Source organism: Hyperolius riggenbachi, chromosome 3 (genome assembly GCF_040937935.1).
Source record: "Hyperolius riggenbachi isolate aHypRig1 chromosome 3, aHypRig1.pri, whole genome shotgun sequence".
NCBI classification, from domain to species: domain Eukaryota; kingdom Metazoa; phylum Chordata; class Amphibia; order Anura; family Hyperoliidae; genus Hyperolius; species Hyperolius riggenbachi.
The window spans coordinates 517,397,536-517,541,714 of NC_090648.1; the positions used below are offsets into that span (position 1 = coordinate 517,397,536).

The 144,179-nt window shown below is 45.7% G+C and overlaps 1 protein-coding gene across 2 annotated transcripts; it reads right to left on the reverse strand.

Annotated features, from left to right (window-relative positions):
• Positions 1–233: 233 nt before the first annotated feature.
• CDX1 (caudal type homeobox 1) lies at positions 234–100,321 on the reverse strand. 2 transcript variants are annotated; one of them, XM_068273150.1, is made up of 4 exons: positions 99,763–100,321; positions 44,084–44,137; positions 16,595–16,740; positions 234–907 (listed from the first exon to the last, which is right to left on the reverse strand). In XM_068273150.1, exons 1-4 carry the CDS (start codon positions 100,190–100,192, stop codon positions 695–697), a joined length of 843 nt encoding a protein of 280 aa, XP_068129251.1. In that variant the 5' UTR covers positions 100,193–100,321; the 3' UTR covers positions 234–694. The 2 variants fall into 2 exon arrangements, with proteins under 2 accessions (XP_068129251.1, XP_068129252.1); XM_068273151.1 differs by lacking the exon at positions 44,084–44,137.
• Between the last annotated feature and the right edge of the window lie 43,858 nt (positions 100,322–144,179).

Sequence of the window (144,179 nt, forward strand, 5' to 3'; positions counted from 1 at the left end):
TAAATCTGTAAAACATCCATACTGTATACATTATGCACATGTTCCATAACCGCGACCCTTAAATTAGGGAAACAGACAGAAGCCTCTCTCTCAACAATCATGTCCACAATTCGGCTGTGTGATTTCTGCCACGGTTTCCACAAATACTCTAAATTTTTGTTTAAAAAAATTTGTCTCCCCCCCATCCCCCCCCCCCCCCCCCCCCCCAAAAAAAAACAAAACAAAATGAGAACAATTATTACAACTATAATGGAAAAAAATTCTGAAATTTACAACATGAAAATGTTCACAATGAAAATGTTAAATACAGTAACACAACAGTGTCCAGCTCTGCCCGGGCCACAAGTCTGCTTCTCAGCATTGAAGAAATGGTGCCCCCAGCAGTTCTTTTGGAAGTAGAGGCTATCTGCAGGAAGGTTGGACCTTCTTATGTTTCCCAGCAGCAGTCATCAAGGTTGTCCTCTTTATTCTGCCATTGCAATGGAGGAGAATTAATGGGAGGACCTGACCGGCTGTTTTGGGAAAAGAAGATCAGGTTTTGCATCAGATATTTTGATAAATAAGGCCGGCCATCCATTAGTCCCCATGTCACCACAATTGGCTTCTTATAACACAAAGTTCCTTCAGGAATAAGCATGGTTGGATCACAGCTTCATGTCCTCTGTAGTCCCAACTGCTTGAAGGTCTGAAGGCCTCATGGGAGATACTCTTCTTTGATAGTCAGTACGGTTGGGGACACCATGTTGCTGTTGCTACTGCTGCTGCTACAGATTGGGCCCATCCCAGAGGAGGAGCCTATTGTGGGCGGGGTTGGCGTTGTGGTGCTGGCCTGCTGACTCTGCTGCTGCATCTTCTTCTTATTCACTTTTCTTTCTTTCGCCCTCCGATTCTGGAACCAAATTTTTACCTGAAAAGCAAAATAAATGGTTGGATGTAGAAAAACTTTAAGGTGACTACATATGCACAAAGCTTGTCACCCGATTGGATGGGGAATTTATCCCTTGGCATGCGCATTGCAAGGGGGTTTGATCCGGGGTACCGCCCTTGAACCTGTTGCCGTGGTGCCCCGGATCCATTATAGTGAGTCTCCCTCCCCCAGGGCAGTTTCGGCCAGTTTGAGCAGCAGGAGGGGGCACGCTAGGCGGAGTGGCGGTGGGAGCGGGCACATATAGTTACAAACTCACCTTCCTCCGCGATCCCTGCACGCAGCCTCTTGCTTCTTTCTATTTCCTGCACCGGCGTCCATCTGTAGGGTACAGCGCCTCCTGTAATGAGACGTAACCACATGTCATCACAGGAGGCGCTGTTATTAATGGATGGACGCCAGGGGAGGTAGTGGCATGAAGCTGGAGGCTGCGCGCGGGTATTGCGGAGGAAGGTGAGTTTGTAATTACATGTGCCCGCTGCTGGAGGCACCTACCTATCTAACCTATACTGGGGGAACCTACCTATTTAATCTATACTGGAGAAACCTACCTATCTAACCTATACTGGGGAAACTTACCTATCTAACCTATACTGGGGAAACACACGTATCTAGTCAGTACTGGGGAAACCTACCTATCTAACCTATACTGGGGAAACACACATATCTAACCTATACAGGGGAAACCTACCTATCTAACCAATACTGGGGAAACCTACCTATCTAACCAATACTGGGGAAACCTACCTATCTAATCTATACTGGGGAAACCTACCTATATAACCTATACTGGGGAAACCTACCTATCTAACCTATACTGGGCAAACCTACCTATCTAACCTGTACTGGAGAGACTTACCTATCTAACCTATACTGAGGAAACCTACCTATCTAACGTATACTGAGGAGACCTACCTATCTAACCTACACTGGTGAAACCTACCTATCTAACCTATACTGGGTAAACACAGCTATCTGACCTATACTGGGGGCACCTACCTATCTAACCTGTACTGGGAAAACCTACCTATCTAGCCTATACTGGGGGTACCTACCTATCTAACCTATACTGGGGGCACCTACCCATCTAACCAATACTGTGGAAACCTACCTATCTAACCTATACTGGGGAAACCTACCTATCTAACCTATACTGGGGGCACCTACCTATCTAACCTATACTGGGGACAACTACCTATCTAACCTGCACGGGGGCACCTACCTATCTAACCTATACTGGGGGCAACTACCTATCTAACCTATACTTGTGGCAATTATGTGGGCTACCCTATACGGGAGGCAACCAGCTTTCCCCTGATCCTCATTGGTCTGTTAAGGAACCAACTTAGTATAGCTGAGAACTGCGGCGGGGCAGTGTGTGTGGCGGTGGCTGGCGGAGATCTTTAATCAACTTCAAGATCGCAAGTTAGAGGATATTGACGTGGGAACATTTTTTTAAAGGTACAGGTAAGTATTTCTGTTTAATTAAGATTATTGATGGACTTTTTTCGTCATTATTATTATTATTATTTAGTATTTATATAGCGCCGACATATTCCGCAGCGCTGTACAGAGTATATATATATAGTCATGTCACTAACTGTCCCTCAAAGGAGCTCACAGTCTAACCCCTACCATTGCCATATGTCTATATTGTGTAGTGTATGTATTGTAGTCTAGGGCCAATTTTTAGGGGGGAAGCCAATTAACTTATCTGTATGTTTTTGGGATGTGGGAGGAAACCGGAGAACCCGGAGGAAACCCACGCAGACACGGGGAGAACATACAAACTCTTTGCAGATGTTGAACCGGGGACCCAGCGATGCAAGGCGAGAGCGCTAACCACTACGCCACCGTGCTGTCTTATTTCATTTAACCCTTTATGGAAATGGGTAAGGAGTACCTTGTACCCCTATACTCATTTCTCCTAGGAGGGGGTGGGCATCTGGGGTCCCTTTCTTAACCTTTTCCGGACCGCCTGCATTAGATTCTACGCCACACTTGTGGCTGTTCTAGCCTGATGCGGCGTAGAATCTACGCAGGCCCGCCATTTCCTCTCCCGACACGATTGTGCGCACCCGGAGGGGGAGATTAAGCTGTCATATGACAGCTGACATTTCCCCTCAGTGATCAGCAGCCATCGCGTATGGCTGCTGATCACTAGAGTGGGGCCGAACCTCCGATTTTAGGTTTTAGTTCCGCGTAAGGTTCGGTTCGCGTAAAAGTTCGCGAACCGCAATAGACTTCAATGGGGATGCGAACTTTGAAAAATGGAAAAAATTATGCTGGCCACAAAAGTGATGGAAAAGATGTTTCAAGGGGTCTAACACCTGGAGGGGGGCATGGCGGAGTGGGATACACGCCAAAAGTCCCGGGGAAAAATCTGGATGTGACGCAAAGCAGCGTTTTAAGGGCAGAAATCACATTGAATGCTAAATTGCAGGACTAAATTGCTTTCAAACATCTTGCATGTGTATACATCAATCAGGTAGTGTAATTAAGGTACTGCTTCACACTGACACACCAAACTCACTGTGTAACGCACCGCAAACAGCTGTTTGTGTAGTAACGGCCGTGCTGGACTGGTGCGCACCATGGCGAGAAAAGGTATGCAGTGGCGGGTTCACTGAACAGAACAGGTATGCAGTGGCGGGTTTACTGAACAGGTATGCAGTGGTGAGTTCACAGTACAGGTATGCAGTGGTGGGTTCACAGAACAGGTATGCAGTGGCGGGTTCACTGAACAGAACAGGTATGCAGTGGCGGGTTCACTGAACAGAACAGGTATGCAGTGGCGGGTTCACTGAACAGAACAGGTATGCAGTGGCGGGTTCACTGAACAGAACAGGTATACAGTGGCGGGTTCACTGTACAGAACAGGTATGCAGTGGCGGGTTCACTGAACAGAACAGGTATGCAGTGGCGGGTTCACTGAACAGAACAGGTATGCAGTGGCGGGTTCACTGAACAGGAATACAGTGGCGGGTTCACTGAACAGAACAGGTATGCAGTGGCGGGTTCACTGAACAGTACAGGTATGCAGTGGCAGGTTCACTGAACAGGTATGCAGTGGTGGGTTCACTGAACAGGTATGCAGTGGTGGGTTCACTGAACAGGTATGCAGTGGCGGGTTCACTGAACAGGTATGCAGTGGTGAGTTCACTGAACAGGTATGCAGTGGTGGGTTCACTGAACAGGTATGCAGTGGCGGGTTCACTGAACAGGTATGCAGTGGCAGGTTCACTGAACAGGTATGCAGTGGTGGGTTCACAGTACAGGTATGCAGTGGTGGGTTCACAGAACAGGTATGCAGCCAGGAACAAGCTAAGCCTAACTAATCTTTCCCTATGAAAGACAGTCTGCAGCAGCTCGCCCTACTCTCACTAATGCAGGCACACGAGTGGCCGTAATGGCCGCCGCTGCCTGCCTTTTATTAGGGGGGAGTGGCTCCAGGGGCTAGTGTAGCCTAATTGGCTACACTGGGCCTGCTGACTGTGATGTAGAGGGTCAAAGTTGACCCTCCATGTGCATTATGGGGCGAACCGAACTTCCGCAAAAGTTCGCCTGCGGGACGCGAACGCGAACCACTGAAGTTCGCATGGAACCGTTCGCAGGCAAACCGTTCGGCCCAACTCTACTGATCACGTGATCACTACGATCGCCGGCGGATCGTAGTGATCACTTTGACAGCGGCGGGCAGCGGCGGCAGGGGGGAAGAGGATCCACTCACCTCCCTGCCATTCCAGCGACGATCGGCGCTCCCCTCTGCTCTGGCCGGCATCTCTGCTCCTAATGCTGCTCAGTTCCGGGTCCCGGCTTGATGACGTCATCAAGCTGCAAAACGGAACCGAGCGGCATTAGGAGCAGAGATGCCGGCCGGAGAAGAGGGAGCTACTGCGGCTCATCGCTGGAGCCCGGAAGGTGAGTGACGGCTGCTGGCGAAAGGGGGGACACTGCCCAGCCAGCCACAGAGGGGATCCAGCAGCCTGAACCCCCCCCCCCCCCCAACGTGCACACCCTCCCACCGCAAAATGCCTGGTCCTTAAGGGGGGCTAGGTGGCCGGTCCTGAAATGGTTTAGGGGACTCCCAGATGCCCCATGACCCCCCCCCCAGGGGGTCGCCAGCCCCCACCTCCTCCTGGGGCACCAGAGGTGGGGAAGAGCCCCTTGTCCATGGATGGCACAAGGGCTCCAGGGGGAGGGGGGGAATGGAAGGCTTGGCCGCCCCTCTCCCTCGGAGCCCCTCCATACCATGGTCTATGCGGGCTGGTATAGCTCAGGGTGCGAAGCCCCAGTCGGCGGGGGCTCCACATTCTGGCTATCCCAGCCTGCATGGGGGACAAGAAGTTACAGAGGCTCGGGAGGGGGGACCCCACGTCATTTTAAAAAATGTGTATGATGCCATCATTTGTCTTACATGCAAAATATTCAAATATTTCATTTATTTAAAGAGGAACTGCAGTAAAAATAATAATAATAATTGCAGTATTTGTATAGCGCCTTTCTCCTGTCGGACTCAAAGCGCTTGCGAGGCAGCCACTAGAGCGCACTCAGTAGGCAGTAGCAGTGTTAGGGAGTCTTGCCCAAGAAACTCCTTACTGAATAGGTGCTGGTTTACTGAACAGGCAGAGCCGAGATTCGAACTCTGGTCTCCTAACATAATGAATAAAATTGCTTTTTTTTTTTTTTTAATAGTCATGTATAGATTATTTAGTCCGTTTTTGCCCATTGTAAAATCTTTCTTCTCCCTGATTTACAGTCTGACATTTAGCACAGGTGGCGACATATTTAGCTCTGTCAGGTGCAGCTGTGCAGAATGTTTACTGAGAGTTCCAAAAGCAGTGAAAATAATGACTGTTCTTCCAGAAGGCTCAGGGAGCAGGAAAACTCCACATAGCTAAACAGCCTAAGCTAAGCATCACTGGAAGGCTACATACATACTCAGGGCCAGATTTTGGCCAAGGCCACCTAGGCCATGGCCTAGGGCACCACTGGAGCAAGGGCGGATGAGCAGCAGGCTAAAGTGGTGCATCATTTGGAAGCTTGCAAATGCTGCAGTGCAGGGAGATTGCGCAAGTGCCTGACCACGGTGGATGATGGAGATGGAGGGGAAGAGGAAGCTTCTGCACTGGAGATGAGCGGGGAAATGAGTGACACTGATGGCTGCTGCAGTGTGAAGGTGAGCTGCCTACCTATACTGAAGGGGGGTGGGAAAGGAGGGAATAAGGGAGTCATCTGGCTACTTATACTGGGGGGGGGGTGGGGCTTATCAGGCTACCTATACTGAAGGGGGGTGGGAAAGGAGGGAATAAGGGAGTCATCTGGCTACTTATACTGGGGGGGGTGGGGCTCATCAGGCTACCTATACTGAAGGGGGGAGAGGGAAAGGGAGGGAATAAGGGTGTCATCTGTGCTACCTATACTGAAGGGGGGTGGGAAAGGAGGGAATAAGGGAGTCATCTGGGCTACCTATACTGGAGTGAAGGGGGGAGGGGGTCATCTCACTACCTATATTAAAGGGGGCACCTGATGACAGTGGCCTTGGGCGGTTAAGAGTACAAATCCGGCCCTGTACATACTGTATATACATATATATATATATATATACAGCAATATATAGCTTTAGGAAGTGTTACTGAAACCAGTAAAAATTACCATAAAAGTGTGTATCCTGAATAACTGTCACTACAGGACCTCTTTACTGCATTCTACTATATGTCACTACAGGTCCTCTTTACTGCATTCTGCTATATGTCACTACAGGGCCTCTTTACTGCATTCTGCTATATGTCACTACAGGGCCTCTTTACTGCATTCTGCTATATGTCACTACAGGGCCTCTTTACTGCATTCTGCTATATGTTACTACAGGGCCTCTTTACTGCATTCTACTATATGTCACTACAGGGCCTCTTTACTGCATTCTACTATATGTCACTACAGGGCCTCTTTACTGCATTCTGCTACATGTCACTACAGGGCCTCTTTACTGCATTCTGCTATATGTCACTACAGGGCCTCTATACTGCATTCTGCTATATGTCACTACAGGGCCTCTTTACTGCATTCTGCTATATGTCACTACAGGGCCTCTTTACTGCATTCTGCTATATGTCACTACAGGGCCACTTTACTGCATTCTGCTATATGTCACTACAGGGCCTCTTTACTGCATTCTGCTATATGTCACTACAGGGCCTCTTTACTGCATTCTGCTATATGTTACTACAGGGCCTCTTTACTGCATTCTACTATATGTCACTACAGGACCTCTTTACTGCATTATACTATATGTCACTACAGGGCCTCTTTACTGCATTCTGCTATATGTCACTACAGGGCCTCTTTACTGCATTCTGCTATATGTCACTACAGGGCCTCTTTACTGCATTCTGCTATATGTCACTACAGGGCCTCTTTACTGCATTCTGCTATATGCCACTACAGGGCCTCTTTACTGCATTCTGGCTCTGCTATATGTCACTACAGGGCCTCTTTACTGTATTCTGCTATATGTCACTACAGGACCTCTTTACTGCATTCTGCTATATGTCACTACAGGGCCTCTTTACTGCATTCTGCTATATGTCACTACGGGGCCTCTTTACTGCATTCTGCTATATGTCACTACAGGGCCTCTTTACTGCATTCTGCTATATGTCACTACGGGACCTCTTTACAGCATTCTGCTATATGTCACTACAGGGCCTCTTTACTGCATTCTGCTATATGTCACTACGGGACCTCTTTACTGCATTCTGCTATATGTCACTACAGGGCCTCTTTACTGCATTCTGCTATATGTCACTACGGGACCTCTTTACTGCATTCTGCTATATGTCACTACAGGGCCTCTTTACTGCATTCTGCTATATGTCACTACGGGGCCTCTTTACTGCATTCTGCTATATGTCACTACAGGGCCTCTTTACTGCATTCTGCTATACGTCACTACAGGGCCTCTTTACTGCATTCTGCTGTATGTCACTACAGGACCGCTTTACTGCATTCTGCTATATAGGGCCTCTTTACTGCATTCTACTATACGTCACTTCAGGGCCTCTTTACTGCATTCTCATATATGTCACTACAGGGCCTTTTTACTGCATTCTGCTATATGTCACTACAGGGGCTCTTTACTGCATTCTGCTATATGTCACTACAGGGCCTCTTTACTGCATTCTGCTATATGTCACTACAGGGCCTCTTCCCTGCATTCTGCTATATGTCAATACAGGGCCTCTTTACTGCATTCTACTATATGTCACTACAGGGCCTCTTTACTGCATTCTGCTGTATGTCACTACAGGGCCTCTTTACTGCATTCTGGTATATGCTACTACAGGGCATCTTTACTGCATTCTGCTATATGTCACTACAGGGCCTCTTTACTGCATTCTGGTATATGTCACTACAGGGCCTCTTTACTGCATTCTGCTATATGTCACTACAGGGCCTCTTTACTGCATTATGCTATATGTCACTACAGGGCCTCTTTACTGCATTCTGCTATATGTCACTACAGGGCCCCTTTACTGCATTCTGCTATATGTCACTACAGGGCCTCTTTACTGCATTCTGCTACATGTCACTACAGGGCCTCTTTACTGCATTCTACTATATGTCACTACAGGACCTCTTTACTGCATTCTGCTATGTCACTACAGGGCCTCTTTACTGCATTCTGCTATATGTCACTACAGGACCTCTTTACTGCATTCTACTATATGTCACTACAGGGCCTCTTTACTGCATTCTACTATATGTCACTACAGGGCCTCTTTACTGCATTCTGCTATATGTCACTACAGGACCTCTTTACTGCATACTGCTATATGTCACTACAGGGCCTCTTTACTGCATTCTGCTATATGTCACTACAGGGCCTCTTTACTGCATACTGTTATATGTCACTACAGGGCCTCTTTACTGCATTCTGCTATATGTCACTACAGGGTTTCTATACTGCATTCTGCTGTATGTCACTACAGGGCCTCTTTACTGATTTCTGCTATATGTCACTACAGGGCCTCTTTACGGCATTCTGCTACATGTCACTACAGGACCTCTTTACTGCATTCTGCTATATGTCACTACAGGGCCTCTTTACTGCATTCTGCTATATGTCACTACAGGGCCTCTTTACTTCATTCTGCTATGTGTCACTACAGGGCCACTTTACTGCATTCTGCTATATGCCACTACAGGGCCACTTTACTGCATTCTGCTATATGCCACTACAGGACCTCTTTACTGCATTCTGCTATATGTCACTACAGGGCCTCTTTACTGCATTCTGCTATATGTCACTACAGGTCCTCTTTACTGCATTCTGCTATATGTCACTACAGGGCCTCTTTACTGCATTCTACTATATGTCACTACAGGGCCTCTTTACTGCATTCTGCTATATGTCACTACAGGGCCTCTTTACTGCATTCTGGTATATGTCACTACAGGGCCTCTTTACTGCATTCTACTATATGTCACTACAGGGCCTCTTTACGGCATTCTGCTACATGTCACTACAGGGCCTCTTTACTGCATTCTGCTATATGTCACTACAGCAGGGGCGTAGCAATAGGGGGTGCAGAGGTAGCGACCGCATCGGGGCCCTTGGGCCAGAGGGGCCCCGAAGGGCCCTCCCTCAACTACAGTATTAGCTCTCTATTGGTCCTGTGCTCATAATAATCACTTCTATAGATACTTTGAATAGTGGTAATCATTAACAAACTGTTCTCCATCCCCTTCTTACACCTCTGACACTGTAGTTGCCATTGGCAGGTTTTGGTGCGGCGTATCAGTTGTTATGTATAGAGTGTTTGGGGGGCCCCATTGTAAAACTTGCATCGGGGCCCACAGCTCCTTAGCTACGCCACTGCACTACAGGGCCTCTTTACTGCATTCTGCTATATGTCACTACAGGGCCTCTTTACTTCATTCTGCTATATGCCACTACAGGGCCTCTTTACTGCATTCTGCTATATGTCACTACAGGGCCTCTTTACTGCATTCTGCTATATGCCACTACAGGGCCTCTTTACTGCATTCTGCTATATGTCACTACAGGGCCTCTTTACTGCATTCTGGTATATGTCACTACAGGGCCTCTTTACTGCATTCTACTATATGTCACTACAGGGCCTCTTTACTGCATTCTGCTATGTGTCACTACAGGGCCACTTTACTGCATTCTGCTATATGTCACTACAGGGCCTCTTTACTGCATTCTGCTATATGTCACTACAGGGCCTCTTTACTGCATTCTGCTATATGTCACTACAGGGCCTCTTTACTGCATTCTGCTATATGTCACTACAGGGCCTCTTTACTGCATTCTGCTTTATGTCACTACAGGGCCTCTTTACTGCATTCTGCTATATGTCACTACAGGGCCTCTTTACTGCATTCTACTATATGTCACTACAGGGCCTCTTTACTGCATTCTGCTATATGTCACTACAGGGCCTCTTTACTGCATTCTGCTATATGTCACTACAGGGCCTCTTTACTGCATTCTGCTATATGTCACTACAGGGCCTCTTTACTGCATTCTGCTTTATGTCACTACAGGGCCTCTTTACTGCATTCTGCTATATGTCACTACAGGGCCTCTTTACTGCATTCTGCTTTATGTCACTACAGGGCCTCTTTACTGCATTCTGCTATATGTCACTACAGGGCCTCTTTACTGCATTCTGCTATATGCCACTACAGGGCCTCTTTACTGCATTCTGCTATATGTCACTACAGGGCCTCTTTACTGCATTCTGCTATATGCCACTACAGGGCCTCTTTACTGCATTCTGCTATATGTCACTACAGGTCCTCTTTACTGCATTCTGCTATATGTCACTACAGGGCCTCTTTACTGCATTCTGCTATAGGTCACTACAGGGCCTCTTTACTGCATTCTGCTATATGTCACTACAGGGCCTCTTTACTGCATTCTACTATGTGTCACTACAGGGCCACTTTACTGCATTCTGCTATATGCCACTACAGGGCCTCTTTACTGCATTCTGCTATATGTCACTACAGGGCCTCTTTACTGCATTCTGCTATATGTCACTACAGGGCCTCTTTACTGCATTCTGCTATATGTCACTACAGGGCCTCTTTACTGCATTCTGCTACATGTCACTACAGGGCCTCTTTACTGCATTCTACTATATGTCACTACAGGGCCTCTTTACTGCATTCTACTAATATGTCACTACAGGGCCTCTTTACTGCATTCTGCTATATGTCACTACAGGGCCTCTTTACTGTATTCTGCTATATGTCACTACAGGGCCTCTTTACTGTATTCTGCTATATGTCACTACAGGGCCTCTTTACTGCATTCTGCTATATGTCACTACAGGGCCTCTTTACTGCATTCTGCTATATGTCACTACAGGGCCTCTTTACTGCATTCTACTATATGTCACTACAGGGTCTCTTTACTGCATTCTGCTATACGTCACTACAGGTCCTCTTTACTGCATTCTCCTATATGTCACTACATGACCTCTTTACTGCATTCTCCTATATGTCACTACAGGGCCTCTTTACTGCATTCTACTATATGTCACTACAGGGCCTCTTTACTGCATTCTGCTATATGTCACTACAGGGCCTCTTTACTGCATTCTGCTATATGTCACTACAGGGCCTCTTTACTGCATTCTACTATATGTCACTACAGGGCCTCTTTACTGCATTCTGCTATATGCCACTACAGGGCCTCTTTACTGCATTCTGCTATATGTCACTACAGGGCCTCTTTACTGCATTCTGCTATATGCCACTACAGGGCCTCTTTACTGCATTCTGCTATATGTCACTACAGGGCCTCTTTACTGCATTCTGCTATATGTCACCACAGGGCCTCTTTACTGCATTCTGCTATATGCCACTACAGGGTCTCTTTACTGCATTCCGCTATATGTCACTACAGGGCCTCTTTACTGCATCCTGCTATATGTCACTACAGGGCCTCTTTACTGCATTCTGCTACATGTCACTACAGGGCCTCTTTACTGCATTCTACTATATGTCACTACAGGGCCTCTTTACTGCATTCTACTATATGTCACTACAGGGCCTCTTTACTGCATTCTACTATATGTCACTACAGGGTCTCTTTACTGCATTCTGCTATACGTCACTACAGGTCCTCTTTACTGCATTCTCCTATATGTCACTACAGGGCCTCTTTACTGCATTCTGCTATATGTCACTACAGAGCCTCTTTACTGCATTCTCCTATATGTCACTACAGGACCTCTTTACTGCATTCTCCTATATGTCACTACATGACCTCTTTACTACATTCTGCTATATGTCACTACAGGGCCTCTTTACTGCATTCTGCTATATGTCACTACAGGGCCTCTTTACTGCATTCTGCTATATGTCACTACAGGGCCTCTTTACTACATTCTGCTATATGTCACTACAGGGCCTCTTTACTGCATTCTGCTATATGTCACTACAGGGCCTCTTTACTGCATTCTGCTATATGTCACTACAGGGCCTCTTTACTGCATTCTGCTATATGTCACTACAGGGGCCTCTTTACTGCATTCTGCTATATGTCACTACAGGGCCTCTTTACTGCATTCTGCTATATGTCACTACAGGGCCTCTTTACTGCACTCTGCTATATGTCACTACAGGGCCTCTTTACTGCATTCTGCTATATGTCACTACAGGGCCTCTTTACTGCATTCTGCTATATGTCACTACAGGGGCCTCTTTACTGCATTCTGCTATATGTCACTACAGGGCCTCTTTACTGCATTCTGCTATATGTCACTACAGGGCCTCTTTACTGCACTCTGCTATATGTCACTACAGGGCCTCTTTACTGCATTCTGCTATATGTCACTACAGGGCCTCTTTACTGCATTCTGCTATATGTCACTAAAGGGCCTCTTTATTGCATTCTGCTATGTGTCACTACAGGGCCTCTTTACTGCATTCTGCTATATGTCACTACAGAGCCTCTTTACTGCATTCTGCTATATGCCACTACAGGGCCTCTTTACTGCATTCTGCTATATGTCACTACAGGTCCTCTTTACTGCATTCTGCTATATGTCACTACAGGGCCTCTTTACTGCATTCTGCTATAGGTCACTACAGGGCCTCTTTACTGCATTCTGCTATATGTCACTACAGGGCCTCTTTACTGCATTCTACTATGTGTCACTACAGGGCCACTTTACTGCATTCTGCTATATGCCACTACAGGGCCTCTTTACTGCATTCTGCTATATGTCACTACAGGGCCTCTTTACTGCATTCTGCTATATGTCACTACAGGGCCTCTTTACTGCATTCTGCTATATGTCACTACAGGGCCTCTTTACTGCATTCTGCTACATGTCACTACAGGGCCTCTTTACTGCATTCTACTATATGTCACTACAGGGCCTCTTTACTGCATTCTACTAATATGTCACTACAGGGCCTCTTTACTGCATTCTGCTATATGTCACTACAGGGCCTCTTTACTGTATTCTGCTATATGTCACTACAGGGCCTCTTTACTGTATTCTGCTATATGTCACTACAGGGCCTCTTTACTGCATTCTGCTATATGTCACTACAGGGCCTCTTTACTGCATTCTGCTATATGTCACTACAGGGCCTCTTTACTGCATTCTACTATATGTCACTACAGGGTCTCTTTACTGCATTCTGCTATACGTCACTACAGGTCCTCTTTACTGCATTCTCCTATATGTCACTACATGACCTCTTTACTGCATTCTCCTATATGTCACTACAGGGCCTCTTTACTGCATTCTACTATATGTCACTACAGGGCCTCTTTACTGCATTCTGCTATATGTCACTACAGGGCCTCTTTACTGCATTCTGCTATATGTCACTACAGGGCCTCTTTACTGCATTCTACTATATGTCACTACAGGGCCTCTTTACTGCATTCTGCTATATGCCACTACAGGGCCTCTTTACTGCATTCTGCTATATGTCACTACAGGGCCTCTTTACTGCATTCTGCTATATGCCACTACAGGGCCTCTTTACTGCATTCTGCTATATGTCACTACAGGGCCTCTTTACTGCATTCTGCTATATGTCACCACAGGGCCTCTTTACTGCATTCTGCTATATGCCACTACAGGGTCTCTTTACTGCATTCCGCTATATGTCACTACAGGGCCTCTTTACTGCATCCTGCTATATGTCACTACAGGGCCTCTTTACTGCATTCTGCTACATGTCACTACAGGGCCTCTTTACTGCATTCTACTATATGTCACTACAGGGCCTCTTTACTGCATTCTACTATATGTCACTACAGGGCCTCTTTACTGCATTCTACTATATGTCACTACAGGGTCTCTTTACTGCATTCTGCTATACGTCACTACAGGTCCTCTTTACTGCATTCTCCTATATGTCACTACAGGGCCTCTTTACTGCATTCTGCTATATGTCACTACAGAGCCTCTTTACTGCATTCTCCTATATGTCACTACAGGGCCTCTTTACTGCATTCTGCTATGTGTCACTACAGGGCCTCTTTACTGCATTCTGCTATATGTCACTACAGGGCCTCTTTACTGCATTCTACTATATGTCACTACAGAGCCTCTTTACTGCATTCTGCTATATGTCCCTACAGGGCCTCTTTACTGCATTCTGCTATATGTCACTACAGGGCCTCTTTACTGCATTCTACTATATGTCACTACAGAGCCTCTTTACTGCATTCTCCTATATGTCACTACAGGGCCTCTTTACTGCATTCTGCTATATGTCACTACAGGGCCTCTTTACTGCATTCTCCTATATGTCACTACAGGGCCTCTTTACTGCATTCTGCTATATGTCACTACAGAGCCTCTTTACTGCATTCTGCTATATGTCACTACAGGACCTCTTTACTGCATTCTCCTATATGTCACTACATGACCTCTTTACTACATTCTGCTATATGTCACTACAGGGCCTCTTTACTGCATTCTGCTATATGTCACTACAGGGCCTCTTTACTGCATTCTGCTATATGTCACTACAGGGCCTCTTTACTGCATTCTGCTATATGTCACTACAGGGCCTCTTTACTGCATTCTCCTATATGTCACTACATGACCTCTTTACTACATTCTGCTATATGTCACTACAGGGCCTCTTTACTGCATTCTGCTATATGTCACTACAGGGCCTCTTTACTGCATTCTGCTGTATGTCACTACAGGGCCTCTTTACTGCATTCTGCTATATGTCACTACGGGACCTCTTTACTGCATTCTGCTATATGTCACTACAGGGCCTCTTTACTGCATTCTGCTATATGTCACTACAGAGCCTCTTTACTGCATTCTGCTATATGTCACTACAGGACCTCTTTACTGCATTCTCCTATATGTCACTACATGACCTCTTTACTACATTCTGCTATATGTCACTACAGGGCCTCTTTACTGCATTCTGCTATATGTCACTACAGGGCCTCTTTACTGCATTCTGCTATATGTCACTACAGGGCCTCTTTACTGCATTCTGCTATATGTCACTACAGGGCCTCTTTACTACATTCTGCTATATGTCACTACAGGGCCTCTTTACTGCATTCTCCTATATGTCACTACAGGACCTCTTTACTGCATTCTCCTATATGTCACTACATGACCTCTTTACTACATTCTGCTATATGTCACTACAGGGCCTCTTTACTGCATTCTGCTATATGTCACTACAGGGCCTCTTTACTACATTCTGCTATATGTCACTACAGGGCCTCTTTAACTTGGTAAGTGCTGTTGTCAGGTTTCTAGTCCCCCTCTGATGGTCTATTAGGAGCAGCTGGATTTTATTTTATAAGGACGTGAGAGAAAAGGTGGCCATACACTGGTCGATGTGCCATTAGATCGACCAGCTGACAGATCCCTATCTGATCGAATCTGATCAGAGAGGGATCGTATGGCTGCCTTTACTGCAAACAGATTGTGAATCGATTTCAGCCTGAAACCGATTCACCATCTGCTGAGCTGCTCCTGCCGCCTGTCCCCCCCCCCCCCCCGTATACATTACCTGAGGCTGGCTCCCGGGCATCTTCTCAGCGCTGCACGGCTCAGTTCCGGATCCATTACGGCGCTTCCTGTGTTACTCCGTGACCAGGAAGTTCAAATAGAGCGCCCTCTATTGTAACTTCCTGGTCACTGCAGTGACACAGGAAGCGCCGGGATGGATGGAGCCGGAACAGAGCCGTGCAGCGCTGAGAAGACGCCCGGGAGCCAGCCTCAGGTAATGTATACTTGATCGGATCGGCCGCCGCTAGCGACGCGCACTTTACCCGCCGGCGATCGAGGGTAATTTCCCGCACGGCGCGATCGACGGACCGATCCGATTTCGGGAGGAAATCGGATCGGCAGCTGCGTTTACCGCGAACGATTGGCAGCAGATTCGTTCCCAGGATCGAATCTGCTGTCGAAACGGCCGGGAATCGAGCCAGTGTATGGCCACCTTAAGTCCTGAATAATAATATAATAATAATGAGGAGGATAAGGAGGAGGAGGAGGATGATGATGATGAGGAGAAGGAGGAGGAGGATGAGGAGGAGGAGGAGGATGATGATGATGATGATGAGGAGGAGGAGGATGATGAGGAGGATGAGGATGATGATGATAATGATGATAGACTGACCTGGCGTTCTGTGAGCGACAATGTGGCGGCGAGCTCGGCTTTCCTGCGTATCGTGATATAGCGGCTGTAGTGGAATTCCTTCTCCAGCTCCAGGCGTTGGTGGTCGGTGTACACTACTCGGTATTTGTCTTTTGTTCTGGTCTTACCTGAAAGGTAGAGAAGAAAGCCGTGCTATATTATTACTATTATACTAATATATATTATACTGTATGACACAATATTAGGGGCTGGCAATCTTTGGAAAGGTCTCTACCAAATGTGCATGAAATAGGGTTGCCAGGATAAATGGGGCCAGGTAAAGCCGATATAAGTCTTATCTATAAAAGCGCCTGTAGCACCGGGCACTGGCACGTGTTGTGACATCACCATGCACCGAGTGGTACAGGCAATCACCATGATGCCGGACACCAGAGGAAGCCAGGAGTGGTGGCAGCGGACAGGTGAGGCGTCAGCACTGGGGGGGCGTAGATCTGATCAGGGAAGCTCTGTCTAATGTTCGATCTGCCATACCTCATTGGACAGGAAATTGCATTGTGTGTACCCAGCATAAGGCTGTGTTCCCACTTGGGCTGAGATTGGACATGTTTTGTCTTTCTTGGTGAAGGATTATTATTAGCCAAAAGCTTACTGTTTGTTTACCTCTAAGTTAGCCAGAATCAGAATCAGCTTTATTCGCCAAGTATGCCAGAGGCATACCGGGAATTGTTTTTGGAGCACATGGCACGGCATTTGCACAAGCATACATAGACTTGCAGACATATGGCGTAGTGAGGGCTACATAAACAAGAACATTGTGAGGGGCATACAGTCAAGCGGGGGTTATATGCAGAAGGAACAGAAACACAAGTTGTCATGTGAGGTACGAGTTCAGTTGGAGTACCGCCTGGGGGAAGAAGGTACTCCGGCGTCTGGAGGTTCTGGTGGGGACAGCCCTGTATTGGCGGCCCAGTGGAAGGAGCTCCCAACTTTTTGAGATGAGAAAGAGGGACACTTAAGCCACGCCCTGCCACACCCCTGACCACGCCCCCGTCACAACCCTAGTCACACATACCATAAAGATTTCATAAGAAAACTATGTTGTTTTATAATTAAAACCACACTGGTTCTTTCTATCCTGGTTCATTTTCCTTCATAGTAACATTTTACAATTAGTAATCTATCAATTTAAAGGATGGGAATAAAGTTTAGAGTCAAACGAACACACTCTTTAGTAGAGAAATATATATATTTACATAGAAAGAGGGACAAATGAGGAGGAAAGAGGGACAGAGGGGCAGGGCTCCCAAAGAGGTACAGTTGGGAGCTATGGTATTGTCCTGATTCACTCCCTGCTTTTACTGATGGCCGACGCGGTACAACACCCTACTGCTACTTCTTTGCTCCTCACAAAATCTACAGAGAACGGAACCTATTTTATGAAAAGGAGCTATTCACACTTGTCACGCTGCAGTGGATCCGCAGGATGTGTTGTGGTAAGCAGGCCGCACTTCTGTGCAGTACCCCATAATTACAGCTAGGCGGCAGTGCTCCCCCCTATAGCCTACGGAGGCTACATCTGGACCACAGCGCACCATCAGAACAGACACTACACTGCCCCCCACTGGCTGCACGTGGTGTGACACCAGCCTAATAAATCTGGGTAAATGCCACGCGTACATCAAAAAAGGGCGTCGGGGAAAAAGGGTGCGGGGTGTAAACGATAAGTAGTAATAGCGTTTATAAAAATATGTGTTGTATTTCGTTTACAAATAACGTTTTACAAATTTATAAATCATTAAATAATGTGTATGAAATCGGCAATAGTGAAAACGTTAATCTTCCCTGTTTCAAAAGTGAAACTTATAATTACGTTTCTTAAAAAAACGATAATATATGTTTAATCGTTATAATTGTATATTATTGTGAATAACCTTCATGTATTGTTTATTCTTATAATAAAGTCTGAAAATATTCTTTATAACGATGATATAAATATAACTACGTTCGTAATAAGTGTTGTAAAACATTAGTAAGTATTACTAAAATGTTACTAAAACTATACCTAAGCCTACTCTCACACATAACCCTCCCTGTACCTATCCCTAACCTCTAGACCCTGGTGGTGCCTAACCCTAAGATCCTCCTGGTGGTGCCTAACCCTAAGACCCCCCTGGTGGTGCCTAACCTAAGACCCCCCTGGTGGTGCCTAACCCTAAGACCATCCTGGTGGTGGCTAAACCTAAGACCCCCCCTGGTGGTGCCTAAACCTAAGACCCCCCTGGTGGTGCCTAAACCTAAGACCCTCCTGGTGGTGCCTAAACCTAAGACCCCCCTGGTGGTGCCTAACCCTAAGACCCTCCTGGTAGTGCCTAACCCTAAGACCCTCCTGGTGGTGCCTAACCCTAAGACCCCCCTGTTGGTGCCTAAACCTAAGACCCTCCTGGTGGTGCCTAAACCTAAGACCCCACTGTTGGTGCCTAACCCTAAGACCCCCCTGGTGGTGCCTAAACCGAAGACCCCCCTGGTGGTGCCTAACCCTAAGACCCCCCTGGTGGTGCCTAACCTAAGACCCCCCTGGTGGTGCCTAACCCTAAGACCATCCTGGTGGTGGCTAAACCTAAGACCCTCCTGGTGGTGCCTAACCCTAAGACCCCCCTGGTGGTGCCTAAACCTAAGACCCTCCTGGTGGTGCCTAAACCTAAGACCCCCCTGGTGGTGCCTAACCCTAAGACCCTCCTGGTAGTGCCTAACCCTAAGACCCTCCTGGTGGTGCCTAACCCTAAGACCCTCCTGGTGGTGCCTAAACCTAAGACCCTCCTGGTGGTGCCTAAACCTAAGACCCCACTGTTGGTGCCTAACCCTAAGACCCCCCTGGTGGTGCCTAAACCGAAGACCCCCCTGGTGGTGCCTAACCCTAAGACCCTCCTGGTGGTGCCTAAACCTAAGACCCCCCTGGTGGTGCCTAAACCTAACCACCCCCCTTAGTGATCGCTTTATTATGTGGATAATAATGTTTTACAAATAGTGACTGTAAAAAATATATTGCAATTTACGTTACGTACTGATCGCTTTATTTTGTGAATAATACTGGTTTACAAACATTAAGGAATAAAAATTGTAAATAATTGTATTGTGTGGATAATAATGTTTTACAAATAGTGATTAGTATTGATAGTGATAGTATTAGGGGCATGTATTATTGGCCCGCCCCCCACATGGTTACTGTTATATAGTACTTGCGGCACATGCTATGGGCCGTCCCCACATGGCTACCATCATATAGTACTAGGCGGGGCACATGCTATACGACAGCAGCAACCGAAGCAAGAACGCCAAAGCAGAAGATGGATTGGCCGGGGGTTCTGTCCGATATTACAAACCATTACAGCCGCGCACCCTATTCACCACATCGGTGTAAGATTACCCAGCATGTCAAGGACAGAATTGGTTAAATTGTCGATTGGGCATGCTTGTGGCAGTACCAATTTGCATCAAGTATCGATTCTGATGGTCGATCAGCTTCCAAATCGCCAGATGTATGGACAGCTTAACGCTCACTGTAACGCCAAGCAAATGTGACTGAGCACGTCAGCTTGTGGGCGTTATTCACAAAGCCGTGATATCTCTTATCATGGTCGCGCTATCGTTTTGCACGCGCTATAATGCATGTAATGGTTTCCGTGCGCAATCGCAAATTTTTGTGCGAAAACGGGGGCAACTTTGCGCTGAAAATTCAAGTTTTCACGTGAAAATGTCCGATTGCACGCATTATTATATATACATTATCGTGCGTGCAGAACGCTAGCGTGACTGTGATAATAGTGATCACGGCTTTGTGAATCAGCCCTTACTGCGGGCAAGAGAAGAGAACGCTGCGAGTCGTCTCTGGTGACCTCACAATACTTCATCTGCTACTATCATGGGTTGTGCTACCTACAGTATATATGCAGATGTGTAGATATAGAACCATGGGCCCCAAGGCCGATTCTACACTGGGCCCTCTAACCCCCAAATGTTACATTTTATAATTGTACTAGCTGATGACCCGGCATGGCCCGGGAATGTATTTGGCTGGTGTTGGCGCTGCCCAGTGCTGGGCCGAAATTACGCATTAGCGTAATTACGCATCGTAATTCACTACAAATGCACCGTAAGCGTTACGTGTAAGGTTACGGTATTACACGTAATTAATTACGCGTAGACCGTAGGTTACGTTATTACGCGTAACAAATTACGCGTAAGACCGTAAACTCCTATTGAAATTACACAGTCTGCCGTAATCGCGTAATATTACGCTCCCGTATAATATAAAAAAAGCCGCCGACTTTAAGGGTTAATAGCAAAGCCCCCTTAAGTGCTAAGAGCCTCAAATTTGGAGAATATATTAAGGAGATCAGAAGGAATAAGAGGAAAAAAATGTTTTTCAAAAAGACCTTATAGCAAAGCCTGCTTAAAATTTAGGAACACCAAATTCCCAGGGTATATTAAGGGGATCAGTGGGAATAAGAGGAAAAAAAAAATTTCAGTGGGAATAAGAGGAAAAAATTTTTTTCAGTGGGAATAAGAGGAATTTTTTTTTTCAAAAAGACCTTATAGTTTTTGAGAAAATCGATTTTTAAGTTTCAAGGGCAAAAATGTCTTTTAAATGCGGAAAATGTCCGTTTTTTTTGCACAGGTAACAATAGTGTATTATTTTCATAGATTCCCCCAAGTGGGAAGAGTTTTACTTACTTCGTTCTGAGTGTGGAGTTTGGGAAATATAAAAAAAAACGACGTGGGGTCCCCCCTCCCAGACCTCTTTAACCCCTTGTCCCCCATGGAGGCTGGGATAGCCAGAATGCGGAGCACCGGCCGCGTGGGGCTCCGCACCCTGACTATACCAGCCCGCATGGTCCATGGATTGGGGGGTCTCGGAAGGGGAGGGGCAGCCAAGCTTTCCCCTCCCCCTCCGAGCCCTTGTCCAATCCAAGGACAAGGGGCTCTTCTCCACCTCCGATGGGCGGTGGAGGTGGAGGCCGCGATTTCCTGGAGGGGGGGGGTTCATGGTGGCATCTGGCAGTCCCCTTTAAAAAGAAGTCCCCCAGATGCCCACCCCCCCTCCCAGGAGAAATGAGTATAGGGGTACTTGTACCTCTTACCCATTTCCTTTAAGAGTTTAAAGTAAATAAACACACAAACAAAAATAAAAAGTATTTTAATTGAACAAAAAACATAACCACGAAAAAAGTCCTTTCATATTCTTAATTAACCATTAATACTTACCTGTCCCTTTAAATAAATGATCCCTCGCAATAGCCTCGGAAATGTTCTATCAGTTACAATGTAACAAAGTTTTTACAATGTAACAACTTTGTTACATTGTAACTACGGCGCACCCGACGTCACTCGCCGATCAGCCGCCGCATACACTTACGCGTCCGTGCAGGACGCTAAGTCCCCGCCAGCTCCCGCCGTCCATCCCGCCCACATCTGTCACCCACATGTCACCCACATGTGGGTGACATGTGGGTGACATGTGGGAGAGGCGGGGAGGGCAGCGGGAGCCGGCGGGGACTTAGCCTCCTGCACGGACCCGACAGAGCTCTGAGCTATATAGCTCAGAGCTCTCTAAGCATCTTTGAATTTGGGCTCCAAGGAGCCCCATTGGTCCTTAGCAGACCAATGGGGTTCCTTCTGATTTGAAGTAACCCCATTGGTCTGCTAAGGACCAATGGGGCTCCTTGGAGCCCAAATACAAAGATGCTTAGAGAGCTCTGAGCTATATAGCTCAGAGCTCTGTCGGGTCCATGCAGGACGCTAAGTACCCGCCGGCTCCCGCTGCCCTCCCCGCCTCTCCCACATGTCACCCACATGTCACCCACATGTGGGTGACAGATGTGGGCGGGGTGGACAGCGGGAGCCCGCGGGGACTTAGCGTCCTGCACGGACGCGATAGTGTATGCGGCGGCTGAGCGGCGAGTGACGTCGGGTGCGGCGTAGTTACAATGTAACAAAGTTGTTACATTGTAATAACTTTGTTACATTGTAACTGATAGAACATTTCTGAGGCTATTGCGAGGGATCATTTATTTAAAGGGACAGGTAAGTATTAATGGTTAATTAAGAATATTAAAGGACTTTTTTCGTGGTTATGTTTTTTGTTCAATTAAAATACTTTTTCTAAGTGTTTGTGTGTTTATTTACTTTTAACTCTTAAAGGAAATGGGTAAGGGGTACAAGTACCTCTATACTCATTTCTCCTGGGAGGGGGGGTGGGCATCTGGGGGACCCCTTTTTAAAGGGGACTCCCAGATGCCACCATGAACCCCCCCAGGAAATCGCGGCCTCCACCTCCACCGCCCATCGGAGGTGGAGAAGAGCCCCTTGTCCTTGGATTGGACAAGGGCTCGGAGGGGGAGGGGAAAGCTTGGCTGCCCCTCCCCTTCCGAGACCCCCCAATCCATGGACCATGCGGGCTGGTATAGTCAGGGTGCGGAGCCCCACGCGGCCGGTGCTCCGCATTCTGGCTATCCCAGCCTCCATGGGGGACAAGGGGTTAAAGAGGTCTGGGAGGGGGGACCCCACGTCGTTTTTTTTTTATATTTCCCACACTCCACACTCAGAACGAAGTAAGTAAAACTCTTCCCACTTGGGGGAATCTATAAAAATAATACACTATTGTTACCTGTGCAAAAAAAACGGACATTTTCCGCATTTAAAAGACATTTTTGCCCTTGAAACTTAAAAATCGATTTTCTCAAAAACTATAAGGTCTTTTTGAAAAAAAAAATTTTCCTCTTATTCCCACTGATCCCCTTAACATACCCTGGGAATTTGGTGTTCCTAAATTTTAAGCAGGCTTTGCTATTAACCGTTAAAGTCGGCGGGTTTTTAAATGTATATATTTTTCCTTTGAAACTTTAACATCGATTTTCTCAAAACCTATAAGGTCTTTTTGAAAAAAAAAAATTCCTCTTATTCCTTCTGATCTCCTTAATATATTCTCCAAATTTGAGGCTCTCAGCAATTAAGGGGGCTTTGCTATTAACCCTTAAAGTCGGCGGCTACCTAACATTGATCCATGCGTCAACTTTTCCGCTTGGGAGCATGACCGCATTAATTGCTAGTAGGAATTTACGCGTAAGCCAATAACGTAACAACCCGAATTACGGTATTCTTACGCGTAATTGCGTAAGGGCCATGCGTAATTACAGACATGAACCATAGATAGATGGCTACGCCGTAAGCGTAATTTCGTAATGCGTAATAGCGTAAAATTACGCGTAATGATCCGTAAGCGTAGTTTTTTCCATTACGCCCAGCACTAGCACCGCCCACCTTTTGTAACCCCAACACACAAACACTCAGTGACCAAGTCTGTGAGCTTTGGGGCCCTTGGCATCAATAATTTAACTTTTCCCACAGAAATGAGACAAATCTGATTGGCTGTATGTAGCAGGTTTGAGGCTTCTGCAATTAACAGTGTAAGAATGGCAGCAAAGTAAACATTCCCCTTGAAAATCAATAGTTGAATTTTGATTGGCTGTTGTAGGCTCCACCCAACCAGATGGGGCTCCCAGTGTCCCTCTTCCCTACAAATCCTGATAAATGCAGCCTTGCTCGCCATAAGCTGGCAGCCATCATAATAATGGTAAAACATCAGAGCGCGCTGACACGTGAATAAATCAATAGCATGCCGAAGTTGCTGCCTGTCTGTGGACATTAGTTGGTGGACCTGGGATTTCACACTGATAAGTCAAGGTAAAGGGGTTAATTGTCACGCTCTGACATCAAAAGAACTCTCTGTAAAGTTTGTCTAGCACTTAATTATCGATTTCTTCCCTTTCCTCCCCAACCTATACATGTGAGGCTGTCCTCCTTAGACCTGGAGTCTGTCTGTCTGCAGGGAGGTCTAAATACATTATTACATTTCCACAGATCAATAACTATGATGGCTGAGCTGTATTGCTGGAAGTGTCTGCAGAGGTTAGATGAAAGCATATGGTACAGCGGACTGCAGAGTCACAGAGTCACAGTATTACTGCACTTATGGCTGAGGAACGCTCTGTATCCACTAATATGAGTTTTTATAGTGTTGACATCTTCCACGGGGCTTTTCAGATACTCGCATCAGCAACTGTCCTCAGAGGAGCTCACAGTCTGATCCCTCCCATACGTCGAACTCACCTGCTGCACTTGAGTCCACCTTGGCTGAGAAAATCTAGCAAATCAGAGACTTGCATATCTATCACCTGACCACACTGATCACATGCTTCTCCATGACTTCTCCTAGACACGGCCATCACTAATCAGAGACTTACATATCTATCACCTGACCACACTGATCACATGCTTCTCCATGACTTCTCCTAGACACGCCCATCACTAATCAGAGACTTACATATCTATCACCTGACCACACTGATCACATGCTTCTCCATGGCTTCTCCTAGACACGCCCATCACTAATCAGAGACTTACATATCTATCACCTGACCAAACTGATCACATGCTTCTGCATGACTTCTCCTAGCCATGCCCATCACTAATCAGAGACTTGCATATCTATCACCTGACCACACTGATCACATGCTTCTCCATGACTTCTCCTAGACACGCCCATCACTAATCAGAGACTTACATATCTATCCTAAAAAGAAAAAGATGGAGCGCACAATGGTGCATTACCCAAGGTGGGCTTTTATTCGCAAAAGAATATTGGTACTTACAAGATAGGAATAAAAACAACGCTTTCTCAGCGGTACAGCCACCGCTTCAACCTATGGACGATTCAGCAGCGGCGCGCTGTGGCCAATAGCGCGATCTCCGGTGGAGTTGGGAGCGCCGTCTCGCTGTAGGTCTGGGCGTGGCTGGGAATCAGTGTGCGTATGGCGTCATTACGCGTTTCGGCGCTCTGCGCCTTCGTCAGATGACGACCATACGCACCGCACACTGTTTATGGGAGTCCTCTGAGCCGTTGTCATGGCTACAGGGCTCTCCCATTGAAACTGTCGGTAAAACTTTATTTATAACTTTAATTTAGCAACAAGAAACGCCTGGGGGTAGTGGTGCATCCCGGCTGGGGGTATTAAAAGGAAACTCTGATCATATTGGCGCACCAAGCGCCGCTGCTGCATGCATATATTCAAAAAGAACCTTTATATACATACATTTATGGAAAAATGTTTAAAAACACCTTTAGTAAATACCTGAAAATCAAAGATTAATAACAACCTACTCATAGATATAAAAATACATATAAATTACAGTATGATTAGAACAATAGTAATCAAACCAGTAAAAGATATATAATAAATATATAAAATAAGATAAAATATCATAAGGCCAATGTTTTATAAAGAGGGGCTGGTCAATGTGTCTAAGTATCTTCTCTGAGGCTACCTCCAAACTCGGCGGGGCGTGGGCAACATTATGCAAGAAAATGCTATATATCAAATCTCGGCTGGTAGCTAAGGGACCGGGGGCCAGGACAGGGTTGGGAAAGGAGGGAGGGGATTTGTAGAAGGGATGGGGAGGGGAAGGAATGGGGGGGTGGAAGGTGGGGAAAGGAGGGAAGTAGGGGAGGGAATATAGGGAAAGATGAGGGAATATGCCACCTGTTGTGGAGGAATATCGTCTGGGGGGTCCTAACAACACTATCCGTGACAAACAGCCAGCCCAGACTCCCCTTTGTTACCCCTTATAATGCAGTACATAACAAAATTAAGTCCATCATAACCCAGAACTGGCCTATTTTGCAACAGGACCCCTTATTGAAAAGAATTATACCAGACCGCCCCTCAGTCATTTTTAAGAAAGCGCGATCTGTTAAGAACACTATAGCACCAAGCAACATAAGAAAGATTGTAGAAAAACCTAAAAGCATGTTTCCCACTGTGGTAGGCAACTTTAAGTGTCACGTCAAGAGGTGTGGTTGTTGCCCCTTCATCCGACACAGAACTAAGGAAGTACTTGATGCAAACCAACACGTTTCCAAAGTAAAAGAATTTATAACATGCGGTAGTGACCACGTCATATACCTTCTTACTTGTGGTTGCACTAAGGCATATGTCGGCCGAACCACCCGACCACTTAGACAAAGACTTGGAGAACACAAGTGTAACATCTTGGAGGGGATAGAAAAACACAGTGTCCCTCGCCACTTCAAAGAATGCCACGATAGTTCAGTAGAGACACTCAGAATCATGGGACTAGAAATGATTTCAAAAAACATGCATCATGGTGAAAGATTCAGGAAACTATGTGAGCGTGAGACATTCTGGATCTTTAAGATGAATACACTGAGCCCAAATGGACTCAATGAGAGTCTGGAGATTTCGACATATTTGTAAAAATTTCTTGTAAAAATTTATTGTAAAAATGTTGTGGTAATGTTGTTCCCTAATGCTTTCCACAGTAATTTATGTTCCTTTCTTCTCCCCCCTTCTTTTCACAGCACCCCCCTTTAGCAGACATCCACACTAGATGAGGGTGGTGAGTACTTGAGAAGTAAGGTTTGGCCCTTAGTAGGCTTCCAGCTGGAGACATAATGTACTATATAACTGTTTGTCACGGATAGTGTTGTTAGGACCCCCCAGACGATATTCCTCCACAACAGGTGGCATATTCCCTCATCTTTCCCTATATTCCCTCCCCTACTTCCCTCCTTTCCCCACCTTCCACCCCCCCATTCCTTCCCCTCCCCATCCCTTCTACAAATCCCCTCCCTCCTTTCCCAACCCTGTCCTGGCCCCCGGTCCCTTAGCTACCAGCCGAGATTTGATATATAGCATTTTCTTGCATAATGTTGCCCACGCCCCGCCGAGTTTGGAGGTAGCCTCAGAGAAGATACTTAGACACATTGACCAGCCCCTCTTTATAAAACATTGGCCTTATGATATTTTATCTTATTTTATATATTTATTATATATCTTTTACTGGTTTGATTACTATTGTTCTAATCATACTGTAATTTATATGTATTTTTATATCTATGAGTAGGTTGTTATTAATCTTTGATTTTCAGGTATTTACTAAAGGTGTTTTTAAACATTTTTCCATAAATGTATGTATATAAAGGTTCTTTTTGAATATATGCATGCAGCAGCGGCGCTTGGTGCGCCAATATGATCAGAGTTTCCTTTTAATACCCCCAGCCGGGATGCACCACTACCCCCAGGCGTTTCTTGTTGCTAAATTAAAGTTATAAATAAAGTTTTACCGACAGTTTCAATGGGAGAGCCCTGTAGCCATGACAACGGCTCAGAGGACTCCCATAAACAGTGTGCGGTGCGTATGGTCGTCATCTGACGAAGGCGCAGAGCGCCGAAACGCGTAATGACGCCATACGCACACTGATTCCCAGCCACGCCCAGACCTACAGCGAGACGGCGCTCCCAACTCCACCGGAGATCGCGCTATTGGCCACAGCGCGCCGCTGCTGAATCGTCCATAGGTTGAAGCGGTGGCTGTACCGCTGAGAAAGCGTTGTTTTTATTCCTATCTTGTAAGTACCAATATTCTTTTGCGAATAAAAGCCCACCTTGGGTAATGCACCATTGTGCGCTCCATCTTTTTCTTTTTAGAATTGTCTTTTGCCCAGTTTATGGAGCTGCACATGGCATTGCACTGAGGAGCTAAGAAGATTTGTATATGTGAAAGAGTGTGTCTGCAGTTTCTGAAAGAGGAGCGCAAGGATCCTTTGTTTTTTTCCTGTACTTACATATCTATCACCTGACAACACTGATCACATGCTTCTCCATGGCTTCTCCTAGACACGCCCATCACTAATCAGAGACTTACATATCTATCACCTGACCACACTGATCACATGCTTCTCCATGGCTTCTCCTAGACACGCCCATCACTAATCAGAGACTTACATATCTATCACCTGACCACACTGATCACATGCTTCTCCATGACTTCTCCTAGACACGACCATCACTAATCAGAGACTTACATATCTATCACCTGACCACACTGATCACATGCTTCTCCATGACTTCTCCTAGACACGACCATCACTAATCAGAGACTTACATATCTATCACCTGACCAGACTGATCACATGCTTCTCCATGACTTCTCCTAGACACGACCATCACTAATCAGAGACTTACATATCTATCACCTGACCACACTGATCACATGCTTCTCCATGACTTCTCCTAGACATGACCATCACTAATCAGAGGCTTACATATCTATCACCTGACCACACTGATCACATGCTTCTCCATGATTTCTCCTAGACATGACCATCACTAATCAGAGACTTACATATCTATCACCTGACCACACTGATCACATGCTTCTCCATGACTTCTCCTAGACACGCCCATCACTAATCAGAGACTTACATATCTATCACCTGACCACACTGATCACATGCTTCTCCATGACTTCTCCTAGACATGACCATCACTAATCAGAGACTTACATATCTATTACCTGACCACACTGATCACATGCTTCTCCATGACTTCTCCTAGACATGGTCATCACTAATCAGAGACTTACATATCGATCACCTGACCAGACTGATCACGTTTCTCCATGACTTCTCCTAGACACGACCATCACTAATCAGAGACTTACATATCTATCACCTGACCAGACTGATCACATGCTTCTGCATGACTTCTCCTAGACATGACCATCACTAATCAGACACTTACATATCTATCACCTGACCAGACTGATCACATGCTTCTTCATCACTTCTCCTAGACACGACCATCACTAATCAGAGACTTACATATCTATCACCTGACCACACTGATCACATGCTTCTCCATGACTTCTCCTAGACACGACCATCACTAATCAGAGACTTACATATCTATCACCTGACCACACTGATCACATGCTTCTCCATGACTTCTCCTAGACACGACCATCACTAATCAGAGACTTACATATCTATCACCTGACCACACTGATCACATGCTTCTCCATGACTTCTCCTAGACATGGTCATCACTAATCAGAGACTTACATATCGATCACCTGACCAGACTGATCACGTTTCTCCATGACTTCTCCTAGACACGACCATCACTAATCAGAGACTTACATATCTATCACCTGACCAGACTGATCACATGCTTCTGCATGACTTCTCCTAGACATGACCATCACTAATCAGACACTTACATATCTATCACCTGACCAGACTGATCACATGCTTCTTCATCACTTCTCCTAGACACGACCATCACTAATCAGAGACTTACATATCTATCACCTGACCACACTGATCACATGCTTCTCCATGACTTCTCCTAGACACGACCATCACTAATCAGAGACTTACATATCTATCACCTGACCAGACTGATCACATGCTTCTCCATGACTTCTCCTAGACACGCCCATCACTAATCAGAGACTTACATATCTATCACCTGACCAGACTGATCACATGCTTCTCCATGACTTCTCCTAGACACAACCATCACTAATCAGAGACTTGCATATCTATCACCTGACCACACTGATCACATGCTTCTCCATGACTTCTCCTAGACACGGCCATCACTAATCAGAGACTTGCATATCTATCACCTGACCAGACTGATCACATGCTTCTCCATGCCTTCTCCTAGACATGACCATCACTAATCAGAGACTTACATATCTATCACCTGACCACACTGATCACATGCTTCTCCATGACTTCTCCTAGACATGGTCATCACTAATCAGAGACTTACATATCGATCACCTGACCAGACTGATCACGTTTCTCCATGACTTCTCCTAGACACGACCATCACTAATCAGAGACTTACATATCTATCACCTGACCAGACTGATCACATGCTTCTGCATGACTTCTCCTAGACATGACCATCACTAATCAGACACTTACATATCTATCAGCTGACCAGACTGATCACATGCTTCTTCATCACTTCTCCTAGACACGACCATCACTAATCAGAGACTTACATATCTATCACCTGACCACACTGATCACATGCTTCTCCATGACTTCTCCTAGACACGACCATCACTAATCAGAGACTTACATATCTATCACCTGACCAGACTGATCACATGCTTCTCCATGACTTCTCCTAGACACGCCCATCACGAATCAGAGACTTACATATCTATCACCTGACCACACTGATCACATGCTTCTCCATGACTTCTCCTAGACACGCCCATCACTAATCAGAGACTCACATATCTATCACCTGACCACACTGATCACATGCTTCTCCATGACAGCTCCTAGACACAACCATCACTAATCAGAGACTTGCATATCTATCACCTGACCAGACTGATCACATGCTTCTCCATGACTTCTCCTAGACATGACCATCACTAATCAGAGACTTACATATCTATCACCTGACCACACTGATCACATGCTTCTCCATGACTTCTCCTAGACACGACCATCACTAATCAGAGACTTACATATCTATCACCTGACCAGACTGATCACGTTTCTCCATGACTTCTCCTAGACACAACCATCACTAATCAGAGACTTGCATATCTATCACCTGACCAGACTGATTACATGCTTCTCCATGACTTCTCCTAGGCACAACCATCATTAATCAGAGACTTACATATCTATCACCTGACCAGACTGATCACATCCTTCTCCATGACTTCTCCTGGACATGACCATCACTAATCAGAGACTTACATATCTATCACCTGACCACACTGATCACATGCTTCTCCATGACTTCTCCTACACACGCCCATCACTAATCAGACACTTACATATCTATCACCTGACCAGACTGATCACATGCTTCTCCATGCCTTCTCCTAGACATGACCATCACTAATCAGAGACTTACATATCTATCACCTGACCACACTGATCACATGCTTCTCCATGACTTCTCCTAGACATGACCATCACTAATCAGAGACTTACATATCTATCACCTGACCAGACTGATCACATGCTTCTCCATGACTTCTCCTAGACATACCCATCACTAATCAGAGACTTGCATATCTATCACCTGACCAGACTGATCACATGCTTCTCCATGACTTCTCCTAGACACGACCATCACTAATCAGAGACTTACAGATCTATCACCTGACCAAGCTGATCACATGCTTCTCCATGACTTCTCCTAGACACGACCATCACTAATCAGAGACTTACATATCTATCACCTGACCACACTGATCACATGCTTCTCCATGACTTCTCCTAGACATGACCATCACTAATCAGACACTTACATATCTATCACCTGACCAGACTGATCACATGCTTCTCCATGACTTCTCCTAGACACGACCATCACTAATCAGGGACTTACATATCTATCACCTGACCACACTGATCACATGCTTCTCCATGACTTCTCCTAGACATGACCATCACTAATCAGACACTTACATATCTATCACCTGACCAGACTGATCACATGCTTCTCCATGACTTCTCCTAGACATGACCATCACTAATCAGAGACTTACATATCTATCACCTGACCACACTGATCACATGCTTCTCCATGACTTCTCCTAGACATGACCATCACTAATCAGAGACTTACATATCTATCACCTGACCAGACTGATCACATGCTTCTCCATGCCTTCTCCTAGACATGACCATCACTAATCAGAGACTTACATATCTATCACCTGACCACACTGATCACATGCTTCTCCATGACTTCTCCTAGACATGATTATCACTAATCAGAGACTTACATATCTATCACCTGACCACACTGATCACATGCTTCTCCATGACTTCTCCTAGACATGATTATCACTAATCAGACACTTACATATCTATCACCTGACCAGACTGATCACATGCTTCTCCATGACTTCTCCTACACATGACCATCACTAATCAGAGACTTACATATCTATCACCTGACCACACTGATCACATGCTTCTCCATGACTTCTCCTAGACACGACCATCACTGATCAGAGACTTACATATCTATCACCTGACCACACTGATCACATGCTTCTCCATGACTTCTCCTACACATGACCATCACTAATCAGAGACTTACATATCTATCAGCTGACCACACTGATCACATGCTTCTCCATGTCTTCTCCTAGACACGACCATCAGAGACATACATATCTATCACCTGACCAGACTGATCACATGCTTCTCCATGACTTCTCCTAGACACGACCATCACTAATCAGAGACTTACATATCTATCACCTGACCACACTGATCACATGCTTCTCCATGACTTCTCCTAGACATAACCATCAGTAATCAGAGACTTACACATCTATCACCTGACCACACTGATCACATGCTTCTCCATGACTTCTCCTAGACATGACCATCACTAATCAGAGACTTACATATCTGTCACCTGACCAGACTGATCACATGCTTCTCCATGACTTCTCCTAGACATGACCATCACTAATCAGAGACTTACATATCTATCACCTGACCAGACTGATCACATGCTTCTCCATGACTTCTCCTAGACACGCCCATCACTAATCAGAGACTTACATATCTGTCACCTGACCAGACTGATCACATGCTTCTCCATGACTTCTCCTAGACATGACCATCACTAATCAGAGACTTACATATCTGTCACCTGACCAGACTGATCACATGCTTCTCCATGACTTCTCCTAGACATGACCATCACTAATCAGAGACTTACATATCTATCACCTGACCACACTGATCACATGCTTCTCCATGACTTCTCCTAGACATGACCATCACTAATCAGAGACTTACATATCTGTCACCTGACCAGACTGATCACATGCTTCTCCATGACTTCTCCTAGACATGACCATCACTAATCAGAGACTTACATATCTGTCACCTGACCAGACTGATCACATGCTTCTCCATGACTTCTCCTAGACATGACCATCACTAATCAGAGACTTACATATCTATCACCTGACCAGACTGATCACATGCTTCTCCATGTCTTCTCCTAGACACGACCATCAGAGACATACATATCTATCACCTGACCAGACTGATCACATGCTTCTCCATGACTTCTCCTAGACACGACCATCACTAATCAGAGACTTACATATCTATCACCTGACCACACTGATCACATGCTTCTCCATGACTTCTCCTAGACATAACCATCACTAATCAGAGACTTACATATCTATCACCTGACCACACTGATCACATGCTTCTCCATGACTTCTCCTAGACATGACCATCACTAATCAGAGACTTACATATCTGTCACCTGACCAGACTGATCACATGCTTCTCCATGACTTCTCCTAGACATGACCATCACTAATCAGAGACTTACATATCTATCACCTGACCAGACTGATCACGTTTCTCCATGACTTCTCCTAGACATGATTATCACTAATCAGAGACTTACATATCTATCACCTGACCACACTGATCACATGCTTCTCCATGACTTCTCCTAGACACAACCATCACTAATCAGAGACTTACATGTCTATCACCTGACCAGACTGATCACATGCTTCTCCATGACTTCTCCTAGACACAACCATCACTAATCAGAGACTTACATGTCTATCACCTGACCAGACTGATCACATGCTCCTCCATGACTTCTCCTAGCCACGCCCACCACTAATCAGAGACTTACATATCTATCACCTGACCACACTGATCACATGCTTCTCCATGACTTATCCTAGACATGACCATCACTAATCAGAGACTTACATATCTATCACCTGACCACACTGATCACATGCTTGTCCATGACTTCTCCTAGGCAGGACCATCACTAATCAGAGACTTACATATCTATCACCTGACCACACTGATCACATGCTTCTCCATGGCTTCTCCTAGACATGACCATCACTAATCAGAGACTTACATATCTATCACCTGACCACACTGATCACATGCTTCTCCATGACTTATCCTAGACATGACCATCACTAATCAGAGACTTACATATATATCACCTGACCACACTGATCACATGCTTCTCCATGACTTCTCCTAGACATGAGCATCACTAATCAGAGACTTACATATCTATCACCTGACCAGACTGATCACATGCTTCTCCATGACTTCTCCTAGACACAACCATCACTAATCAGAGACTAACATATCTATCACCTGACCACACTGATCACATGACCATCACTAATCAGAGACTAGAGGAGCTCACAATCTAATCCCTTTCGTAGTCATAGTGACACATTCTGTTGCTATGGTTGCTGTACACACACTAGGTTCTCAGCAGCGGCGCCCCCTGTGGCCACCTATCTAGCGAGTGTGCAAGGCTTTAGTCTCTGCCTCGGTTGGCTTGAGTGACCCCAATGAACGGGTTGCGGGGGGGGGGGGGGGGAGCAGTTTCAGGACAATGATTCAGTAATGATGATAGAGGGAGTGGGCGGAGCTTCTTCTCCCCCATAAAGTGCAGCCGCCTTTGAGTTATTTTCCCATCAGTTTCTGCACAAGCCATCTGTTTATTTATCAGCCCTAATGAGCCACTTGATTTGCAGTCCTGTGATGTATAATGATTTATTACTATCCCGGTGATAAGCGCAGGTATTAATTTCCTATCCCAGCTGCAGACAGCTGGCTAATTAGGGCCGCCTCTCAGCTGCAGCGCTCATCGATCTCCGCAAAGCCGTCTGTAGTGAAGTCATAATCCGAGGCGTGTTACAGCGGACCTGAACTCTTACACGGGACAGAAGGAGAACATAGAGAAATGCACCCTGTGTGTATCTAGAGAGTTTAGCCTGTCTAATCCTCCCTCATCTGTCACTAATCACAAGTTAACATTTGATCCCTCAGCTGCGTCAGCTGACTGCCATGGCAGAGCAGCTAATTGGTAAACAGAGGATGTTAACCCTATGTCTGCTTCCTTGTAAGCAGGAAGTAAACACACCGGCAGATTTATTGCAGGATTTGTATCAGGTGTAACAGAGAAATGTTTTTCTGTAAAGGTGATTATGCTATTGCTTATCTTTTGGAGCAGAGAGGAAGTTCTGAGTTCGGGTCCGCTTTACCCCTCGGCCCAACCATGCTGTGACAGGACACTGAACACTGGGGCCGACTTGCTGCGTTTCCCAGCGTGTAAATTTGGACAGGAAAATGCGACCAATGCACAGGATGTGGCCCGATTCATAAACAGGAGAAAGAAGTCAGACGGCATGTGGGATAAAATGCGACCAATGCACAGGATGTGGCCCGATTCATAAACAGGAGAAAGAAGTCAGATGGCATGTGGGATAAAATGCGACCAATGAACAGGATGTGGCCCGATTCATAAACAGGAGAAAGAAGTCAGATGGCATGTGGGATAAAATGCGACCAATGAACAGGATGTGGCCCGATTCATAAACAGGAGAAAGAAGTCAGACGGCATGTGGGATAAAATGCGACCAATGCACAGGATGTGGCCCGATTCATAAACAGGAGAAAGAAGTCAGACGGCATGTGGGATAAAATGCGACCAATGCACAGGATGTGGCCCGACTCATAAACAGGAGAAAGAAGTCAGACGGCATGTGGGATAAAATGCGACCAATGCGCAGGATGTGGGCCCGACTCATAAACAGGAGAAAGAAGTCAGATGGCATGTGGGATAAAATGCGACCAATGCACAGGATGTGGCCCGATTCATAAACAGGAGAAAGAAGTCAGACGGCATGTGGGATAAAATGCGACCAATGCGCAGGATGTGGCCCGATTCATAAACAGGAGAAAGAAGTCAGATGGCATGTGGGATAAAATGCGACCAATGCACAGGATGTGGCCCGATTCATAAACAGGAGAAAGAAGTCAGACGGCATGTGGGATAAAATGCGACCAATGCACAGGATGTGGCCCGATTCATAAACAGGAGAAAGAAGTCAGACGGCATGTGGGATAAAATGCGACCAATGCGCAGGATGTGGCCCGATTCATAAACAGGAGAAAGAAGTCAGACGGCATGTGGGATAAAATGCGACCAATGCGCAGGATGTGGCCCGATTCATAAACAGGAGAAAGAAGTCAGACGGCATGTGGGATAAAATGCGACCAATGCGCAGGATGTGGCCCGACTCATAAACAGGAGAAAGAAGTCAGACGGCATGTGGGATAAAATGCGACCAATGCGCCAGGATGTGGCCCGATTCATAAACAGGAGAAAGAAGTCAGATGGCATGTGGGATAAAATGCGACCAATGCACAGGATGTGGCCCGATTCATAAACAGGAGAAAGAAGTCAGAGGCATGTGGGATAAAATGCGACCAATGCACAGGATGTGGCCCGATTCATAAACAGGAGAAAGAAGTCAGACGGCATGTGGGATAAAATGCGACAATGCACAGGATGTGGCCCGATTCATAAACAGGAGAAAGAAGTCAGACGGCATGTGGGATAAAATGCGACCAATGCGCAGGATGTGGCCCGATTCATAAACAGGAGAAAGAAGTCAGATGGCATGTGGGATAAAATGCGACCAATGCACAGGATGTGGCCCGATTCATAAACAGGAGAAAGAAGTCAGAGGCATGTGGGATAAAATGCGACCAATGCACAGGATGTGGCCCGATTCATAAACAGGAGAAAGAAGTCAGACGGCATGTGGGATAAAATGCGACCAATGCACAGGATGTGGCCCGATTCATAAACAGGAGAAAGAAGTCAGATGGCATGTGGGATAAAATGCGACCAATGCACAGGATGTGGCCCGATTCATAAACAGGAGAAAGAAGTCAGATGGCATGTGGGATAAAATGCGACCAATGCATAGGATGTGGCCCGACTCATAAACAGGAGAAAGAAGTCAGACGGCATGTGGGATAAAATGCGACCAATGCACAGGATGTGGCGCGACTCATAAACAGGAGAAAGAAGTCAGACGGCATGTGGGATAAAATGCGACCAATGCACAGGATGTGGCCCGATTCATAAACAGGAGAAAGAAGTCAGATGGCATGTGGGATAAAATGCGACCAATGCACAGGATGTGGCCCGACTCATAAACAGGAGAAAGAAGTCAGATGGCATGTGGGATAAAATGCGACCAATGCACAGGATGTGGCCCGACTCATAAACAGGAGAAAGAAGTCAGACGGCATGTGGGATAAAATGCGACCAATGCACAGGATGTGGCCCGACTCATAAACAGGAGAAAGAAGTCAGACGGCATGTGGGATAAAATGCGACCAATGCGCAGGATGTGGCCCGACTCATAAACAGGAGAAAGAAGTCAGATGGCATGTGGGATAAAATGCGACCAATGCACAGGATGTGGCCCGATTCATAAACAGGAGAAAGAAGTCAGACGGCATGTGGGATAAAATGCGACCAATGCACAGGATGTGGCCCGATTCATAAACAGGAGAAAGAAGTCAGATGGCATGTGGGATAAAATGCGACCAATGCACAGGATGTGGCCCGATTCATAAACAGGAGAAAGAAGTCAGACGGCATGTGGGATAAAATGCGACCAATGCACAGGATGTGGCCCGATTCATAAACAGGAGAAAGAAGTCAGATGGCATGTGGGATAAAATGCGACCAATGCACAGGATGTGGCCCGATTCATAAACAGGAGAAAGAAGTCAGACGGCATGTGGGATAAAATGCGACTAATGCACAGGATGTGGCCCGATTCATAAACAGGAGAAAGAAGTCAGACGGCATGTGGGATAAAATGCGACCAATGCACAGGATGTGGCCCGATTCATAAACAGGAGAAAGAAGTCAGACGGCATGTGGGATAAAATGCGACCAATGAACAGGATGTGGCCCGATTCATAAACAGGAGAAAGAAGTCAGACGGCATGTGGGATAAAATGCGACCAATGCACAGGATGTGGCCCGATTCATAAACAGGAGAAAGAAGTCAGACGGCATGTGGGATAAAATGCGACCAATGCACAGGATGTGGCCCGATTCATAAACAGGAGAAAGAAGTCAGACGGCATGTGGGATAAAATGCGACCAATGCACAGGATGTGGCCCGACTCATAAACAGGAGAAAGAAGTCAGACGGCATGTGGGATAAAATGCGACCAATGAACAGGATGTGGCCCGATTCATAAACAGGAGAAAGAAGTCAGATGGCATGTGGGATAAAATGCGACCAATGCACAGGATGTGGCCCGACTCATAAACAGGAGAAAGAAGTCAGACGGCATGTGGGATAAAATGCGACCAATGCACAGGATGTGGCCCGACTCATAAACAGGAGAAAGAAGTCAGACGGCATGTGGGATAAAATGCGACCAATGCACAGGATGTGGCCCGACTCATAAACAGGAGAAAGAAGTCAGACGGCATGTGGGATAAAATGCGACCAATGCACAGGATGTGGCCCGATTCATAAACAGGAGAAAGAAGTCAGACGGCATGTGGGATAAAATGCGACCAATGCACAGGATGTGGCCCGATTCATAAACAGGAGAAAGAAGTCAGACGGCATGTGGGATAAAATGCGACCAATGAACAGGATGTGGCCCGATTCATAAACAGGAGAAAGAAGTCAGACGGCATGTGGGATAAAATGCGACCAATGAACAGGATGTGGCCCGATTCATAAACAGGAGAAAGAAGTCAGACGGCATGTGGGATAAAATGCGACCAATGCACAGGATGTGGCCCGATTCATAAACAGGAGAAAGAAGTCAGACGGCATGTGGGATAAAATGCGACCAATGCACAGGATGTGGCCCGATTCATAAACAGGAGAAAGAAGTCAGACGGCATGTGGGATAAAATGCGACCAATGCGCAGGATGTGGCCCGATTCATAAACAGGAGAAAGAAGTCAGATGGCATGTGGGATAAAATGCGACCAATGCACAGGATGTGGCCCGACTCATAAACAGGAGAAAGAAGTCAGACGGCATGTGGGATAAAATGCGACCAATGCACAGGATGTGGCCCGATTCATAAACAGGAGAAAGAAGTCAGACGGCATGTGGGATAAAATGCGACCAATGCACAGGATGTGGCCCGATTCATAAACAGGAGAAAGAAGTCAGACGGCATGTGGGATAAAATGCGACCAATGCACAGGATGTGGCCCGATTCATAAACAGGAGAAAGAAGTCAGACGGCATGTGGGATAAAATGCGACCAATGAACAGGATGTGGCCCGATTCATAAACAGGAGAAAGAAGTCAGACGGCATGTGGGATAAAATGCGACCAATGCACAGGATGTGGCCCGATTCATAAACAGGAGAAAGAAGTCAGACGGCATGTGGGATAAAATGCGACCAATGCACAGGATGTGGCCCGATTCATAAACAGGAGAAAGAAGTCAGACGGCATGTGGGATAAAATGCGACCAATGCACAGGATGTGGCCCGACTCATAAACAGGAGAAAGAAGTCAGACGGCATGTGGGATAAAATGCGACCAATGAACAGGATGTGGTCCGATTCATAAACAGGAGAAAGAAGTCAGATGGCATGTGGGATAAAATGCGACCAATGCACAGGATGTGGCCCGACTCATAAACAGGAGAAAGAAGTCAGACGGCATGTGGGATAAAATGCGACCAATGCACAGGATGTGGCCCGACTCATAAACAGGAGAAAGAAGTCAGACGGCATGTGGGATAAAATGCGACCAATGCGCAGGATGTGGCCCGATTCATAAACAGGAGAAAGAAGTCAGATGGCATGTGGGATAAAATGCGACCAATGCACAGGATGTGGCCCGACTCATAAACAGGAGAAAGAAGTCAGATGGCATGTGGGATAAAATGCGACCAATGCACAGGATGTGGCCCGATTCATAAACAGGAGAAAGAAGTCAGACGGCATGTGGGATAAAATGCGACCAATGCACAGGATGTGGCCCGATTCATAAACAGGAGAAAGAAGTCAGACGGCATGTGGGATAAAATGCGACCAATGCACAGGATGTGGCCCGATTCATAAACAGGAGAAAGAAGTCAGACGGCATGTGGGATAAAATGCGACCAATGCACAGGATGTGGCCCGACTCATAAACAGGAGAAAGAAGTCAGATGGCATGTGGGATAAAATGCGACCAATGCGCAGGATGTGGCCCGATTCATAAACAGGAGAAAGAAGTCAGATGGCATGTGGGATAAAATGCGACCAATGCACAGGATGTGGCCCGACTCATAAACAGGAGAAAGAAGTCAGATGGCATGTGGGATAAAATGCGACCAATGCACAGGATGTGGCCCGATTCATAAACAGGAGAAAGAAGTCAGACGGCATGTGGGATAAAATGCGACCAATGCACAGGATGTGGCCCGATTCATAAACAGGAGAAAGAAGTCAGATGGCATGTGGGATAAAATGCGACCAATGCACAGGATGTGGCCCGATTCATAAACAGGAGAAAGAAGTCAGACGGCATGTGGGATAAAATGCGACCAATGCACAGGATGTGGCCCGATTCATAAACAGGAGAAAGAAGTCAGATGGCATGTGGGATAAAATGCGACCAATGAACAGGATGTGGCCCGATTCATAAACAGGAGAAAGAAGTCAGACGGCATGTGGGATAAAATGCGACCAATGCACAGGATGTGGCCCGACTCGTAAACAGGAGAAAGAAGTCAGATGGCATGTGGGATAAAATGCGACCAATGCACAGGATGTGGCCCGATTCATAAACAGGAGAAAGAAGTCAGACGGCATGTGGGATAAAATGCGACCAATGCACAGGATGTGGCCCGATTCATAAACAGGAGAAAGAAGTCAGACGGCATGTGGGATAAAATGCGACCAATGCACAGGATGTGGCCCGATTCATAAACAGGAGAAAGAAGTCAGATGGCATGTGGGATAAAATGCGACCAATGCGCAGGATGTGGCCCGATTCATAAACAGGAGAAAGAAGTCAGATGGCATGTGGGATAATATGCGACCAATGCACAGGATGTGGCCCGACTCATAAACAGGAGAAAGAAGTCAGATGGCATGTGGGATAAAATGCGACCAATGCGCAGGATGTGGCCCGATTCATAAACAGGAGAAAGAAGTCAGATGGCATGTGGGATAAAATGCGACCAATGCACAGGATGTGGCCCGACTCATAAACAGGAGAAAGAAGTCAGATGGCATGTGGGATAAAATGCGACCAATGCACAGGATGTGGCCCGATTCATAAACAGGAGAAAGAAGTCAGACGGCATGTGGGATAAAATGCGACCAATGCACAGGATGTGGCCCGATTCATAAACAGGAGAAAGAAGTCAGATGGCATGTGGGATAAAATGCGACCAATGCACAGGATGTGGCCCGATTCATAAACAGGAGAAAGAAGTCAGACGGCATGTGGGATAAAATGCGACCAATGCACAGGATGTGGCCCGATTCATAAACAGGAGAAAGAAGTCAGATGGCATGTGGGATAAAATGCGACCAATGCACAGGATGTGGCCCGATTCATAAACAGGAGAAAGAAGTCAGATGGCATGTGGGATAAAATGCGACCAATGCACAGGATGTGGCCCGACTCATAAACAGGAGAAAGAAGTCAGATGGCATGTGGGATAAAATGCGACCAATGCACAGGATGTGGCCCGACTCATAAACAGGAGAAAGAAGTCAGACGGCATGTGGGATAAAATGCGACCAATGCACAGGATGTGGCCCGATTCATAAACAGGAGAAAGAAGTCAGACGGCATGTGGGATAAAATGCGACCAATGAACAGGATGTGGCCCGATTCATAAACAGGAGAAAGAAGTCAGACGGCATGTGGGATAAAATGCGACCAATGCACAGGATGTGGCCCGACTCATAAACAGGAGAAAGAAGTCAGACGGTATGTGGGATAAAATGCGACCAATGAACAGGATGTGGCCCGATTCATAAACAGGAGAAAGAAGTCAGACGGCATGTGGGATAAAATGCGACCAATGCACAGGATGTGGCCCGATTCATAAACAGGAGAAAGAAGTCAGATGGCATGTTGGATAAAATGCGACCAATGCACAGGATGTGGCCCGATTCATAAACAGGAGAAAGAAGTCAGACGGCATGTGGGATAAAATGCGACCAATGAACAGGATGTGGCCCGATTCATAAACAGGAGAAAGAAGTCAGACGGCATGTGGGATAAAATGCGACCAATGAACAGGATGTGGCCCGATTCATAAACAGGAGAAAGAAGTCAGACGGCATGTGGGATAAAATGCGACCAATGAACAGGATGTGGCCCGATTCATAAACAGGAGAAAGAAGTCAGACGGCATGTGGGATAAAATGCGACCAATGAACAGGATGTGGCCCGACTCATAAACAGGAGAAAGAAGTCAGATGGCATGTGGGATAAAATGCATTGCGGTGAACCCTTCTTGCTATGCATGGCAGAGTTGCAGGATTTCGGATGTGTTCTCGTATCACAGCACAGCCAGGCGCCCACTACAGCGATTCACCATTTCCGGATCATGGAAGTACCACAATGTTTTCACCGGAGTTACCGAGATTTGGCCCTCATTGAGGACAATCGCAAAATGAAAGCAGGCAGCGCTCTTGGTACTGCTCTGTGATCGCAACGCTGCTCTGGATCCGCCCCTTCTATCGGTGCCGCGTGTGCCGATCGCCAGGAAAGGTGCTGCTAGTGGGTACATGGCCCAAGTGCCAGCGTGCGTCTACTAAGACTCGCCCTTCAGGTAATTACAGTAGAAGGATAATGCTGGGAATACACGGGTCGATCCGGCGGCCGATTAGCCGCCGGATCGACCCCAGCCACGTCCCCGCCGCGTCCCCGCTCATCCGCACGTGTGCGCGGACCGATTACCGCTGGTCCCCGCTGGCGCTCCTTATCAGCCGCTCGATTCCCTGCCATTGTCCGCCGGTGGGGATCGAGCGGGCGGGGGTTGAGCGGCATGATCGGGCCAGCTGAATATTATCAGCTGGCCGGATCAGCTGCTCGATACACGGTACAGAAACGTACCGTGTATCCCCAGCATAAGGGGTAAACAGAGTGCTGGTAAGGTAACCAGGACTGTAGGGCAGTAACTGGATCAGGATAATGTAGGGACAGAAGTCAATACTCACCTCTTTAGGAGTGTCCTACTGGGGAGTACATATAATGCCGTCGCTGCATGATTTGGACGCATGGGAGTTGACGATAATATTGATAATTTAAATTACCAATATTTTATTACAGACAAATCTGGCACCCATTTTCACTCGAACTCTCCCCCCAAATGCATAAATCTAATCTCCCTCCTAGTGCCTAAAACTGATCCCCCCTCCTAGTGCCTAAACCTAATGCCCAGATCAATATGGCCCTGCAGCAGGCCCACTACTCAGAACTAACGATTGAAAGCTATTGACTAGCTCTGAGGAAGAGTATAGATTACACAGAAGAGGTTCAATCTGCCCCCCAAAATAAAGACCACCTATAGACAATGCATAGATATATCTCCTGTGAGAACAATGGAGGACAATCGCTGGTGTTTGTACTTAGCACCACTCAAATACAGTAAGTACTAGCCTTTACAGATGACTGGTATACTACAGATAATGTATTTAAAAAAATATATATATTTTAAAGAGAGATCCAGAGATCTCTAAAGAGAGATCTTTTACTAACCTGGCCCGTTCCATGCCGCTCCGTCATGCGCCGCACCTTCGGCCCTCCTCCCCCCTGAATAACGACAAACAAAAATTGCAATTATATGACTGCAGGACAGATATCCTTCTGCGCCGGACTGCCAGGCAAGCGCCAGCATCCTGACAGTCTGGGACACGCCCCTTCCTCCTCCCCTCTCCCTCAGAGTGCGCTGTAATAGGTGGGACATGGAGCTCCTCCCACAGTGCAGAACTGAGAGATGAGCTGCACCATGATTGCCACCCTGAAATGACAGAATATACAAGCTCTAGAGTGAGTTGTTTATGCGGGGGGGGGGGGGGGGGCTGCCTCTGTATTTTAGGAATTCTTGGATATCTGTCTTTAAATATCGCCTGTGTGTGTGGACACCTCTGAGAGCTCACCGCACAGCCAAGATGTCACTTTCACACCTAACTAACCTGGTGTCAGTGTTGCCAACTCATCCCTTTAATTATTGACACATCTAAGTTATACAGGTTCTGGGGCTATTTGCACATAATTAGTGCCTTAACTGCATCTACCTAGCCACAAAACCTGTATAATTCATATGTGTCAATAATTAGAGGGATGAGTTGGCAACACTGCCTGGTGTCAAGCAAATAGCGCAAGCAAAACCCTCCAAGGCACCAAATAATAATGCTGTGTTTGTTTTTTCTTCTATTTGTTGAGCAGTGAAGGAGCCACTTTCCATAGCAGGGAGTATTTTTCTCTTTTTACTGCTGCTGGTCTTAATAATAAAGTGACAGTATCTGCCATGTGCATCTATATGGGCTCTGCCTGACTTTTATGAGTGTGAACAATGATTGGCAGTTATTTCCCAAGTGTTGCCCCATATCATGTAGACAGAACAATACATGTGCAAATATTATACAGAGCACTAGAAGCGAACCTATAAAATGGACGACCCGCCGCTTGTAAACCACATTTATAGCTTAGACAAGGGGAAGGGTGTGAAGTCCTCATACCAGCCGGGCTGAGGGAAAATCAGAGACTTTTCATAGCTGCAAATCTCCAGGCGGGTGCTGGGCCACAATGGGGCGCTTCAAGAGACTCTGAAGTCTCTCAAAATGCAGGTTGTTATTTTAAAAATCTCTTTAACATGATTGCCCTAACTGAAACGTTGCATCCCCGCAACTGAACGCTTACTAAATCCTCCTAAACTCACTGCGGGGAGCGCTTCCATGAAGAGGCAGAGCTTTGGGCTGCAGCTCTGCCTCCATGCCCGTCCATCTGCGCGGATCGATACCTCCGCCCGCCCCTCTCATCTTTCTTCACTGAGAGGGGCGGGGGAGAGGCGGAGATAAGCTCGGATTGGAGGCAGAGCTGCAGCTGAAAGCTCTGCCTCCCGGGACAGCAAAATCCACAACCAAGTTTGGGGTGATTTAGTTCGTGTTCAGCCGCAGGGATGCAGCGTTTTAGTTAGGGGAATGATGTTAAACACATTTTTAAAATAAAAACCTGCATTTTATGAGACTTCAGAGTCTCTTTAACCACCCTGGCGTTCTGATTAAATCGCCAGGGCGGCTGCGGGAGGGTTTTTTTTAAATAAAAAAAAAACTATTTCATGCAGCCAACTGAAAGTTGGCTGCATGAAAGCCCACTAGAGGGCGCTCCGGAGGCGATCTTCTGATCGCCTCCGGCGCCCAGAATAAACAAGGAAGGCCGCAATGAACGGCCTTCCTTGTTTTGCTTATATCGTCGCCATAGCGACGAGCGGAGTGACGTCATCGACGTCAGCCGACGTCCTGACGTCAGCCGCCTCCGATCCAGCCCTTAGCGCTGGCCGGAACTTTTTGTTCCGGCTACGCTGGGCTCAGGCGGCTGGGGGGACCCTCTTTCGCCGCTGCTCGCGGCGGATCGCCGCAGAGCGGCGGCGATCAGGCTGCACACGCGGCTGGCAAAGTGCCGGCTGCGTGTGCTGCTTTTTATTTGATGTAAATCGGCCCAGCAGGGCCTGAGCGGCAGCCTCCGGCGGTGTTGGACGAGCTGAGCTCGTCCAGACCGCTCAGGTGGTTAAGGAGCGTTTCAGTGCTGATGGCCGCTGTAGTGACACACTGCATATCTGATGGCCGCTGTAGTGACACACTGCATATCTGATGGCCGCTGTAGTGACACACTGCATATCTGATGGCCGCTGTAGTGACACACTGCATATCTGATGGCCGCTGTAGTGACACACTGCATATCTGATGGCCGCTGTAGTGACACACTGCATATCTGATGGCCGCTGTAGTGACACACTGCATATCTGATGGCCGCTGTAGTGACACACTGCATATCTGATGGCCGCTGTAGTGACACACTGCATATCTGATGGCCGCTGTAGTGACACACTGCATATCTGATGGCCGCTGTAGTGACAATCTCTAGTGGTGCTCTTAAGAACTTGGAAATTACAAGTCCATGAAGAGTTTGTAATTGGCAGGTATGAACTCATAATCAGACGTTTGTAATCAGATGAAATTATGAATGCCGGTTATGGGTGTACACAAAATTGAACTCGAGAATATTCAAAATTTCGATTACGAGTCGGCAATTTAGAGTAGTTTGAGTAATGTTCATTTATAATGAGATTTCAATGGCCGTTTGGCCAGGGATCAATATACAGGCCGTATGATGATGATAATAATAATGATATTTTTATAGCATTTTTCTCCCTGGGGACTCAAAGTGCTGTGTCCCTGCGTTATGTAGTCTCAGGGGCCCGGGAAAAGAGGTGGGTTGTCAGCCTTTTCTTAAAGCTGTCCAGAGAAGGACCTGACCACTTTACCTATTTTTTTGACCAATGAAATATAAGTTCAGAGTGTGGGAAATTAAAATAAAAAATGATGTGGGGGCATACATGCAAAAAGGAAAAAAGGGCGCGAGATATAGACGACATTATACGTTTTAATGTTAAACAATATTTTTCATTTATATATTATAATCTAAGATCAAGTGCTAAATATGTTGAATTAATGGTAATGAAAACGCAAAATACCGATATTTTACTGCAACTATACCTAACTGTACTCTCACACAGAACCCTCCCTGTACCTATCCCTAACCCCTAGACCTCCCCGGTGGTGCCTAACCCTAACCACCCCCCTGGTGGTGCCTAACCCTAACCAACCCCCTGGTGGTGTATACTGTATTGTACTGCAACTATACCTAACTGTACTCTCACACAGAACCCTCCCTGTACCTATCCCTAACCCCTAGACCTCCCCGGTGGTGCCTAACCCTAACCACCCCCCTGGTGGTGCCTAACCCTAACCAACCCCCTGGTGGTGTATACTGTATTGTACTGCAACTATACCTAACTGTACTCTCACACAGAACCCTCCCTGTACCTATCCCTAACCCCTAGACCTCCCCGGTGGTGCCTAACCCTAACCACCCCCCTGGTGGTGCCTAACCCTAACCAACCCCCTGGTGGTGTATACTGTATTGTACTGTAACTATACCTAACCTTACTCTCACACAGAACCCTCCCTGTACCTATCCCTAACCCCTAGTTCCCCCCTTTGTGGTGCCTAACCCTAACCACCCCCTTGTGGTGTATATTGTACTGTAACTATACCTAACCCTACTCTCACACAGAACCCTCCCTGTACCTATCCCTAACCCCTAGACCCCCCCCCCTGGTGGTGCCTAACCCTAACCACCCCCCTGGTGGTGCCTAACCCTAACCACCCCCCTGGTGGTACCTAACCCTAAGACCTCCCTGGTGGTGCCAACCCTAACCACCCCCACTGTATAAACTTACACACATAGGAACAATAATATATTTGATAACATAAAACACTTCACTAGAAATAACATAATGAATAGAAAAAGTTATATATTTGTAATAGAATAAATAGCCTTACAATCATGTACACATTAAAAATCTTAAAATAACGTTAATATTAAAAGCGATATATTAGTAAGATAATAAATCTGAAAACTATAATTTACGCATTATAGTTCTGAAAACAAGGTTAATACAAAAAGCGATACATTTGTATTACTATAAGCTTGAAAACGTAAAAATGTACTTATTATACTTCTGATAGCGAATTGTAAAACGATCAAATACCGGTAAGTGAAAACAAAAATGCACTCATACTTCTGAAAACGATAAAATAAGTCAAACCGAAAGTCAAATGAATTTGTAAATGATATTTGCCACAAACCCTATTCTGTAAATGAATGAAATTTATCGGGTGCCCTAATTTATATTCTGGCGCCCAATAGCCGATATTTTGCATTGCAGCGCCCTTTTTGTCCATTATGCGCCTTTTTTTCCTGTTTCCCATGGGGTCCTCCCTCCCGAGCCTCTGTAACCCCTTGTCCCCCATGCAGGCTGGGATAGCCAGAATGCGGAACCCCGGCCGACTGGGGCTTCGCATCCTGAGCTATACCAGCCCGCATGGTCCATGGTATGAGGGGGGGGGGGGGCAATCCTTCCCCTCTCGCCCGGAGCCTTTGTCCAACCCTGGTGCCCCAGGAGGAGGTGGGGGCGATGACTCCCTGGGGGGGAGGGGGGTTCATGGTGGCATCTGGGAATCCCTTTTAAAAAACAGACCCTTAGATGCCCGCCCCCCTCCCAGGAGCAAAGAGTGGGTTAAATGTAAATAAAAATGTAACTACAAATAAAGTCCTTTAAAGTGTACCTGAGACGACATAAAAAATAAAATGTGTACATACCTGGGGCTTCCTCCAACCCCCTGCAGGCGAATCGGTCTCTCGCTGCCTTCCCACGCTGCCTCCGCTATAGGTCCCAGTAAGTGAGCCAGTGAGCGCAGGCACAGTCCAGCCACGCATGCTCCCCGTCAAGCTGCCGTGGCTGGGAACATCTGCCGACAATCGTTCCTTAAAGGAGGTGTGTAGTAGATCTTATGGTTTTAATAATCGGTCACTCAAACCTTCCTGACAAACCTATACGGCAGATCGATTCTTTGGTTTGCAAATATTTTTCAGCTGACATGTGTTCCTAGCTTATGTATAAAGCCTGGTATACACATCCAATTTTGATTGAGCAATGATTGGCCAATTTTACTATTACCGTGCAGTACAAGAGCTTACCTGTTCATAGTATTCAGAATCCTCATACTACATGGAGGAGGTACAATTGGATAGTGATTGTGTGTACCAGGCAATATGTAACCTTTCTTCTGATGCACTAATACAGTTATAATCCTCTAACTTGACTTTTATGCTGTGAATACACCACACGCTTTTCAGCAGATAGATGATTCTGACATGTCCGATCTTATTTTCGATCGTTTTTGTGATCGATTTCTCATAGATAGATAAGAAAAGATAAGACAATCGAGCAGGAAATTGGCTGGAAAATCGAATCGAAAATCGATTGGATGGAAAATCGACTGAAAAAATGCATCGTGTATACCCAGCATTACACCCACAACACTACCCTGTCCAGAGGCAGCAGAGAGGACTGGCCTGCTCTGTGACTTTCTGCTTTCTCATTCTTTATTTCCCAAACCCTTCTGAGCTGAAATTGAAGAATTGTGTCAAAGATCAAAGCTGCTTCTTTGTGTTTCTCCGCCCAGAAGAGGCCAGAAGAAAGCCTGAGGACAATGATCTGTATCAGGGGCGTGTCCTCTCCGCCCTCTTCCTGTTCGGAGCCTCCCTCTTCCTGTACGGAGCCTCCCTGGCCACATTTACATCAGAATAAGGACCTTGTTACATTGTGATTTCTCCATAGTGAGTATAGATCCTCCCCCCTCTTATGGCCACTAAATTCTCCACTCTCTGGCCTGTGTTCTTGGTTGTTATGCTGAGCATACACGGCCCAGATTCTTCTTATCAATCGAACAGCTGATGGCTCGATGGATAATTTCCGACATGTCCGATCACCGCGGGGATCGATTCCCGGCTCGATCTCCGAGCACGGACGAGCGGTGACGCGCCGGCATCGAGCCGCTGGCTCGATTCAGGCGCATAAACGTGCCGTGTATGCTCAGCATTATGCTGGGAATACAGAATGCAATTTCCCACCCAATCCGCGGGAATCGGGCAATTATTTCCGACATGTTCAATCGAGAAAGGGATTGATTTTGTGAAGTTATCCAGAGTTGCTCGCATACCCCTGATCACATGTATGAGTGATCACGAGCATGACTCCACCCACTTCTGAATTGACTGGTGATCACGATCACAAGTAGAAAGGGATATCCGACTTGAGTTTGGTTTCGAGTCGAATAACCGCATGTAATCACCAATCACAAGTCGGTATTCGTGATTAAAAAGCCGCCAACTTTAGCGGTTAATAGCAAAGCCCCATTACATGCTAGAAACACCAAATTTGCGGATTATGTTAAGAAGAACAGGGAACAAGGGGAATTGACCCTATAGTTTTTGAGAAAATTGATTATATCGAATAAAGTTTAAAAGGAAAAAAGAATACATTTAAATGCGGTAAATGACAGATAATGTAGCAAATCTAACGGTAGTGTAATTTTACATATATCAAAAGAAAGAGCAATGAATTTCCTGGTGGGGTTTCCAGGGGGTCCGTACTGGAAACCCCTCCGGAGCCGCGACACTTTGGCCAGGGATCGCTGTACATCCACAATATAGCTGTATAAAGATCCCTGGCAGCTTTTCCTATTTTTTAAAACTTTTTTTTTACCCATGATCCCGAGCTCATGAGCACCACTAAAGTTATCATCAGAAAATCGATCCCTTTATCGATTGGGCGCACTTTGGACATCTGCACACGGTACAGCGCCTGTCTGATCACCTGTCGATTGGACAGGAAATTGTATTGTGTGTTCCCAGCATACAGGTTACAGGGTACCCAAATATTATTTGATTTGCAGCATTGATAACTCGAAATTGTGGTGCCAAGCCTTGAACTTCCCATGGTGGTGCCTAACCTTCACTCTGCCCATGGTGGTGCCTAACCTTGACCCCGCCCATGGTGGTGCCTAACCTTGACCCCGCCCATGGTGGTGCCTAACCTTGACCCTGCCCATGGTGGTACCTAACCTTGGCCCTGCCCATGGTGGTGCCTAACTCCTCCCCACATAGTGGCGCCTAACCCTAACTCCTCCCCACCATGCAGGTGCCTAACCTTTTACTTGACCCTTTACCTTGATTCAGTGAGATTGTTGTAGCCACAATTTTTTAAGGCTATAACTCGCATTTGGTGAGATCATTGTAGCCGCATTTTATATCAAACCTACATTTAGCATCCTTGTCATGGCCGCATTTTCATAGTGTTCATAGTGTAAGAAGGAGACCCCTCTAATACCGATATATAGCCGGAATAGAAAAAAAACTGCTCCCTTCAATGACAGAAATCACTTTTCTCGGCTATATCCGCCACCCTTTTATAACTGAAACTGTTTTTTCGGGTATATCTGGCGCTCTTTTTCCAGGTGCCCTTTTCTGATACTGATACCGATGTTACCCATAATGCTTTTCACTGAATCTGCACCCTTATGTTGAACTTTACCCTCTGGCACCTGCTGTGACTCAGACAACAGGTGACATCTGAGTCAGTGAGAAGATAACACCTTCTCTGTGGAGAAAACAAGGAATAACTGCCAACTCCAGTGCTTATTACTACCAGAAACCTACATGGTGCACATCAATATACACCGGAGGAGAGAGGGATATGGAGGCTGCCATATTTATTTCCTGTTAAACAATACCAGTTACTTGTCAGTCCTGCTGATCTATTTGGCTGCAGTAGTGTCTGAATCACACACCTGAAACAAGCATGCAGCTAATCTTGTCAGATCTGACATTATTGTCAGAAACACCTGATCTGCTGCATGCTTGTTCAGGGGCTATGGCTAAGAGTATTAGAAGGAGAGAATCAGTAGGACAGCCAGGCAACTGGTATTGCTTAAAATGGAATAAATAGTGGAGGGGTGAAGGTCGATTAGTGGATCATCCAGAGACTTCCCCCTACTAAAGGCTCATACACACTTCACTATTTTTCGGCCGATTTTCCCGATGACCGGCGATTTTTTTGAGCGAGGAGCAGTCATCTCCGTGATCATGCGATGTGGGTACACATGTGTCATCATGAAAACCGTCGCTTAGCTTCGCTCGGTGATAACGACTGTCACAGCAGATCGGATCTGTAAGATCCCTGACGACTACCACGCAAAGTGCTGCGATCGCTTGAAGTCCTGTTCCCGGCCGTTGTGTAACATTGCCTATGCTCGCGCGTACCCGCCGGCTGGAACATGGATCGGGGAACGCTCGTCTTAGAGGGAGACATTGCTGGATCCATCTTCCTCCGTCTCGAGGTTAGTATGCAGAATAGGTAGCTTTACTTTAGTATTTAAAGGACCACTGTCGCAAAAATCTTACAATGTAAAATAATTGTAAACGTATACAGATAAGTACATTTTTCCCAGAGTAAAATGAGCCATAAATGACTTTTCTCCCATGTTGCTGTCACTTACAGTCGGTAGTAGAAATCTGACACAATTGACTGGTTTTGGACTAGGCCATCTCCTCATGGGGGATTCTCAGGGTTTTCTTTGTTTTCAAAAGCACTTAGTGAATGGCAGTTGCTCCGTCCTACTGCCGAAAAAGTGTGCAGCGAGCAGGGAAGCTGGCCAGCATCATTGTATAGATATTTTTCAGGGAGTGTCTTCATAAAGAATAAATGCTATGCTGAGAATCCCCCTTGAGGAGATGGGCTAGTTCAAAACCTGTTGGTTCTGTCAGATTTCTACAACCTACTGTAAGTGACAACAACATTGGAAAAAAGTAATCTATGGCTCATTTTACTCTGGAAGGAACGTACTTCTTATTTATGTCTGTTTACATATATTTTACTTTTTAATATTTTCATGACAGAGGTCCTTTAACTTAAAGAGAGCCTGAGGTGGGCTCCAAAAAAAAAAAAAGTAGGCTACCTGATCTGGGGGGCTGAGCGGATCAGACCCGGTGCTCCCCGCCGCTCACGTGAGCTGCACTGGCCCACTTTCACTTGCGTGACCTCTGATCACAACGATGCGCTGAGAAACTTTTTTGTATGTAGAACAGAGGCGCCAGCAGGATAAAAGTCAATAACATTTTTAAAAATTGCTTGGAGGAAGTGGTGGGCTTCCCTCCCGAAAGCAGACATGAGATTCTGTCTTCATATAAATCAATACATTTATTATACGGTACCCCAAATCCAGTGCAACGTGTTTCGCAGGCCCAGCCCGCTTCATCAGGCAATAAACGTGGGGACAAAACAGAATTTCGTCAATAGCAGGTGTAGCGCCTCAGTCCTGCTGGCGCCTCTGTTCTACATACAAATACTCTGTGTCACTCCTGGTGGAGGGGAGTGCTACCCCCTTTCTTGTTTCTTTACTACAGAGAGCGACTTCTTAATCCTGAGTGAGGACAGGTCTAATCTCCTCACCTGCCTATTGAGTGGTTGCCGGAATGGTAACCCATGTTTGTGAGTATAAATTCTCTTACTAAACCACTTACCAATTATCTGTAACATACTACACCATATTGGGCTCTCGGTTTTTTTCTATTTTCTATTTTATGCGCTGAGAAACTGTGTGTCTCTCATAGCGTGTAGAGGGGCGGGGGAGTGGCAGGAGGCGTGGCCAGAGAGAGAGCTGCCCAATGGCCTCTCAGGAAACCCTGCAGGAACGCCGCTGACGGGTGTTTTGAACATGGAATTCCTCTCCCCTTCGTTTACCTCTGAGTTAGTGACAAATCTTGTTACTAAACTCGGGGGGCGGTATAGCGTGGCGGTGCGGGGGGCAGAGAGCAGCGGTTGGGGGACACAGAGCCATGTCATTAGGCAGAGGACATGGCTCTGAGTCCCATCTACCCCCGAAGATCCATCTTGGGTTCTCTTTAAAAAAGAAGTTACAGGTTTATTAAACGTCATATAAATGTACAATGAAAATAATAATGATTCTGTAATAATTACAATTAATTATTAGATATGATTCACAATAGTAGATCTGTGCTGAACTTGTATCTGTGTTTATCACTAAACAGACAGGGAAGGGGGGGGGGGGGGAGACTTTCTTTGCCACTACAAAGCTAATGGCAGCCATTCAGAAGAACAATAGGCCTGCAGGATTAGAAGGGTTAGGCTTGTGCTCTCTGTCAGGTTCTCTTTGATCTGCAATTTCCATAACATGCCAGTTTGTTTTTTCCTGCTGAGTAACTTCCACTTTCTTGGTGAGGAAACAGGTTCCGTCTCCTCTTGACCTGGCTGCTGACCCCTGCCCTTTCCTGGGGAGGTCACTGGTGGGACTCCCTGCAGCACAAAGGGAAGCCAATATAATCACCTGCTACTCTAAAGCCCCATCTACACTATGGGACATTGCAGCGATCCGGCGGCTCGATTAGCCGCCGGATCGCCTCTTCCGCGTGCCCGCCTCGTCCCCACTCGCCGCGCGTGCGCCGCATTCGATTCCCCGCTCGTGCCCGCTCATCCCCGCCGGCGCCGCTTATCTTCCGCTCGATTCCCTGCCATTGTCCCCTCGCGGGGAGCGAGCAGGGAATCGGCGGTGCGGAGATCCGTCCTGTCGGATCTTATCAATCGAGCCGCAACAGCGGCTCGATTGATAAGGAGCATCGCGGCCGCATCTACTCGTGTAGATGCGCCTTAATGCACCAGCCGCAATGCTTAGAAAATAGAATCTGGGGGGTGTGGCCTGCAGCCGAAGGAAGACGGACGCCATCTGAGAGAGCTCCTGCCTAAGCCTGTCTGAAGCGGCATTTAGCATGCCACAACCAGGGCTCCCGACCTCACCAGAGCAGGAGGACATGTCGCTAGACATAGACCCCTCAAAGAAGCGGAAGAAGAGAACGCAGAAGCTCCAAAAACTCACGGACTTCTTCTCCCCCGCATCAGAGCAGCGCAGCCAAGATGGCGCCAGAGGCCCCGAGAGTCACACTCCACAAGCCGCCGCCATTACGGAATCCTCCCAGCTCGGAGAAGCAGAGGACACTACTTCCTCCCCGGAGAACGCTTCCCCATTTCAGAGCTCGGCTAAGTCTCGGCCGAGGAGAGAGGAGACCGGCAGCATGGAAGACGGGGAGGCACTCACCCAGCAGATACAGCCACCGCGCGGTAAGACTCTCCAAGCATTTCCTATGGAGGCCTTCCCAGCCTCTGATCAGACAGCCACTCAGTCATATATAAAAGACATTCTGCTAACCTTTAAATCCTCCCTTATGTCTGATATAGCAGACTTAAATAAGAATCTGCACCAAGAGGTCTCAGCCTTAGGAGAAAGGGTGCATAGATCAGAAACCAGGCTGTCAGAACTCACTAGAGAACATAACAATATGATTGATGTAACAGAAGACCACTCTTTAGACATAGACTGGTTAAAATTCAAGTCAGCAGATCTAGAAGACCGCAGTAGGAGAAAAAACCTCAAATTCAGAGGGATCCCAGAGCAGGTATCCTTAAAGGGAAGGTTCAGGGAGGGTGGGTAAAAAATAAAAATCAATTTCCACTTACCTGGGGCTTCCTCCAGCCCGTGGCAGGCAGGAGGTGCTCTCGCCGCCGCTCCGCAGGCTCCCGGTGGTCTCCGGTGGCCGACCCGACCTGGCCAGGCCGGCTGCCAGGTCGGGCTCTTCTGCGCTCCAAGGCCCGGAACTTCTGCGTCCCACGCCGGCGTTCTGACGTCATCGGACGTCCTCCGGGCTCTACTGCGCATGCGCAGTAGTTCTGCGCCTGTGCAGTAGAGCCCGGAGGACATCCGATGACGTCAGAGCGCCGGCATGGGACGCAGAAGTTCCGGGCCTTGGAGCGCAGAAGAGCCCGACCTGGCAGCCGGCCTGGCCAGGTCGGGTCGGCCACCGGGAGCCTGCGGAGCGGCGGCGAGGGCACCTCCTGCCTGCCACGGGCTGGAGGAAGCCCCAGGTAAGTGGAAATTGATTTTTATTTTTTACCCACCCTCCCTGAACCTTCCCTTTAAATGAGCTGAAACCCTTCTTGAAGAAACTGGTTAAAACTACTCTCTCTTCGGTGCCTGACATTGAACTCACAATAGACAGAGCTCATCATCTCCCAAAGCCGGCTCATTTACCGGATTCCGTACCCTGTGATGTGATTGCCAGATTTCTTTTTTATGAAGTTAAAGAAGGTCTCACCACCGCAGTTCGGAAAGCGGGAGGCCTGCCAGATCCCTACACTAACATCCAAATCTACAACGATCTTTCTCCCTTCACGCTGAAGATAAGAAGAGATCTTCTCCCCTTCACTAAAGCTCTGCAGGCGATGCAGATTCAATACAAGTGGGGCTTCCCTACCAAACTCCTATTCTCGTTCCGCAACAAGCAGTACTCTGTAGCGTCCACAGACTTTGGATTCAAACTATTTAGACAATTGCAGATAAACATCCCAGAGGGGGCTTCCAGGGCGAATCCACCGTCCTCCTCTAAGCTGGCCCTGGAGTGGCGTTCCCAAAATAAACGTTGAAGACAGGCTGAGTATAGGCCTACAATTTTTCCTCCCCTATGGCCAATAATTCAATCTTCGAGTTATATCTCTATGTTTCAACATGTTTGACACTGATACCCCCAACTATCCACATGTGGCTATTAGAACTTTTCCACATGCTGTACTCAATAAGAAGCCTTAGAGTTCCTATGTTTTGTTTACCTCTTATTTACAAATATGTTCTAGAGTTTTTTCTAGTTAAGTTACAGATGTCACTTTCTGATAGGTTTGAACACCCCAGGTCTTTTCAAGTACATGTATCCCAGGTGCTCACATGCTTAGTATTTAATGAATCTATAATTGCTATAGCAGCGTTTGTTTCCCAATGCCCCTGAAGATCACGTCCATAAATGTGAGAGGCCTAAACGCGGCCGTTAAAAGACACTGGTTCTGGAGAGAAATTAAGACTCACTATCCTCATATAATTTTTGCACAGGAGACTCATTTATTGGAACAAGACACCCGACTGTGCGCTAATCAACTATTCCCTACGATTCTCCATTGCACTTTCTCCAAAAAAGGGGGAGTATTAATTGCTTTCCATAAGGACCTAAAAATTTCCACTTCTAAAACTATAGTAGACCCTTTGGGCAGATTTATCATATTTATCGGCCAGATCAATGACCAACTCTATACATTAGTCAATTTATATAGTCCCAACCAAGGGCAGAAAGCATTCCTGCAAAAGCTCTGCGATAGAATTAAAAAAGAGAAACAAGGCAGAGTCTTATTAGGAGGGGATTTTAACGCAATAATATCACAGATGGATTCCTCTAGTAAGAGGAATAGTCTCCCAATTTTTATTGATAAGCAAATTAAATGGAATGGGTTGTATGATCCCTGGAGAATTTTTCATGGTAATGAAAAAGACTATACTTATTTCTCCTCAGTCCATAAAACTCATTCTCGAATTGATATATTTTTGACAGACAGAGTACTTTTGCAGGATGTAATCAGCACCTCGATTGGTACCAAAACCCTATCTGACCGTGCTCCGATTCACATCTCTATCAAAGACGGCCCTCTTCCTAAGAAACCAACTTTTTGGAAGATGAACAACTCACTTCTACTAGATGAGAAGTTCTTATCTGCATTGGGGAGAGACCTACAAGAATTTTTCTTTATCAACTCTAATCAGAAAGCTAGCCTGGCAACGGTGTGGGCTTCACATAAAGCCTATATCAGAGGCAATTTTATTAGACAAGGGGACCAGATAAAAAAAATCAGGGCTCTAAAATATAATGACCTTCTCTCTCAAATTTCTATGAAAGAAAAGTTGATCAAGCAAATGTTTTCTTTTTCTCTAGAAAAAGATATTTTCTCCAACAAATTAGAACCCATATTCAAGCCTCATATGACCATATGCTCCAAAAAGCCAATTTAAATTTCTACTCTCAGGGGAACAAACCCAGCAAATTACTCGCCAAAGCATTACAGCATAAAAGAGTTAAATCTATGATACACCATATGATACACCCAGTAACTAAGACTAAGGTAACTAATCCCAAAGACATAGCTGAACTATTTAGCGAATACTACGCTAACCTCTGTAATATCAATCGGGACCCTAATACATGTCAGCCCTCCACACACTCTATACATAGCTTTCTAGATTCCATTAAGCTCCCCCAAGTGTCACCAGATCAATTAAGAATTCTGAACAGCCCATTCACAGAAGGGGAAATTAGGAAAATTATATCTCAGCTCAAAAGGAATAAAGCTCCAGGCCCGGACGGCTTCACAAACGAGTACCTCAGAGCAATGATAGACTTAGTAGCCCCCCAGTTAACCCTTCTCTTTAACTCATTTGCGGAAGGACTTCCGATCCCCAAAGAGTTCTTAGAAGCGACCATTACGGTCATCCCCAAACCAGGGAAGGACCACTCGGACCCAGCTAGCTTCAGACCTATCTCTCTCCTCAATGCAGATATCAAGTTATATGCTAAGCTGTTAGCAAATCGTTTGAAGGATATAACTCCAGATCTATTAAACTATGATCAAGTTGGCTTCACGAAAGGCAGACAGGCCAATGATGGCACGCGGAGAATGATCGGACTGCTTAGACACGTGGAGCTCTGTCGAACGCCTTCTCTGCTCCTAACCCTGGACGCTGAGAAGGCGTTTGTCAGGGTGTACTGGCAGTTCCCTTTTGAGATTTGGTTTTTCGGGTCCAATACTTACGGCTAGTGTTGGGCGAACAGTGTTCGCCACTGTTCGGGTTCTGCAGAACATCACCCTGTTCGGGTGATGTTCGAGTTCGGCCGAACACCTGACGGTGCTCGGCCAAACCGTTCGGCCATATGGCCGAACTAAGAGCGCATGGCCGAACGTTCCCCGAACGTTCGGCTAGCGCTGTGATTGGCCGAACGGGTCACGTGGTTCGGACCCGAACGCGCTCTGATTGGCCGAACGGTCACGTGGTTCGGGTAAATAAATACCCGAACCACGTCATATCTCCGCCATTTGTCTGTGGGTTTAGCTTTGGGTAGGCAGGCAGGGTAGTTCGCGCTCCAGCCACGCTAGCCAGGGTCCCCCCTGTCATTGTGTCACTGCTGGGAACAGTAGTACACCGCTTGCTCAGCCACACTATATAGCATTCTGTTTACTGCCACTCTGTGTACCTCGCTCAGCCACACTATATAGCATTCTGTTTACTGCCACTCTGTGTCTGCTGGGAATAGTAGTACACCGCTTGCTCAGCCACACTATATAGCATTCTGTTTACTGCCACTCTGTGTACCTCGCTCAGCCACACTATATAGCATTCTGTTTACTGCCACTCTGTGTCTGCTGGGAATAGTGGTACACCGCTCGCTCAGCCACACTATATAGCATTCTGTTCACTGTTCTGTGTCTGCTTGGAATAGTGGTACACCGCTCGCTCAGCCACACTATATAGCATTCTGTTTACTGTTCTGTGTCTGCTGGGAATAGTGGTACACCGCTCGCTCAGCCACACTATATAGCATTCTGTTTACTGTTCTGTGTCTGCTGGGAATAGTGGTACACCGCTCGCTCAGCCACACTATATAGCATTCTGTTCACTGTTCTGTGTCTGCTGGGAATAGTGGTACACCGCTCGCTCAGCCACACTATATAGCATTCTGTTCACTGTTCTGTGTCTGCTGGGAATAGTGGTACACCGCTCGCTCAGCCACACTATATAGCATTCTGTTTACTGTTCTGTGTCTGCTCTGCTGGGAATAGTGGTACACCGCTCGCTCATCCACACTATATAGCATTCTGTTCACTGTTCTGTGTCTGCTGGGAATAGTGGTACACCGCTCGCTCAGCCACACTATATAGCATTCTGTTCACTGTTCTGTGTCTGCTGGGAATAGTGGTACACCGCTCGCTCAGCCACACTATATAGCATTCTGTTCACTGTTCTGTGTCTGCTGGGAATAGTGGTACACCGCTCGCTCAGCCACACTATATAGCATTCTGTTTACTGTTCTGTGTCTGCTGGGAATAGTGGTACACCGCTCGCTCAGCCACACTATATAGCATTCTGTTTACTGTTCTGTGTCTGCTGGGAATAGTGGTACACCGCTCGCTCAGCCACACTATATAGCATTCTGTTTACTGTTCTGTGTCTGCTGGGAACAGTAGTACACCGCTCGCTCAGCCAGAGTATATAGCATTGTGTTTACTGCCACTCTGTGTACACCGCTCAGCCAGACTATATAGCATTGTGTTTACTGCCACTCTGTGTACACCGCTCAGCCAGACTATATACCATTGTTTACTGACACTCTGTGTACACCGCTCAGCCAGACTATATACCATTGTTTACTGAAACTCTGTGTACACCGCTCAGCCAGACTATATACCATTGTTTACTGCCACTCTGATTCTGCTGGGAACAGTAGTACACCGCTCGCTCAGCCAGACTATATACCATTGTTTACTGACACTATATAGCAGACTATATAGCATTGTGTGTACACCGCTCAGCCAGACTATATACCATTGTTTACTGACACTCTGTGTACACCGCTCAGCCAGACTATATACCATTGTTTACTGCCACTCTGATTCTGCTGGGAACAGTAGTACACCGCTCGCTCAGCCAGACTATATACCATTGTTTACTGACACTCTGTGTACACCGCTCAGCCAGACTATATACCATTGTTTACTGCCACTCTGATTCTGCTGGGAACAGTAGTACACCGCTCGCTCAGCCAGACTATATACCATTGTTTACTGACACTATATAGCAGACTATATAGCATTGTGTGTACACCGCTCAGCCAGACTATATACCATTGTTTACTGCCACTCTGATTCTGCTGGGAACAGTAGTACACCGCTCGCTCAGCCAGACTATATAGCATTGTGTTTACTGCCACTCTGTGTACACCGCTCAGCCACACTATATAGCATTGCGTACTCTGCCAGTCAGTGTGTATATTGCTGGGATCAGTAATACTCCACTCACCGTCAACCACTATATGAGCTCAACATGAGTTCCCCAGAGACCTCCGCTGTGAGCAGCACTCCCAACAACAGCAACAGCCAACGCCCCACGCAAGCTATAACATCCACCCCAGCAGCCAGTGGTCAGCAGCAGCCCTCCCCGGAGGAGAACGTTGTGTCCATCAGTCCGTCGCCAGAGCGATTAATGAGGGCTGCCATTGAGGAGATGATGGGGCCTGATGTGGAGGAGGAGGTCTGGCTCAGGCCAGCATCCCAAGTTAATATTGAGGACGATGAGGGGTCTGTGTCTGGGGATGTTGGGGTGGCAGAGGTGGTGGGTGGGTCAGACTCAGGAGAAGAGTTGTATGATGAGGATGATGCTCGGGACCATCTGTATGTGCCTCAGAGTCCGACCCCGGAAAACATGTTGTATCGTGTGTTTAGGTACTAAAATCTGCGTTCCCTCCCAGTAGTGTTGGGCGAACAGTGTTTGCCACTGTTCGGGTTCTGCAGAACATCACCCTGTTCGGGGTGACTATATAGCAGACTATATAGCATTGTGTTTAATGCCACTCTGTGTACACGGCTCAGCCACACTATATAGCATTGTGTTTACTTCCACTCTGTGTCTGCTGGGAACAGTAGTACACCGCTCACCCGCCACTGTATAGCATTGTGCTCTGTGTCACTGCTGACAATAGTGGTACACCGCTCACCCACCACTGTATAGCATTTCTGTACTGCCACTGTACTGCTGCCAGTCAGCGTGTACTTTAAGGATAAGTGAAATGAGGAAGAAATCCGGTGAAAGAGGGAGGGGCAAGGGAAGAGGTGTTTCCCCTGACGGTTCACGTACAGGCCACAGGGGAGCACCCAAGAAAACCCACTCAATACTGCCCATGTTGTCCAGGACAACAACCCTCACAGATCCAAAAGAACAGGACCAGATAATTACTTGGATGACCTCTCAAGCGTCCAGCAGTGGGTTAAGCAGCACCAGCACATCACGCACGAGGTCCGAGTCCTCAGCCAGTTAAAGTCTGGGCTTTCTTTGAAGACTGCACTGAGGATGTTACCATGGCGATTTGCAAGGTGTGCAAGACCCGCCTGAGCAGGGGGAAAAGTATTAACAACCTCTCCACCACCAGCATGAGCCGCCACATTCTATCCAAACATCCCACTCTGTGGGCAAACGCGGCAGGACAGGGTACCACCAGCAACACTGCCTCCCTTGGGTTCACCAGACTCACCACCAGACCCGCCTCAGCAGCAGCAGTAGCCCAGCCATTGCGTGGTTCACAACATTCACAAACATCAGACGATGCTGACACTGTCACTTTCCGGACTAGTGCTCTTGAGGTCTCCCAGTGTTCATCAAACACAACAACCAACAGCCCTTCGGTGTGCAGCGCTACGGTTGAGTTGTCTGTCTCTGAGATGTTTGAGCACAAGAGGAAATTGCCAGCAAATGACCCCCGGGCCGTGGCAGTAACAGCCAGCCAGCATAGCCAAGCTTCTGGCCTGCGAAATGCTGCCATATCGAGTGGTGGAGACAAACAGCTTCAAGGGCATGATGTCAGTGGCCATCCCACGTTACGTGGTTCCCAGCCGCTACCACTTTGCGCGCTCTGCAGTGCCTGAGTTGCATGAGCACGTGGTCAGCTAAATAACCCGAAGCTTGAAGAATGCCGTTGCCTGCAAGGTTCACCTCACCACTGACACCTGGACGAGTGCGTTCGGCCAGGGTCGATACATCTCCCTTACCGCGCACTGGGTGAACCTTGTGGAGCCTGGCAGCGATTCCTCACCTGCTACGGCGCGGGTGTTGCCCACGCCGCAAACAGCTGGATAACAACAGCAGCACCTACCTCTCTGACTCCTTCTCCTCCAACGCATCTCAAAGCTGTACCTCATCCGGAAATGCTAACCCAGCACCAGCAGCAGTAGGATCGTGGAAGCAGTGCAGCACAGCTGTTGGCATGCGTCAGCAAGCGTTGCTGAAGCTGATCTGCCTTGGGGATAAGCAGCACACAGGGGAGGAAATTTGGAGGGGAATAAAGGAACAGACGGATTTGTGGCTGGCACCGCTGGACCTGAAACCGGGCATGAAGCTAGACACCTGGCACGAACTGGCAATGTACGCAATAGAGGTGCTGGCTTGCCCGGCAGCCAGCGTTATGTCGGAACGCTGTTTCAGTGCTGCCGGAGGCATCATCACAGATCGGCGTATCCGCCTCTCCACAGAAAATGCAGACCGTCTGACTCAAATTAAAATGAATCAATCCTGGATTGGAAACGACTACGCAACACTCCTGGACCCCAACCAAGTAACATGACCGATGAACATCTGGGATGGTTTAGCGTTTCCGGTCCCTGTTTATTGAACCTCTCATCTGTATTACATTTATGACTGCATGGCGGCAAAAAGCATTGCTGCTATATCCGCACGCTTTTTGTCCCCATGCAAGGCCTGGGTTGTTGTGTCTCACAAAGCGTGGCCTTCTCCTCCTGCGCCTCCTCCTGTTCCATCACGTGTGCTGCTGCTGCTGCTGCTGGGTTACCGTTGCCGGTCCCTGTTTATGGAACCTCTTATCTTTATTACATTTATGACTACATGGCGGTACAAAGCATGCTATCCGCACGCTTTTTGTCCTCATGCAAGGCCTGGGTTGTTGTGTCTCACAAAGCGTGGCCTTCTCCTCCTGCGCCTCCTCCTGTTCCATCACGTGTGCTGCTGCTGCTGCTGCTGGGTTACCGTTGCCGGTCCCTGTTTATGGAACCTCTTATCTTTATTACATTTATGACTACATGGCGGTACAAAGCATGCTATCCGCACGCTTTTTGTCCTCATGCAAGGCCTGGGTTGTTGTGTCTCACAAAGCATGGCCTTCTCCTCCTGCGCCTCCTCCTGTTCCATCACGTGTGCTGCTGCTGCTGCTGCTGCTGGGTTAGCGTTGCCGCGTGGTCCCTGTTTATTGAACCTCTTATCTTTATTACATTTATGACTACATGGCGGTACAAAGCATGCTATCCGCACGCTTTTTGTCCTCATGCAAGGCCTGGGTTGTTGTGTCTCACAAAGCGTGGCCTTCTCCTCCTGCGCCTCCTCCTGTTCCATCACGTGTGCTGCTGCTGGGTTAGCGTTGCTGCGTGGTCCCTGTTTATTGAACCACTTATCTTTATTACATTTATGACTGCATGGTGGTACAAAGCATGCTATCCGCACGCTTCTTGTCCTCATGCAAGGCCTGGGTTGTTGTGTCTCAAAGCGTGGCCTTCTCCTCCTGCGCCACCCTCCTCCTGTTCCATCACGTGTGCTGCTGCTGGGTTAGCATTACCGGTCCCTTTTCCTGGAACCTCTTATATGTATTACATTTATGACTGCATGCCGACAAAAAGCATGTTACCTGTGCAAAGAAAACAGACATTTCCCGCATTTAAAAGACAGTTTTCCCTTTGAAACTTTAAAATCGATTTTCTCAAAAACTATAAGCTCTTTTTGCTAAATTTTTTTTTCCTCTTGTACCCACTCCCAAGGTGCACATACCCTGTAAATTTGGGGTATGTAGCATGTAAGGAGGCTTTACAAACCACAAAAGTTCGGGTCCCCATTGACTTCCATTATGTTCGGAGTTCGGGTCGAACACCCGAACATCGCGGCCATGTTCGGCCTGTTCGGCCCGAACCCGAACATCTAGATGTTCGCCCAACACTACTTACGGCTATTATGGTCCTTTACTCTCTCCCCTCGGCCAGGGTCAATGCAGCAGGTTTCCACTCTAGCCCTTTTGATATATCAAACGGGACTAGGCAGGGATGCCCTCTATCCCCCCTCATTTTTGTTTTAATAATGGAAACTATAGCACAAAAAATCAGATCCAACAAAGAGATAAATGGAATATGCATTGGTCAATCTCATCACGTCATCAGTTTATTTGCGGACGATGTTGCATTGATCCTGGCCGACCCGCTCAAGTCTCTAGATCAAGTAATGGCAGACTTAGCTTCCTTCTCAAAGGCCTCGTACTATAAGCTTAATCACCATAAATCGGAAATACTAGGACTAAACATTCCCCTTCTCCTCCCAACAAGATCAGTAATCGAAAGAAAATATAGATTTATATGGGCCGACAAGGAAGTGTCATATCTAGGGATCAAGTTAACAGCTAAACCAGACGATCTCTTTTCCAGCAACTACATTCCCCTGCCAAGTACAATTAAACAAGAGTGTAAAGAACTATCTAAGACCTGGCTATCGTGGTCTGGCCGCATAGCGACCTTCAAAATGTTCATTTTGCCAAAGATTCTCTATGTCTTTAGAACCAATAACATTTCTCTGCGCACATCCTTCCTATCAGATCTGACGAAAAGCATAAACCATTTCATATGGATGGGAAAGAATATTTTAACAATTCATAATGGGTTTTTGGTGATTTCATTGGGATATATGCCCTCCTAGTCTTTCCTCTTGAAATTTTGGATGGGAAAGAACGTAAGAGTCCCATACAACACAATGACTCTCCCCAAAAAATGAGGAGGTATGGGGCTGCCATCAATGGAAACTTATTATCAGTCCACGTTACTGGATATGGCCAAAAATTGGTGGACGGTCCCCACTAATAAACCATGGAGTGACATGGAACAAACATTGCTGGGCAGACCTCTAAGGCAGACCTTAGAAGCAGTATTACTTGGGGCAAAGACCCCCCCCCCCCCCCTTCCCAATATCCAACCATTCAGGCTCTTCTCTTAGCCTGGGAACATTTCGTTAAATTCCCACATAACATCTCTCTCACCCATAAGGCCCATACACACGTCGGATTTTAGCGAACGACCCGTCGTTTGAACGTTCCGTCGTTCGGACGTTTTCGCGTCAAATCCGACGTGTATACAGACTATCGTTCGGGTGATAAGACTGGTTACCAGCGATCCGCCCCGACGTGTGTATGGGCCTATAGTCCCAATATTTCACTGTCAGTCCTCACCATTTTCAGCCCACACCTAAACCTATCCCCCTGGAATAAGGTCAATATCAACTCACTAAACCAACTGTTTCAAGAATCAAATCTCAAATCCTTTGAGGAACTCAACAAAGAATTTCAATTACCACAATCCCAACTCTTCACCTATCACAGAATCTTTAGCCTAATTAAATCCAACAAGATTAAAATCCCACAACTTCCTAGTCAAATATTAACCGCCTTGAACAACAAAGGCCTTACTGAGGTAGTAGGAGGCATTTCCACTTGGTACGAATCTATTATAACAGGGAAAGAATCGACATTAAGAAGATTCGCATTGGCGTGGTCCAATGATTTACAAACAAATATCACTGAACAACAAATCCGCAGGTCCACATCTAAAATACTTAAACTATCAAAGAATAATGCACATTGGGAACTATCCCGTAAAGTGTTATTTAGGTGGTACCAGAAAACTTGCCTCATTCTCAGCAGACAATTCACCTCTCTGCTGGCACTGTAAGGCCTCAGTAGGGACGTTACTTCATATGTTATGGGAGTGTGCAAGTATAGCTCAGTTTTGGAAACAAGTAGAAGACTTAAGGTGGCCATACACTGGTCGATTTGCCATCAGATTCGACCAACAGACAGATCCCTATCTGATCGAATCTGATCAGAGAGGGATCGTATGGCTACCTTTACTGCAAACAGATTGTGAACCGATTTCAGCCTGAAACCGATCACAATCTGTGGAGCTGCCGCTGCTGCTGAACCCCGCCCCCCCCCCCCCCGCATACATTACCTGCTCCGCCGGCGCCACTCCCAGGTCTCCGCTCTTCTTCTCCACTCTGGTCTGGTCTCCGGCATGCTTCCCTTCTTCCTGTCTGGGGGAAGTTTAAACAGTAGAGCGCCCTCTACTGTTTAAACTTCCTGCCGGGACAGGAAGAAGGGAAGCATGCCGGAGACCAGACCAGACCAGAGCGGAGAAGAAGAGCGGAGACCCGGGAGTCGCGCCGGCGGAGCAGGTAATGTATTGCAGCTCTATTGCGTCGGTCGTCGGGCACTCGAACGCCGCTAGCGATGCGCTCTTTACCCGCGGGCGATCGACGGTTATTTTCCGCACGGCGCGATCGACGGGATCGGACGGAATGGATCGAAATTTGGCGTGTAGCGTGAACGATTGGCAGCACATTCGATCCCAGTAATCGAATCTGCTGTCGAAACGGCGGCAAATCGGGCCAGTGTATGGCCAGCTTAAATGAAGAATCATTTCCTGCCCAATATACACTTATCCGCTAAATTAGCTCTACTGCTAGTAGGGGTGGAGGAGCTTCCATTAAGCGTTCAGCCCCAGATCACACATATTTTAATGTCGGCTCTCTCACAAATAACCTCCAACTGGAAATCCGCCTTCGCTCTATCTACTATACAATTAAGGTCCCAAGTCAACTCCAACCTCGACATGGAATACAAAATTAAATATAATTGAAGGCAAAAGAAGGGGCACCGCTTCTTAAAATTCCTTTATTCCGGTGGGGGAAGTAGCAGGTACACAGCAGTGGGGGTGGAAAGAGCCTGACAGCTGTTTCGCTGGTTTAAACCAGCTTCTTCAGAGACAGAGTGTACACTCTGCCTCTGGAGAAGCTGGTTTAAACCAGCGAAACAGCTGTCAGGCTCTTTCCACCCCCACTGCTGTGTACCTGCTACTTCCCCCACCGGAATAAAGGAATTTTAAGAAGCGGTGCCCCTTCTTTTGCCTTCAATTATATTGGATACAACTAACTCGTGGATGTGCACGCTCCTTGGTTCCACGCCCGGTGTGACTGCCCTGCTGCATTTTGGTGCCAGGTACTGTGCTTTTTTTCTCTCCGAATCTACGGAATACAAAATTAGATTAAGGTCTTCAGGAGACCACAAGGCCTTTATGCTTCCAAGCACCTGGCTAGTCTTACCAAACTAATTTCCATTCATATCTTGAAATTCCTGGGTACTTCCTGTAGTAAGTAGACTCTAGGTATCTAGTTTCTACTCCTGTTTCGTTTAAGTTGTATATGTGTGTTTGTTCGACTGTTCTTATTTTATTTTTTTTCTTCTGGGCCTAAACATTGTCTAAAAGCATCGCCATGCAGGCCCCATTTCCCCTTAAAGAGAATCTGTATTGTTAAAATCGCACAAAAGTAAACATACCAGTGCGTTAGGGGACATCTCCTATTACCCTCTGTCACAATTTCGCCGCTCCCCGCCGCATTAAAAGTGGTTAAAAACAGTTTTAAAAAGTTTGTTTATAAACAAACAAAATGGCCACCAAAACAGGAAGTAGGTTGATGTACAGTATGTCCACACATAGAAAATACATCCATACACAAGCAGGCTGTATACAGCCTTCCTTTTTAATCTCAAGAGATCATTTGTGTGTTTCTTTCCCCCTGCAGCTATCTTCCACTGAAGTGTCAGGCTGTTTCTTCCTGCAGAGTGCAGACAGCTCTACCAGTATGTAATTCCTCAGTATGTGAAAGCCCAGCCAGCTCAGAGGAGGATTTATCCAGCTTGTAAAAGATAATAGAGCAGAGAGAAGCTGCACTAATCTAAATAACACACAGGCAGTGTGCATAGAGGGGCCTGGAGGGGGGAGATGCATCACAGAACCACAACACTGAAGAACTTGGCAGCCTTCCAGACACAGGCCGACAAGTCTGACAGGAGAGAGATAAGTTGATTTATTACAGAGATGGTGATATTAGAACGTGCTGCAGTAAGCCAGAACACATTAGAATAGGTTTTGGAACTTGTAGGATGGAAGAAAACCGGATGAAATTTTTGTTACGGAGTCTCTTTAAGGGATTCCATATACTTAAGCTTACACTCTAGATCAAACAACTTAACTACAATGATATCAAGGGCCTCAAAGGGCCACCTGACTTGATACACTTCTCAGAGGTCTTAGACTCTGGGGGTTACCTAGTAAAGGTCCTGTGAAAACCTCCAGTACTAGACCAACATATTAGGAGTGTTTTGTGTATTAGCAATATCTATGTTTAAAAGGATATGTTAACAGCTGCTATAAAAGACCTGTATGACTCCTTTTTGAGATGTAAACTACCAGTTATGGAAGCTTGTTGTTACCTCACTTATCTTGCATCAATAAAAAAATTTTATGATGAAAAAAAAAAAAAAAAAGAAAATAGAATCTGCCACTTGCCAGCCAATCTATGGACAATATAACCCAAATAGCACCATCTATGGACAATATAACCCAAATAGCGCCATCTATGGACAACATAACCCAAATATCTATGGACGATATAACCCAAATAGCACCATCTATGGACAATATAACCCAAATAGCACCATCTATGGACAATATAACCCAAATAGCGCCATCTATGGACGATATAACCCAAATAGCACCATCTATGACAATATAACCCAAATAGCGCCATCTATGGACGATATAACCCAAATAGCACCATCTATGGACAATATAACCCAAGTAGCACCATCTATGGACGATATAACCCAAATAGCGCCATCTATGGACAATATAACCCAAATAGCACCATCTATGGACAATATAACCCAAATAGCGCCATCTATGGACGATATAACCCAAATAGCACCATCTATGGACAATATAACCCAAATAGCACCATCTATGGACAATATAAAGCAAATAGCACCATCTATGGACAATATAACCCAAATAGCACCATCTATGACAATATAACCCAAATAGCGCCATCTATGGATGATATAACCCAAATAGCACCATCTATGGACAATATAACCCAAATAGCACCATCTATGGACAACATAACCCAAATATCTATGGACGATATAACCCAAATAGCACCATCTATGGACAATATAACCCAAATAGCACCATCTATGGACAATATAACCCAAATAGTGCCATCAATGGACAATATAACCCAAATAGCGCCATCTATGGATGACAGAACCCAAATAGCGCCATCTATGGACAATATAACCCAAATAGCACCATCTATGGACAATATAACCCAAATAGCACCATCTATGGACAATATAACCATAATAGCACCATCTATGGACGATATAACCCAAATAGCACCATCGATGGACAACATAACCCAAATATCTATGGACGATATAACCCAAATAGCACCATCTATGGACGATATAACCCAAATAGCGCCATCTATGGACAATTTAAAGCAAATAGCACCATCTATGGACAATATAACCCAAATAGCACCATCTATGGACAATATAACCCAAATAGCACCATCTATGGGCAATATAACCTAAATAGCGCCATCTATAGACAATATAAAGCAAATAGCACCATCTATGGACAATATAACCCAAATAGCACCATCTATGGACAATATAACCCAAATAGCACCATCTATGGACAATATAACCCAAATAGCGCCATCTATGGACAACATAAACCAAATAGCACCATATATGGACAATATAACCCAAATAGCGCCATCTATGGACGATATAACCCAAATAGCGCCATCTATGGACAATATAACCCAAATAGCGCCATCTATGGACGATATAACCCAAATAGCGCCATTTATGGACAATATAACCCAAATAGCGCCATCTATGGACGATATAACTCAAATAGCACCATCTATAGACAATATAACCCAAATAGCACCATCTATGGACAATATAACCCAAATAGTGCCATCTATGGACAATATAACCCAAATAGCACCATCTATGGACGATATAACCCAAATAGCGCCATCTATGGACAATATAACCCAAATAGCACCATCTATAGACAATATAACCCAAATAGCGCCATCTATGGACAATATAACCCAAATAACGCCATCTATGGACAATATAACCCAAATAGCACCATCTATGGACGATATAACCCAAATAGCACCATCTATAGACAATATAAAGCAAATAGCACCATCTATAGACAATATAACCCAAATAGCGCCATCTATGGACAATATAACCCAAATAGCACCATCTATGGACAATATAACCCAAATAGTGCCATCTATGGACAACATAACCCAAATAGCACCATCTATGGACAATATAACCCAAATAGCGCCATCTATGGACAACATAAACCAAATAGCACCATCTATGGACAATATAACCCAAATAGCGCCATCTATGGACGATATAACCCAAATAGCACCATCTATGGACAATATCACCCAAATAGCACCATCTATGGACAATATAACCCAAATAGCGCCATCTATGGACAACATAAACCAAATAGCACCATCTATGGGCAATATAACCTAAATAGTGCCATCTATGGACAATATAACCTAAATAGCGCCATCTATGGACAATATAAACCAAATAGCGCCATCTATGGACAATATAACCCAAATAGCGCCATCTATGGACAATATAACCCAAATAGCGCCATCTATGGACAACATAAACCAAATAGCACCATCTATGGACAATATAACCCAAATAGCGCCATCTATGGACGATATAACCCAAATAGCACCATCTATGGACAATATAACCCAAATAGCACCATCTATGAACAATATAAACCAAATAGCACCATCTATGGACAATATAACCCAAATAGCACCATCTATGGACAATGTAACCCAAATAGCACCATCTATGGACAACATAAGTCAAATAGCACAATCTATGGACGACATAACCCAAATAAAGCCATCTATGGACAACATAAAGCAAACAGCCACCATGCAAAAGTAAATGAACCAAATGCTTTAGACATCCATCAATCCATAGATTGTAAAACCCTCCCTCCTCAAAGAAAATGTAGGCCCTAAACGCCATAAGACATAACAGAAAAAAAAAATCATAAAATAAATAGTCAGCAACATTTTGTAGAGGTTAATGTACCCAATCAAACAACATCCCCGCACACAGCATAATTAGGCAGCTTGTATCCCTCAAACAACATAATTAGAAAGAATATATCCCCCCACCCCCCATAACAGGAAAGAGGCAGGGGGCGGAGGCAGTACGCCTGACGCTGTATGCGGAAGTCCGGGTAAGGTGAGACGCTGCCGGCGTACCGAGTGGGACGCCGAGAGCGGATCCAGCAGAAAGACAAACCAGGCCCAGCAGACTTACCGCTGTGACATGCTACCATTCCCTTTTGGGATCTTGTAAGTGTATGGAGGGCGCGAGAGGCGCAGTATGGTTTTAGCAGTTTAGTTACATGTTGCGCAATGAAAGTTTTATATGTTTTATTGAGGAATAAAGAAATTGGCACTTTTAAGGAATTTGGATGTGGATCATTGATGAACCCAGTGTACCATATATTGAGCAAGTAGCCCACAAATGATCTGGTGAGCCGCTCTTATACTAGAGGTGGTGGGATCACGAGTGGACATGCAATTTTCACCAGCACACCGGGAGTGTGAGGCCATATATTAAGATAGTAGAAGCAGTATTACACTATACTTGATTTATTTCTAGGTTATGGAAGCGCGCACTGGATTTTATTGAATTTAAGGAAAGAGGCAGTGAAGAGCAGTGCACAGTGGTAAAACTAGAGTCCCAAGTGCCAATAAAAAACGGGAAGCATGGAGGTTGTATGTTTTACCCAATGGTTACCCCTCCCACAAATATACTTGGTAGGATACTACGGTACTACTATGGTAGGATTAGAGTGTGAGCTCCTCTGAGGACAGTCAGTGACACGACTATGTACTCTGTAATGTGCTGCAGGAGATGTCAGTGCTATATAAATACATAATAATAATATGGTAGGACATTACACTATGACTATGGTAGGATTAGACTGTGAGCCCCTCTGAGGACAGTCAGTGACATGACTATGTACTCTGTAATGTGCTGCAGAAGATGTCAGTGCTATATAAATACATAATAATATGGTAGGATATTAGACTATGACAGGATTAGATTGTGAACTCCTCTGAGGACAGTCAGTGACATGACTATGTACTCTGTAATGTGCTGCAGAAGATGTCAGTGCTATATAAATACATAATAATATGGTAGGATATTAGACTATGACAGGATTAGAGTGTGAGCTCCTCTGAGGACAGTCAGTGACATGACTATGTACTCTGTAATGCGCTGCAGGAGATGTCAGTGCTATATAAATACATAATAATATGGTAGGATATTAGACTATGACAGGATTAGAGTGTGAGCTCCTCTGAGGACAGTCAGTGACATGACTATGTACTCTGTAATGCGCTGCAGGAGATGTCAGTGCTATATAAATACATAATAATATGGTAGGACATTAGACTAGGACTATGGCAGGATTAGACTGTGAACTCCTCTGAGGATAGTCAGTGACATGACTATGTACTCTGTAATGTGCTGCAGAAGATGTCAGTGCTATATAAATACATAATAATAACATGGTAGGACATTAGACTATGACTATGGTAGGATTAGAGTGTGAGCTCCTCTGAGGACAGTCAGTGACATGACTATGTACTCTGTACAGTGCTGCAGAAGATGTCAGTGCTATATAAATACATAATAATAATATGGTAGGACATTAGGCTATGACTATGGTAGGATTAGGCTGTGAGCTCCTCTGACGACAGTCACTGACATGACTATGTACTCTGTAATGTGCTGCAGGAGATGTCAGTGCTATATAAATACATAATAATAATATGGTAGGACATGAGACTATGACTATGGTAGGATTAGAGTGTGAGCTCCTCTGAGGACAGTCAGTGACATGACTATGTACTCTGTAATGTGCTGCAGGAGATGTCAGTGCTGTATAAATACATAATAATAATATGGTAGGATATTAGACTATGACAGGATTAGATTGTGAGCTCCTCTGAGGACAGTCAGTGACATGACTATGTACTCTGTAAAGTGCTGCAGAAGATGTCAGTGCTATATAAATACATAATAATAATATGGCAGGACCAGACTATGACTATGGTAGGATTAGAGTGTGAGCTCCTCTGAGGACAGTCAGTGACATGACTATGTACTCTGTAATGGGCTGCAGAACATATCAGTGCTATATACATAATAATAATAATATGGTGACATTAGACTATGACTATGGTAGGATTAGATTGTGAGCTCCTCTGAGGACAGTCAGTGACATGACTATGTACTCTGTAATGGGCTGCAGAAGATATCAGTGCTATATAAATACATAATAATAATATGGTAGGACATTAGACTATGACTATGGTAGGATTAGATTTTGAGCTCCTCTGAAGGACAGTCAGTGACATGACTATGTACTCTGTAATGGGCTGCAGGAGATGTCAGTGCTGTATAAATACATAATAATATGGTAGGACATTAGACTATGACTATGGTAGGATTAGAGTGTGAGCTCCTCTGAGGACAGTCAGTGACATGACTATGTACTCTGTAATGGGCTGCAGGAGATGTCAGTGCTGTATAAATACATAATAATATGGTAGGACATTAGACTATGACTATGGTAGGATTAGAGTGTGAGCTCCTCGGAGGACAGTCAGTGACATGACTATGTACTCTGTAAAGTGCTGCAGAAGATGTCATTGCTATATAAATACATAATAATAATATGGTAGGACATGAGACTATGACTATGGCAGGATTAGATTGTGAGCTCCTCTGAGGGACAGTCGGTGACATGACTATGTACTCTGTACAGTGCTGCAGAAGATGTCATTGCTGTACAAATACATAATAATTATATGGTAGGACATTAGACTATGACTATGGTAGGATTAGATTTTGAGCTCCTCTGAGGACAGTCAGTGACATGACTATGTACTCTGTAATGTGCTGCAGAAGATATCAGTGCTATATAAATACATAATAATAATATGGAAGGACATTAGACTATGACTATGGTAGGATTAGATTGTGAGCTCCTCTGAGGACAGTCAGTGACATGACTATGTACTCTGTAAAGTGCTGCAGAAGATGTCAGTGCTATATAAATATATAATAATAATATGGTAGGACATTAGACTATGGCTATGGTAGGATTATAGTGTGAGCTCCTCTGAGGACAGTCAGTGACATGACTATGTACTCTGTAATGTGCTGCAGGAGATGTCACTGCTATATAAATACATAATAATAATATGAGAGGACATTAGACTATGACTATGGTGGGATTAGACTGTGAGCTCCTCTGAGGATAGTCAGTGACATGACTATGTACTCTGTAATGTGCTGCAGGAGATGTCACAGCTATATAAATACATAATAATAATATGGTAGGACATTAGACTATGAATATGGTAGGATTAGATTGTGAGCTCCTCTGAGGACAGCCAGTGACATGCTATGTACTCTGTAATGTGCTGCAGGAGATGTCAGTGCTATATAAATACATAATAATAATAATGTTAGGACATTAGACTATGACTATGGTAGGATTAGAGTGTGAGCTCCTCTGAGGACAGTCAGTGACATGGCTATGTACTCTGTAAAGTGCTGCAGAAGATGTCAGTGCTATATAAATACATAATAATAATATGATAGGACATTAGACTATGGCTATGGTAGGATTAGAGTGTGAGCTCCGCTGAGGACAGTCAGTGACATGACTATGTACTCTGTAATATGCTGCAGAAGATGTCAGTGCTATATAAATACATAATAATAATATGATAGGACATTAGACTATGGCTATGGTAGGATTAGAGTGTGAGCTCCTCTGAGGACAGTCAGTGACATGACTATGTACTCTGTAATGTGCTGCAGGAGATGTCAGTGCTATATAAATACATAATAATAATATGGTAGGACATTAGACTATGACTATGGCAGGATTAGATTGTGAGCTCCTCTGAGGACAGTCAGTGAGATGACTGTACTCTGTACAGTGCTGCAGAAGATGTCAGTGCTATAAAAATACATAGTAATAATATGGGAGGACATTAGACTATGACTATGGTAGGATTAGATTGTGAGCTCCTCTGAGGACAGTCAGTGACATGACTATGTACTCTGTAATGTGCTGCAGGAGATGTCAGTGCTATATAAATACATAATAATAATATGGTAGGACATTAGACTATGACTATGGCAGAATTAGATTGTGAGCTCCTCTGAGGACAGTCAGTGAGATGACTGTACTCTGTACAGTGCTGCAGAAGATGTCAGTGCTATATAAATACATAATAATAATATGGGAGGACATTAGACTATGACTATGGTAGGATTAGATTGTGAGCTCCTCTGAGGACAGTCAGTGACATGACTATGTACTCTGTAATGTGCTGCAGGAGATGTCAGTGCTATATAAATACATAATAATAATATGGTAGGACATTAGACTATGACTATGGCAGGATTAGATTGTGAGCTCCTCTGAGGACAGTCAGTGAGATGACTGTACTCTGTACAGTGCTGCAGAAGATGTCAGTGCTATATAAATACATAATAATAATATGGTAGGACATTACACTATGACTATGGTAGGATTAGAGTGTGAGCTCCTCTGAGGACAGTCAGTGACATGACTATGTACTCTGTAATGTGCTGCAGGAGATGTCAGTGCTATATAAATACATAATAATAATATGGTAGGACATTACACTATGACTATGGTAGGATTAGAGTGTGAGCTCCTCTGAGGACAGTCAGTGACATGACTATGTACTCTATTGGCGCTAATCGCAAATATCCCACGATCGGCACCAATCACGGCAGTGAGATCACTGCCGCAGGGTTAATATTGCGCTAGCGCTTTAAGAAGCACTCCGGCAATTAACGGGAATCACCTGCTGCTCGCTCTGGTGCGAACGGGCCCTAATGCTAGGTACACACCATACAATTTTACCTGCCCGATTTACTTGCCAGATCGATTATTTCCAACATGTCCGATCTGAATTTCGATCGAATTTTGAAATTTTTTAATCGTTTTTTTAATCGTGTTTTCGATCTTTTTTTTTTTTATCATTTTTCATGCTGGGTACACACGGTACGTTTTTCTCTGCTCGATTCACCACTCAATTCTCTTATCTTCCGCTCGTTTTTCTTATCTTTTTTCCATTCACTTCTATGAGAAATTGAGCGATTAATTGATCAAGAGTAATATCGGACATGATGGAATTTATCAATCAAGCACATCTATCAAACGAATAAACGTAACGTGTGTTCCTAGCTTCATAGTACTGAATAAAAATATGTGAAAAAAACGATTAAAAAACAATTGGAAATTCAAAAAATGTATTGAACTTTAGATTGACATGTTGGAAATAATCGATCTGGTGAGTAAATCTGCCAGAAAATTGTATGGTGTGTACCTAGCATTATAATAGCTGCTTTATCTCTGTTCACAGATAATAACATACAATCCGGTGTACAGAAATGATAGTAAGGTGCGTACACACGAACTACTAAAGAGAACGACGGGTCCGTCAGACCCTCTCGCTGGGCGGTCGTTCTCTTTAGCAGTGCGTTTGTACAGTATGTCTGCAGACTGATGAGGCTGTTTCTGAACGACCGCCCAGTGGGAGGGTCTGACGGACCCGTCGTTCTCTTTAGTAGTGCGTGTGTACAGTATGTCTGCAGACTGATGAGGCTGTTTCTGAACGATCTGTGGGAGGGTCTGACGGACCCGTCGTTCTCTTTAGTAGTGCGTGTGTACAGTATGTCTGCAGACTGATGAGGCTGTTTCTGAACGATCTGTGGGAGGGTCTGACGGACCCGTCGTTCTCTTTAGTAGTGCGTGTGTACAGTATGTCTGCAGACTGATGAGGCTGTTTCTGAACGATCTGTGGGAGGGTCTGACGGACCCGTCGTTCTCTTTAGTAGTGCGTGTGTACGCATCTTAACAGCCACAGCTCTGCTCACAATTGGACGTTTGAAGCGAACGTTCAGTGCTTTTCACTGTACATCTCTTTGTCTTCCCCCTTCATTGTTCCCCTGAAATAAGGTTGGTCCTGGACCTGCCCAGACATGCATGGAGACACCTTCACACTGAGAACAATGAATGAAGAAATACTAGTGATGAACAAAACTGTTTCCACACTTGCCAGGTGCCCTCGGATGGTTCGCACTATGCCGCTGTGTCAGCGCACTACAAATGTGTAAACACGATGTAAATATGATGAGACAATTCTCTCTCAGAGCAAACCATGGGGTGTGATCTGCATGCCCTTGGGTGTGACCCAAAGCAATATGAAGTATCTCAGCGCTGCAACCCAATAATTTCCAACACCAGGGAGTCAACTAGTCAACACCCGTATCCACCTAAAGGGTCAATCCAGTGCAGCAACAAACAGACTGGGTCTCTACCTGGATTTTAAGGCCTATTGGCCAATTTATTGCAGTAACACAGTGCAGAGAACAACGTTTCGACCATTGTGCTTTACACTGTGATATTGCAATAAATTGGCCAATAGGTCTTAAATTCCAGGTAGAGACCCAGTCCGTTTATTGCTGCATGGGTGTCACCCATTCTGGGAAGAGGCCCAGCTCTGGACCTCGTGTCCTCACTGGTGGCAGCAAGAATTGTAGAACAGCCAGCTGGCCGTGGGACTGCAGTGTGTACTGGCCCCATGTTTGTGAATCGGAGAGGAACATCCAATCAAATGTCTGATCTGCTGCATGCTTGTTCAGGGTCGATTGCTAAAACTACTAGAGGATCAGCAGGACAGCCAGGCAATGTGCATTATTTAAAAGGCAATATATATGGCACCTCCATATTCCTCTCACTTCAGGTGTCCTTTGAAAGATACCTCAGCCCTAATGAATTCTGTAATGGATGCCATGTGTGGGGAGGTTTACATAGGCTTACTGCACCTCCTGTGCCCCGACGCCTATCTCTGCTCATCTAAAAAACCTTCCAGGTCCAAAGCAGAGCTCAGTGCGGTCAGCGCGGCCGGTGCAGGCGCAGTATGTACACGGGAGTGCGCACACACTCCTGCAGGAAAATGTAGCCGGCGTGCGCGGTCACAGGTGTCCAGGTGTACAACTGTACATGTCCCCCTTCAAATCGCTCGGCTGACCACCTACATGTTATGATGAGACAATGTTCTTCAAGAAACCTGAGACATTGAGAAAGTCATTCATGTCATCCTTAATTAGGATTCATTCTGGGCACTCCAAGCAATTCAGCTTAAAGTTTCTTCCCTCTCTAGTATAAATTAACTTTATATTGTCCCATTCCCCTTCATATCACAGCAAGTGTCACACACGCACTATCTATGAATAGCATATTGTCAAAAACTACCAGACAATGTAAAACACCCAAGAGAGGCTTTAAGGTTCATACACAAGTCTGATTTTTCCAAATGACCAGTCGTTCAAGTCAGACACTTGTACAAATGATCGTTCAGCTGATAAGACTGGTTACTTTTGACCAAAATCAGTCTTATCAGCGGAAAAATCAGAGGTGTGTATGCACCTTTATTGGAATCCAGCCCCTTGCGCCATATCACTGATACCATGGATACATCATCCAGAATGCAGAAATCTCTGCTACCTTCAAAGTATTATGCTGGGAACACACCATACGTTTTTTCCACTCGATTATCTTCCGCTCATTTTTCTTATGTTTTTTCCATTCACTTCTATGAGAAATCGAGCAGTAAAACGATCAAGAGTAATATTGGACAGGACAGAATTTATCAATCGAACGCATCTATCGAGTGGAAAAACGAACCGTGTGTCTCTAGCATTACACATGTAAGATTCTGATAATGTCATATCCAAAGATAATAATACATTGTAATCAGTTGTTATCAGTTACTGGGAACTGAAGCTTTCTGTAGGCATTGGATGGAAAAGAAAAAGCAAGATCTGACCGCCACCAGTCAGTCTGGCCAAGAATAGCTGGGCAGATAGATGGGTGGCTCAGCTGATGCACAATACCTCTTCCAGTGAGGAGTAGATGTGGTGAGATTCAGGAGAAGACCTCTAACTTTGAAGGTTTCCATACACATGCAATGAACGAGTCATCGTGTAAAGGAGAAGGGAAAATAATCACAATGTCAGGTCAAGAGAAGTATGGTCTTGTGTTAACGTGTGTCAACTGTGTAGCTGTCGATGCCCGGCAGGCGGGGGAGCGGTGCTAGGAATTGGATCGGCGAGGGGATCGGCATCGCTGGGATTGAGCAGATCCGTCCGGTGGATTGCTCAGCTGATTGAAGTCAGGCGTGTGTACGACGCTTATGTGGTGGAGAAGATATGCAGACGTCAAACCAGATTATTAAGCACAAGCTCAGATTTCTGGCAAGGCCACAAAGGCCCTGGCCTCGGGGGGCTGCTGCTGAAGAAGAAATGGGCTTTAAGCTAATACTGAAGAAAACTAAGAAAATAAATAAATACTTACCTATGGAGAGGCTCTGCATCCCACAGAGCCTCACCGGTCCTCTCTCGGTCCCCTCGGCACATCACTGTCCCCCCATTGAAGTAATTTGGCCAACTGGTTAAATACACCTTTGGGGATCCTTGGAAGCCCTCGTGTCCCTGAACGCTTGTGATGATGGGAGGCTCCACACTGCGCTCTCACGCATGCGCAGTACAGGGCCGCACATCTTGGCAAGTACTCAGGGACATGAGGCTTCCGAAGGCTTCCAAGGGTTCCCAGAGGTGGAAGGAGAGCACTGAGTGAATATGGGGAAGACTCTATGGCCCATATGCAATTCACTTTTTCACCACCTGTGTTTTCTTCTAGGTGATAATTTCACACCTCTTGTCATAAAATGCCCGCAAACAAGAACATACTCAAAATAATTTTAATAGCACTTTTAAACCAACTTTTGGGTCCTTTTTCAATAGTAAAATACTAAAAAGTTAATTTTAAGAGAAGATGAAAATTATCTCCTAGGTGATAACTCAGGAGAAAAAGTTAATTGCATATGGGCCGATGAGATCAAGAGCCTTCCCTCTCCATCAGATCATCTACAAGGCAACCTAGGCAACTGCCTGGGGCCTAGTAGGCATTAGGGTTGCTTGTGATCGACATTACAAGTAGCAGTTACTGCCCCGCAGGAGAGGGGATGCTAACTTACCCATGCTGCTGCCTATAGCTGATGGACTCCACCCGAGTTCCACATCACGTTCCACGTTCTTGTGCTTTCTTCTCCCGGGTTGAAGGGGGAAGCATGGAAGTGATGTGAAGCGCGAGTGGAGTGCATCGGCTATAGGCAGCGGCATGGGTAAGTTTGCATCCCCTCTCCTGTGGGACAGTAAGTGCTACTTGGAATGTCAATTACGAGAAACCCTAGTCAGCATCACGCGGCTCAGCTGCCACTTTCTCTTACCATTCTCCCACCTCGGCTTACCAAAAAGACTATGGCCTCAATTCACCAAGCTTTATCAAACACTTTACCGAACGTTTGATAATTTACCTCATTGGTAAAATCTCAGTTTGAATTCACTAATGCGATACATAATTATCGAATGTTTTATCGATAAAACGTTCAACAAATCTATAACACCGTAGTGAATTCAAAATTAGATTTTACCCATGAGGTAAATTATCAAACGTTCAGTAAAGTGTTTGATAAAGCTTAGTGAATTGAGACCTATGGGAGAAGAGAAGGCCTTGCCTGGGGTACTGAGCCTTTTCTGCTCTCCAGGTATCTGAGTTTTTTTCAGGGTGCTTTAGTAGTCCTTTAAAAATTACAAAAATATACCTAACCTGACCTTCAGTGAACACACACGGGGAGAGTGGCCGAAAGCAGAGTAACTAAAAACAAGGGTCAACCTATTAATTAAACACGTCTTAATATAACCTGAAACAAAGGAAGGTATTGCTTCTCGGTAATAAACCACATAAATCAGGTGCAGCACATGGCAATGGCAGCTGAGCAACACAACCAGCAGCAGTATCTAAGAACAACACTAAAACAAGAATAACAGGTGAAGAAAACAGAAATGCTTCTATCAGTGACACTAGAAGACCTCTGACTGAGAACATGACTGCCATGGACAGCGTATCTCCGCATAGAATGACTACATCACAATCTAACAATCAGAAATATGACCTTCTGTGAAAGAGAACCACCCTTTATGATGTCGTGGTTAATATGTCATTATTGTTTACGTTAATGGTTACAACTAGTGTGAGCGCCAACCACCTGCCCGAGGCAATGGTTCTGCCCACGTTAGTTTGCACATTTAGCAAATAAACTCCCCCAACAAAACATTCCTAGCATTTAACTCTTCAGTTTTACTCTAATTATTGTCAATAAGGTGTGGTTTCCACTTGTGCGATTTTTTCCACAAATTTTCGCTATGTAAATTTGCATTTGTATGAAACCCAATAATTGTAAATGGGCTAGCGTCCATTTCATGCAAATTTCATAATAATAATAATAATAATAATAATAATAATAATAATAATAATAATAATCATCAGCATCTAAGTGATCACCTCTAACGATGAAACTTAAAAAAAAAAAAAAAAAAATCTGTGAAAATAATTGTAAGCAGTCCAGTATAAAATGCCTGGAAACCGTACACTGATCTACGAGGAAATAAGCCAGGAAAAGTGTTCTTTTTATATATGTCTTTGTTATTTTATTCTTGAATCTGGATGATCCCATTTATTGGCTAAATTGGAGGAAAATCAAACTTTCAGTTTTCAGCTAATAAGCCTTCTTCAGACTTTGTTCCTGTATATTTTATACAGTTTGTAACTTTTTCTCTATAACCTTAAAAGCCGCCACCATATAACAGCCATCATCATCATCATCAAATCTGTAACAAATATTGCTTGGAAATGTATTGTCCTAACACTAGTGTTCCAATCAAATATGACTCTTACATTTATGCTCACAAGTAAATCAGATGACAGTGATAGTAATCGATGTAGTAGTAGTAATAGTAGCAGCATTAATAATAACAACAACAATAACTTTAGTTATTAAAACATTTAGACTGGAAAAGGCTAAACTTTCCACAGCAAAATAAATAATAATAATCATATTTTTTATGTATTATTATTTATTAGTTATATGGGTTTTATCATAAAAGCTATACTTTAGATTATTGCCCTGGATATGCCGGTAGTAATAGTAATTTTTATCAGCAAATCTCCTTTAAGTTTTTTTTTCTTATTTGAAACTATATGGTTGCTGTGTTATCTAGCTGTAAGTCTGCATACATTCTAAATAGGTTGCTTCGAATGCGGCATTGCTGGATGTAAATGTGACTATATAATTCTTTATAATTCTATACATTTCCATATAATTCTATGGGCATGTTGTCATCTTGGATCTTGAAGATCATGCTATGGAAAATAATGCGCACATGATAACACGCAGTGTATACATTGCGCTACGCCTGCGATTTTGGGTGGATGTTACGCAATGTACATAGTGTGAACTTAGCCATAAGCTAGCCTTTTGTTTTTCATGGGCACTGTATGTTTTTTAATGATGCTGATGGGAAAAAATTATATTTTAAAAGAAGCAAATAAAATCAGTTTTCAGTTTTGCCTATAGCTTACCTGCTATCTTTTTCTAATATGAATGATATGGCTTCCTAGAGTCTAGGAGGGATTTTGGACTATCTAATGTCTGTTGAAGGGACAGCGGCTCGTATGAAATCCGCTTTGTCTCCTGAGGTATCTCCTAGAACATAATAGCGTCAATTCACTAAGCTTTATCAAACACTTTATCGAACGTTTGATAATTTACCTCATGGGTAAAATCTAATTTTGAATTCACTAAGGTGTTATAGATTTATTGAACGTTTTATCGATAAAACATTCGATAAATATATAACACCTTAGTGAATTCAAAATTAGATTTTACTCATGATGTAAATTATCAAACGTTCGATAAAGTGTTTGATAAAGCTTAGTGAATTGAGGCCAATGTCTCATCTTCTCTTTAAATGAACATTTTTTTAACACTCTGCAATGTAAAAGTACCAAAAAATAGGTGAAAAAAGTACTATTGAAATTATTTTGAGTATTTTTTTGATTGTTGCTCACTTAAAAGGCAATTTATTATTATTATGTGTTCATTATTTATTTTATAAATATTTTGTTTTAAGTTGGAAAATATTGTGCTATATCTGGTGAAATAATTACCAGATTATGCTTTGTAATATATATCAATAATATCTATCTATCTATCTATCTATCTATCTATCTGTCTGTATTTTTTTTACTCTAAACTTAGAAGTTAAAAAGAGAAATATTTTAAGGCAAATCAGTGACTCTGAGGCCTTCACTAAGCTTTATCAAACACTTTATCAAATGTTTGATAATTTACCTCATGAGTAAAATCTAATTTTGAATTCACTAAGGTGTTACAGATTTATTGAACGTTTTATTGATGAAACATTTGATAAATATATAACACCTTTGTGAATTTAAAATTAGATTTTACTCATGAGGTAAATTATCAAACGTTTGATAAAGTGTTTGATAAAGCTCAGTGAATTGAGGCCTTTGTGTGGGAAAAACATTTTTTTAATTAAGTACTGTGCTGAAAAACAGTCACTGAAAATGAACTTAACATACGTAGAAAATATATTATGTAAATAACACACACATATATATATAATATACAGTATTATGTAAATAATACACCACACACACACATATATAATATATAATGTAAATAATACACCACACACACATATATAATATACAGTATTATGTAAATAATACACCACACACACACACACACATAATATATAATGTAAATAACACACACACATATATAATATAGAATGTAAATAATACGCCACAAGGAACGAGCGTGATGTTGAACATTATGAAGCGGGTTGAAGGTCAGATTTGCTGACAGGAAACAGAGACTCATTGAGAAAACTATGCTGGAGGATTGAGCAAGACAACAATAGGAAGACTATAAAGCTGACATTGTTGTAACAGCACAACTTCTATCTTTATGTTTTCCAGTCATTGTAAAGGCCTTTGTTTATTTCTACTGCAGAAAGCTGACTTTATGGGAGGGAAGCAGCAGACAGAAATCACATTTAGCTCTTCAATTCCCCGCAGTGATTTCTGAGTAACCAGCAGTGGAAAATCAGCAGTTTAGACTTCCTTTATTTTAATGCAGTAAACTGAAGAAAAAGGGGTCACATGACGCTCATAAGAACGCAACATGGCCACTCCCACAGTGTGTCCTGTATTATTACGGGGGACATAAATCCATTCCAGACACCAACAGCATCGGCGGGATCCAGTTATTGCCCATGACCAGAGTTTGTTATGGATCTTTTTTAAGCCCATATTGCTTACGCTATGTACAGTGATAGCAGACCAGCTTGGCTATGGTAGGGATATTTTATATTTATTGTATTTATAAAGCACCAACATATTATGCAGCACTATGAATAATACAGTAGTATTAATTAGATTATCAGCTCCTCTGAGGACAGTCAGTGACATGACAGTGTGCTATATAAAGTGCTGCAGAAGATGTCAGTGCTATATAAATACATAATAATTATATGGTAGGACATTACACTATGACTATGGTAGGATTAGATTGTGATCTCCTCTGAGGACAGTCAGTGACATGATTATGTACTCTGTAATGTGCTGCAGAAGATGTCAGTGCTATATAAATACATAATAATAATATGGTAGGACATTACACTATGACTATGGTAGGATTAGATTGTGAGCTCCTCTGAGGACAGTCAGTGACATGACTATGTACTCTATAATGTGCTGCAGGAGATGTCAGTGCTATACAAATACATAATAATAATATAGTAGGACATTACACTATGACTATGGTAGGATTAGAGTGTGAGCTCCTTTGAGGACAGTCAGTGACATGACAATGTACTCTGTAATGTGCTGCAGAAGACGTCAGTGCTATATAAATACATAATAATAATATGGTAGGACATTACACTATGACTATGGTAGGATTAGAGTGTGGGCTCCTCTGAGGACAGTCAGTGACATGACTATGTACTCTGTAATATGCTGCAGGAGATGTCAGTGCTATATAAATACATAATAATAATATGGTAGGACATTACACTATGACTATGGTAGGATTAGAGTGTAAGCTCCTCTGAGGACAGGCAGTGACATGACTATGTACTCTGTAATGTGCTGCAGGAGATGTCAGTGCTATATAAATACATAATAATAATATGGTAGGACATTACACTATGACTATGGTAGGATTAGAGTGTGAGCTCCTCTGAGGACAGTCAGTGACATGACTATGTACTCTGTAATGTGCTGCAGAAGATGTCAGTGCTATATAAATACATAATAATAATATGGTAGGACATTACACTATGACTATGGTAGGATTAGAGTGTGAGCTCCTCTGAAGACAGTCAGTGACATGACTATGTACTCTGTAATGTGCTGCAGAAGATGTCAGTGCTATATAAATACATAATAATAATATAGTAGGACATTAGACAATGACTGTGGTGGGATTAGAGTGTGAGCTCCTCTGAGGACAGTCAGGGACATGACTATGTACTCTGTAATGTGCTGCAGGAGATGTCAGTGCTATATAAATACATAATAATAATATGGGAGGACATTACACTATGACTATGGTACGATTAGAGTGTGAGCTCCTCTGAAGACAGTCAGTGACATGACTATGTACTCTGTAATGTGCTGCAGGAGATGTCAGTGCTATATAAATACATAATAATAATATGGTAGGACATTAGACTATGACTATGGTAGGATTAGAGTGTGAGCTCCTCTGAGGACAGTCAGTGACATGACTATGTACTCTGTAATGTGCTGCAGAAGATGTCAGTGCTATATAAATACATAATAATAATATGGTAGGAAATTACACTATGACTATGGTAGGATTAGATTGTGAGCTCCTCTGAGGACAGTCAGTGACATGACTATGTACTCTGTAATGTGCTGCAGAAGATGTCAGTGCTATATAAATACATAATAATAATATAGTAGGACTTTACACTATGACTATGGTAGGATTAGAGTGTGAGCTCCTCTGAGGACAGTCAGTGACATGGCTATGTACTCTGTAATGTGCTGCAGAAGATGCCAGTGCTATATAAATACATAATAATAATATGGTAGGACATTACACTATGACTATGGTAGGATTAGATTGTGAGCTCCTCTGAGGACAGTCAGTGACATGACTATGTACTCTGTAATGTGCTGCAGGAGATGTCAGTGCTATATAAATACATAATAATAATAATATGGTAGGACATTAGACTATGACTATGGTAGGATTAGAGTGTGAGCTCCTCTGAGGACACTCAGTGACATGACTATGTACTCTGTAATGTGCTGCAGAAGATGTCAGTGCTATATAAATACATAATAATATGGTAGGACATTACACTATGACTATGATAGGATTAGATTGTGAGCTCCTCTGAGAACAGTCAGTGACATGACTATGTACTCTGTAATGTGCTACAGAAGATGTCAGTGCTATATAAATACATAATAATAATATGGTAGGACATTACACTATGACTATGGTAGGATTAGATTGTGAGCTCCTCTGAGGACAGTCAGTGACATGACTATGTACTCAGTAATGTGCTGCAGGAGATGTCAGTGCTATATAAATACATAATAATAATATGGTAGGACATTAGACTATGACTATGGTAGGATTAGATTGTGAGCTCCTCTGAGGTCAGTCAGTGACATGACTATGTACTCTGTAAAGTGCTGCAGAAGATGTCAGTGCTATATAAATACAGGACTATAATGATAGTAAATAACTACTATTTGCAGTCAAGTTATGCAGATATCAGAATAGCATGCCCTCTAATAACTATCAATGACTCACTCCATTTTTATTAAGCTAGCCACTGCTGATCAAGAAATAAGAATCAGTGCACCACCCTGCAGCACCTAGCAGAGCCAGATCTGCATGGAGTTTGCATCTTCTCCCCATGTTAGTGTCTTTTTTCCCCCTCTCTAGTTCCCTCCCACATCACAAAAAAGCAACTCGATAGATAATTGGCTTCCCCATAAATTATCCATAATCTGTGTTTAGGGATATTAGACAATCCTGGAGAAACAGTTAGTGACATGCAATATTCACTGTACTCTGCAAATATCTGGAAAACAGCATTGTAGAAATGCATAATAATAATAATAATAATAATGTAACTGGAAACTGATGGAACGGCTGTGCTGCTCAATGCAGAAGTAAACGAGCCCAGTAACGGTACAATTTTTCCTTAAAACTCGATTTGAACGATTGAAACTAATCAGTAGGCAAGTATCGATAGTTCCCAATAACGGAACAATTTAAGAAGGTTTTACATTCTGATTCGATCATAAAATCCAACTTTCGGATCATTTTTTCCTTTTTCACCCAACCAAAGAATGGTTTCACGCTGATTTGCGCCACACACAGCACAGACTTCTATACAATTCGACCATAAAAACTGCATTGAATGATGAAATTTGAAGAAAATATTGTATCCTTAATGGACACCTGTTAGCGGCTGGGCTCACACTAGGGCCAGCTGCAGGTGTTTTGCTGGTAACACTGAGAGTAGAGCAGCACCCTAGCAATGACTTTTTATGGCCCGCAGATGATTCTGCAACAAACTATACGTTTGTTTATGTTTTTGTTTTTGCATCGCATTAAACAACTGACTGTCTGCATCCAACTGTCTGCATCTGACTGCCTGCATCCAACTGTCTGCATCTGACTGACTGCATCTGACTGACTGCATCTGACTGTCTGCATCCAACTGTCTGCATCCACCTGTCTGCATCCAACTGTCTGCATCTGACTGACTGCATCCAACTGTCTGCATCTGACTGACTGCATCTGACTGTCTGCATCCAACTGTCTGCATCTGACTGACTGCATCTGACTGACTGCATCCAACTGTCTGCATCTGACTGACTGCATCCAACTGTCTGCATCCACCTGTCTGCATCCAACTGTCTGCATCTGACTGACTGCATCCAACTGTCTGCATCTGACTGACTGTCTGCATCCAACTGTCTGCATCTGACTGACTGCATCTGACTGACTGCATCTGACTGACTGCATCCAACTGTCTGCATCCAACTGTCTGCATCTGACTGACTGCATCTGACTGACTGCATCTGACTGACTGCATCCAACTGTCTGCATCTGACTGACTGCATCCAACTGTCTGCATCTGACTGACTGCATCCAACTGTCTGCATCTTACTGACTGACTGCATCCAACTGTCTACATCTGACTGACTGACTGCATCCAACTGTCTGCATCCAACTGTCTGCATCTTACTGACTGACTGCATCCAACTGTCTGCATCTTACTGACTGACTGCATCCAACTGTCTGCATCTGACTGACTGCATCCAACTGTCTGCATCTTACTGACTGACTGCATCCAACTGTCTGCATCTGACTGACTGACTGCATCCAACTGTCTGCATCTTACTGACTGACTGCATCCAACTGTCTGCATCTGACTGACTGCATCCAACTGTCTGCATCTTACTGACTGACTGCATCCAACTGTCTGCATCTTACTGACTGACTGCATCCAACTGTCTGCATCTTACTGACTGACTGCATCCAACTGTCTGCATCTTACTGACTGACTGCATCCAACTGTCTGCATCTGACTGACTGCATCCAACTGTCTGCATCTGACTGACTGCATCCAACTGTCTGCATCTTACTGACTGACTGCATCCAACTGTCTGCATCCAACTGTCTGCATGCATCTGACTGACTGCATCTGACTGACTACATCTGACTGACTGCATCCAACTGTCTGCATCTTACTGACTGACTGCATCCAACTGTCTGCATCTGACTGACTGACTGCATCCGACTGTGTGCATCCAACTGTCTGCATCTGACTGACTGACTGCATCCAACTGTCTGCATCTTACTGACTGACTGCATCCAACTGTCTGCATCTGACTGACTGCATCCAACTGTCTGCATCCAACTGTCTGCATCTGACTGACTGCATCCAACTGTCTGCATCTTACTGACTGACTGCATCCAACTGTCTGCATCCAACTGTCTGCATCTGACTGACTGCATCCAACTGTCTGCATCTTACTGACTGACTGCATCCAACTGTCTGCATCTGACTGACTGACTGCATCCAACTGTCTGCATCCAACTGTCTGCATGCATCTGACTGACTGCATCTGACTGACTGCATCCAACTGTCTGCATGCATCTGACTGACTGCATCTGACTGACTGCATCCAACTGTCTGCATGCATCTGACTGACTGCATCTGACTGACTACATCTGACTGACTGCATCCAACTGTCTGCATCCAACTGTCTGCATGCATCCAACTGTCTGCATCTGACTGATTGCATCCAACTGTCTGCATCTGACTGTCTGCATCTGACTGACTGACTGCATCCAACTGTCTGCATCTGACTGACTGCATCTGACTGACTGCATCCAACTGTCTGCATCTTACTGACTGACTGCATCCAACTGTCTGCATCTGACTGACTGACTGCATCCAACTGTCTGCATCCAACTGTCTGCATGCATCTGACTGACTGCATCTGACTGTCTGCATCCAACTGTCTGCATGCATCTGACTGACTGCATGCAGCTACTCTTTGCTTGCCACGCATGTGTCTCATATGTACTTTTTGCCGCAGCATTTAAAATCCAAAAATCACGGTCAGAAAATGGTAATGAAAATGAGATCGCTGTGTGACACAAAAATGAAAAAACAGCCTAAGATTATCTGCACCTACTGAAGACTCTAAGACTGCCACACACCATGCAATTTCCACTTCAGATCCAATTCGGACATGTGATCAGACCAGTATTCAGACCTGTCACCGACCAGATATAATAGTCTTCCAGCATACACAATTACTGGAAACTCCGATTCGATTTTTAGTCATTATTCCGTTTGGATATTCATTGAAAAATAAATGAAAAGGATATGATAGCCAGTGTTTTGATTGATAATATCCAGCATGTCCGATCTGCTCCAGATCGAGGAAGGGATTTTGGGATTGGGATCAGTTGATGTCAGTCAATAGGCTGTTTTATTTTTTTTTTGGCCCGATCCAAATTTTTTCTCAGTTGGAACTGACGTGAGATTGCACAGTGTGTAGCAGTCTTTATCGATATATATTAATAGTAAGTACATTCGACCATTCCATTCGATCATTTTATCAGATTGGGGGAGAATAGATTTTTTTATTCTACTTGATCGATGGAAATTGGTTGATACCTGGTTGAATCTGCCAATTTACCTGATCAGACAGGATAAAAAATCTTGGTTGATCATAAAGGAATTGGCAACTGTTCACATGATTTCAATCGACCCAGAATTCATTTTTTTGTGTCAGAGCGTGGAGACACAATATCGGTCAGATCGATGAGTGAAGGACAATCACACAGGATCTTGCTTGCAGCGTGTGGCCACCAGTCAATGGACTTTCCATCAACCACACTGAAGTCGATCGGTCAATAAAGTTTATTGCCTAATCTCTAGAGATGGCCCGAACCGTTGGCCAGCAAACGATTCCCGGTGAACTTCGGTGGTTCTAGTGTTGGGCGAACACCTGGATGTTCGGGTTCGGGAAAGTTCGCCGAACATGGTCGCGATGTTCGGCATGTTCGGGCCGAACTCCCCGAACATCCCGCTTTTGGGGGCCCTATGGGGTCGCAGGCATAAGGGGGGGCGGTTCAGCAGTAGTACCGTACTACTGCTGAACCGCCCGCTGCCCGGCCTCCCTCAACGCGTCACTCTCCGGACTCCTCCTCCTCAGTCACTCACTTCATAGTGCCGCCCACTGCCAGCCACCCACTACCACCGGTACTGTTTTACTTCCTTAAACTTTTGTATGGGGAAGCGGGCAGAGGGGGGAGCGCTAGCGGAGGGGGTAGGGGAATTTCCGACCCCCCCCCCGCGATCAGGGCATGCTCCCCCCTTATGCCTGCGACCCCATAGGGGGGCAGTATTCGGCCGAACAGGGCCCTGTTCGGCGGCCATTTAGTAGTTCGGGGCGAACCCGAACTTAAAAGGCCGAACACCATCAGGTGTTCGGCCGAACGCGAACATCACCCGAACAGGGTGATGTTCTGCAGAACCCGAACAGTGGCGAACACTGTTCGCCCAACACTAGGTGGTTCGCGTTTGCGAGCAAACGCGAACTTTCCCGGAAGTTCGGTTCGCCCCCATAATGCATCATGTGATGGGTGATGTCACAGCACAACGCAATAAAGGTACCACTGGCAGTAATCCTCCTCCTCACCAGTCCATGCAGGCAAGGACAGGACGCTCCAGTGATCTCATGGTGATGTCGGACATGTGGACATTCTTTAGTCCATCGCCTCACCTTAGCCCTTCCGGATCCACCCTCCACCAACACCTGGACCGGCAGGTAGCCGACTACCTGGCCTTAAGTGTGGATGTAGACACTGCGAGCAGCGACGATGAACCCTTGGACTACTGGGTGCGCAGGCTTGACCTGTGGCCAGAGATGTACCAATTTGCCATCCAACTTCTCTCTTGCCCTGCCCTTAAGCGTCCTGTCAGAAAGGACCTTCAGCGCAGCTGGAGGCATTGTCACTGACAAGAGAAGTCACCTAAGTCACAAAAGTGTTCAGTACCTGACCTTTATCAAAATGAATGAGGCATGAATCCCGGAGGGCTACTGCCCGCGGGAAGACTAAGTCAGTCCTCACACACAGCATCTCTGCCTGCACGCCATGTGACTGCCTGCCCCTAGACTAAGTCGCTCCCCACACAGCACCTCTGCCCGCAGACCGCTTGACTGCCTTCTCCGCCACCACCAACAGGGTCCAGGACTCCAGGCGGATTCCTGAATTTTTTAGGCCACTGCTAGCAGCGGCCGCTGTAATAATTGTTCTGGTGCGTGTACATGCCTGCCTAATTTTTCTGGCTGCACTGCAGCTGCAACCACAAAACAAAAGGCATGTACATGTGCCCATTCCCCTTCTTGATCGTTACCTTGCCACGGTGAAGGGGCTTGCGTATCACAATGAAGCAATGACCGCCGGCTATATGAGAGTCTCGGGAGGGGCACACCAAAGATAATAAGGTCGTTGCTTCATTGTGGACAGAACAAATTCGATCAGCTGGACAGTCACTGTTGTTCTATCATTGAGCTACCACAGCCCGGCGACCATATGGGCTTGAAAACTGCCATCACCTGCACTCTGGCCATGTTGCGCACCAGTCCAGCACGGCCGTCACTACACAAACAGCTGTTTGCGGTGCGTTACACAGTGAGTTTGGTGTGTCAGTGTGAAGCAGTACTCTAATTACACTCCCTGATTGATGTATATGTTACAGCCAGAACCGGAAGTGTGGCCACTTCGCGTTCTGGCCGGCCAATGTGCGAAGTGGCCGCAGCGCAGCGGCCAATGTTAGAAATGTAATGATTACAAGTTCAATGTATTTTACGGCCGTCTCGCTGCGGCCAAATGTATTACAACTTGGTTAATTAAATGAAATGAAGCCGCCGGCAATGTAATAGATGAAGCCGCCGGCTTTCGCACTGCCTCCTCTTCAAATTCCCCCCCCCCCCCCCCGATCCCCCCGCCTCACTCCTCTCCCTGCCTCCTATACAATACAGAGCAGCTGGGGACATGCGTGTCCCGGAGAGTCGTTCGTCGCAGCAGGGGAATCCTGCTGTTCCTGCAGAGCGGGTGCTGGCAGAAGCAATGTCTGCAGCCTCCCCGCTCTGCTTCCCTGCCGCGACAAACGACTCTCCGGGACAAGCATTGTCCCCGGCTGTTCCGTATTGTATAGGAGGCAGGCAGGGCCGGCCCTAGACTTTTTGCCGCCTGAGGCAAATTTAAAAAAAAAAATTGCCACCGCCGCCCCCCCCCCCTCGGGGGGGGGGGGGGGGGGGGCGCCAAGCTGGAGGGGTAGCTGGCAGGACGGGGGTATTGGGCCAGCGGCGGGGAGGGGGGTCGGACCCCCCCCTCCCTCGCCTGGGTCCCCCGTCCTCCGCTCCCCTCCAGCCTAAATAGACGCAGCCGTATTTGTAAGACGCACGGGCGGGGAGGACACTCACCTCTTCCCAGCATGCGCTCCACTGACATCACTTCCTGCAGCGTTGCAGGAAGTGATGTCAGTGGAGCGCACGCTGGAGCGAGGAGGAGGTGAGTTTCTCCCCGCCCGTGCCTCTTACATATACCGCTGCGTCTATTTAGGCTGGAGGGGAGCGGAGGACGGGGGACCCAGGCGAGGGAGGGGGGGGTCCGACCCCCCTCCCCGCCGCTGGCCCAATACCCCCGTCCTGCCAGCTACCCCTCCAGCTCGGCGGGCCGGCTCCCCGCACCCACGGACGGGCGGGTGCCGCCCCTGGAAATTTGCCGCCTGAGGCAAAAGTTTCACCCCGCCTCATGAGCGGGCCGGCCCTGCAGGGAGAGGAGAGAGGCGGTGGGAGGAGGAGAGGAGGCAATGCGAAAGCCGACGGCTTCATTTCATTAAATTAACTAAAGTTATAATACATTTGGCCGCAGAGAGACGGCTGTAAAATACATTGAATTTATTGTAATCATTACATTTCTAACATTGGCCGCTGCGCTGCGGCCACTTCGCACATTGGCCGGCCAGAACGCGAAGTGGCCATACTTCCGGTTCTGGCTTTAACATCTACACGTGCAAGATGTTTTAAAGCACGTTAGGCCTGCAATTTAGCATTCAGTGTGATTTCTGCCCTCAAAATGCTGCTTTGCGTCCAATCCAGATTTTTCCCCGGGACTTTTGGCATCTATCCCACTCCGCCATGCCCCCTCCAGGTGTTAGACCCCTTGAAACATCTTTTCCATCACTTTTGTGGCCAGCATAAGTATTTCTAGTTTTCAGAGTTCGCCTCCCCATTGAAATCTATTGCGGTTCGCGAACCGAACTTTTTTTTGGAAGTTCATGAACCGAAAATCGGAGGTTCGGGCCATCTCTACTAATCGCTCGAGTAACATATGTGTAATATATGGGTACCTCAAGACTGAAACATTTCCAACATGTCTGATAACATTTTTTAGCCTGAAATCCACCAATTTGCTCAGAGTGACGAAATCGGTGATTAGAATTTATAGCAGTATAATTAGCTTTAGACTATCAGGGCCATAAAAGTGCCATTAGAATACTCAATTTTCACAGGCGATCGACCTTCAGATTCAATAATTTTATTGAATTGGACGAGAATTAAGTGTGTTATATTGATGTTTGATTGATGCAAATTGGCCAATATTCGGCCAAATCAGCTACATTTTTTCTTTCTTCCAAAATGAAATTTTTTATTGGATTTTATGACATAACTTTTATTTACATCAACGTCAAAATGGTAACCATTCAACGGTTAGTATAGTCATATTTTGGAAAAGGTTACACATTATATAGACAGATATTATTATTATAATTATTATTTAATATTAGCGCCGACATCTTCTGCAGCGCTGTACAGAGTATATATATATATATATATATATATATATATATATATATATATATATACCGTATATAGTCTTGTCACTAACTGTCCCTTGGAGGAACTCACAATCTAGTCAGACAGTTGTAATAATCCAACATTTATCTTATAATGAAGCTTATATATCTGATAGACAATATAATTATATACAATAATACAATAAAATAATATATTAATATATTATATATTAGATAATTATATATTCATAGGTTACCAATTAAGAGAAAATCAGCAATATTTCTTAGCCGAGCTTGAGGGAAATTATTGGTCGATCCTACAGTATTCTGATCATGTTCACATGACTTTGATCAACACAGAATCGGTCTATGGCTACATATCGTGGAGGCAGAACATCGTTCAGACCAATCAGTGATTGAGAAACGACAGGATCTCGCTTGCATTGTGTGGACACCTCTAGTCCATTCACTTTCAATCAACCACACTTGTTTTCACCCAATAAAATCGATTGCTTAATCTATGAAAGGACAATGGAGTGATGTATTGGCACCTGTGTAGACTGCGGTTGGGATTGGATTGTGAGTTCATCTGATGGACAGCGACGATAGGCAGACATGTCACCAGATTTATTATACATGATTCTATATGGCGGCGGGGTCACACTTGTCTGTCAGTATTCTGCACGCATCTTTCTGCACACCGGGGCCCGGGGCCCATCTGATGGACAGCGACGATAGGCAGACATGTCACCAGATTTATTATACATGATTGTATATGGCGGCGGGTCACACTTGTCTGTCAGTATTCTGCACGCATCTTTCTGCACACCGGGGCCCGGGGCCCATCTGATGGACAGCGACGATAGGCAGACATGTCACCAGATTTATTATACATGATTCTATATGGCGGCGGGGTCACACTTGTCTGTCAGTATTCTGCACGCATCTTTCTGCACACCGGGGCCCGGGGCCCATCTGATGGACAGTGACGATAGGCAGACATGTCACCAGATTTATTATACATGATTGTATATGGCGGCGGGTCACACTTGTCTGTCAGTATTCTGCACGCATCTTTCTGCACACCGGGGCCCGGGGCCCATCTGATGGACAGCGACGATAGGCAGACATGTCACCAGATTTATTATACATGATTGTATATGGCGGCGGGTCACACTTGTCTGTCAGTATTCTGCACGCATCTTTCTGCACACCGGGGCCCGGGGCCCATCTGATGGACAGCGACGATAGGCAGACATGTCACCAGATTTATTATACATGATTCTATATGGCGGCGGGGTCACACTTGTCTGTCAGTATTCTGCACGCATCTTTCTGCACACCGGGGCCCGGGGCCCATCTGATGGACAGCGACGATAGGCAGACATGTCACCAGATTTATTATACATGATTGTATATGGCGGCGGGTCACACTTGTCTGTCAGTATTCTGCACGCATCTTTCTGCACACCGGGGCCCGGGGCCCATCTGATGGACAGCGACGATAGGCAGACATGTCACCAGATTTATTATACATGATTCTATATGGCGGCGGGGTCACACTTGTCTGTCAGTATTCTGCACGCATCTTTCTGCACACCGGGGCCCGGGGCCCATCTGATGGACAGTGACGATAGGCAGACATGTCACCAGATTTATTATACATGATTGTATATGGCGGCGGGTCACACTTGTCTGTCAGTATTCTGCACGCATCTTTCTGCACACCGGGGCCCGGGGCCCATCTGATGGACAGCGACGATAGGCAGACATGTCACCAGATTTATTATACATGATTCTATATGGCGGCGGGGTCACACTTGTCTGTCAGTATTCTGCACGCATCTTTCTGCACACCGGGGCCCGGGGCCCATCTGATGGACAGCGACGATAGGCAGACATGTCACCAGATTTATTATACATGATTGTATATGGCGGCGGGGTCACACTTGTCTGTCAGTATTCTGCACGCATCTTTCTGCACACCGGGGCCCGGGGCCCATCTGATGGACAGCGACGATAGGCAGACACGTCACAAGATTTATTATACATGATTGTATATGGCGGCGGGGTCACACTTGTCTGTCAGTATTCTGCACGCATCTTTCTGCACACCGGGGCCCGGGGCCCATCTGATGGACAGCGACGATAGGCAGACACGTCACAAGATTTATTATACATGATTGTATATGGCGGCGGGGTCACACTTGTCTGTCAGTATTCTGCACGCATCTTTCTGCACACCGGGGCCCGGGGCCCATCTGATGGACAGCGACGATAGGCAGACATGTCACAAGATTTATTATACATGATTGTATATGGCGGCGGGGTCACACTTGTCTGTCAGTATTCTGCACGCATCTTTCTGCACACCGGGGCCCGGGGCCCATCTGATGGACAGCGACGATAGGCAGACATGTCACAAGATTTATTATACATGATTGTATATGGCGGCGGGGTCACACTTGTCTGTTAGTATTCTGCACGCATCTTTCTGCGTGTGTTTTCTGCACAACGGGGCCCGGGGCTTATATGCAATTCACTTCTCCTGAGTTTTCTCCTCGTGATAATTTTGCACTTCGTAAATAAAATGCTTTTTAAACCACCAGCAAGCAAGAAAATACTAAAAAAAAATCCATTGCTAGTACTCTTTCACCTACTCCTAGGTACTTTTTTAATAGCAAAGTCCTAAAAAGATGTTTTAAAGAGAAGATGAAAAATTATCTCCTAGCAGAAAGCACAAGAGAAAAAGTGAATTGCATATGGGCCCATGTACTGTGGGTACCGTAGACCTGGGCCCATGTACTGTGTGTACCGTAGACCTGGGCCCATGTACTGTGGGTACCGTAGACCTGGGCCCATGTACTGTGGGTACCGTAGACCTGGGCCCATGTACTGTGTGTACCGTAGACCTGGGCCCATGTACTGTGGGTACCGTAGACCTGGGCCCATGTACTGTGGGTACCGTAGACCTGGGCCCATGTACTGTGGGTACCGTAGACCTGGGCCCATGTACTGTGGGTACCGTAGACCTGGGCCCATGTACTGTGGGTAATGTATACCTGGGCCCATGTACTGTGGGTACCGTAGACCTGGGCCCATGTACTGTGGGTACCGTAGACCTGGGCCCACATGCAATTAACAGATCTATTCCCCTGCCTGAGTATAACAGATCGATTAAAATCAGGGCATTTATAGCTGATGTGGCAGTTAAAGCATTGATGGAATATTGCTGTTTTTTGCTTGACCCACGCCGACGGGAGAAGCAGGCGCAATATATAATATACATACTAAATAATAATAATAATAATAATATGCGGGCAATGTCTGATTAGCTTTGCAATAAATGCATTGGGCACCATAGGTCTATAATATATTGCTGCAAGGTGATAGGCCAGGTAAAGGAAGGCGATTGCTTGCCTGATTTACAAAAAAAAAAACCTTTATACAGTTTATTAATATTATTATTATTATTACTATGCCAAACAATAGTAAGATGATTATGAATCGTGGAAGATGTCATATGTGTATATAAAATCCTATATAGGCAAAGTAATAAACATCAAAGTAACACTTCCCATTTCTCCTTGCAGCGCTGGGTCCCAGGTTCAATCCCCAGCCGGGGCACTATCTGCATGGAGTTTCAATGTTCTCTCAGTGTCTGTGTGGGTTTTCTCTGGACACTCCGGTTTCCTCCCACATCCCAAAAACATACAGATAAGTTAATTGGCTTCCCCCTAAATTGGCCCTAGACTATGATACATGCACTACACGATACATACATAGACACATGACTATGGTAGGATTAGAGTGTGAGCTCCTCTGATACATACACTACACGATACATACATAGACATATAACTATGGTAGGATTAGAGTGTGAGCTCCTCTGATACATGCACTACACGATACATACATAGACACATGACTATGGTAGGATTAGAGTGTGAGCTCCTCTGATATATGCACTACACCATACATACATAGACATATGACTATGGTAGGATTAGAGTGTGAGCTCCTCTGATACATACACTACACGATACATACATAGACATATAACTATGGTAGGATTAGAGTGTGAGCTCCTCTGATACATGCACTACACGATACATACATAGACACATGACTATGGTAGGATTAGAGTGTGAGCTCCTCTGATATATGCACTACACCATACATACATAGACATATGACTATGGCAGGGATTAGAGTGTGAGCTCCTCTGATACATGCACTACACCATACATACATAGACACATGACTATGGTAGGGAGTAGAGTAGATTGTGAGCTCCTCTGAGGGACAGTTATGTGACACGACAATCTGTACAGGCCTCCAGAAGATGTTGGCGCTATATAAATACTGAATAATAATCATTTTTCTGTGTGGGTGCTGGATGGAAGTAGTGGACCGCCGGTATATAAAATCATATCTAAGGAAAGAAATACACACCTAAATAACCCTTCCCATAGCTCTGCCATTGTCTGGTTGGGTGCCGGATTGAAGTAGACGACTGCCGCCTGTATATACAATCATTGGTGCCGGGTTGTACTCACCATTGGTGGGGTTGGCGGTTGGCACGCCACTACGCCTCATCCATTCATAGGGGTTGCGTCTTTGTGATCCGGGAGACAGAGGTGGTCCTGACCCATTGATGGCAGGTGCCAACAGTCCTGCGCCCGGCGGCTGAATGGGATTAAAATCGGTGGGGCTAAAACCAATCTGTGCCGGGTTAGTGGAAGAGGCAGGAGGCCCCGGGGCATAGGTGTGCCAGTCCTCTCTGGTGGGCGCATATGAAGTCCAGGTGCCACCAGGCTGCCCGTGGTGGGGGTCGCTGTTAATCCCAGGTACAGGGTGGTAGCTGGCAAAGTCCGAATACTGAGGCGGAGCCGGCACATAGTTCTGGGGACTCAGGTTCAGTCCCGGGTGCCTGACGGGATTGGGGTACATATTGGACTCCTTATCCAAGAGATATCCCACGTACATTTTCCCTGATGGGTCCACTGCACATAATGTGCCCGTCTGGCCAGCTGTCTGTTCCCTCCAAGAGTTTCCTTCAACTCTGCACTACTTCTTCCTGCTTCACCTTGTGTGGCAGCAGCAATCACTGGGACATCCAGGCACCTCCCTGTCTAAAGCCTTTTATTGGGCCACTAGGCATGCCATTTGCATTGAAAGACAGCTTTGCATTTCAAAGGGACTCAAGTGCAAGAATCAAAGTGGAAGCCACTAGGTGAATTCAAATGGTACAAATTGCCCAACAGATAGCCCTGGTGTGTGTGTGTCACTGAGAGTCTCCAGGGAAAAGTACAATGCTACAAACTCAATTAGCAAACCAAAGACCTGCCCAAGTCAAGCCAAACACTGAAAAGAAAAAGTTCCAAAGTTCACCAGTCATACAGGTGTCTATTCCTGTTATGGGGAAGTGGTGATTAGCTGCTTTGTTTCAGCAGCTTTTCAGAGGTGAATCTGTATAAGGTGAGATGTATATTATACTGTGTGGGGACAGCAGATTAATGTACATAGGCCTAAATAGGGCAAAATAAATAGATACACAATTAGTTAATGTCTTTCATTATCTGGTGTCGATAAAGTAACGGTTGTAGTGAGCAAAGTTTATTTTGCTTATTTGATGTGGCGTTGATGTTTATTGTATGAAGCATGCGGCTCACAGTCCCTCAAACGCATCGGTACGCTAATGTCAAGACCACTAAGGAGGCCGTACAGGCTTATGCTAGTAATCCGGACCTCCAACAGTCAGGGGAGGCCAACAGTGTTTTATTCGCTAGGATGGTCTGTTGTTGTCTGGCTGAAGACCAGGTAGGGCCCGATTTGGACTTTTTATCACCCAAGGCCAACGATCACCAGCTGCACCCAAATGACAGCATCCTAACTCCCCCCCTCCCCCATCCAATCACAGCAGGGATTAGATAATAAAATTCTCTGAGGAGAGTTAGTGACTAGAGATGTTGCGAACGGTTCCCGAACCATTCGCCGGTGAACATCTCAAAATCTGTGGGCCTTCTACTACTTCCAGGTCGCTATGACCCGGAGTAGTACCCCTGCGCTGTCCGGCGGAGCGCGTCCTAGATCGCGCTCCTGTTGCCGGGCACTTTCTGCGCATGTTCGTGATGTCATTGGTGATGTCATGCTCATGCGTAGAGAGTGCCCAGCAACAGGAGCTTGATCTAGAACGCGCTCCGCCGGTCAGCGCAGGCATACTACTCCGGGTCATTGCGACCCGGAAGTAGTAGAAGGCCCAGAGAGATTCGGCCGGGCGAACGGTTCGGGACATCTCTATTAGTGACATGATGGCAGGGATTATATTATAAGCTCCTCTGAGGATAGTTAGTGACATGATGGCAGGGATTACATTATAAACTGCTCTGAGGACAGTTAGTGACATGATGGCAGGGATTACATTATAAGCTGCTCTGAGGACAGTTAGTGACATGATGGCAGGGATTACAATATAATCTCCTCTGAGGATAGTTAGTGACATGATGGCAGGGATTACATTATAAACTCCTCTGAGGACAATTAGTGAAGTGATGGCAGGTATCCTATCTAATAATCTCCCTGCATCCCTGCGTCATCCTGTCCCTGTGTCCGTGTGTTGCGACGTTGCGTTACTGCGCATGTGCAGGACGGACAGCCGTTGAGACAGGAGGACAGGGCCAAGGAGCCGACCAGACAGGTGCGCGGTGGACGTTTGCATGCGCACTGACTGGCGATGACGCCGTGAAAAGACCTAGAGCCCGTTTTTTACGTTTAAACATTATAAACTCCTCTGAGGACAGTAAGTGACATGATGGCAGGGATTAGATTGTAAAATCCTTGGTGAGCGGCACATTTGGTGAGTGACAGGCAGCTCAGAGATCACTGTAAGTGCCTTTTCACTGCGTGACTGAGTGACAGATCCAGTTGTTGGTAGCCGCCCACCACAAATGTTTGGCAGGCTAACTGCTACTGCCACCCTGCTGCCCCTAGCCCGCCCCTTGCTCTCCTGGTGCACTAGGCCATGGCCTTAGCGGCCTTGCCTGAAATCCAGCCATGAGCGCAGGGCAGATGCGTTTCAGCCATAAGCTGCAGGGGAAACACATCTGCTTGAGGGGGGAAAAGCACTAAGTGCCATCCACTTACCGTGATGGACAGATCTGTTGCAGACTGACAAGTACAGATCCTATTATTTATATTTATTTACAAAATATTCTATTTTCCGAGGCAAAAAAACACACCAAATAAAGGTCAGTTCTCAGCTGCAGTGGGAACACACGGTACAACTTCTTGTCAGAACGATGGGTCAAACCGATTATTTCTGACTTGTCCAGCATGCTTCTGATAGATAACGGGATTGATTTTGTGAAGTAATGATCTATAAATTGATCCCCTTATCGATCGGGAGCAGTTTGGGCGTATACACACAGTGTAGCTTCCTGTAAGATTACACATCGATCTGACGGGAAATTGCATGGTGTGTGCCTAGTAGTATAGGGCCCTGTTTCTCTAGCTGCAAATCTGCCACTTTCCATTGAGTTTCCATTTAGAAAAATCCCATCCCCTCATCTGAATGAGAATTGCAGCATAATCGCAGTGAAATCGCTGTAATCGACTTTACCTGGATTTTGCCCGATTCTCATTCAAGTGAACGGAAATGGGATTTTCTAATTCCACCTCAAATGTGAGAACATTATTATTGTAGAACAAACCTGATTTGAAAGCCTCTTTATGACAATGTCACCCATCCGGGATACTAACAATCATATCTGCGGTTCCTCTAAACGAGATCAACAGGTAAAGATATCCAGACACCACTCAATTGTCTCAATAGATTAGACATTAGATTCAATATTAACATTGAATCGGATGGAAATCGACTGAAACTCTGGCACTTTGGGTTGATATTATAATGAAGATATTGATTGCATATAGTTGTTTTGGTGCTTGATCCTGTCAGGGGGCCGATGGGTGGGGAGGGGGAAAGGGCATGGGAACGGAGGGCGATGGGGAGCTGAAGGGGGCATGGCAGCGAGGAGTAGGGGCGATGGGAGGCTGAAGGGGGCATGGCAGCGGGGAGCGGGGGCGATGGGTGGTGTAAGGGGGTGTGGCTGTGGGCTGCAGGGGTGATGGGCAGGGGAAGGGGGTGTGGCAGCAAGGAGCGGGGGCTATGGGTGGGGGAAGAGGGTGTGGCCGCAGGGAGCGGGGGGTGATGGGCGGGTGAAGGGGGCATGGTCGCGGGGTGAAGGAGTGCAGGAGCCATGGGCGGGAGAAGGGGGTGTGGCCGCAGGGTGCAGGGGAAATGGGCAGGGTAAGGGGGTGTGGCCGCAGGGAGCCGGGGCATGGATGGGGGAAGGGAGTGTGGCTGCAGGGAGCAGGGGAAATGGGCGGGGTAAGGGGGTGTGGCCGCAGGGAGCCGGGGCATGGATGGGGGAAGGGAGTGTGGCTGCAGGGAGCAGGGGAAATGGGCGGGGTAAGGGGGTGTGGCCGCAGGGAGCCGGGGCATGGATGGGGGAAGGGAGTGTGGCTGCAGGGAGCAGGGGAAATGGGCGGGGTAAGGGGGTGTGGCCGCAGGGAGCCGGGGCATGGATGGGGGAAGGGAGTGTGGCTGCAGGGAGCAGGGGAAATGGGCGGGGTAAGGGGGTGTGGCCGCAGGGAGCCGGGGCATGGATGGGGGAAGGGAGTGTGGCTGCAGGGAGCAGGGGAAATGGGCGGGGTAAGGGGGTGTGGCCGCAGGGAGCAGCAGTGCACAGTCTTGTTCTGCATATTTATCTGTGCAAAGTGGTACAACAGATAAGCAATCGATATACTGGGAGATATTGTTACCTGATCTACCACAATCTAATGATGTGTGGGTACAAATGGGAGCAGCACATAGAGGAGTGGGAATGCTGCCTGAGGCGCAGGGCACAGAGGGATTGCTGTAAATGGATGTTACTCATGGAAGACGGTCAGCAATGGATTCCAGTAAAATGAGGCCCCAGGCAAGACAGCAGCTTTCCTTACACCTGATGGTCGCCTAGCTTTTCTTTTAGTATGTTTTGGTGAGGGCTAGCATTAACTAGGCCCCCAGTCTCTCTCCAGGCCCTAGGAATCTGCCTAGTGCCATGAATGATCTGACTGTGCTTTAGTAAGCGTGGCAGCAGAACTACTCCTCTGGTAGAGGGTAGATCATACCTTCCAACTTTTTGAAATAAGAAAGAGGGACACTTAAGCCACGCCCTGACACACCCCTAGTCAAGCATCCCATAAAGATTTCATAAGGAAAATATATTGTTTTATAATTCAAACCACACTGGTCGTTTCTATCCTGGTTCATTTTCCGTTATAATAATATTTGAAAATAAGAAATGTATCTATTTAAAGGATGAGAGTCAATAAAACACATTTTCCAGGAGAAACATACATATATTTATATAGATCTGTACATCAGTCCTAAAAGAGGGACAGAGGGACCGGGGTCCCCACAGAGGGACAGTCCCTCCACAAGAGGGACAGGTGGGAGCTATGGATGGCATGATGTTCTGTACTCTGTTCTGCTGCATGGAGTGCTGTCATTGCCCCAGGCAGACTCATGTCAGAGCAGTGCTGTTTATGTAGATTGTGTTGCAGCCAGTTGGCCAAAGATCACAGCTTCTGTACACTGACTGCACACAGCTTCACCTCTCCCTTCTGAGATGTACACTGCAGCTTACAGCTCTTCCAATTAAGGGTAGAAGGATTAAAGCTCAGCTGTAGTGAATAGAAGTGCCCCTATGTCTCTAACATACTGTATATCTGCCCCCACAGCCCCAATCATGTGGGATGGAGGTGTAGAGGCTGTCCTCATACAATGTCACAAGGAGACAGCCTGACACTAATGGCTGCATTTTCCAGACAATATTAGGTTACATTTTGGTGAAATCACATAGCGTCTCAATCTATATATATAATAGAGTAAGTGCCTCAACCTTCGAGCAAGAAGAAGAAGTACTTTGCATGAGAAAATGTATGCGTGCTCAATCACCAAGTTTTAGGTTTCTTTTCCACGGACTGTTGAGCTGTGTGCTCAGCAAGCAGTTACCAGGCAGCAGCAAGCAGTTACCAGGCAGCAGCAAGCAGTAGCAAGCAGTTACCAGGCAGCAGCAAGCAGTAGCAAGCAGTTACCAGGAAGCAGCAAGCAGTTACCAGGCAGCAGCTAGCAGTTACCAGGCAGCAGCAAGCAGTTACCAGGCAGCAGCAAGCAGTTACCAGGCAGCAGTGAGCAGATACCAGGCAGCAACAAGCAGTTTCCAGGCAGCAGCAAGCTGTTACCAGGCAGTAGTGAGCAGTTGTAAGAGTTTGAGAGGCATGTTACTGCCTATCAACTGTCCATGGAAAAGAGGCCTACCCTAGCAAGTCTGGCTTTGCAAATCTGGCCTAATTGGCTATTCATGAGGCAATGCTCATGCAAATATGCATTTGCTTTTGCATGCCAAACTATGCAGGGTCAAAAAACCAATACTGCAAAGCGGTCGCCCTGCTACATGCCAGTGATGAGCGAAAATGCAAAAATTTGTTTCGATAAATTTTTACCGAATTTTCGCCTAATTTCGTTTTGACAGGCAAATTTTCCATCTAATTTTTTCACGTTAATTTTCGCCTAAGGCCAGTCATTTTCGCATTACTTGCGTATGATTGCGGACATTTTCCACATAAGGGCATTAGCGCCCGCATTCAGAGAAGTTTCTTGCGCATTATTGCGGGCATTTTTCCGTATAAACGTCCGCATAGATTGAATTTCCATGCGGATTATTGTGGACATTATTCCGCATAAGGGCATAAGCATCCGCATACAATGAATTTTCGATGCTGGTCGAAAACGCAAATATTTCTGAAGATTTTCGTGAAAATTCGCCAAAAAACGAAAACGGGATTTTCAAGGCGAAAATTCGCAAGCAACACTGCTACATGCTACATTAGCACTATCCAGGAGCGCCACGGGGAGGATTCCCAATGCCCCCCTTTTATACAACACACACAGGGTCCCAGGCTCTCTCACTGCCTGGGAACCACAGCGACACCCCGGAGGGGGAGGCGCAGGCGACCCCCCCCCAAGCGTGGCCAGCGTCGGGGAGAGCCGTCCACACCCACCTCCCAATATTAAAAACAGGCACTTACCTTAACGTCCATTGCGTCCTGCTACATGCGCATTAACTTGGGGGCACCACATGAGAAAGGAGTGAAGCATGGGTCACCCCGAGCTTTAGAGCTCAGGGCTGGCTCACATACAGCACTCCAGAGGGGGGGGAGGACAGGTGCAGACAACTCACTCCAGGGCTCACACCACCGGAGCAAGCCATCCACCACCTGCCTCCAAAGGATGCAAACTGCAAAAAAATGCTTTCCATGAGAAAATTAATGCGCATGTAGCAGAAGGCAATGGACGTTAAGGTAAGTGCCTGTTTTTAATATAGGGAGGTGGGTGCAGACGGCTCTCCCTGGCGCTGGCCACGCTTGGGGGGGGGGGTCGCCTGTGGCACCTAGCCTCCCCCTCCGGGGTGCTGCTGTGGTTCCCGCGGTCCCTCCGGTTGTATAAAGAGGGGGCATTGGGAATCCTCCCTGTGGCGCTCCTGGATAGTGCTAATGTAGCATGTAGCAGTGTTGCTTGCGAATTTTCGCCTAAGTCATTTTCGCATTGAAAATCCTGTTTTCGTTTTTTGGCGAATTTTCACGAAAATCTTCAGAAATATTTGTGTTTTCGACCAGCATCGAAAATTCATTGTATGCGGATGCTTATGCCCTTATGCGGAAAAATGTCCACAATAATCCGCATGGAAATATAGACTATGAATGTATTTTGTAGGTACTGATCTTTTGCAGGAACGGATCTTTTGCAGATAATGATCTTTTGAATGTGTACAGCAACTTTGTGTGCAGCTTCTTGCAAATATTTCTATCTAATGGGGAGTGCAGCTCAATAGAATAGACTGTGTAGGTGTGGCTCTCATACTACATGGAAGGGGGTAAGATTTCTGTCTGATGGGGAGTGCAGCTCCATAGAATAGACTGTGTAGGTATGGCTCTCATACTACATGGAAGGAGGTAAGATTTCTGTCTGATGGGGAGTTCAGCTCCATAGAATAAACGGTGTAGGTATGGCTCTGATACTACATGGAAGGGGGTAAAATTGGTCTGTGATCTTTCATTTTTCCAAAGACTTTTATCTGATGTGTGTACCCACCTTTATTCTTCTTGCTTCAAGGTTGAGGCACGTACTCTATTAGATAGATAGAAGATGCGGCGTATGCTACGACGCGGGACGGCTAGTATTCAATAATGTGTGTATGTAGTCATAATGCAGGTTTCCCACCCTAGTGGGATCCTGGTGGGAGTGACTGTAGGCTCCTCCCCGCAGGCACCCCATTGGTCGCCAGGTAGTGGGTGTTCTAGCAGCGAAATCTCAACGCTCCCGCCCATCTACATGATGTCATAGTTCCCCTTCAGGTCCGCTATGTGCGTCACCTGGTGGGAGGTACTAATGACAATGTTTCCTGGTAATGTCACTCCCTTGCCGCTCCGCCCACTCATGACGTATACAGATGGGATGAGGTTGTGTTGGTTACGCCTATCAAAACTGACCTCAGCAGTTTCCCATCAGGTTCGGCTGGCAATGGACCTCTGTCATTGCTGCAATTATTAATAATCATGTGAATGGACAGTTTTGAATTGTCTGTAATAGATACATACACAATTGCTCACCTAAATAATCCCATTCAAAATGACCAAGGTGCCCGAGCGATCAAATCTCTCAAAAAAGATAAAGCTCCATGGGGTTAGTGGATTCACAAACAACTACTACCTCTCCTTCTTCCCATACTATGCCAGGGGAAAAACACATCTATAAGTAGAGCAATACTTGATCTGCTTACATAACACATGTATTATTCTGTCCACGTTGTGATTTCAGCGAATTTTATATAGTAAATGGAGAGAATTATGTTCCTGCTGGGAACCGTGTCTTTCGCCCACAGTTTGAGGCTAAATCCTGATGTCATTTCTGCCCTTTACTTTTTTTTCTTTTCTCCTCCAATCCCTGAGTCACCTCAGCCTTGCTTGTAAACACAAGTGAGCAGGGAATAATGTTTCAGATAAGCAGCTAGCCAGAGAAATAAATGGAAGAGGAGGAATACATTATAGATAAAAAGAACTCCCAGCATGCAAATGTTTGGCACTGACTATTAAAGGGCCAGTGCTCTTAAAGTATGTGATAACTCCAGGCCATAACAGCAGAAAACGTTTTGCAAGTTTTGAATGCAGGATTAGTATCTTTATCACTTAATACACTCAGACCAGTTGCTGTTGAAATTGGATTCTTATGGTGAAAATTCCGCTTTAACAACCACCTTTCACAATGCTTCAATGAAGCTTCTACTCTTGGTGGCTTCCCGAACAAATCGCTCATCATGGGTAGCATCTCCACAATTCACAAACCTGGTAAAGACCCTGCAGACCCTGGGAGCTACAGGCCGACCTCCCTTCTCTAAATAGACCTGCAAAGTACTAGCCAACAGAATAGCCATTTCCCTTCCAACCCCAATCACCCCAGTTCAGGTAGGCTTTGTATTGGGCAGACATACAAATGACTGAACTTGACTTGTACTACACCGAATGCCATATGTGGAGGCCTGCTGCTGTATGCCTTCTCTCTTCATCTCCTTGGATGTGGGGAAGACATTTGAGAGGGTCCAGTTGGATTATCTTAAGATGGCTTTAGAGAAATAAGGTTTCTTGGGATGTATTTTACAAGCTATAACCTCCTAACCCAACAGCCATAGTTTCTTCTTCTGGTGCTTTCTCACACCTTTTCCAAACAATAGACCACACCCGTCCGGGTTGCCCACTGTCACCTGAGATCATATTTGTCCCGCTTTTGGAACCCTTGGTTCAAAAAAATTAGAAACCATACTAAGCTTACAGGCACAACCATTAGTATCTCTGAATATAAACAAAGGCTTTTTGCCAATGATATCATATTGTCCCTCACTAAGCCAAAACCGTCATCAGATTACATTATTAAAGAATTTAAACGGTTTTCAAGAATTTCATATTATAAATTGACTATGCCTAAGGCCCATTTAAAAAATTAAACTAGGCTGTGTCTGCAACCCCCGCACTGTCTCTCTCCCTCTACCACATTAGCGCGCATGCCACACGCCCATGCACGTCATGCACACACACCCGCCCCCCTTCTGGGCCCGTCCTTCCCTGCTCTCAAGAGCCACACGTCATTCCCCCTCAGTGTCTCTGCGTCCCTGCACATGCGCACACACCCGCCCCCCTTCTGGGCCCGTTCTTCCCTGCTCTCAAGAGCCACACGTCATTCCCCCTCAGTGTCTCTGCGTCCCTGCACATGCACACAACAGAAAAAACACACATACTTCCAATTCATACTTCTATTTATGATTGTTTTTATGAAAGATTCTTGTAGTATATTTGCCATGGACTCCTGTGCAGTCCTTCTGTGGCTGTGCAGCGATCCCAGGCAAAGGTGATAACAGTGTACGATATCATGAGGACCGACATCTGTGATGGACCCTCAGTGGCTGTCCCCGAAGTGTTAAATGTTCCCACTGGTGCCCGGGCCTGTAGATTCTCACCTGTCCACAGGTACAACTCCCAGAATCCTCTGCTGTCACCCCTGTGTCCACCGTTACCGCGAGTGCTTGTGTCACGTGGCACCAGGCGTGACTGTTTGACATCACACATGCGCCACGTGGTACAGGCACGACTCCCAGAATCCTCTGCTGTCACCCCTGTGTCCACCGTTACCGCGAGTGCTTGTGTCACGTGGCAGCAGGCGTGTGTGTGTGACATCACACATGTGCCACGTGGTACAGGCACGACTCCCAGTTTCCTCCGCTGTCACTCCTGTGTCCACTGTTACCACAAGTGTGTGTCGCACCAGGCGTGTGTGTGTGACATCACACATGTGCCACGTGGTACAGGCAAAACTCCCAGAATCCTCTGCTGTCACCCCTGTGTCCACCGTTACCGCGAGTGCTTGTGTCATGTGGCAGCAGGCGTGTGTGTGTGACATCACACATGTGCCATGTGGTACAGGCACGACTCCCAGACTCCTCCACTGTCACCCCTGTGTCCACCGTTACCGCGAGTGCTTGTGTCATGTGGCAGCAGGCGTGTGTGTGTGACATCACACATGTGCCATGTGGTACAGGCACGACTCCCAGACTCCTTCGCTGTCACCCCTGTGTCCACTGTTACCGCGAGTGCTTGTGTCACGTGGCACCAGGCGTGACTGTTTAACATCACACATGTGCCACGTGGTACAGGCACGACTCCCAGTCTCCTCCGCTGTCACTCCTGTGTCCACTGTTACCACAAGTGTGTGTCGCACCAGGCGTGTGTGTGTGACATCACACATGTGCCACGTGGTACAGGCAAAACTCCCAGAATCCTCTGCTGTCACCCCTGTGTCCACCGTTACCGCGAGTGCTTGTGTCATGTGGCAGCAGGCGTGTGTGTGTGACATCACAGCGCCCATGGCAGACACAGCAGTGATGGATGACAAGGTCAGGACTCATGCCAATGGACAGGTTCAAACTTACTCTGCACGGGCTCTGGGGGGGGGGGGGGAGGAGACCAAGGCGCTAGGTCGATTCCTGAAAGATTTCATACTGAAATCTATCGTATATCAGTCTGTGGTGTATGGGCAGCCAACCGATCTCTTTCTGATCAGATTCCATCAGAGAGTGATCTATCTCATGGTCGACCTGCCCATACTTTGCCTGATATATGGGCACCTTTGTTGGTCAAATTTGCTTCAGTTTAGTTCAGAGACAGTTGATATGAATTAATCTCTGTGTTTGGGTTAATTCAGGAGCCAAACTCAAATTCCACTGAAGTGCTGGAGGTTTTCCACTGCTTGCATAAGGCACAGCGTTTACACCAGCAGACACCATACATCTCCAGATGTTCCTGTTCCTCACCCAGTAGATGCACATTGCCATCTTGCCCCATCACAGTTTTGATTGATAATCATAAAGAAGTTTATTGACCGCCTTGTTGGAATTATTGGTCAGATCCGATCACAGCGCTCACATTTTCTAGAAACATCCATGGGATACAGACGAGTGGATGGTGGCCTTTGGACTGCTAGATCTGCAGTAAGTAATACAGGGGCTTAGAGCTTGACGTAATTGTTCTCAAGAGGAAGAAACCATTATAGAAAGTGCTGATTTAACACAAAGATTCCTAGAAAGAGGACACCCCCCTCTGTGATAAATCCACCAGCCCTGAGTAGAGTGAGATAAGGGGCTGGTTAATAGAGAAACCATCAGAGCATCCAGCCAGCAGCAACACCTCATCATATGATGGACATGCTGGGCCCAGGCAAGGACCAAACACCGACTTGTGGCCTCACCAACAGCAGGGCCTCCTATTCTGCCAGCGCCACCCTGCCTGTGACTTGTATAATGCTGGGGACATAAGACAGAAAGCCCATACTAATGTCTAACGCTAACCTCCTCCAACGCCAGTCTTCAGAGACAACATCCATGCCAGAGTTTAGGAAGGATGAGAAATGGAGAAATGTCTTCTTCTCATTGATGAACGCGTACGTTAAAAAGGGGCGCTGGGAAAAAAAAGGGCGCCGGGTTTTTAACGATAAGCATGGATAACGTTTAAAAATGTATTGTACTGTATTTCGTTTAAAATTAATGTTTTATAAAGTTATAAATCATTAAATAATGTGCATTAAATCGGCAATTGTAAGAACGTTAATCTTTCGTTTAAATAGTGAACGTATAATAACGTTTAAAAAAAAAATTACTAAGTAACCCTCCCTGTACCTACCCCTAACCCCTAGACCCCCCTGTTGATGCCTAAACTTAAGACCCCCCTGTTGGTGCCTAAACCTAAGACCCCCCTGGTGGTGCCTAAACCTAAGACCCCCCTGTTGGTGCCTAAACCTAAGACCCCCTGTTGGTGCCTAAACCTAAGACCGCCCTGTTGGTGCCTAAACCTAAGACCGCCCTGTTGGTGCCTAAACCTAAGACCCCCCTGTTGGTGCCTAAACCTAAGACCCCCCTGTTGGTTTTTTCGTTTAAAAATAATGTAAAAAAAAAAAAAAATAATAATGTACTGTTTTTCGTTTAAAAATAATGTTTGAAAAAAAATATTGTACTGTTTTTCGTTTAAAAATAATATTTAAAAATGTATAAATCATTAAATAATGTGTAATCATGAGAAGCAGTAATAAAACATTAAGTCTCCGGGCGCCGCTTTTAAAACGTTATTTTTCTCCGGCGCCCTTTTTTCCTATCGGGCGCCCATTAAACGATATTTATTATAGGAGTGAATGGCGGCGCCCGATTTGTCCACTAGCCTCAGGCGCCCGAATTTACTGTTACCTTGATGAACCACCTGATTCAGTCCCATCAGTTGAGTTGTTGTGTCACAACTGTGTGAGGACCTCGAGCCCTGAGGACTTGAGTTTGGCTTTTCCTGGATCCCGATGCCTACCCTTTCCCCCACCCCCCCCCCCCTTCACATAAAGCCCTCCCTGACACCCCTAACCCCCCCATCTCTCCCCCAACATAATGCCCTTCCTAAACTTTCCTGAATCTTGACACTTAACCTTCCACTCCACAATAAAATAAAACTGGACTCCCCCAATGTAAGTTACTTTCTGGTACCTGACCCTTACGTCCTAAAACCAGCATTTAAGTCTAACTACACCCTCCCTATCCCTTAGGGCTGGTTCAGACGGGCTTCTGCTGGACAGAACAGCTTGTTGGGGAAGCATGGAATAGATCACACACAGCCATCTTGGACGCTACATGTAGCCAGGGCCCAGCACTGATTCTAGTGGCCAAATGGCTGTTACTGATAGATAACTTGATGTTGATGCTTCACTATTAGACAGCCTGGGGCTGCGACTACACTCTTTAACAAAGGGCTGCAAAATCATCTGCCATGTTCTCTATCCTGACAGGTTCAGAGAGTTTGGCGAATGAAGGTCGCTGTACATAAATACTGTTTTATGGTGAGGAAGCAAATAGTACAGTAAAATGCAGAGCTGAGATGAGTTTACAAGGTCCATATTGTGAGGATGACCAATGGGTTTCCCCACCAGGACATTATGGAGTCGCACTCAGATATACTCTCCATTTATCCGTCACTGAATCTCATCCTTACTGGCGTGTGCTATTGAGACACACAACATAATATGGCGCCACAAAGTGTGTAAATTGCCCATAAACCTTCTAAGTAAAGATCTCGACCAACCTATCCCTGCGCAGAATCTGTGAAAGAGCTCCGCCAAGACGGTTTATTGGTATTGCGTGTTGATTATTGTCTGTCTGTCTCCCATCATGGTCTGTGGTGTCCAACAAAACCTTCAGATTGCAGATATTTCCTCACTATAGAAAGGAAGAACACTTACCACATTAAACCCTCACTTGTAAAATGATAAAGAAAATATAGATAAAAGATAAATACATTGTAATAATAATGTTAGGACATTAGACTATGACTATGGTAGGATTAGAGTGTGAGCTCCTCTGAGGACAGTCAGTGACATGACTATGTACTCTGTGCAGTGCTGCAGAAGATGTCAGTGCTATAAAAATACATAATAATAATATGGTAGGACATTAGACTATGGCTATGGTAGGATTAGAGTGTGAGCTCCTCTGAGGACAGTCAGTGACATGACTATATACTCTGTAATGTGTTGCAGGAGATGTCAGTGCTATATAAATACATAATAATAATATGGTAGGACATTATTCTATGACTATGGTAGGATTAGAGTGTGAGCTCCTCTGAGGACAGTCAGTGACATGACTATGTACTCTGTAATGTGCTGCAGAAGATGTCAGTGCTATAAAAATACATAATAATAATAATAATAATAATAATAATAATAATAATAATAATAATAATAATATAGTAGGACATTAGACTATGACTATGGTAGGATTAGAGTGTGAGCTCCTCTGAGGACAGTCCGTGACATGACTATGTACCCTGTAATGTGCTGCAGAAGATGTCAGTGCTGTATAAATACATAATAATAATAATATAGTAGGACATTAGACTATGACTATGGTAGGATTAGAGTGTGAGCTCCTCTGAGGACAGTCAGTGACATGACTATGTACTATGTAATGTGCTGCAGGAGATGTCAGTGCTATATAAATACATAATAATAATATGGTAGGACATTACACTATGACTATGGTAGGATTAGATTGTGAGCTCCTCTGAGGACAGTCAGTGACATGACTGTGTACTCTGTAATGTGCTGCAGGAGATGTCAGTGCTATATACATACATAATAATAATATGGTAGGACATTACACTATGACTATGGTAGGATTAGATTGTGAGCTCCTCTGAGGACAGTCAGTGACATGACTATGTACCCTGCAATGTACTGCAGGAGATGTCAGTGCTATATAAATACATAATAATAATATGGTAGGACATTAGACTATGACTATGGTAGGATTAGATTGTGAGCCCCTCTGAGGACAGTCAGTGACATGACTATGTACTCTGTAATGTGCTGCAGAAGATGGCAGTGCTATATAAATACATAATAATAATATGGTAGGACATTAGACTATGACTATGGTAGGGATTAGAGTGTGAGCTCCTCTGATGACAGTCAGTGACATGACTATGTACTCTGTAATGTGCTGCAGAAGATGTCAATGCTATACAAATACATAATAATAATATGGTAGGACATTAGACTATGACTATGGTAGTATTAGATTGTCAGCTCCTCTGAGGACAGTCAGTGACATGACTATGTACTCTGTAAAGTGCTGCAGAAGATGTCAGTGCTATATAAATACATAATAATAATATGATAGGACATTACACTATGACTATGGTAGGATTAGAGTGTGAGCTCCTCTGAGGACAGTCAGTGACATGACTATGTACTCTGTAATGAGCTGCAGAAGATGTCAGTGCTATATAAATACATAATAATAATATGGTAGGACATTAGACTATGACTATGGTAGGATTAGAGTGTGAGCTCCTCTGAGGACAGTCAGTGACATGACTATGTACTCTGTAATATGCTGCAGAAGATGTCAATGCTATACAAATACATAATAATAATATGGTAGGACATTAGACTATGACTACGGTAGGATTAGATTGTGAGCTCCTCTGAGGACAGTCAGTGACATGACTATGTACTCTGTAATGTGCTGCAGGAGATGCCAGTGCTATATAAATACATAATAATAATATGGTAGGGCATTAGACTATGACTATGGTAGGATTAGATTGTGAGCTCCCCTGAGGACAGTCAGTGACATGACTATGTACTCTGTAATGTGCTGCAGAAGATGGCAGTGCTATATAAATACATAATAATAATATGGTAGGACACTAGACTATGACTATGGTAGGATTAGAGTGTGAGCTCCTCTGAGGACAGTCAGTGACATGACTATGTACCCTGCAATGTACTGCAGGAGATGTCAGTGCTATATAAATACATAATAATAATATGGTAGGACACTAGACTATGACCATGGTAGGATTAGATTGTGAGCCCCTCTGAGGAGAGTCAGTGACATGACTATGTACTCTGTAATGTGCTGCAGAAGATGGCAGTGCTATATAAATACATAATAATAATATGGTAGGACATTAGACTATGACTATGGTAGGGATTAGAGTATGAGCTCCTCTGATGACAGTCAGTGACATGACTATGTACTCTGTAATGTGCTGCAGAAGATGTCAATGCTATACAAATACATAATAATAATATGGTAGGACATTAGACTATGACTACGGTAGGATTAGATTGTGAGCTCCTCTGAGGACAGTCAGTGACATGACTATGTACTCTGTAATGTGCTGCAGAAGGTGTCAGTGCTATATAAATACATAATAATAATATGGGAGGACATTAGACTATGACTATGGTAGTATTAGATTGTCAGCTCCTCTGAGGACAGTCAGTGACATGACTATGTACTCTGTAAAGTGCTGCCGAAGATGTCAGTGCTATATAAATACATAATAATAATATGATAGGACATTACACTATGACTATGGTAGGATTAGAGTGTGAGCTCCTCTGAGGACAGTCAGTGACATGACTATGTACTCTGTAATATGCTGCAGAAGATGTCAATGCTATACAAATACATAATAATAATATGGTAGGACATTAGACTATGACTACGGTAGGATTAGATTGTGAGCTCCTCTGAGGACAGTCAGTGACATGACTATGTACTCTGTAATGTGCTGCAGGAGATGCCAGTGCTATATAAATACATAATAATAATATGGGAGGGCATTAGACTATGACTATGGTAGGATTAGATTGTGAGCTCCCCTGAGGACAGTCAGTGACATGACTATGTACTCTGTAAAGTGCTGCAGGAGATGTCAGTGCTATATAAATACATAATAATAATATGGTAGGACATTACACTATGACTATGGTAGGATTAGAGTGTGAGCTCCTCTGAGGACAGTCAGTGACATGACTATGTACTCTGTAATGTGCTGCAGGAGATGTCAGTGCTATATAAATACATAATGATAATATGGTAGGACATTACACTATGACTATGGTAGGATTAGAGTGTGAGCTCCTCTGAGGACAGTCAGTGACATGACTATGTACTCTGTAATGTGCTGCAGAAGATGTCAGTGCTATATAAATACATAATGATAATATGGTAGGGCATTACACTATGACTATGGTAGGATTAGAGTGTGAGCTCCTCTGAGGACAGTCAGTGACATGACTATGTACTCTGTAATGTGCTGCAGAAGATGTCAGTGCTATATAAATACATAATGATAATATGGTAGGGCATTACACTATGACTATGGTAGGATTAGAGTGTGAGCTCCTCTGAGGACAGTCAGTGACATGACTATGTACTCTGCAATGTGCTGCAGAAGATGTCAGTGCTATATAAATACATAATAATAATATGGTAGGACATTAGACTATGACTATGGTAGAGTTAGATTGTGAACTCCTCTGAGGACAGTCAGCGACATGACAATGTACTCTGTAATGTGCTGCAGAAGATGTCAGTGCTATATAATTAAATACATAATAATAATGATCTGGAAATCTGGTGTACCCGTGTCTGTGCACAGCTGGGCGTAGTGAGTATCTGCTGAGTTTGAGCACAGAGCAATGTTCAGAGTCTCACCACCTCTGCAGCAGCTTCTGTACAGCTTTCTGCAAAGCTTTGCAACTCATACATAAGAAAGTGTAACTATGTATTCCCCACTAGGGCAGCAGTCATTCAGCATCTGTAGCGCCTATTTACATTTCTGCATTGTGCACTCTGTGTATTCCTGTATTTATAAGGCACCAAGATATCACATATGACACTATTCACTGAGCTTCATCTAACACTTTATCGAACGTTTGATAATTTACCTCATGAGTAAAATCTAATTTTGAATTCACTCGGGTGTTATAGAATTATGGAATGTTTTATCGATAAAACATTCAATAAATGTATATCACCTTGGTTGGTGCGGCCACAGATGATAAACTACCTTATATGCTACAATGGGAACACGATCTTGGAGAGGAAGTTGATCCCAATATTTGGTCCAAGATTTGGGCTAATGTTGCCTCAGCGTCTTCTTCTAATGTCCTGAAGGACAGCGCTATTAAACGAATGCTTCGGTGGTATTATATCGCTGTATAATTGCATAGAATGTTTTCCCCATTTGTTTACGAGAATGTAATAGTGAGGGTACATTGTTCATATTTTGTGGGATTGCCCTATAGCCCAAGATTTCGGACCGGATGGGATAATCTAGCCTGTTTGATTTTTTCTGTCTCTATTCACATTACTTAAAGACAGGGACGGATCAAGACCAAGTTGCGCCTGGGGCAAGCTCAGGTTTTGGCGCCTAAAGGTCAGGTTTTGGCGCCTAAACTGCCATTCATTTTGCCGCCTTTTTAAGAATTCAACAAACTGCGCCTGGGGCAAGATACCCGCTTGCCCCCCCCCAGATCCGTCCCTGCTTAAAGATAATCTGTACTCTAAAATTCTTACAATAAAAAGCATACCATTCTATTCTTATGTTCCCCAGTGCCCCTCTGTGCTGTTTCTGCCACTCCCTGCTGCAATCCTGGCTTGTAATTGCCAGTTTTAGGCAGTGTTTACAAACATAAGACATAGCAAGTGATAGGTTGAGAGTAGCTCAGTGTGTGAGTCATACAGAGTGTGCAGGGGGCCTGGAGAGGGTGTGTATAGCTTCTATCCAATCACAAGCAGCACAGCACATTCCAGCCTGAGTGCCTGAGCCCGACAGAGGAGAGAAGATTAGATCATATAACAGAGATAATACAGCCACTGTGCAACTAGAAAAGGCTACAGTTAGACAGAGCACATTATAACAGGTATTGGAACTTATAGGATAGAAGAAATAAGGATGAAAAATTTGTTGCAGAGTCTCTTTAAGCCCCATCTACACGATACGTTTCTTTGTGCGATTTGATTACGATTCTATTTACAATCTGATTAAATCCGATATGTCCGATCGGGATTCGATTCGATTTAATTCGATTTGCCATTGTTTTGCAATTGCAAATCGAATTGAATCGAATGCTGATCGGACATATCAGATTTAATCAGATCGTAAACAGAATCGTAATCGAATCGCACAAAGAATCGTATCGTGTAGATGGGGCTTTAGGAGAAAGCTTTGTTGTTCTCACCTAACGCCATCATTCCGGCAAGTTTCACACATTGTATAGATATCTTCTGCTATCTGCTTTATGGGCTATTGCTTCTAAATCTGCCAACCTTTCTATTTCTATGATTACAGAGGCAGGGAACACACTGGACTGTCTTTGTGCGCATTTTCTGCACAGAAAAACGGAGAACTCATGTTTAGCAATGAGCTAGTTCACACTTAGGCCTAGTGCACACCTGAGCGGTTCTGCTGCGGTTTGCGATCCGCCTGCGGCTGCGGATCCGCTAGGGTAATGTATCTCAATGGGCTGGTGCACACCAGAGCGGGAGGCGTTTTGCAGAAACGCATACTCCCGGGTTGCTGCAGATTTTGGATTGTGGAGGCGTTTCTGCCTCAATGTTAAGTATAGGAAAAACGCAAACTGCTCTGAAAAACGCCTGTTCAGAGCGGTTTTGCCGGCGTTTTTGTTACAGAAGCTGTTCAGTAACAGCTTTACTGTAACAATATATGAAATCTACTATACTGAAATCCGCTGCAGCAATCCGCAAAACGCTAGCAAAACGCCATAGAAAAATAACAAAAAGCGTTTCAAAATCTGCTAGCATTTTGCGGATCTGCTAGCGGTTTTTGGTGTGCTCCAGGCCTATCTGTGTTGTACAGAAAAAAAGCTGACATTCTGCATCCTGACTCTGCACATTTGGTCAGTTTTCTGTATCATCAGCTGCTGTGAAAACACACACGCGTTTTCCTGCATAGAGACACACTTGGTGTGCAGAAAAAGTACGCAGGAAAACTGAAAGACAAGTGTGTTCCCCGCCTGATAGAATGAATATTATTATTAGACTCTGTGATAGATTATTTCATGCCTCAATGGATAACCTGGACAGATGTAATGCTATTCGGGATCCTTGGACTACCTATTGTGATGGCTTACAATTACCCCCATTATCTTCTGCTCCTTCGGCCGCCCCTTCCTCTGTATACCCTATGATTGCTTGATGTACTTTGATTGATGTTTATCTCGTTATTGTTGCTATGCAACCTCCATGTCCTTTTCATTGCAGAACTTTTTTCACTCTGCTTTGTATGTTTGTACCCGACTTTTCTTATTGGCACCATAATGTTTTTGGTTTGAATAAAGCCTTTCAATATGAACAATAAATCTATAACACCTTAGTGGATTCAAAATTAGATTTTCCTCATGAGGTAAATTACCAAACGTTCGATAAAGTGTGTGATGAAGCTCAGTGAATTCAGGACATATATATAGTGTTATATATTAAAATCACTCCAAACAAGCAATAAGGCCAGGACACACACAGGAGTGGTGAAGCATCCTGTGCCAAGGAGCTTCCAATCTAAAGCCTGCTACACACGCTAAAGTCATGCTGCCCTTAATAATCATTGACTGTTCATTGGGGCGACACTTGAGGGACTGATCACTGTACAGACGTGCTGCTTAGCTACAGCAGGAGATGGGAGGAGGGAAGACAATCAGCAAGTGATTGAGCATTGTCCTGTGATGTGGGGAAATAATGAACCTCTTCATCACATCATTTAATGCTCTGCCAGTGGCTATGGCGGGGCAACCATAGATGTATGTCAGAGCCCCCTTATCCCATCCTACCTCCAATCTGCTGTGCAATGGGGGTGGCGGGGGCAGGGGATGATGGGCTGCATACACTGCCCATGTGACTAGGCACTAAAGTTGGGAGGTACCTAATATGAAATGGAAGAGTGTTCCAGATAATAGGAGCTACTCTAGAGAAGTCCCACAGCTGCCTGAGAGGGATCAGGACTTGCTACGCGGGGGGGGGATGGAAAACGCAGCTGGTGGGGGGAGCAGGGGGGACAATACTGTTGGTCAGCGCTCGTCTGAATCGATCCGCCAGCCTCATTACTGGCTGAGGCATTGGGGGGTGGGGGGGGGCGCTGTACACACACTAGATTTGTCGAGTTTCCTCTGGCTCGTATATAACGCTTTGCTGCTTTATTTGTCACTTTTGTCCTTGTTCATTTCAGTTTTCTCCTAGGGAATATTTTCGAATCTTATTAATAAAATGCCTTTAAAGTGTACCAGAGAGACTAGGCCCCCACTATAAAACATACATACCTGGGGCTTCCTCCAGCCCCCTCCAGCCTATCGCACCCACGCCGCCCCCTTCTCGCTCTCCGTTCACCCGCAACTGGCCACAAAAATCCTCCAGTCTGGCCAGGTGCTCCCCTGTCTCGCTCTGGTCGCCAGGAGTGTTCTGTGCCTGCGCAGCAGTACTGAGCGTGGCGTAGTAGTGAATGCAGTGTAGTAGTGAACACAGTGTAGTAGTGAACGCGGTGTAGTAGTGAACACGGCGGGAGTGTTCTGTGCCTGCGCAGCAGTACTGAGCACAATGTAGTAGTGAACGCGGCATAGTAGTGAACGAAGTGTAGTAGTGAACGCGGCAGGAGTGTTCTGTGCCTGCGCAGCAGTGCTGAGCACGGCGTAGTAGTGAATGCAGTGTAGTAGTGAACACGGCGGGAGTGTTCTGTGCCTGCGCAGCAGTACTGAGCGCGGTGTAGTAGTGAAAGCAGCGGGAACGCGCACAGACTACATGCACAGTGACCCCCGGACCAGAAGACTTTCTGGGAACAATTGTGGGAGAACAGAGATTGAGAAATGGACGGCGTGGGAGTGATCAGGCTGGAGGAAGCCCCAGGTATGGAGATTTTATGGCGGGGGCCTCATCTCTCGTACACCTTAAGCCACCAGCAGAAGTAAAGTAACTACAATTTGGTTCTTTTTGAATTGAAGAGTGCAAAAGTTATTTTAAACAGAAGATGAAAAATGATCTCCTAGGAGAATAAGGGCCTTTATGCAGTGGCATAACTAAGGAGCTGTGGGACCCAATGCAAGATTTACAATGGGCCCGCCCCAAGCACTCGATACATAACAATTGATACGACGCACCAAAAACCCACAAATGGCAACTACAGTGTCAGAGGTGCAGGAAGGGGATGGGGAACTGTTTGGTAAGGATTACCACTATTCAATGTATCTATAGAAGTGATTATTACCAGCACAGGACCAATAGAGAGATAATACTGCTATAGGTAGAGGGAGGGCCCCTCTGGCCCAAGGGCCCCTCTGGCCCAAGGAGCCCCGGCGTGGTCACAGCCTCTGCACCCCATATTGCTAAGCCACTGCCTTTATGGGAAGGGGGGACATCAGCAACAATAACTTAATAATAAGTCAGATATCGGAGGTAGGACAGGAGTCGAGAAATGGAGTAAATCGCAGAATAATGATTTTATTTCTCAGTTTCTTTCTCCAATTCTGCTCATTTTACAGCTCATAATCTGACTTTACTGCATTTTACAGTTCATTATAGCAGTTCTTCATACTTTCCCTTCCTCTTTGTGCCACGCAGATCAGAATCAAAAGCATAAACTACTATAATGACCGAGTATAACCATAAACATCACATCACCTAATTGTCCTGATCAATAGAATGACAGCCATATACAGGAGATATAATCATTACCCAGAGATTTATGACAATGGAATTCATGAAATAAAAAGATTCCTGGCTGAAGAAGTCTTTCTTGATAAACGCTCTAAGCTGGAGAACATGGTGGCGACTAACTCACATTCCTAACATTCAATTCACTAATTCTTCTAAGCTTTCTACCAGGACATATATTCACAACCTATCAGTAAAATATCTGGTAAGCCACCAGCAAGTAGGAAAACACTCAGAATAATTGTGACAGAACTTTGTCATCAACTTTTTGGTACTTTTTCATTTGCAAAATGATGAAGAGTCATTCTAAACTGAAAATGAGAAATTATCTCCAAGGAGATAAATCAGGAGAAAAAGTGAATTAGATAATGGCCAAATGTGTGTAATGTGCTGTCCACATACTGCCCTCATGGCTGCAGTCAGACAGAAGGCTAAACTAATACATTAAACACTGGAAATTCGCCCACAGTGAGACACTGGCAACAAGGTGCAGTGAGTGTGAGTTAAGACACTTGTTTATTACAAGACAAGACAAATAACATTTATATCGCGCTTTTCTCCTGGCGGACTCAAAGCGCCAGAGCTGCAGCCACTAGGGGGCACTCTATAGGCAGTAGCAGTGTTAGGGAGACTTGCCTAAGGTCTCCTACTGAATAGGTGCAGGCTTTCTGAACAGGCAGAGCCGAGATCGGAACCCTGGTCTCCTGTGTCAGAGGCAGAGCCCTTAACCATTACACCATCCAGCCATTACCTTGTTTGAATTACTTTTCCTGTTCATGCTAAAGCAATAAATAAAATGTATTTACATAAAATTGTTATTATGTAGAGTGTGTCACTGATTGAGTCCTATGGGAGAAAAGCGCTATAGAAATGTTATTGTATTGCATTGTATTGTATTGTATTGCATTGTATTGTATTGTAAACTCTTTTGAAGACCAGGGGACAGATGTGAATAGTGCTGCAGACACACTTTATACAGCACTGTGTAGCATGTCAGCACCATGTAAATACAGCAAATAAATACTACAAACACCAGCATGACTAATGAGAATAGCATACTGTAGATATTAGGAGAGTACCCAGTGATGGAGGACCGCAGCTTCTGGGGACTTGTTGGGGGGTTTACAGGAACTAGAAAGCTTCCATACAGGAATGTCTGTGCGAAATGTCAATTAGGATTCTTAAAACTATTTGAAGAAGACATCATTATATTCAGATTGTTATTATTATACACAACAGTGTGACTAAACAGTACAAACAAAGGCCCTGCAAACAACAATAGTAGTATTACTGATAATAAAATAATGTTATTGTTGTATATAGTAGCAGTAGTATTACCAATAATAAAATGGAAAATAAGACAAATAGAAATAATCATTTTCACCAGCAATATCACGGTTAGTTAATTTGTATTGTTACTCTTTGTATAAATACAGACATGCTCTCTATATATAATAATACAGACATGCTCTCTATATATAATAATACAGACATGCTCTCTATATATAATAATACAGACATGCTCTCTATATATAATAATACAGACATGCTCTCTATATATAATAATACAGACATGCTCTCTATATATAATAATACAGACATGCTCTCTATATATAATAATACAGACATGCTCTCTATATATAATAATACAGACATGCTCTCTATATATAATAATACAGACATGCTCTCTATATATAATAATACAGACATGCTCTCTATATATAATAATACAGACATGCTCTCTATATATAATAATACAGGCATGCTCTCTATATATAATAATACAGGCATGCTCTCTATATATAATAATACAGACATGCTCTCTATATATAATAATACAGACATGCTCTCTATATATAATAATACAGACATGCTCTCTATATATAATAATACAGGCATGCTCTCTATATATAATAATACAGGCATGCTCTCTATATATAATAATACAGACATGCTCTCTATATATAATAATACAGGCATGCTCTCTATATATAATAATACAGACATGCTCTCTATATATAATAATACAGACATGCTCTCTATATATAATAATACAGACATGCTCTCTATATATAATAATACAGACATGCTCTCTATATATAATAATACAGGCATGCTCTCTATATATAATAATACAGGCATGCTCTCTAGATATAATAATACAGACATGCTCTCTATATATAATAATACAGACATGCTCTCTATATATAATAATACAGACATGCTCTCTATATATAATAATACAGACATGCTCTCTATATATAATAATACAGACATGCTCTCTATATATAATAATACAGACATGCTCTCTATATATAATAATACAGACATGCTCTCTACATATAATAATATAGACATGCTCTCTATATATAATAATACAGATATGCTCTCTATATATAATAATACAGACATGCTCTCTATATATAATAATACAGACATGCTCTCTATATATAATAATACAGACATGCTCTCTATATATAATAATACAGACATGCTCTCTATATATAAGAATACAGACATGCTCTCTATATATAAGAATACAGACATGCTCTCTATATATAAGAATACAGACATGCTCTCTATATATAATAATACAGACATGCTCTCTATATATAATAATACAGACATGCTCTCTATATATAATAATACAGACATGCTCTCTATATATAATAATACAGACATGCTCTCTATATATAATAATACAGGCATGCTCTCTATATATAATAATACAGACATGCTCTCTATATATAATAATACAGACATGCTCTCTATATATAATAATACAGACATGCTCTCTATATATAATAATACAGACATGCTCTCTATATATAATAATACAGACATGCTCTCTATATATAATAATACAGACATGCTCTCTATATATAATAATACAGACATGCTCTCTATATATAATAATACAGGCATGCTCTCTATATATAATAATACAGGCATGCTCTCTATATATAATAATACAGACATGCTCTCTATATATAATAATACAGACAATGATGTACACCAATATACAAAATACAGAATTGGTGACAAAATACAAAAACAACACAAAATACAGAATAAAAGATACAGAATTGATAATGACAGTAGTAAAAGTAACATGATGAGTAAAATATACAATGATTTCCAGGACACAAAGGGGGAGAGAGCCCTGCCCTTGTGAGCTTACAATCTAATTATTTATTGTATTTATAAAGCAGCAACAACAGGCTGGACAATATACAGGGATGCATGCAATGTAAACAAGGGGACAGAAGTAGTGCACTGTTATACAATATAGCACAAGTTTATACATGCAAACAGTATAAGATGCATAATCATGTGATTTTACCGAGACCCAGCAATGCAAGCCTGAGATAGTACATTAGAAAGGTGGTACTGGTGGGGTTTCAAGATCAAGTAGGAAACACTAAAGGGGCGGGGGACCTGCCAAAGGCTTACAATCTAGGGAAGGGGGGAGGGACACATAAGGTAGAGCTGTGAAATGGTGCTTGTCTGAGAGGGTAAAAGTCTGGTAGATGGGGGTAGGCCAATGTCTTTTGATTGCTTGCTTGAAGGTGCTGAAGGAAGGAGTCTGAGTGGGGGTGGGAGGGAGTTCCATAGGGTGGGGGCGGCTCTTGAGAAGTCCTGTAGGCGTGCATAGGAGTGGTATATATATATCCCACACTGAAGTGTAAAACCCATAATTGTTTGTACAATGTGACTATAGATACAACTGAATCCTCATACACACGCTAGGACTAGAGATGGCCCAAACAGTTCGCATGCGAACGGGTCCAGGCGAACTTTCGGTGGTTCTGCGAACCTAAAATCGGAGGTTTGGGCCATCTCTAGCTAGGACTCGGTGGTTGTTTGGTGCCATCTCGGCCCAGGATGTAATGTGTGTACAGCTACCACACAATGTTGTTTATGCCGCAGTCTAAGGCTCAGTGCGTTACATCACAGCGGAACAGACAATATAATTGCATAGTAATGTGAAGCGGCAGAGTGCTGTACAGACGAGCTCAGAGGCCAGTGATGATTCTGTTACTATGAAGGAGGAGGGATGAAGTGCGAGGAGTGGCATTCCGGTGAACAGGGTGAGTGTAAGAACAACGCGCTCGGGGGTCGCTCAGGCGTCGGACATCGCTAAACATCTCACATGCTGCATCTTTCAGCAACATCGAGATTCTAACATCAGGAGCCCTTAAATGAAGAGATTAAAGTGTACCTGGGGTGACCCTCAGATCCCCTGTCCACATACTCACCTAAGTACAGTACGATGCTGCTGAGGCCTCCCCCACCGGCCTCCGGACCCCCATCGCTGCTGAGGCCTCCCACGCCAGCCTCCGGACGCCCATCGCTGCTGAGGCCTCCCACGCCGGCCTCCGGACGCCCATCGCTGCTGAGGCCTCCCACGCCGGCCTCTGGACCCCCATCGCTGCTAAGGCCTCCCACGCCGGCCTCCGGACGCCCATCTCTGCTGAGGCCTCCCACGCCGGCCTCCGGACGCCCATCGCTGCTGAGGCCTCCCACGCCGGCCTCCGGACCCCCATCGCTGCTGAGGCCTCCCACGCCGGCCTCCGGACGCCCATCTCTGCTGAGGCCTCCCACGCCGGCCTCCGGACGCCCATCGCTGCTGAGGCCTCCCACGCCGGTCTCCGGACGCCCATCGCTGCTCCCAGATAGGGATGCTCATTTAGATTTCGCGGAATTGAAATTTCCAAATTTCGGATTTCAGAGATCGGATTTCTGCAGAAATACTTTATTAAAGCAACTCGGTAATTTAAGGCCAATCACAGAACTCAGAAGTATTTGGCCAATCAGAGAATGGAAAAAAAGACCAAAAAAAACCCACTACTCGGAAATCCGAACTGGGAAATCAGAAACCGATCGGAAATCAGCGGAATCAGTAATCGGCATTTCTGACCATCCCTGCTCCCGGACCCCCGAAGAAGGGCTTGTCAGACTGAAGATTGGAGGTGTGGCCTCTTCAGGAATGAGTGCAGCAGTACTGTGCCAGAGCATGAAGAGCAGCACAGAGCGGATCTTCCGATGGGTCCCGGCGAGGGGGAGGACACAGAAAGCCTCTACAGCATCTACAGGCTTCCCTCTTCTTCGGCAACCATGTGTATTCTTACCTGCGCTTCGTCTGGGGTTCTCTTTCAGCAGATGACTGTATTGGGCGATTGAGAACAGTGTGGTCAATGGAAAGAGGATTGACTAATGACCCACACACTGCAAGCGGGATCCTGGCCATTCTCCTTCACTCATTAATCTTAGGGATGCTCATTCGGATTCCGCGGAAATGCAATTTCCGAAATTCCGATCGGAAATTGCATTTCCGCATGGGAATGCGGAAATCGGTAATGCAAGTGCATTAGGAAATCACAGAAATTCTGCCCGACTTTAACATCAATTTTCTCAAAAACTATAAGGTTTTTTGAAAACTTTTTTTTGCATCTTGTTCAGGAGATTCAGTTTAATAAACCCTGAAAATTTGGTCTTTTTAGGACTTAAGGGGGCTTTGCTATTAACCGCTAAAATCGGCTGATTTTTACTGTAATGTAAAATGCAGAAAATCTGCATCTGCCTGTTTTCTGCATTTTACTTTACAGTAAAAATACGCCGACTTTAGCGGTTAATAGCAAAGCCCCTGTAAGTCCTGGAAACACCACATTTTCAGGGTTTATTAAACAGAATCTCCTGAACAAGATGCAAAAAAAAGTTTCAAAAAGACCTTATAGTTTTTGAGAAAATCAATGTTAAAGTCGGGCGGAATTTCCGCGTTTTCCGGAAAGCGGAATCGGTATTTGGCAATGGCGGAATGCGGATTTACCGTGGAATCGGAAATTGGCATTTCCGACCATCCCTAATTGATCTGAACGATGTCGCGCCTCCATTCTCTGACAGCAAAAATCTATCAAAATCATACGAACATTATCCGACTCCTTTCCGATATTTTCCATTCTACTTGATTGAACAGATTTGTTGATTCAGGCAGATGTCGGACAAGTTTTATTTTTTGTTTACTGTTTTTGTCACAATATTTGTGCTGCTTGGAACTCTGCTGTACATTTTGTTAGTTGTATCTATGTTCCTCTTGTCGTCTTATTGTGCTTTGTAAAGCACTGCGGAATATGTTGGCACTATATAAATAAAAAATAATAATAAAATAATAATAATAATAATTGCTTCTCCGATCATCTGATAAAATGATCTAATGGAATGGTTGATTGACCAGGATAAGGCCGCGGTCACCGGGGTGTGTTGTGGTATAATGGACGCTTTGTAACGCAACTTACCGCACTGCACATCACACAGCATGCAGTGCCTTATGGCAAAACATCTGCGTTATCGGTTACAGCGAAGCGTACTATTCATTGACCTGTATGCGATGCGACATGCGGCCAATGTGCAGCACTGATGTCCCGATCTGTCGCTGTCACCAGGAATGTAATGCATGGACATCTACAGGCAACCCAAAGAGAGATCCCCAATGAGATTGGTCATAGATGGGGGAGGGCTGATGGCCACGTGCTAGACCTCACCTTCTATAGAGGATCCCCCCCTCTGTTCCTCCCACCCAGACTATCAGGCACCTGGCCCTGTCCTCTGCAGACAATGAGGCCCAGCCTATTCTTCCTCCTGGACATCCTTTCATCCTCAGCTTCCACCTCACACCTCAGCCTGGACCCCTCTCCTCTCCATTGTCCAAGGCTGGCCAGGAACCCAGAGAGCCAAACAGAGACAGCAGGCTGCTCTCCAAACCATAAAATGCTAAACAGCTGTACTTCCCCTCTCCACTCACAATTCTCTCCACTCACAATTCTCTCCACTCACTATTCCCTCCACTAACAATTCTCTCCACTCACAATTCACTCCACTCACAATTCTCTCCACTCACAATTCCCTCCACTCACAATTCTCTCCACTCACAATTCTCTCCACTCACAATTCACTCCACTCACAATTCTCTCCACTCACAATTCCCTCCACTCACAATTCTCTCATTCACAATTCCCTCCACTCACAATTCTCTCATTCACAATTCCCTCCACTCACAATTCTCTCATTCACAATTCTCTCCACTCACAATTCTCTCCACTCACAATTCTCTCCACTCACAATTCTCTCATTCACAATTCTCTCCACTCACAATTCTCTCCACTCACAATTCTCTCAATTCACTATTCTCTCCACTCACAATTCTCTCCACTCACAATTCTCTCCACTCACAATTCTCTCCACTCACAATTCTCTCATTCACAATTCTCTCCACTCACAATTCTCTCCACTCACAATTCTCTCAATTCACTATTCTCTCCACTCACAATTCTCTCCACTCACAATTCTCTCAATTCACTATTCCCTCCACTAACAATTCTCTCCACTCACTATTCTCTCCACTCACAATTCTCTCCATTCACTATTCTCTTCACTCACTATTCTCTCCATTCACTATTCCCTCTACTAACAATTCTCTCCACTCACAATTCCCTCCACTCACAATTCTCTCCACTCACAATTCCCTCCACTCACAATTCTCTCCATTCACAATTCTCTCCACTCACAATTCTTTCCACTCACAATTCTCTCATTCACAATTCTCTCCACTCACAATTCTCTCATTCACAATTCTCTCCACTCACAATTCCCTCCACTCACAATTCTCTCCACTCACAATTCTCTCCACTCACAATTCTCTCCACTCACAATTCTCTCAATTCACTATTCTCTCCACTCACAATTCTCTCCACTCACAATTCTCTCAATTCACTATTATCTCCACTCACAATTCTCTCCACTCACTATTCTCTCCACTCACAATTCTATCATTCACAATTCTCTCCATTCACTATTCCCTCCACTAACAATTCTCTCCACTCACTATTCTCTCCACTCACAATTCTCTCCATTCACTATTCTCTCCACTCACTATTCTCTCCACTCACAATTCCCCCCACTCACAATTCCCTCCACTCACAATTCTCTCCACTCAGTCACAATTCCCTCCACTCACAATTCTCTCCACTCACAATTCTCTCCACTCACAATTCCCTCCACTCACAATTCCCCCCACTCACAATTCTCTCCACTCACAATTCTCTCCACTCACAATTCTCTCATTCACAACGCTCTCGAACCATCTATCTGCGGCAGAAACGCATCGTGTATTCCCAGCATTATTCTCTAGTTCCTCGCACCCCCCCCCCTCCCATTCTCTGCGCTGGAGGCAGATCAGCAGCAGAAGTGCACAAGAGGCAATTTATTATCAGCTCATACAAGACAGGTCAAAGTTCTGCTGCAGTGTAACTGACTGACTGCTGTAACCCCTTCCTGCCCGGAGAGCTCCCCCATGTGTAACCCCTTCCTGCCCGGACAGCTCTCCCCATGTGTAACCCCTTCCTGTCCGGACAGCTCTCCCCATGTGTAACCCCTTCCTGCCCGGACAGCTCCCCCATGTGTAACCCCTTCCTGCCCGGACAGCTCTCCCATGTGTAACCCCTTCCTGCCCGGACAGCTCTCCCCATGTGTAACCCCTTCCTGTCCGGACAGCTCTCCCCATGTGTAACCCCTTCCTGCCCGGACAGCTCCCCCATGTGTAACCCCTTCCTGCCCGGACAGCTCCCCCATGTGTAACCCCTTCCTGCCCGGACTGCTCTCCCCATGTGTAACCCCTTCCTGCCCGGACAGCTCTCCCCATGTGTAACCCCTTCCTGCCCGGACAGCTCCCCCATGTGTAACCCCTTCCTGCCCGGACAGCTCCCCCATGTGTAACCCCTTCCTGCCCGGACTGCTCTCCCCATGTGTAACCCCTTCCTGTCCGGACAGCTCCCTTATGTGTAACCCCTTCCTGCCTGGACAGATGTCCCCATGTGTAACCCCTTCCTGCCCGGACAGCTCTCCCATGTGTAACCTCTTCCTGCCCGGACATCTCCCCATGTGTAACCCCTTCCTGCCCGGACAGCTCTCCCATGTGTAACCCCTTCCTGTCCGGACATCTCCCCATGTGTAACCCCTTCCTACTTGGACAGCTCTCCCCATGTGTAACCCATTCCTGCCCGAGCAGCTCTCCCCATGTGTAACCCCTTCCTGGATCTACCCATGTGTAACCCATTCCTGCCCGAGCAGCTCTCCCCATGTGTAACCCCTTCCTGCCCGGATCTACCCATGTGTAACCCATTCCTGCCCGAGCAGCTCTCCCCATGTGTAACCCCTTCCTGCCCGGATCTACCCATGTGTAACCCATTCCTGCCCGAGCAGCTCTCCCCATGTGTAACCCCTTCCTGCCTGGACAGTTCTCCCATGTGTGGCATAGAGAAAACACAGAACTCAAATGTTCAGACCAGTTATGTGACTTCCTAGTCGAGGACCTGTTCTAACAATTGTATCAGAAAAAAGTGTCAACAGTTCAATACAAGCAACGGCTAACAGAATCAATGAACTTTCACACAACAAAAATGTTTGTATTAATAATAATAATACTGCTAATAATTACACTATTATTATTATCGTTGTTATTATCAATATTATTATTACTACCGTACATACCTCCCAACTGGAGCCCCGCCCCTCTGTCCCTCTTTCTCCGTCATTTGTCCCTCTTTCAGGACTGATGCACAGATCTATGTACATATATGTATTTTTCTACTGAAAAGAGGGTTGGACTCTAAACATTGTTCCCAGCTTTTAAATGGATATATTTCTTATTTTCATGTGTAAATATGAAGGAAAATGAACCAGGAAATAAAGTAACAGCGTGTTTTAATTGTAAATCAACATATTTTTCTTATGAAATTTTTATGGTATACAAGACTAGGGGTGTGTCGGGGGCGTGGTTAGGGGTGTGGCTTAAGTGTCCCTCTTCCTTATCTCAAAGTGTTGGGGGGTATGTTATGATTAATGCAAGACTACTCAGAGCCACTTCTACCTGATACGTGTGTGTGTGTGTATATATATATATATATATATATACATATATATATATATATATATATATATATATATATATATATATATATATATATATATATATATATATATATATATATATACATATACAGGAGTTGGACAAAATAATGGAAACACCTTGAAAATCGACAATATATATTAATATGGTGTAGGTTCACCTTTTGCGGCAATTACAGCCTCAATCCTCCGAGGTATTGATTTATACAAATTGTGAATTGTTTCCAAAGGAATTTTAGCCCATTCTTCAGTTAACCTCCATGGCGGTATGAATTGTGCGGCTGCGTGGTCGCGGGAGGGTTTTTCTCACTTTTATTTTTTAGCATGTAGCTAGCCTAGCACTAGCTACATGCTTCCCCCCTCCCTGCGGCGTCCCCACGTACCGTTAGATCGCGCCGGCACCGCTTGCCCATAAGGAAATCCCGTTCTGAACGGGATTTCCTTGAGGGCTTCCCCCGTCGCCATGGCGACGAAATGTCGAGGCATCATTGACGTCGCCAACGTCGTGACGTCACAGGGAATCCCGATCCACCCTATAGCGCAGCCTGGCGCCGATTGGCCAAGCTGCGCAAGGGGTATGCGGGGGGGCCCCTGTATCACGGCGGGTAGCGGCACATCAGCGGCAGGCGGCGGCGATTGCAACAAACACGCAGCTAGCAAATCGGCCCAGCAGGGCCTGAGGAATCCTCCGCGGCGGCTTACCCCGTGTCCAGCACGTGGTTACCGCTAAGGAGGTTAAAACACCCTCCAGTTCTTTTAGAGATGATGGCGGCGGAAATCGACTTCTTGCTTGAATCTCTAATAACTGCCATAAATGCTCAATAATGTTGAGGTCTGGGGAGGCCAGATGAGATGCTCAACGTCATTAGACTGTTCCTCGTGCCATTCTTTAACAATTCTAGCTGTATGGATTGGGGCATTATCATCCTGAAAGATGGCATTCCCCTCCAGGAACAGTTCTTGAACCGTAGGATGAACTTGATCGCCCAAAATTCCTAAATAGTCTCAGCTGTTAATTCTTCCATGAAGGGAAATCATTGGCCCGGTGGATTTCCAAGAAATAGCACCCCAGATCATCACAGAACCCCCACCATGTTTTACAGTTGGGAGAAGGCAGTCTGGATGAAATGCTTCTTTCAGCTGTCGCCAAACGTACACTCGGCCGGAGGTCAGAAATAAGGTAAACGATGATTCGTCAGAGAAAATCACATTTTCCACTTCTCGAGTGTCCAATTCTGGTGGTTTCTACACCACTCTAAACGCTTTGAAACATTTGTCTTTGAGAGCAGAGGTTTTCTGATTGCAGTTCTTCCGTCGAATCCAGATTTGTGCAGCTCCCAACGACCAGTTTTTGTGGAAACTGGATTCTGTAAGTGTTCATTTAGCTCTGCAGTGATTTTAGGAGCCGCGGTCTTGTGAGCTTTTCTAACAAGTCGATTTAGAGTCCGACGGTCTCTGTCAGACAACTTCGACTTTCGGCCACAACTGTGCTTTGCTGAGGACGTTTTTCTTTCTCTTTCAAAGGCAGTCATTACTTTTGAGACAGGACCTCTTGAAATGCCAAGCATTCGGGCAGTTTCTGTTACAGTAGCGCCTGTCATACGAGCACCAACAATTTGGCCTCTTTGAAAGTCTGAGAGATCTGCCATTTTTATAAATTACAACCAACTTTGGTTTAAAGGGACTCCGAGCTCTGAATAAAAACGAAATTGGTACTCACCTGGGGCTTTCTGCAGCCCACTGTAGGTCAGGAGGTCCCACGGCGTCCATCCGGCTCTTCTCTCAGACCCCCCTCCCATGTGCAGCCCCTGACAGCTATGCACATAGACCCCACCCATTTCTGGTACAGCCCCCTCCCATGTTCAGCCCCTGACAGCTATGCACAGAAACCCCACCCATTTCTGGTACAGCCCCCCTCCCATGTACAGCCCCTGACAGCTATGCACATAAACCCCACCCTTTTCTGGTACAGCCCCCCTCCCATGTGCAGCCCCTGACAGCTATGCATTGAAACCCCACCCCTTTCTGGTACAGCCCCTTCCCATGTGCAGCCCCTGACAGCTATGCACAGAAACCCCACCCCTTTCTGGTACAGCCCCTTCCCATGTGCAGCCTCTGACAGCTATGCACAGAAACCCCACCCCTTTCTGGTGCAGCCCCTTCCCATGTTCAGCCCCTGACAGCTATGCACAGAAACCCCACCCCTTTCTGGTACAGCCCCTTCCCATGTGCAGCCCCTGACAGCTATGCACAGAAACCCCACCCCTTTCTGGTACAGCCCCTTCCCATGTTCAGCCCCTGACAGCTATGCACAGAAACCCCACCCCTTTCGGGTACAGCCCCTTCCCATGTTCAGCCCCTGACAACTATGCACAGAAACCCCACCCCTTTCTGGTACAGCCCCCCTCCCATGTTCAGCCCCTGACAGCTATGCACAGAAACCCCACCCCTTTCTGGTACAGCCCTCCTCCCATGTGCAGCCCCTGACATCTATGCACGGCAACCCCACCCCTTTCTGGTACAGCCCCTTCCCATGTGCAGCCCGTGACAGCTATGCAGGGCAACCCCACCCCTTTCTTGTACAGCCCCCCTCCCATGTACAACCCCTGACATCTATGCACGGCAACCCCACCCCTTTCTGGTACAGCCTTCTCCCATGTGCAGCCCCTGCCATCTATGCATGAAAATCCCACCCCTTTCTGGTACAGCCCCCCTCAGGGCAGCAGCTCTCCTCTTTTCCTTATGTTTCTGCCCATTTGCAGCGCCCTCTCCTATGTCCAGCCACCCCCTTGTGCAGCAGCCGTCCTAGGCCCGAGCCTCTGGTACCTTTCCAGAAATCCAGCCCTAAAGTTGTGTTCCCAATTCAGCTGAGAACGGAATTTTTTGTGCATTCTGATGAAGCGATTGGCGGTAGGAAGTGGCGATTGCTTAGAGCGGGCAGACGTGGAGTGGATGGACGGAGTGTTTCCCGTGCCCGTTTTGCATCCGCTCAGGTGGGAATCGACCCTCAGACATCTCTGCAGCTGGCTTAGGAGGGCCAGCATGACCGGATTTGAGGCAAGGCCAAAAGGCCATGGCCTAAGGCAGCAGGAAACAAGGGGCGGGCTGTGGGCTGGCACACTCATGCACATAAATTGCCAAACATGTAAGTGGCAGCAGTCACAGTCCGGTCCGTGGCAGTAAAGACATTGCCTTGGGCAGTAAAATGTACCAATCCATCCCTTGAGGGTCAGGCCTGATGTAAGCTCAGGAGGGTCAGGCCTGATGTAAGCTCAGGAGGGTCAGGCCTGATGTAAGCTCAGGAGGGTCAGGCCTGATGTAAGCTCAGGGGGGTCAGGCCTGATGTAAGCTCAGGAGGGTCAGGCCTGATGTAAGCTCAGGAGGGTCAGGCCTGATGTAAGCTCAGGAGGGTCAGGCCTGATGTAAGCTCAGGAGGGTCAGGCCTGATGTAAGCTCAGGAGGGTCAGGACTGATGTAAGCTCAGGAGGGTCAGGCCTGATGTAAGCTCAGGAGGGTCAGGCCTGATGTAAGCTCAGGAGGGTCAGGCCTGATGTAAGCTCAGGAGGGTCAGGCCTGATGTAAGCTCAGGAGGGTCAGGCCTGATGTAAGCTCAGGAGGGTCAGGCCTGATGTAAGCTCAGGAGGGTCAGGCCTGATGTAAGCTCAGGAGGGTCAGGCCTGATGTAAGCTCAGGAGGGTCAGGCCTGATGTAAGCTCAGGAGGGTCAGGACTGATGTAAGCTCAGGAGGGTCAGGCCTGATGTAAGCTCAGGAGGGTCAGGACTGATGTAAGCTCAGGAGGGTCAGGACTGATGTAAGCTCAGGAGGGTCAGGACTGATGTAAGCTCAGGAGGGTCAGGCCTGATGTAAGCTCAGGAGGGTCAGGCCTGATGTAAGCTCAGGAGGGTCAGGCCTGATGTAAGCTCAGGAGGGTCAGGCCTGATGTAAGCTCAGGAGGGTCAGGCCTGATGTAAGCTCAGGAGGGTCAGGCCTGATGTAAGCTCAGGAGGGTCAGGCCTGATGTAAGCTCAGGAGGGTCAGGACTGATGTAAGCTCAGGAGGGTCAGGACTGATGTAAGCTCAGGAGGGTCAGGCCTGATGTAAGCTCAGGAGGGTCAGGCCTGATGTAAGCTCAGGAGGGTCAGGCCTGATGTAAGCTCAGGAGGGTCAGGCCTGATGTAAGCTCAGGAGGGTCAGGCCTGATGTAAGCTCAGGAGGGTCAGGCCTGATGTAAGCTCAGGAGGGTCAGGCCTGATGTAAGCTCAGGAGGGTCAGGACTGATGTAAGCTCAGGAGGGTCAGGCCTGATGTAAGCTCAGGAGGGTCAGGCCCGATGCCGGCTCAGGAGGGTCAGGCCTGATGTAAGCTCAGGAGGGTCAGGCCTGATGTAAGCTCAGGAGGGTCAGGCCTGATGTAAGCTCAGGCATCTGTGCAGCCGGCTCAGGAGGGTCAGGGCCCGATGCCGGCTCAGGAGGGTCAGGCCTGATGTAAGCCTTCCCCAGGTGATCTCCCTACAGGACAATATTCAGTGTAAACTCTGCGCTTGGAAAGGAAACAATCACATCATGTATATTATGCTGAGCCTATCGCTAAAAGATTTCTTTCTTATTAGCGTAAATATTTATTATGTCATAAAAGTCATTATGCTGTAGAGCTGCAAATCTCTGGGCAGGAAGTCCCGGCCATAAACCCTCCAGATTGCAGAGCGCTGACTTCCAAGGAACTGCTTGTTCTGCTGCCTTCTCTGCAGGGGTGTAAGGGTGCCACACATTACACAATCTTCCTGCTCGACCAACCATTCAATTCAATCATTTTATCAAATAGACGGAGAATTGATATGTTCCATTCTGCTGTATCGGTGGGAATTGGCCGATATCTGCCAGAACCAACACATTTTACTGGGTCAGGCAGGATGGAAAATATCAGACAATCACACACATTATTTCAATCGCCAGAGAGCGTGAAGACAACATCACTCAGGCAGCGGGCAGCATGGCGGCACAGTGGTCAGCGCCCTCCCCTTGCAGCGCTGGGTCTCCGGGTCTATTCCTAGCCAGGGCACTACCTGCAAGGAGTTTGTATGTTCTCCCGTGTCTGTGTGGGTTTCCTCCAGGGACTTGGGTTTCCTCCCACATCCCAAAAACATACTGATAAGTTAATTGGCTCCCCCCTAAATTGGCCCTAGACTAGGATACACACACTACACGATACACACATAGACTAGGAGTATGGTAGGGATTAGATTGTGAGCCCCTCTGAGGGACAAGACAATACTCTGTACAGCGCTGTGGAAGATGTTGGCACTATATATATATATATATAAATACTAAATAATAATAATTGATGAATAAAGGAGAATGGCCAGGATCTTACTTGCAGTGTGTGGCCCACCAACTGATTGACTTGGGGGGCTGCAGAGGGAGGGGGGCAGTCGATAACAGAAGATCGGGGTGGTGGATTGTTCTAATCAATTTCTATGAAAATGGATTGGTGTAGGATAGGTTGTCCATTTCTTGATTTATAGACCCATGGAATTGTTTTTTGAGTTTTCAGTCCTTGGGTTTTTTTTTTAATTGGGGGAAAATTTATCACGCAAACACATGCGTGTGATGCATTGGTCAGATTTTGGAAATCGTACAATCAATCAGGAATATTGATTGTAGTTCTTGAATTGAAAAGAAATGTAAGAATGGTGTGGCCACCATGTGATTTTCAGTGCCTCAGTGGTTTCTCCCTCCCTACGGGCACTTTTTTCCGTACAGGTGCACTTTAGTGCTGAAGCAGATGCATTTGATTGATTCGTCTTCAAGCTACAAAAATTTTCCCAAAGTAGCCATAAAAGCTGCATCATCAAAAATTAGCAGTAAGCGACCTCGGCGATCCCCTCCGTACACACACCGTGCGGGCGCAAAGTACAGCCCGAACTTGCGCAGTTGCAGACGCTCATTCACAGCTTTTTTTCTCCATGCTAGTGGGCAGGTGCAAACCTGCAGTACTTTTTCTGTTTGTTTGTTTGTTTTTTAAAGTTCAGGTTCAATTTAAAAATCTTCCTAATCACATAAAATATCTATCGAGTTCCACGGTGCTACCTCATATTCACATGTGAAGGAGTATCTGACAGATCTTCTGGACATCTGGTCCATGGCTGGTCAGCCAGTCCCCGGAGCACAGGGCAGAGTCAGGTAGACCTCTTGTGTGGGAACTGCCAGAGGGGTGGGAGGGATGAGGATGTGGCAGGTGGATCTGTTTGAAGTCTCTCATTTACATTAATGAACCTCTTCAACCTTTGGGTGACCTTCAATAAAAGTGCTGGTCAGGAAGACCCCAGACAAGGAAACTGTCCTCCTTTCAATGGACACAACAGAGGAAGAGGCTGTTTGAACAGGTTACCAGCACAGCACATAACAAAGCTCTATAAACTGGAAGGGAAGATGGCTGTTAAGTGGTTTGCGGTCTCTATTTTGGTGTTAAGTAGAAGCTCAGCCTCGTGTTCATTTCAATATATACAAGATGGAAGTCTGTTCATGCAGAACATGACCCAGCAAATCACGCAAGAGATTCCACGGGGTCACCCCAGTGCTTCCTGCTGGATGGAAACGCACCAGTTCAGAGATTACCTGGGGTCACCCCAGTGCTTCCTGCTGGATGGAAACGTCCCAGTCCAGAGATTACCTGGGGTCACCCCAGTGCTTCCTGCTGGAAGGAAACACCCCAGTTCAGAGATTACCTGGGGTCACCCCAGTGCTTCCTGCTGGAAGGAAACGTCCCAGTCCAGAGATTACCTGGGGTCACCCCAGTGCTTCCTGCTGGAAGGAAACACCCCAGTTCAGAGATTACCTGGGGTCACCCCAGTGCTTCCTGCTGGATGGAAACACCCCAGTTCAGAGATTACCTGGGGTCACCTCAGTGCTTCCTGCTCAATGGAAACGCACCAGTTCAGAGATTACCTGGGGTCACCCCAGTGCTTCCTGCTGGATGGAAACACCCCAGTTCAGAGATTACCTGGGGTCACCCCAGTGCTTTCTGCTGGATGGAAACACCCCAGTTCAGAGATTACCTGGGGTCAGCCCAGTGCTTCCTGCTGGATGGAAACGTCCCAGTCCAGAGATTACCTGGGGTCACCCCAGTGCTTCCTGCTGGAAGGAAACACCCCAGTTCAGAGATTACCTGGGGTCAGCCCAGTGCTTTCTGCTGGATGGAAACACCCCAGTTCAGAGATTACCTGGGGTCAGCCCAGTGCTTCCTGCTGGAAGGAAACGTCCCAGTCCAGAGATTACCTGGGGTCACCCCAGTGCTTCCTGCTGGAAGGAAACACCCCAGTTCAGGAATGATTTGGGGCAGGGGCGTAACTAGAAATCTCAGGGCCCCCCTGCAAACATTTGGATGCATTCCCCCGCCCACTCAGGGCCTTTTTGGGAGGCAAAAGGGGTCGCAGCATGAGGGGAGAGCTTGGCCACACATTGGCGGGGCGGGGGACAGTCCAGGGACGGATCTAGACCAAGTTGCGCCTGGGGCAAGGTCAGGTTTTGGGCGTGTATCAAAAAAGGGCGCCTGGAAAAAAGGGCGCGGGGTATAGCCGAAATTTTAAGTTTTAATGCAAAACCATATTTTTCTTTTAAGGCGTTGTAAACGAAAATTTAGTGCTAAATAGGTTAAATAAACGGAAATGAAATGGCAAAATACCGTCTATAACAACAAACGAATTCTGAAAAGAAACGTCAAATATCGTCTATAAGAAAAACGATATTTACACTTGTATTAAGCATAGCAATGCAATGGTATGTTTTACAGATATTTTACTGTAATTATACCTAACTGTAGGCTCACACAGATCTCTCCCTATCCCTAACCCCTAGACCCCTCTTTGTTTAAATATATATAATTTAATAAATTGTATATATTACATATATTGTGCTGTAACTATACCTAACCTTACTCTCACACAGAGCCCTCCCTGTACCTATCCCTAACCCCTAGACCCCCCTGGTGGTGCCTTACCCTAAGAACCCCCTGGTGGTGCCTAAACCTAAGACCCCCCTGTTGGTGCCTAACCCTAAGACCCCCCTGGTGGTGCCTAACCCTAAGACCCCCCTGGTGGTGCCTAACCCTAAGACCCCCCTGGTGGTGCCTAAACCTAAGACCCCCCTGGTGGTGCCTAACCCTAAGACCCCCCTGGTGGTGCCTAACCCTAAACCCCCCCCCCGGTTGGTACCTAACCCTAAGACCCCCCCCCGGTTGGTGCCTAAACCTAAGACCCCCCCCGGTTGGTGCCTAACCCTAAGACCCCCCCGGTTGGTGCCTAAACCTAAGACCCCCCCGGTTGGTGCCTAACCCTAAGACCCCCCCGGTTGGTGCCTAAACCTAAGACTCCCCTGGTGGTGCCAAACCCTAAGACCCCCCTGATTGCGTATATTATACTGTACCTATCCCTAACCCTCCCTGTACCTATCCCTAACCCCTAGACCCCCCTGGTAATGCCTAAACCCAGGGGCGTAGCAATAGGGGGTGCAGAGGTAGCGACCGCATCGGGGCCCTTGGGCAAGAGGGGCCCCGAAGGTCCCTCCCTCAACTACAGTATTAGCTCTCTATTGGTCCTGTGCTCATAATAATCACTTCTATAGATACTTTGAATATTGGTAATCATTAACTAGCTGCCCCCCATCCCCTTCTTGCACCTCTGACACTGTAGTTGCCATTGGCAGGGATTGCTATGTATAGAGTGCTTGGGGGTAATCAGTAACAAGCTGCTCCCCATCCCCTTCTTGCACCTCTGACACTGTAGTTGCCATTGGCAGGGATTGCTAGGTATAGAGTGCTTGGGGGTAATCAGTAACAAGCTGCTCCCCATCCCCTTCTTGCTCCTCTGACACTGTAGTTGCCATTGGCAGGGATTGCTATGTATAGAGTGCTTGGGGGTAATCAGTAACAAGCTGTTCCCCATCCCCCTTCTTGCACCTCTGACACTGTAGTTGCCATTGGCAGGGATTGCTATGTATAGAGTGCTTGGGGGTAATCAGTAACAAGCTGTTCCCCATCCCCTTCTTGCACCTCTGACACTGTAGTTGCCATTGGCAGGGATTGCTATGTATAGAGTGCTTGGGGGTAATCAGTAACAAGCTGCTCCCCATCCCCTTCTTGCACCTCTGACACTGTAGTTGCCATTGGCAGGGATTGCTATGTATAGAGTGCTTGGGGGTAATCAGTAACAAGCTGCTCCCCATCCCCTTCTTGCACCTCTGACACTGTAGTTGCCATTGGCAGGGATTGCTAGGTATAGAGTGCTTGGGGGTAATCAGTAACAAGCTGCTCCCCATCCCCTTCTTGCACCTCTGACACTGTAGTTGGCATTGGCAGGGATTGCTATGTATAGAGTGCTTGGGGGTAATCAGTAACAAGCTGTTCCCCATCCCCCTTCTTGCACCTCTGACACTGTAGTTGCCATTGGCAGGGATTGCTATGTATAGAGTGCTTGGGGGTAATCAGTAACAAGCTGCTCCCCATCCCCTTCTTGCACCTCTGACACTGTAGTTGCCATTGGCAGGGATTGCTATGTATAGAGTGCTTGGGGGTAATCATTAACAAGCTGCTCCCCATCCCCTTCTTGCACCTCTGACACTGTAGTTGCCATTGGCAGGGATTGCTATGTATAGAGTGCTTGGGGGTAATCAGTAACAAGCTGTTCCCCATCCCCTTCTTGCACCTCTGACACTGTAGCTGCCATTGGCAGGGATTGCTATGTATAGAGTGCTTGGGGGTAATCAGTAACAAGCTGTTCCCCGCCCCCCTTCTTGCACCTCTGACACTGTAGTTGCCATTGGCAGGGATTGCTATGTATAGAGTGCTTGGGGGTAATCATTAACAAGCTGCTCCCCATCCCCTTCTTGCACCTCTGACACTGTAGTTGCCATTGGCAGGGATTGCTATGTATAGAGTGCTTGGGGGTAATCAGTAACAAGCTGTTCCCCATCCCCTTCTTGCACCTCTGACACTGTAGCTGCCATTGGCAGGGATTGCTATGTATAGAGTGCTTGGGGGTAATCAGTAACAAGCTGTTCCCCGCCCCCCTTCTTGCACCTCTGACACTGTAGTTGCCATTGGCAGGGATTGCTATGTATAGAGTGCTTGGGGGTAATCAGTAACAAGCTGCTCCCCATCCCCTTCTTGCACCTCTGACACTGTAGTTGCCATTGGCAGGGATTGCTATGTATAGAGTGCTTGGGGGTAATCAGTAACAAGCTGCTCCCCATCCCCTTCTTGCACCTCTGACACTGTAGTTGCCATTGGCAGGGATTGCTAGGTATAGAGTGCTTGGGGGTAATCAGTAACAAGCTGCTCCCCATCCCCTTTTTGCACCTCTGACACTGTAGTTGCCATTGGCAGGGATTGCTATGTATAGAGTGCTTGGGGGTAATCAGTAACAAGCTGCTCCCCATCCCCTTCTTGCACCTCTGACACTGTAGTTGCCATTGGCAGGGATTGCTATGTATAGAGTGCTTGGGGGTAATCAGTAACAAGCTGCTCCCCATCCCCTTCTTGCAGCTCTGACACTGTAGTTGCCATTGGCAGGGATTGCTATGTATAGAGTGCTTGGGGGTAATCAGTAACAAGCTGCTCCCCATCCCTTTCTTGCTCCTCTGACACTGTAGTTGCCATTGGCAGGGATTGCTATGTATAGAGTGCTTGGGGGTAATCAGTAACAAGCTGTTCCCCATCCCCTTCTTGTACCTCTGACACTGTAGTTGCCATTGGCAGGGATTGCTATGTATAGAGTGCTTGGGGGTAATCAGTAACAAGCTGTTCCCCATCCCCTTCTTGTACCTCTGACACTGTAGTTGCCATTGGCAGGGATTGCTATGTATAGAGTGCTTGGGAGTAATCAGTAACAAGCTGCTCCCCATCCCCTTCTTGTACCTCTGACACTGTAGTTGCCATTGGCAGGGATTGCTATGTATAGAGTGCTTGGGGGTAATCAGTAACAAGCTGTTCCCCATCCCCTTCTTGCACCTCTGACACTGTAGTTGCCATTGGCAGGGATTGCTGTGTATAGAGTGCTTGGGGGTAATCAGTAACAAGCTGTTCCCCATCCCCTTTTTGCACCTCTGACACTGTAGTTGCCATTGGCAGGGATTGCTATGTATAGAGTGCTTGGGGGTAATCAGTAACAAGCTGCTCCCCATCCCCTTCTTGCAGCTCTGACACTGTAGTTGCCATTGGCAGGGATTGCTATGTATAGAGTGCTTGGGGGTAATCAGTAACAAGCTGCTCCCCATCCCCTTCTTGCAGCTCTGACACTGTAGTTGCCATTGGCAGGGATTGCTATGTATAGAGTGCTTGGAGGTAATCAGTAACAAGCTGCCCCCCATCCCCTTCTTGCACCTCTGACACTGTAGTTGCCATTGGCAGGGATTGCTATGTATAGAGTGCTTGGGGGGTAATCAGTAACAAGCTGCTCCCCATCCCCTTCTTGTACCTCTGACACTGTAGTTGCCATTGGCAGGGATTGCTATGTATAGAGTGCTGGGGGGTAATCAGTAACAAGCTGCTCCCCATTCCCTTCTTGCACCTCTGACACTGTAGTTGCCATTGGCAGGGATTGCTATGTATAGAGTGCTTGGGGGTAATCAGTAACAAGCTGCTCCCCATCCCCTTTTTGCACCTCTGACACTGTAGTTGCCATTGGCAGGGATTGCTATGTATAGAGTGCTTGGGGGTAATCAGTAACAAGCTGTTCCCCATCCCCTTCTTGCACCTCTGACACTGTAGTTGCCATTGGCAGGGATTGCTATGTATAGAGTGCTTGGGGGGTAATCAGT

What these genes read in the sequence shown, in the direction of transcription:
- CDX1 (XM_068273150.1), bottom strand. Translation starts at nt 100,192, where the DNA reads ATGTACGTGGGATATCTCTTGGATAAGGAGTCCAATATGTACCCCAAT. An exon ending in AACCGCCAACCCCACCAATG is followed by an intron (nt 44,138 to 99,762) that starts GTGAGTACAACC and finishes GTCGTTATTCAG; the next exon opens with GGGGGAGGAGGGCCGAAGGT. An exon ending in TGTCGCTCACAGAACGCCAG is followed by an intron (nt 908 to 16,594) that starts GTCAGTCTATCA and finishes TTTGCTTTTCAG; the next exon opens with GTAAAAATTTGGTTCCAGAA.